We start from the raw sequence: 143015 nt of genomic DNA, 5'->3' as shown, positions 1-143015 counted from the left end.
TTCTAAGATGAAGGAAAACCTTCCCAGAAACTCCCCAGCACAGTTCTGGGCGGCATCACATCTCTAAACCATGTCTAGCAAAAGGGAATGGGGCTCCCACGACTGTCTTGGACCAGTGGTTCTCAACTGAGGGTGGTCCTGCCCCTCCCCAGGGACATTTGTCAGTGACTAGAGACAGTTTGGGTTCTATCAATGGGGTATCGTGTAGTAGGTAGAGGCCAGGGATGCTGCTAAACATTCTACGATGCACAGGACAGCTCCCCCCGCCCCCACCCACTGCAAAGAACTTTCCAACCCAAATGTAAATAGTGCTGAGGTTGAGAAACCCCATCTGAGATCAATCAGAATCAAATCTTGAGTTGTGGGACAGAAGGTGGAAGGTGGAGGTGGCGGGATTAGCTGGGAATGCTTTCTGGAGGATGTGTAGCTCGTCCGAGCTTTGAAAGCTGGGCACTGGCTAAGCCAGTGCCAGCAACGCGTCCGGGGAACCACCTGGATGAGAGAAAAGGGGGGCTCCCTGGCCTCCTTCTGCCTCGGCCAGTGGAAGGAGAGTCCAGGTGGGCAGGGACCCCCGCTCCGCTCACTTCTTCATCCTTAGGTCACTAACGGCTGCCCAACGAACTATTGTTAAAGAATGACTGGGTGGGGGAGGAGCCCCACTCTTGAAGACGCAGCTCTGGGACTTCCTGGGAGCCGCCCAGAGTGGACAGCCTGGTCCCTGCGTCTGGGGTAAGCAGGGTAAGATGAGAGTGAGACCTGAGGACATGCCGGGCTCAGCCTCACATGTGCAGACGGGAAGATGAGGCCCAGAGAAGGGCGGTGTGCTGCTCGGGTCACCGCGCAGGCGAGGGCGGAGGCAGAGTCCCTGGGGGGAGGCTGCCCCCTACCCCGTTACCCATGTCAGCTGGGAGACACACCGGCCAGCTGATCCCGGGGATTAGTGCCTGGATCCAAGTCTGCTTGGGGAAATTGGACGCTCCCTGCATCCCACCTTCTTGCAAAGGCAACCTGACTCCCTCCCCGCAGACTCCTTCTGGGGTTCCAGGTGGGGTGCCGTTTGGTCAGGGACTCGGCAGCCCAGATGGGAGGCGACCACGGAAGCGGTCACCCCAGATGGTCGGGCCGCTTGCCCCCCACGTTGATTCCTCCTTGCATTCTTTGCCAACAGTAAAAGTCACCGGGACAGCGTGCCCGTTATTCAAAGGCCCATGCATGGACAGCAGGAGGCCGGGCCCTGGGGGCCTTGGGGAACGAGCACCCAGCCCCACCAGCGGGCAGGGCGCACTGGAGCAAGTGGGCGGGGCCGCAGGGGGCCATGGGCAGGACCGGCCACCTCTCTCTTTGGGAAGGAGCCCCTCTGTTGGCAACGCATCTGCCACCTCGAGACAGAGAGGAGATGACAAGCACGCCTCCTTTCTTGGCCCAGGCAACTCCAGCTCGTGCTGCCCCCAATGCCTCGGCGCAGGAAGGGGGGTGGACGCCGCACGCTGACACCCCAATACCCCCTTCTGCTCAGCCAGCCAGAGGAGGGCGGGTCTACCTTACGGGAAAGGACCCGAACCATCTCTGACAGGAGGTGGGGGGGCGGCGCTGCTGCTGGGCTTGGGCCCTCCCCGACGCCCCCTCTCACCCCGGCCCCGGCCCAGCCAGGATCCCCAGCCTTCCCTCCGCGGCTGGGCCCCGGCGCCAAGCGGGTTTCTCGACCACCTACAGGACAGGAGGGACAGGACCAACCAGGAGACGCGGAAGGAAGAGGGAGGGTGGCGGGAGCAGGCAGCAGAGGCAGGGCCAGGAGGGCCAATTAGCACCCAGGTCCCCCCTAGGAGTGTCAGCCCATAAATATTAACAGCCGTAATCACCTGTATTAGTCATAATGCCTTGGAAATTAAGGCCATTTTGCTGGGAGTAAACAGCTAGGCTAATGGCAGCAAAAGGTGACAGCACTGCCGGCTGTGCACCCACCAGGGACCTGTCAGGTGGGGCAGGGGCAGGGGGTGGGGGGCCAGGAGCGGGGGCCTCTGCAGCCCCCACGCAGGGCCCCTGGGGAATTGCGATCTGCCAGGGAACAGCCCCAGACAGGTGCAGACCGGCAAAGGGGAAGGTCACAGGGGTCCCTGGTGGCAGGTGGGGTGGGTTGCGGGGGGCTGGGGGTGGGGGTGGGGAGCTGGTGCTCGGGCCCTGGGAGTTCAAGCCCTCGGGTGAAGGGCCAAGGGTGGTGGCTGCAGCTGCTGCCCATCACAGCCCACGGCAGACCCTGGCATCTTTTGATGTGTGCCGTGGCCCCTTTTCCTGTCCCCCTCTCCATCCTCCCCTCCTCCTGCTGGGGTGACCTCTACAGCTGCGGGGAGGGGTCCCCGGAAATGTCTGAAGTTCTTTTATAACCAGAAGAAAAAAACTGAACTTGAAGTCAAACAAAATGCTTTCATATGTAACATTAATATATTCGTCTGGATGCTGTAAAGCGTGACGGTTCATCTTTTTTATGGAGGAAAAGGTTCATGCAGGCAAACGTGCCCAGAGCTCACGAAATTCACAATGTGACTGGGTCTTGGCTTTTGCTTCCTGCCCCTTCCCCACCCCCTCTCCCGTGGTCTTCTCCTTGGCCCACGTCCCCTCTTCCTTCCTCCTCCTTCCTGACCCCTTCTTTCCTGCTCCACCACCTCCACCCTGTCCCACTGACCACGGCGCCTCAGCAATTACCAATTAGTAATCAGCGTTGCCTATGGAGCCCCAGTGTCACCCCTTGCAAACGGGCTAATAAGAGGATGATGCCTCTCCACACAGGCTTAAGAGAAACAAAGTCTTGGAATTGTTGACAAAAGTCCGCATTACTTCCCCTCCTTTACCAGAAGTTCTGGGATCCTGGGAGTCAGTGCCTCAGTTGGGGGTCTCAGTGGATGGAGCTCTGGGAATGCAGCCCCTCCCCCACATCCCTCTGCTCCCCTTTCCTTCTCTATTTTCCTTCACCGCCCCAAGTGCGCCCAAAATGATGGCTGTGCATCCTCCATCTACCCCACTAGAGTGTGAGTCCAGGAGGCAGCGGCTTTGTCCCGGTTACTTCAGGCCCCCAGAACTTTGCACAGACCGGTACACAGTTGTCACTCAATAGATGCTTGCAGAATGGAGGGCAGGTGTCCTGAGAGCAGTGAAATCACCTCTGACCTGTGAAGAGGAGCCACGTGTGCCCTGAGGGTCCCCCCAACGCCGTCTGCCTGAGCCGAGAGGTCCTGGCGCGACCCCAGCCACCTGTCCACGCCTCGCCCATCGGGCCTCCGGGGTCAGCAGAGCTGCCCAGGGGGAACTCAGGCCCGGTGCAAATGGAGCATACTGAAGTCTGTTCCCCCAAAGGTTCAAGGGGGTTCAAGGGTTCATCTGACCCTGCGATTCCACTCTGAGCACACACACGATAGAAGTGAAAACATTACATTCACCCAAAAACATGTACCCGCAAAGTCATAGCGGCGTGATTCATGACAGCCCAGATGGACGCAGCCCAGATGTCCATCAGCCCGGGGAGGGGTCTCCGCAGACAGCGGAGTAGAAAGGAATGGAGTGGACAGGAGCAGAGTGGGGTGGGGTGGGGGGCTCAACCAGGCCACGACGTGGACAGACCCGAGGACGTGACGCTCAGAGAGAGGCGCCGCCCCAGGCCGCATCCCATCAGAGCCCGTTTATCCAAGCTGGCCAGGGCAGGCAAGGGCGAACAGCAGAAGGTAGGGTCCTGTGTGTGTGTGTGTGTGTGTGTGTGTGTGTGTGTGTGAGTGTGAGTGTATGAGTGTGTGTGTGTGTGAGAGTGTGTGAGTGTGCAGAGGGGAGCAACTGCAAATGGGTACGAGGTTTCTTTTTGCCCGCAATGAAAATGATCTAAAATGGATTGTGGGTGATAGCTGTGCAAATTTGTGAATATATGAAAAACCACTGGATTGCACACTTTAAATGGATGAACTGTATGACTCAGCAGTATCTCAAGAAAGCCATTATAGGCACTGTGTGGTGTGTGTGTGTGTCGAGAGAGATGCTCTCACTGGGCCTCAGTTTCCCATCTGTAAAATGGGCAACTTGGAATCGCTGACCTCTAAGTTATTTCATTGCTTGGATTCTTGAAAAACTCCATGTCTGAGTGTCTCTGGGGAGCAGTTTTCTGCTCCCGAAATGGAAACAGTCTTCTGGGCAGTTTCCACTTCATTTCTGACCAACTGGAGATCAGCAGCTTTGGGGTTTCTATTTCCATCTGTGGACTGAGATAACAGTCCCTGGGGGACGCTGGGGAAAGCCCGGCCACCCTGCCTCCTCGGCCAAGCGCATCTTCTTCCAGCTCTCTGACACCCGGATCCTCAGGGCAGAGTCTCATGGCATCACCTACTGAGCTCTGACTACAGGCCAGGTGCTTCCCAGATACAATCTGGAAGGGAGAGACTATTAGTAGTCCCATTTTACAGACGAGAAAATGGAGGCACCAGCCTAAGATGACCCAGTGGAGGGGGCTGGAGCTGGCCCCAGGAAGTCTTGTGCCAGTATGGGCCCTGGGCCCTGAGCCCTGGCTCTGTCACAGGAGGCTTGTCCTGGGCAGCACAGGGCATTCGGCAGCACCCTAATTCCTACCCACTGGATGCCAGTGCACCCCCTACTTCTAAGGAGGGATAACCAAAAATATCTCCAGCCATCATCCAATGTTCCCGCGGCTGAGAACGGGCTTCATGACAGCTCTTGGTGGCAGGGGTGGGGGCTGAGTCTCCCTGGGATGGTCCCCTCTAGTGGGAGGACAGTGCCCTGTGCAGACGGGGCTGTGGCAGGGCAGCCTTTCCTGAGTCTGGTGGTTGGGGGACCCAGTGAGGAGCCCTAGGGGGCATGAGCGGAGAGCCTGGGTGGCTAAGTGGGGTCAGAGGTCAGCTGCATGACCCTGACAGGGCTGTCACCCCTCCAGGAAGCCGTCCTCTCAGCGCGACCAGAGATAAACCCTTGCAGAACTGAGGTGTGAGGTTTAAGTAAGGTATCATGGTGGGGAAGGAAAAACCAAAGCTGGACACTCCCTCGATGCAGGGACAAGTCGAACAAATTATGGCCCATCCATGGCTGGAAGATTATGGAGCCATTAAAACAAGGGAGGTAAATCCATTTTTGCTGATGCAGGAAGACTTCTAAGATTTATTCACTCATTAATAGTGGAAAAGCAGGCACAGGACGGTACGCATGGCCTCATACCAGCCGTATTAGGGAAAAATAAAATTGAACCTTTAGTGTATACTTATTGAGAGCAGCAGGGGACAAAGCAGACAATTTCAATTTCCACGAAGCTGGCGGGATGTGAATACGAATCTACAAGCACAGGAACGTTCAAGAAGAATGTACATGGAAGTGGTCTCTTCTGAGCCTGGAGAGGCGGGGAGTGAGATTCCTACCTTTTCCCCTGCATTCCCTCGGTACTGTTGGAGCTGCTCTTTCCTGCCTGGATGTGCTCATTTTAACCATCAGTTGTAAAAAAGTGGGTCCTGGCTGCCACCCACAGAGCGGAGTGGAGGAGCCAGTACCAGCCGTGAGCCCAGGAAGGCGCCGCAGGGACCCGCTCAGCCCTCTGACCTGGGCCCTCGGCTTCTCCTGGGAATACATTACCTGAAGCGGCAAAAAGGGACATGGACGATGTATTTAAGGTTACTAAAACACACAGACCAAACTGGATGAGATAATGCGAAGGTAAAGGCCTCGCCCTCTGGAAACGGCTGGTTTAATTATAAGCATTCAGTAACTGTTTTTTGAGCATCTACTATGTGCCAGGCCCAGGGCTGGGCGCTGAGGACACAGCGGCAAGCAGGACGGTGAGAGACAGCTTTCAGGAAGCTGACCCTCTCGTCGAGGGCCCGGACATTAGAGGAGGAACTACAAGCTTCCTCAGCGAGCAGTGAGGCCAGGGGACTGGGGGGGCATCAGGACTCACATGCAGGTCTGGGGAAATGGCCAGGGGTCGGCAGCCGGGGCCCAGCCCTCTCCCCCTAGGCCCGCCTCCCACATGTCACTCTGCCCTTGCCTTCTGGGGACCGTGGAGCTCATAAGGACTGAATACATACAGCCTATCGGGCACCACTGTAAGCCCTTGACAGGTATCCACTTAATACTTACCACAACCTTATGGGAGAGATACCATTTACCCCCATTCTACAGATGAGAAAGCTGAGGCACAGAGAGGTGGAGCAACTTGCTCAAGGTCACTCAGAATCCAAATCCAGATCGTCTGGCTCCAGACCCCACACTAGTCCTTGACCACCTTCTTTTAGGACTCTGCTCTCCTCCTCCTCCCCCTGCCCTGCGGGGCAGTCTTCTGCCTCCACGTTCTCTCCCAGACATGGGGATGGTGCCCTGGTCCTGCCTAAAGCAAAACACGCCCGGACTAGGGGAAAGCAACGTGCACCGGCCTCTGCCGCAGGGCTCCCACAGTGCCCTGGCCTGGCCCTCGGAGGGGGGTGGGCAGAGCCCCTGCTCTCGGCTCCCCGTCCATCCTCCAAGAGGGTCTGCCCTGGCTCTTAGCTCCGAGGACCGAGACCCAGTCTATCCCAGCCTCGGGCACAGCCCGCGTCCTAACCTGGTCACGCCGAGTCTTGTCTTTGGCCACACACTGAACCCTGACCCTGGTGGCAGACTGACCTCTGGCCCTGGCCCTGAGAACTGACCCTCACCAAGCCCAAGCTGAGACCCTCATTGCAGACGGAGCCCCGACACTGGCCACTTACTGCGATGTCCCCGCAGCATGGGCCCTGCCCTGACGGCGGACCATGTGCCCGAGCCACGCCACACCCGGGCCCCGAGCTCTGAGCTTTGCAGCTGACCGAGGCTTGATCCCGGCTGAAGCGGTCACCACCATCTGGTCCCAGGCTGAGCCATGTGCAGGTCACACTCTGATCCCCGGCACTGGCCACACACTGAGGTCACCCCTGACCTCCGATGGCCGGCCATCCCCAAATCCACTCTCGCCCCAGAGCCCAGCTTAGGCATTCCACTTGCCCGGGCCACCCAAGGAGCAATTCTGGGGGGATGCAGGGAGCCGAGAGGAGGAGGGGAAGGAGGATTTCCATAGCCATGTGCTCGAGAGGGAGCTCGGATTCCGCACAGAGGCTCACAGCCGCTCCTGTCTGTCCCTGCCCGTCCCCTTCTCCCCTGTGCATGCCCATATTTATCCTGAAATAAAATTCATCAGCAGAATTCTGGATTTCTAGAAGGGAGGAGGGGCAGCAGCTGACCAGCCGCTGGACAGAATCTACTATCAGCAGGAAGTGGCCGTGAGAGGAGAGGACAGCTCCCCCCCCAGACACCCCCCAGCTCCCCACCCCACCCCCGCATTCTCCCAAAGCTGGGCCAGGCCTCGGCTTCCCTCCGAGGGGCTGTGGCCTGCCCGAAGGGGGTAGAGGCATGCTGAGGAAGCCCCTCCTCCAGCCGTGCCCTCAGGGGGAGCTGCCCCCCCAGCTAGGGACTGAGCCCCGGGGGCTGAGTGACATGGGTGGAAAGCTTTAGAAATGACCCTCCAAGGAGCACTAGGGAGCGTGTCCTTGTGTGCCCTTGAGAAACGGTGTCTTCTTTCCAATGTCTTGGGAGAGGATGTCCCTGGCAGGCAGGAGTACTTGGCAGGGGGGGTGGATGAAGTGCACAAGGTCCCCTGTCTCCCGCCCGGAGGGAGGGCACACCTGAGATCAGGGCAGCCTGAGTGGACTGAGGTTCACCCTGCCCGGGGAGCAGGAAGGAGCTCAGGCCTTGGGCCAGGGGCTGGGGGGGTCCCGGGGGGGGGGCAGCTTCTGACACCTGCGGCCACCTGAGAGGCATCAGAAGTCAGAGTCCCCGACTGGCCAGGCAGGACCCCGGGCAGCTGCTCACCCACTGCTCGGGTGCCTTGTCAGATAGTAAGCAGACAGACGGACGGCCAGTCAGACGAGGAGATGGACGGACAGACAACAGACACCCAGGAGGCAGGCAGACAAACAGGCTGTCAGTCAGTCATCTTGCCAGGCAGATACGGGGACAAACAGACAACCAGTCAGATGGACATCTAGAAAGACCACCGTCCAGGCAGGCGAGAAGCTGGACAGGTGGTCTTCGCTGTTCACCTGGCCACTGCCGGCCAGACACCAGGAGACAGGCGCACAGTGAGACTGTCAGCCAGGTGGACAGACAGGGGGACAGGAGCACCAGAGGCCAGGCCCTCGGGCAGACAGATGTCCAGTCAGGCTAGTAGGAGAAAGGCCGGTCGGCCAGGCCATGGAAGGCAACACGCCGCTCGTTGAGCAGCGGGCTCCCGCAGACGAACAGACAGACATACTGTCCGTCCGTCCCCCACTGGAGCTCCACCAGCGGAATGAGACATGGGGCCGTCGGCTGCGCACCCAGTAGGCACACGGGCAGACACAGAGATAGGCGGCTGTCAGGAATCCATTCAGCCAGACGTGGGCAGTGGGGACAGACAGACACCAGGTAGACGGGGGACAGACAAACAAGTCGCATCGTCCCCCAGCCCCCAGCCAGCCAGCCATTCCTGTCCTTAGCTACCACCCAGCCATCTGGACCCAGGCTGTCTCCTGCGGGCCCTGGCAGATGGACAGATGGACAGCAGGGAGCGAGCACGCAGCCAGGCATGCTGGGAAGCAGGACAGGTGGCCCTGAGCGCACAGGACACGCACTCCCAGGTAGCCGGGGGCAGGGGGAGCTTCCAGGAAGAAGGAGGGGGCAGGCTCAGGTGACAGGAGCAAAGCATTCTCGGCCAGGAGTTGGGGCCATTTCCCTTTGCATCTCCCCGTGCCCTTACTGCAGTCCCTATGAGCCATGGGGGCGCTTCCTCCTGGCCACAGCTTCCCTCCACCGTGGGAGGCACCCCACAACTCCCCCCAAAGTATCAGACACATTGCTAGGGCCTGGGAACACCCCTAAGCCCTACTAATTTTAGAGGTGAAGGGCTGGAGAAGGGGCCGTGTGTATGTGTGTGCGCGCGTATGTGTTTTGTGGGAGGGCGGGCAGTGGAGTCATTGACCTGAGCTCCCCCTTTCTCCCAACTCTGCCCGGTTCTCCCTTCCTCCCTTCTCCCGGGGGGTTGGGGGTTGGGAAGCTCGCCCAGGCCACTTCCAGTTTTGGGAATTGGGCTGAGAACTATGCAGGAGACAGAAATAATTCCTTTTTCGAGCCTGGCCAGGGCCGTAGCAGCCCAAACACTGGCACAAAACCAGGGTTGGTGGGGGGGAGCTGGGGGGGGCAGCCCAGGGCGGGGCTCAGCTCCAGGGCCCAAGGAGACAAAAGCTTTGGTGTCTACAGACAAACCTCCTCACCCTGTTCCAGGACAGGGTACCCGTGGCTCCCAGAACGCAGCTGCCAGGCCAGAAAGGGAGGGACAGGCAGGAGGGAGTGTTCCAGAAAGGAAGAAGGACAAAGGGCCCGGTGGCAAAGTCAGCTTGCAAAATAGACCATTTCTGGCAGCCAAGAAGGCATCCCTGATATCTCTGGGAAATAGTCCCCTTCCTACGGACAGACAGGGTAGCAGGAAATTGGGGACAGACCCCTAACTCCTCAAGTAAGAACTGACAGCCAGGGAAGTACCTAGCATGCAGTAGGTGCTCACTAAATGCACATATCCTTCTGGTCAGAATTCAAACAGAGCCAGCTTTGCATTCCTGTCCGACCACTTTCTAGTGTGGGGCCTTGGGCAAGTCTCCTCAGCTCTCTGGGCCTTACTTTTCCATCTGTAAAATGGGGACAGAGACAGAACCCACTTCCTAGGGTGAACGCAGGATGAAGTGACTTGATGGGTAGAGACAAGCTGGCACAAAGCAGGTGCTCAACACGTCTTAGTCCTTCCTCCTGACTTTCCTTCCTTCTCAAGGCATTATTATCGCACTGGGGTCATACCCAGCAAAGGTCTACAGAAAACAGATCCCAGAATCTGTTTTCGGGGTAACACCATCTTCTCTCTGAGGCTCAGTTTCCCTCCTGTGTGATATGTGAAAATGATAGTGAAAGACAAGAGGAGACATCCCTGAGCCTTTCACCGGGTCAGCACCAGAGTCTCTGGTGACATGTAAACATCGATTGCATCATTCCTTGCACTCATTTTCCCCTTCCCCCTTCCTGACCCCCGTGTCTACTGGAGACCCATGTGTTCTGAGGAAGCTTACTCTACCCTGCATCCCTGTGTCCCAGGGATAAGCTACTCAGCACACGGCACTGCCCAGCCACAGAGGCGGCTCAGAAAGGGGCAGGTGGCTGAAACCACTCCAATTGGATTGACTTCTGAGGTGTCTGCTGGGAATGCCAGGAGTTTTCTTTTCTCTGGGATGGTGGGATGTGCAGATGTGAAGCCAGGAAATGCCGCTGTCTTTGGGGGTCCCATAAGCGAGCAGCCCAAGGGCAAAACCAAAGGAAAGCAAAGCAGAGTGAATCACAGACATTTTGACATTTGACATTTTAACCCCTCCCTTCAAATCTCACTTGGATTTTTCAGTTACACCAATAGATGCCCTTTATTGTTTGATTTGATTTCCTGTTTCTTATACCCAAGTGCACCCAACAGACATGCCTCCTTCACCGAAGACTTTTGCCAGTTTTAATCTACACTGTGACCTTTCTAAGTAGATACAATTATTCTTCCCATTTTATGGATGAGGAAAGCGGGGTTCAAAGTAGTGAATTGGCTTGCCCAAATCACAGAGCCAGGAAGTATCGGAGCTGGAATTTGAACCCAGGCTTATCTTATGCTCATTTCATCAATTCCCTGACGTCCCACTTTCCAATCTACCCCTGGGCAAAGGAGAGGGAGAAAAGCAATAACCACCACCAAACACCAGGGATAATTGTCCAAAGGGAGACGCATGTCAGGGTTCAAGCCTGAAAGAGGCTTAGTGGTCATTCAGCTCAGCCTCCACACTATTCCAGACTACAGGGGAGGAAGCCGAGGCCAGAGAGCCAAGGGGGCAGTGAGGTAGGGGCCGGGTTGGAGCCGGGGTCTGGCTCAGCAAGAGGGGGTCCCTGCGAGGAGGTTACAGGGGCGCCATCCACTCTTTCAGCTGCCTGCGCAGCTTCTTTCCGGGAGCCAGTCCTCCCTGCCTTTGGGGGAGCCTCCTTCTCGCCAGAGTCATGTGACCTGGGGGAATCCGACATGTGGATCTAGGCCTGGCCAATCAGAATTGTTCCTTCTCCCGGCAGCAGTGATTGGCCCAGGGCTAGACACGTGATGCAGATCAAGCCTATTGGAGCGAAGTCTGGGACGGCGGGACTTCCGGAAAAGAGGTGCTGCCGCCCCAGCCCCCCGGAGCTCTGAGGACTGGCCCCCCAGGCACAGCGCTTGGCGGTCTCACCCCAGTAACCCAGTTCTGGTTTCACTGTGTGTGTTCTAACATTTGCCTTCGGTTTCGGTGGCTAACTAACTAGGGACCACCCCAACTTTAAAGCACCTCATGTCCCACAGCCCCCCCCCCCCCCCCCCCCGCGAGGCAGACCAGGCTGGGGACGGCTGGTTTCCCTACTTCAATCTGTGGCATCAGGTCCTAGTTTTCCACTCGCGGCAGGTTCCTTTGAAAATACATTGTTTAAATTCAGAAAGCAACTCATCTAAGGAAAAAAAATACTAAGAAAATATACCACCTTTGGGAAAAGAAAATAGCAAAAGTTCATGAAACTGCATGGGAGTATCTGATGGTGCTGGGAGACGCATGATGCCCACAAGTCTAAAAACCTAGGCCCAGCTCCTGGATCAGCGGCTGACTGGCTGTTTGACCCTAGCCAAGCTGCTCACCCTCTCTGAGCCTCCCCATCTTCCTCAGCTTCTGAGGTCAAGCCCGTCCAGAAAGGGTGGAGAGGATGGAGGCAGGGCTGGCAAAGGCAGGCAGGCTCTGTTTACACCACAAGGAGAGCTGTTCAAGGGGGACAAAGCCAGAAGCTAGGAGGCAGCAGGAGAGCAGACTTAAACCCACAGGGAGGCTAGTCAACCCCCGGGCAGCAACTGCAATGCTTGGCTGACGGGGCCACGTCTGCAAATGAGCCACCAGTCAGCCCTGACACCCTTCGTAGATGCTAATTGCCCGGTGCCCAGACGAGCTCGCCTCTCCCTGGCCCAGGCGGCTGGCTGCCAATGCCCTGTCATTTTTGTCTAACAGTGCTGGATTTGTCTACACAGATCAGGGCTGCCACATGCCATTACCATCTACCGAGCAGCCCGCACAGAGCAAGGAGAGGGACTTACTAATGCTCGTGCACGTGGCACGCCGGCAGCTATGGCCATGTACTCTGCATCTGTGGACTCAGCTGCTCACTCCTGCACACCCCCATAAGCCCCCATGAGTCAGTAAACCACTCACGAAACACCCCAGACATGCACACACAGGACTGAGAACATGTGTGCACACACTACATGCGTATCCACCTGGGCACATCACAGGGGTTGTGGTGAGGATTAAATGACAATGCGCGTAAGGTGACCGGGTCAGTGCCTGGCATTTCTGCTGTTCACCCTCAATAACTGAGATCTTATTTTTTTCCAATACTCATTTTTTCCAATGCTCTTGTATTTATTGAGCTATAATATATATATATATATGATAAAATGCCCACGTTTTGAGTGTTCAGTCCAAAGGCTTTTGATAAATGGACCCTGTGCATCCGTCACCTCAATGAAAGGACAGATTTCCAACTGGCGGAACATTCCCTCAGGGCTCCTTTCCGGTCAGTATCCCTGAGCACAACCACTGTCGTGATTTCTCTCATTATAGTTTAGTCTGCTTGTTCCTGAACTTCAAATAAAAAGAATCATACAGTATGCTCTCCTTCTTGATGAAGACAGCTGTTAGGCATGCTCAGCCACGCAAATATGCATGCAAAGCGACACAAACTTACACATGTGTGCAGAGATGCTCATGGATGTGCCCAGGTACGCAGTCAGAAATGGGCATTTCTGAGCGGTACATAAACGAACCTCTTGGCCTCTGCCTGCAGCTCAGCTTAGCCCTCCCAGCTCCATAAGGCCAAGGAAGGGGGGCAGCCTGCGGCATTGGGTCCAGAGAGGGAGGTCGTAACACCTCCTTTAGCTCCTCTCTAGGTGACCGCAGGAAAGCACTTAGCCGCTCAGATGTTTCTGTGTAAAATGGGATGACTAACCCGTTCTCATGATAATTCCTCAGTATTGAGCCCTTACTAGGTGCTGTGCTGAGGGCTGTACAGTCCCCTAACCTAGATCCAACTTTTATCCCTCACTCACAGGTAAGAAACCTCAGGCACAGAGGGATCCAGCAGTTTGCCCCAGGTCACATGCTTAGGAAATGGCAGAACTGGGATGTGAACCCAGCCTGGCTCCAGAACCACCACCAGCCACCTTTCCAGCATCCCTTGTCATGGAGAGGCCACAAGGGTCATTGTCTAGGTCAGTGTCAGAGCACAGAGTAGGTGCTTCCTAAGCATTAGATCTGTGTGGCTTCTACCAGTTACATTCATATCTGCTACCTCACTGACGCCTCAGAACAGCCCTATTTTACAGATGGGGAGACTGAGGTTCAGAAAAGTCAGTGGCAGAAAAAAGAAAAGATCCAGCTCTTCTGACTCTGGATCCTGCATTCTTTCTATTATTCCCATTTGGAATATTATATTCCACAGGAACAAGGGCAGGGACTTTATCTGCTTTGTTTATTTCCATGTCCCTAGGTCCCCAGCACCTAGAAGAGTGCCTGGCACACAGTAGGCACTCAATATATGTTTTTTAATGAATGGGCCCAGCAGGGAACTGGGAGGACTGACCCAGCCCAACCTCCTCCTTTTATAGTTGGAGGACCAAGACCCAGAGAGGGGGTGAGACTTGTCCAAGGTCACACAGCACTAAAGCACTATTGACTCTGTCATTCTCTCCCTGCCTAACTCATCCTCTCTGCCTCCTGATCTGAGCAGCCCAAAAGATCTGGGAGCCCCTGCAGCACTCTCAAAAAAGCCATGTTAATGGGGAGCTGGCGGGCAGCCTCTCCCAACTTCATTAAACTGTCCGAGTTTAATGAAGTCTGTCTGTTCGGCGCGGAAGGCTGCCAAGCTAAACCTCAGAAAACCCCGGCTGAAGGGAAACAGGGCCCAGCTTGCCAGAGCTTTCACGCAGGGGATGGGGCGCGTGCCTGGCAGCGAGGCCAGGGAGGACCGGCCAGTCCAGCCTTTAAAAGCCCTTTGTGGACAGACATTTGGACTGCAGCCCCCTTAGGCCACCCCCACCGCCCCCACTGAGTCAGCAGAAGAGGCGAAACTCTTCAGCCCAGCAGAGACAAGGAGGGGGGCCGGGGGTCTGTGCTTGTGAGGGGGCCAATGGGAGCCCACCCTGAAGGCGCAGGGGATAAAGGAGGTGGGGGTGGAGATGCTGGGCGGAGGTGCAGACTGAGGGTCAGTCTCAGATGCCAGCCTCGAGGGTTGCACCTGGGTGTTCAGCTGTCGTGCCCTCATCGCATGCCTTCAGTACTGGGTCCCGAGCCGCGGAGCCTGAGCCCAGGGTTGTCACCCACGGGAGCCACGTGGAGGGGCTTCACAGCCAGGGAGGGAGGGGCGCAGGGACGGCGGGGAAGGGACACAGCAAGGCTGTGCTCTCAGCCGGGGGCCTCAGCCTGCTCCCACGGGGAGCTCTGGGGCGCGGACTGCACCGCACAGTGGGTCCCCCCTTGAAATAAGAGCACAAAGCCTCTGTCCCGCGGTCTTAGCCAGTCACTGTGGGCTGGTGGGGAGAGGCAGCAGGGCGGGGGAAGCTGTGGCAGGCTACACCCCACAGGCAGGTGGTCCCACTGGCCAAGGGCAGCTGGGAGAAGGGGGCACGGGGTGCTCCGATGGCAAGTGCGCCCACACATTGGCTGTCCCTTTATTGTGTTACTTTATCACCACCTAACCCCCCCCAACTTAGGACCAACCCTCAGGAGAAAGGGGAAAAGACTGAACTGAGCCGAGATTCAGTTTCCAGCTGCCGCCACTGCAGGCCATCGATGAAAACGAAATCCAGTGTCTGAAAAATAAAATGGCTCTTCTCACTCAGCTGAGTTTACAGACTTCAGGCTGTACCCCGACATCTGCAGAGCCCCAGGAGCCATGAGACAGCAGAGCCTCCAGTCTCAGCTTTTGGGCCCTCTGAGCTGATGTGGCCCGGGAAAGTCTCGCCAAGGGGAACAGTCTCCAGGACCGGGCGGCACAGATGGAGTTACAAGGTGAAGAAAGACGAGGCGGGTGCACGGGCCTCAGGAGCCCTGGGACAGGTGGCGGGAGGAGGGTGAGATCTGAGCCCTAGGAGAGGGGCTGTGACTCAGCGGGGTTAGATAAGGTGGAGGCGGCTGGGGAAGGCAAGGGTCAGGGCTGCAGCTGCCCCTCCCGCTCCCACAAGCCAGTCTCAAGTCCCTCTCACCCGGACACAGCACCCCCCAGGGAGCAGAAAATCTATCACTTCAGCATTTTGATGTAGGTCAGCCGGAGGCTAGAATCTCCACATGGGAAACTGAGGCTGAGAGCAGGGCGGTGACTTCATGGACAGATGTCAGTTAGGCCCTGCCTTTGTGCCAGGCACCTCGTCGGGTGCTGGAGATACTGCAGTAAACGGAGCAGAAACCTCTGCTTGCAGGGAGGAAAAGTCATGTGGGGGAGGGATGGGAGGAGAAGGAGGCAATAACTGCTGTGCAGAAAATAAAGCAGGCCTGGGACAAGAGCACAGAGGGTGGAAGATGCCATTTAGAAATGGATGGCCATGGAGAGGATGCGGAGAAAGAGGCACTCTTATCCACTGTTGGTGGGAATGTCAAATGGTGCAACCACTGTGGAAGGCAGTTTGGCGGTTCCTCAAAAAGCTGAATATAGAATTGCCATACGACCCAGCAATACCATTGCTAGGTATCTACTCAAAGGACTTAAGGGCAAAGACACAAACGGACATTTGCACACCAATGTTTATAGCAGCGTTATTTACAATTGCAAAGAGATGGAAACAGCCAAAATGTCCATCAACAGAAGAATGGCTAAACAAACTGTGGTATATACATACGATGGAATACTATGCAGCTTTAAGACAGGATAAACTTATGAAGCATGTAATAACATGGATGGACCTAGAGAACATTATGCTGAGTGAGTCCAGCCAAAAACTAAAGGACAAATACTGTATGGTCCCACTGATGTGAACGGACATTCGAGAATAAACTTGGAATATGTCATTGGTAACAGAGTCCAGCAGGAGTTAGAAACAGGGTAAGATAATGGGTAATTGGAGCTGAAGGGATACAGACTGTGCAACAGGACTAGATACAAAAACTCAAAAATGGACAGCACAATAATACCTAATTGTAAAGTAATAATGTTAAAACACTGAATGAAGCTGCATCTGAGCTATAGGGTATTTTTTGTTTGTTTGTTTGTTTGTTTTTTTACTATTATTATTACTTTTATTTCTTTTCTCTATATTAACATTCTATATCTTTTTCTGTTGTGTTGCTAGTTCTTCTAAACCGATGCAAATGTACTAAGAAACGATGATCATGCATCTATGTGATGATGTTGAGAATTGCTGATTGCATGTGTAGAGTGGTGTGATTTCTAAATGTTGGGTTAATTTCTTTTTTTCCGTTAATTAATAAAAAAAAAAAAGAAAAAAGAAATGGATGGCCAGGGACGCTTCACTTCCTAAGAAAGAGATAATTGAGCAAAAACTTGGAAGTGGGGGAGCAAGTTGTGCAGATAATATGCAGGAACATTCCATGCAAAGGCCCTGGGGTAGATTCAGAGTGGGAGGCGGGGAGATGGAGAGGCCAAGGGGCTGTTATAAGGACCTGGCTTTGTTCTGAGTAAGGTGGGGGCTGTGTGGGAAGGCTCTGAGGGGGTGCCGCCATCTGGCTCAGTGGGACCCCTGGCTGCTGAGGGGAGAAGGGACGTGGGGCTGGGGTGGTGGGTTTGGAAGTGAGCGTGATAGTCCAGGCAAGAAGCGACAGTGGCTTGGTCTACAGCAGCATCTCAACCTCGGGGACTACCCACATCCGGGGCCAGACGATCCTCTGTGCTGGGGGTAGGACGGGACATGTGCATTGTAGGACACGTAACAGCCCCCCCCCCCATTAAATGCCAGCAACACACATGTCGAGGTATGGGAACTAGTGGTGCGTAGTGGGGCCCGAGGGTCGGCCAGCCATGGCTGCAGCCCAGTCCAGCCCACCACCTGATTGAGATGCTGCTGTAGACCAAGCCACTGCCGCTTCTTGCCTGGACTATCACGCTCACTTCCAAACCCACCACCCCAGCCCCACGTCCCTTCTCCCCTCAGCAGCCAGGGGTCCCACTGAGCCAGATGGCGGCACCCCCTCAGAGCCTTCCCACACAGCCCCCACCTTACTCAGAACAAAGCCAGGTCCTTATAACAGCCCCTTGGCCTCTCCATTTCCCCTCCAAGCAAGAATGGGTTTTACAATTTTAAATGATTATTATTTTTTTTGGCATGGGCATGTACCAGGAATCGAACCCAGTTCTCCAGCATGGCAGGCGAGAACGCTGCCACTGAGCCACTGTTGCACCGCCCTTAAGTGGTTACATTTTAAATGATTATATGCCCTCAATTTGGCCTAAAATAGTTCCTGTCTGGTCCTTCCCGAAAAAGTTTGCGACCTCTGTCTAGGACATCTGTTGTTGTGGTGGAAAGAGAGGGGATCCGTACCGTGATTTGAGAGTAGGCCCCCCGGGTCTGCCCAGCGATGGATGGAGAACTAGTAACAGCACAGGGGAGTCAGGAGCCCCCCCCCGGGCTTCTGACCTGGGCCCTGGGAAGGAGGAGCTGAGACGTGGGGAAACCGGCCGGAGTGGCCTGAAGTGGGGAGACTTCGGGTTACTATCAGACGGGTTACGTTTGAGGAATCATGTCATGGCAGCGGGCATCTGAGTTGAGGGGAGAGGTCTGAGCTGGGAACCAGCCGGCTAGAGAGTGGCAGAGACACAGGCCTGCCTCCCCGCTGGGTCCAGGGGGTCTTACGGATTCTAAGCCCTGAAAATGTTATCCTGCCACCAGCATGCAATCCAAAAGAAAAACATCCGACTGTATGCAACACAGAAAGCACAGGTATGCTGAAATTAAAATAGCTGCTCTAGAATCTTCTGAACGTGAAATTCCAGACAGATTCACTGAGGTTGAACTTTTCACGTCTTACTGCTCTCAGACTGAATTAGAAAGCCTGCTGGGAAGCTGCTTGTCTGCCTGCCAACGACCGGGCTTTTCCCTCCACATCCTCGGCTCCCCTGCCTGGCCGCCCAGACTCTGATTCCAGAAGTCTAGAGCGAAGCTCAGAAATCTGTCCTTTTAACAGCTGCTGACACGTGTAAGAGCTTTTCTTATGCGGTCACTGGTCTGAGTCCTGAGGACGGGGATGTACAGTCCGTACAGCGGCCGGTCAGCGCCCCACGGACAGCGTCGCCTGCCTGCAGCCACTCAGCACTGAGTGACAGGGCTGGACTGGAACCCAGGCCTCTGGTCCTCCCACCGCCCCTAAGCCCCCTCCTCGCAGGGGGGCCGCCCCGCTTCTGTACAGAGTGGGAGGGCCCAGCTTGGAACCCCAGCTCTGCGTGCACTCGCCGGAGGCCCTTGGCTAAGGGCTTGGCCTCTCTGGGACTCAGTTTCTCCGTCTGTCGGGGGAAGGCGTGGGTCACGTGGGCTGGGTCTCTGAATAAGTGGCTTCTGTGGAGAACATGAGGACATAAACAACATGCTCTCAGGACTTTTGCGGAACCACCTGCTTCCAAATCATCCAACAGCCATGTTAGGAATGCAGATTCCCGGCCTACTTCTAGAGAGACTTCAATTTGATGGGAATCTGAACTCTGCCCAGGGTTTGAGAAGGCTCTGACCCAGGGCTGGGGAACTGCACTTAGAGAGCCGGAGGTTGCCCCCCTACCAAAGCCTGAAGACCCCTGGCCCCCAGGGGGGACAGGCCCTTAGGCTCACCCAGCCCATCTCTGTGCCCATTATACAGACAAGGAACGTGAAGATCAGAGAGGCTGGGTGTGTGCCCGAGGCCACACAGCAGGCGGACGGCAGAACAGGGTCTGCACGTTTGGTGAAGGGACAGAGGGGAACAGGCCATTCAGGTCTCAGGCGGTCTGGCCCAGAGAGCGGGACTGGGTTACAGCTCATCCCAGGATGGCGTCCCTCTGGACTTGAATGTGTTTCCCTCCCATGGAAGAGTGTTATGTGTCCCTCCCCAGGATCCTCCCAGGTCGTTCCTTGGAGAGGCAGGGGCTGCACTCTCTGTGGGACCCCCTGGCAGCCCAGCACCCCCAGCCTCCCAGCAAGCCTGCCCTGCACCGAAGGCTGTACATTCACCCTTGGCTGTGCAGCATCATCCCTGGGGAGCCTGGAAACTACCAGTCCTAGGGCCCACCCCACAATTCTGACTTAATACATCGGGTCTGGAGGTTCGGGGTTTTCAGAGCTCCCCAGGTGACTCTCATATGCAGCCAGGACTGGTTTAGCTGTGCAGACAAGACATCAAACCCTGGTGACGCACAGAGGGAGAAGGGCTCCCTTCCAATTCCCCCTCACGCCTTCAGGCTCCCGGAGGTGAAAGCCCCAGCCCGAAGCGAATCGCCCCTCAACGCTCTCCAGCACACGTGTGTCTCCCCCCTCAAGCCCAAGAGAGCAAGCGGCAGGCCCCAGCACCCAGCTGGCGTTTCACAGCACAATTTATGGCAAGCAATATGGATGCTGAACGATATCACATCTCCTCTTAAAACAACCTGGTCAACATAAGTGAGTTAACATAGGGAAGAATTTTAAGTCAAACCTATTTCAGATATCTTCCCTGGACCCGGCGGTGGCCTGAGAGCCAAGCTGTCCCATCACTGATGTCCTCTCCTGGCCACAGGCATCGGCTCAAACGAGCACATGACCCAGATAATCACTTAAACTGGTGAAATTACAATGGGGACAAGGGCCATTTAAGAGAGGCACATGGAACTCTGAAACCCAGTAACTGGGGGATTTGGCCTATTCAGAGAGAGCAAAGAAGGCTTCCTGGAGGAGGTGGCTTTCGATCTGGGAGCTTCAGGATGAGCAGGCAATGACCATGTGAGGAAAGAAGGGAAAGAATCCTGGGCAGCGGGAACAGCATGTGCAAAGGCCAGAGGCAGGAAGGAGTTAGATGTGTACCGGAGCGGCGTGGCTGGACACGGGAATCAGGAGATGGGAGTGAGAGATGAAGTCAAGGGCAAGGATTCCAGCCACGTGGAGGCCTGTGGGCCGGGATGAGATTTATCCCCTCCCCACCCCAATCTCCAGCAAATTAAACCCCAAACACCCGCCTTTCCCCTCCTGCCTCTAACATAAATGTGGGGGGAAAAAAAACCCACTGCTATTATGATTTCTGGAATCTGAAAAATATAACCAAACATTCCCCCAACGGGGGTTGTTTAATAACTCAGGGTGCTTGGATTACTTAAGGAGATAAGAGAGAAGAGCAAAAGGAGCAAGCAAGAAGGCTAAGGTTAAAAGGGAGAAGCAAGCGAGGAGGCAGCTACAGAGAGGAGAGGCGCGAGGCTGGCCCGGGACCCTGGCGGGGGTCAGCGGGTTCAGAGGCTGCCCTCCATTGCCAGCCGTGTCCTGGCATATGTCACCCTCTCGGGGCCTCAATTTCCCCCTTTGTTCAATAGGGCCACAATATCCAAAATGGCCTTGCCAAGGATAAACAGGTGGCTATAAAGGGTGGTACCTGAGCATAAGCTACCATGCAAGAAGGGGGCTGGGGGGCTTCCTCTAAGCTCCTCAGAATCCCTGGGGAGCCCAGAGGATGGGACATGGCTGAGGGGACAACGGCCACATGGAGTGGGGCTGCTATGGCAACAGCTTGGGAAGCAGCTGAGAAAGGTCCCGGGGAGGCCATCCCCCTGCTCTGGATGAGAAGGTCTCCCACCTGGGAGGAGAGGATGATCTCCACCTTTGCCGGGGAGTGGGGGTGTCCGTCTCATAAGGAACTTCCCATCAGGGAAAATCCTGGCCCAGCAGTGACCATTATGACCCCGATCAAATGATAAATGCTTGAAAGGAGAGGTATCAGGACCCAAAGCATGGGTGGGGGTGGGAGATGACATCAAATTTGGCAAGACAGTGAGGGTGTCATGTTAGCAAAGCCCCGAAGGAAGAGTTAGGGGGCCACAGGGCCGTGTAGGGGATGCAAGTGGTAGACAGCGCAGCACGTGCAAAGGCCCTGAGGCAGGACCCGGCGGGCAGTGCTGAGGGTCTGAGAAAGGGGATCCGGGAGGTGCTCAGAGAGTATGAGCGGGAGCAGCAGGAGGCGGGAGGGATGTGACACGGGCCGGTGCCCATTCTCAGGGCCTGGCAGCCGATGGGCATTTGGATGTTATCCTCAGAGCAGCAAGAGGCCGGGAAGGGTGGATGCCTCCCTCCTGCACCCTCCCCTCATCCCCAGCCAGAAGGGGCAACATTCATTCATTCACTCAATAAGTATTTATTTAGCACCTACTATAGGCCAGGCAGAGTTTTAGGCACCGGGGACACAGCAGTAAAAACTGACTGAGTTTCTCTGTCACGGAACTTAGGATCTAGTGGGATAAGACAGACAAGAGCCAAATAAACATATACGATTTTTGATGGGGAAAAAAATAAAGCAAGGTAAAGAGATGGGGCTGTGCTATTAACCCCTGACCAGAGGACTTAACCCCCAAACCCTTCCTGCCGATCGTCGTGCCCCGAGAGCCTGCCCCTGACACCACTGGAATGCAGACTGGAGCTGATTGCCAGCCCCGCTCCGCCACAATCGATGAGGCTGCCCGCTGGCACCGGGCGAGCCTCTGTGGTCACCGCAGGGATCCACTGCCCCTGGTGGCTCGGCCAACCACATGCCTCCCTGGCCGGGTAGCCACAAACCCTTGGCACGTTTGTCTTTCTCTGGACAGGAGGGCAGGGCCACCATCCCGGTGCCCCCCAGGGTGTCGGCCGGGTGGCTTCCCTGGATCTGCTCCAGGTCGGCCAGCACGAGGCGGATGGATGGAAATGGCAACATGCTCCAAGGGTCTCTGGCAGGGGCGGGGTAGGGGAGCCACTGTCCAGCAGCCCCCTGAAGATGGCATCCCCTGTCTGAGCAGGTGGGTGTCAGAAATGGTGAGAGGAAGTGGCACAAAGAACAGAATCCCCTTGGCTAAGTGAGGTTTGGGGACCTTCTGTGGCTTGCATTTCTCCGGGAAGCCCTGCCAGGATGGGGATGAGGACGCGTTAATGACACTCGGCGGGAAGGGGCGAGACTCCTGCTGTAACGAGCAGGGACGAGAGGCCCGACCCCAGACGCCGCACTCTGGATGTGTCGGCCAGGATTCTGGCCCGTGGAAGCCCCCAAAGTGTGTCACCTTGAAACCCAGAATTCCAGCTCCGAGCATGAGTCCTGACCTGGAGCACTAGACTGCCAGCCAGGCGTAGCAATGCTCGGGCCCTGCCCTCCTCCAGTTACGGATCTGACGGTTCCGACCGTGCATGGCAGACTTCCGACCTTGAACCCTAGAGCTGCGACCCTGAGTGGCCGTGCTGCGACACTGAACACCATGAGTGCAATCTGGAGCAGCTGACTTCCAATTCCAGTTACCCTAAATGCCAACGAGAACTTCGGAACAATCCAGCCTGGATTGGAGAGCTGACGTCACTCCACAAATCCTTAAATTAGAGTTTAATTCCATATGATAAATTGTGCTGCAAACCCACAGCCCCCAGAAACAAACCAAGTGCTGAAATGATGATGATGATGAAAATAATAATACAAATAATAGTAACTTATGTTTGTTGCACACCAGGCACTTTGCTGAGTGCTCGATAGGCTTTGTCTCATTCAATCCTTACTAATCCCATTTTTCAGATGGGGAAACTGAGGCTTGGAGCCAGTCAGGTTTGTAAACTCAACACCCAATGTTTTTTCTACCTTATGCAGCAGCTTTTCCTTCCTGCTCTCGTTGGAGGTTGGGTAGCTGATAAGGTTTAGGATTTACCCACGAATTTCCCTGACGTATGTCAGCACCTGCCAGGTACAAGTGGCCTCAATTTTTGGAGCATGTCATACCTGGGTAGGTCATTCATTCATTCAACAACCCTGTGCTGTGCTAAATGCCAGGAGTGGAGGCAGGGACCTATCATTTCTGTCACTCAAGCCCCATTCCTCCAGCCCCCTTCCCTCCAGGTGTGTATGTATCTGTGTGCATGGGGGGGGGTCTCAGAGGCAGGAAATGAGCCCCTCCTATCTCAAGCCATCTGAAGATGCTATACTGCAGGAGTAAAACACTGGAGTCCCCAAATGCAGCCTGACATGCTCCTTTTGGCCCACCCAAGTGTTTTTAACTTTTTTAAAAAAGGATTTACCAACATTGCCAAATTGGGAGATCTTCCATGAAAATGAAAACTTCTGGCTGTCCTAGAGCCCAGACAGGTGCCGGCCCGGCTGCCCCCTGAGATGGCGGGATGCCCTTGAGGTCACCAGGTGCCCCACACTCCCTGTGCCTCCCTGAACTAAGGCAGAGTGTTAACTCGCCTCCTCACTGAGCTGGCACGGCTGCAGCTGCTGTGTCCTCACCCTGCTGCCGGGGCCCTTGGCCATGGGGCGTGACCCATCCACTGTCCAGGGACAGTGCTTGCCGCGGCGGGGCCAGGGGGCGGAGGCTGTGCAGGGAGGCAGGGCCCCAGGCCCAGGAGGGGCACGGGCTTGGTTTGCTGCTCCACTTTCCAAGTTTTGAGCAAGAAGCCCCACTTTCGCATGTTTTCACTGCACCCCACAGCTTCTGAGGCCAGCCCTTTCATGGGCCACTCCGTCATAAGGAGCTCCCAGCTGCATCCCAGGCAGGTTCTTCCAGCCACGAGGAGAGCCAGGGTCCTGAACTGTGACCCAGGGGGAGCTGGGGGCAGCAGCCTGGGGGTGCCCAGGGCCTGGACTGGAGGCTGCATTGCATAGACTTCAGGTAAGACGGCGCCCGCTTCCTGCACCATATCAAGGTGGGGGTGTGTGTGTGATGGAGATGGGCAGGGCCTAACCCCCCTGCCCTGGCATCTTTGGCAGAGTCGTAGCTTGAGCTGCTCCAGCGAGGAAGGGGCCTCAGAGGCGGGCGTGGCCAGACCTGCAGCACATTCTCTTTCCTGCCCCCTCTGCTCGGCCGGCAAGGCTTCCCACGCCCATTCTCCAGCTCAGGAACCGAAGCCAGAGGGACAAAAGGTCTCAGGGCCTCATGGCTCGTACATGGCAGTGTGGGGATGACATTCCCAGGCCCCGGGAGTTCCAGAGCACGGCTCTCTCCATTTCCCCTACCAGGGCGGTGGCAAATGGGGAGGGACATGCTGATGGTGTGGAGGGGAGGGGAGGGTCACCTGCCCCCGGTGGGTCTGACCTCAAGACAAACGACAGGGACATTTTATCATGGAAAGAACGTAAAGCCACCAAGTCCAAACTGGTCATTCAAGGTGAGGAGAGGCCTCTCTGAAGAGGTGACATATGAGCCGAGTGCTGAGGGACGAGACGGGGCCAGCTGCCACTGCAAGAGAGGGAGCCAATGGCTCAGAGAGGTTGACTGATTTGCACAAGGTCACACAGCTAACTCTCTCCGTTCCTCCCTTCTTCTCTCCCTTTTTTCCTCCCTTCTTCCCCTCCCACAAATATTTACTGATTCTCTTCTCTGCACCAGACCCCGAGTGGCTTCAGAACCCAGGCTGGCAAACGTTTCCTGTAAAAAGCCAGATAATAAATCTTTTAGACTCTGCAGGCCCTATGGTCGCTGTTGCAACTGCTCAACTCAATCATGCAGGAAAGCAGCCCTCGAAGGGAATGAATGGGTGCACGTATATTCCAGTAAAACTTTATTTACAAATCAGGCACTGGCAGAACCTGCCCTACAGCCCAGAAATGCCTAAAGGTCAGCCCTGCTCCTTAAGCATGCCCTACTTTCGGTGGAGAGATAAGGTTAGAAGAAAATAGGATACAGGAAATAAAAAAATATATATTAAAAAAAAAGCAGGCTGAACGGCTCAGGAGTGGGAAATGGAAAATGGGAGAAAGATCATTTCCGCAGCTCAGGGAAATGCGGTTCAGGTCCTCAGGGAAAGGTCACCCAGGCAGAAAGCCCCAGCATTCTCTGTCAAAGTCCCCTGTTTCCTTCCTCCATCCCAAGGAAGCAACATGACGATTATTCTCCCATTAACTGCTCATTTGTGCAAGGCCCCGCCACGAGGCCATGAGCTCCAAGACGGCAGTGGCCTCCCCTGTCCTCTCCGGGGACTGGCACTTCACTTCTTCTCCCAGGGGGAACGGAGCTGTCCCCTTCAAGGTCGCGCCCCAGCTCCACCTTTGGCACGTGACTGGTGGCTGGCCCGGTGCGCTTGCCCACGGGGTTCCCAAACGGGGGCAGTTCAGGCCTCCTGGGGGACATGTGGCCTTATCTGGAGACATTTCAGGCTCTCACCCCTGGGGCGTGTGTCGGAGGCCGAGGGAGCCCCCTGAGGGCCCCCGGCCCCCACGCTGGCCGAGCCGCGCTGAGGCCACCATGCCAGAGGCAGAGGGTCAGCTGTCCAGAAACAGGTTAGCAACAATCCTAAATGTCCCAAAGCTGGTGAATCAGTTCCTGAGTTCTTCAGTCAGTGTGTAGTCTCAATTAACTTTATGGTAACTTCATTCATTCATTCATTCATCCATCCATCCATCCATCCATCCAACAGACATGTACTGGCCTCTACCCTACAGTAAGCATTGTTTCAGGCCCTGGGAATACAACAGTGAACAAAACAGAAAAATCCCTGCCCTGTGAAGCTTACACCCAAGGGGGGGTAAAGAAAGTATGTGTATAATTATATGCAATTTTGCTGTGAAGAACAATGGAGCAGGAGAGAGGACCAGGGAGGTTGGGGTGCTTGTTCATACAGGATGGTTGGGAAACACCTTGCTGAAAAGGTGGCATTTGAGCTGAGACCTGAAGGAGGTGGGGGGTGAGACTCATGGGTGTCAACGGGAAGAGAGTCCAGGCAAGAGGAACAGCCAGTGCAAAGGCCCTGAGGCTGGAGCGTGTGTGAGGGGCAGCAAGGAGCCGGTCGGGCTGGAAAGGGAGTGGCAGGAGGTGAAGGACAGAAGGCGGATGGGAGAGAGGAAAGGTGCCAGGGCATGCCTGCGAGGGCACGAGGATGTCTGCTTTTTCACCACGCGAGACGGTAGCCACGAGAGGGTCTTGCGTGGGAGAGAGGGCCCCTGATTTACACAGGGTCCTTCAGGCTGCGTGTGAACAGCTGTGGGGGTGAGAGAGCGGTAGCAGGAGATGGGGAGAGGCTCCTACAGCAGTCTGGGCGGGAGCAGGCAGGGATGCCGGGTCAGGGAGAGGGCGGTGATGGTGAGAAATAGCCACGTGTTTTCCTCTCACGCACTTGGCTTCACAAAGCTTTCCTGAGTGGGAGAGGGAGAGCCCCATGGTAGGGGTGTCCGGGATTGTCCAATGTCCTGGTGAGCTGCAAGCCCAGTCAGCGCCCCCTCTCTCCCAGCACTGTGCACACTGCTGCACACTCCTTAGTTACTCTGACCCCATGATCATCTTCAATGACCACATTGTGTGCTCCCTGAATGTCACAATCACTACGGGAATTTTTAAAACGCCGATGCTCTGCCCAACCCCGAGAGACTGCCGGGCCTGGGTGTTTGGAGGCTCCCCAGTGATCCTGAGGTGCAGCCGGCGGGTGGGAGGCACTGCTCTGCGACCCACTAGCGTCAGAGGGCGGCTCGCTGGAGCCCCAGCACCAGGAGGCCATGCAGTGGGCTGTGAACCTGGACACGTGTGTCCCCACAGCCATGCCCTGTCTTACCTGTTACTTGTGTCACCAGGAAAACAGTTAATGACTGGCCCCTTGCCACCACCATGTGGGTCCCATCCCAGGCCCCGGCTGGCCCCACCCAGTCCTGCCAGAGACCCCACGTCCACCAACGCCGCAACTAGGCAAGGAGGCGTGCCTGCTGGGCCTTCCCTGACATGACGCTGCTGTCCCCGGGGCTCATCTGGTCACTTTTGGACCCAGGAGCAGGAAAACCCCCAGTCTGGTGGGAAATATGGGTGAACGTCTGACCTCTCAGCACCTCAGCTTCCCCAACCTGAGAAGCGAAGAGGATGGCATCCCCGGAGGTTGCTTCTCACTCTGTGAAGGTCGTTCACACAGCCCAGAGGTCAAGGTCATGGCCTCAGGATCAGGGCGTCCTGGGAGGGGTTGCCCCCCTACCCTCATGTCCTGTGGCCTTGGGCCAGCCACTTGGCCTCTCTCAGCCTCCGTGTCTGCGGGTGGATGGGGACAGTTACCCCTCAGAGGCGGCTGTGGGAAGGGGCTGAGCCCGTGAGGTCCCTGCACCGAGCTGGGCCGGGATGCACACGGGGAGCCGCGCCCGCCACCATGGCCACCTCTGTTCATCCGGGGACAGCGGTAATGAGGCTGAACGGGCCTGGCTGGCCCCAGGATTGCCTCTCGAAGGACCGTCCCTGAGCAGGCTGCCAGGTGCAACCCCAGGACGCCCCGACAAAGGGCGCTTCCCACAAGTCTCAGGTTGGCCCCCAAAAGCAGCTCCGAGGATGAGGTTCTGAGTGCAGTCAGTTTACGTGGGCAGGGCCGGGGTGTCCGGGGTCCGGGGGGCAGGGGGCGTGTGGGGGGGAGGCTGAAAAAGCAGCGTCCATGAGCTGGGGCCGGCCTGGAGGGACTGGGAAGCACGGGGCAACTCTGAGCTTCCCACCCAGCTCTGGGGGGCATGGGGCGAGGGATGGGGGGCATTTACACACCACCCCCAGGGGCCAGCGCCGAGGGCCATCCAGGGTGCTGCTCGCTCCCTCACTCCCCTGAGCGCCCGTGGTAGGAGAAAGGCCCGGCAGCCAGGAGCTGGGCTGTGGGACCGAAAATGGTAAGAGCTAAGAGGACGTGGCGGGGGCACTGCCACACCTGTCACGTCGGGTCGGGTCCTGCTCTGCCCAGCTGCCCACAGGAGCACGCACAAGTTAGTGAGCCCCAACGACAACGAGCCTGGACCACTTTGGAAAAGGAGCGCATCCATCACACAGGAATGTCAGGAGGGTTACATGGCAATAAAAAACAATGAGTGGGCAGGCCACAGTGGCTCAGCAGGTAAGAGTGCTTGCCTGCCATGCCTGAGGACCCGGGTTTGATTCCCGGTGCCTGCCCATGTAAAAAAAAAAATAATAATAAATAAATAATAGTCTTGATTCTTGAAGACAATTATATAATGATAAAGCTTTAAAAAAAAAAAAAAACGAGTGGTCATCAAAGGGGGGGGTTGCCTGTTTTAACTCACTTCATCCAGGCGGCCCCTGCCATTGCGCCCATTTTATGGGTGAAGGAACTGAGGCCCAGAGCGCGGCAGGAGTTTGCCCTGCATCGTATGGGTAGAGAGGAGACGAGCCTCACGTGGACTCTGGGCGATCCAGCTCTGCAGTGAGGGCTCCATCCCTGGGCCATCAAGTACGAAGAGTACTCAGAGTGCTAGATGTGGAGTTGGCGCCTAATGCATGCTCATTCTCTCCCAGTTCATTACATTTTGGCCAAACTGCTGCTCGCTTGGCCAGCCCTGTCCCCTCAGCGTTTTCACATCCTCCAGGCCGTTGGAACCTTTCAAAACCGCTGAGACCAGCTGCCAAGATCCGGCCCTGCTCAGGCACCCTGCAGGAATGGGAGACATCCCTGTGGCTCCTGGGGTGGCGGAGGCTCAGGAAGCCCAAGCAGGGTCCCTGCTCTTCTACCAATCGCTGTGTGGCTCCCGGCAAGTTGATGAGGCACCCTGGGCCTCCGGGTTTCCCTTTACCGCTTGGGGATGCTGGGTTTAGCAGGCAGGGCTTCTGTACTTTCACGCACGGTTCTATGCAATTCTTGCAACAACCCCGCGAGGTGGGCTCTATTATTATCTTAGTCACGGAATAAGAAACAGAGGCTATGAGAGGGGAAGTGACTTTCCTCCAGTCAGCGGTAGGAAATGGCTGGGTTTCACCCAGTTCTGTGTGACTCCTCAGCCAGGATTCTGAGTTTCGGGCACATTGTGTCCCAGGAATAAAAGCAGGCCATGAGGGTTTCAGCTTTTCTATCCACAGCCCGAGACCCCGCGGACTCTGAACTGGTTCCTCTCGTTTTCCTTGGTGATCACACACGAGGGTCCCGGCTCAGATTAAAGAGCAGAGGCATCACTCCACGGAGGCATGAGCCCCAAAGGGGTGGGCAGTGGCCCTGCTGTCAATGGCACTATAATCAGATCCTGCCAATCTGGGGTGCAGTTAGAACAGAGGGTTCCAGGGTCACATCAACCACCCCCAGGGCCATCTGCTGACCGCTCCCACCTGCCAGGCAGGGTGAAGCGCCTTACACGGGGTCTCCCCTGATGGCCCTACAGGGCTGGCTCTGTTGTAATTCCCATTTCCCAGATGAGGAAACTGAGGCTCAGAGATGTAAAGAACTCTCTCCTGGTAAGTGAGAGAGCCTGGAAATGAACCCACATCTCTTACACCCACAGCGCGATCTCCTAATGAAACTTACAGTGGGCAAAATGCTGATTACCCCCTAAATAAAGATCGCCCCCACTTCTCCCACTTCTGTAAATGATAACAGTAAAAAATAATAATTCACATTTATAAACAGTTTCCACTTGCAAACTACATTCCCATATGAAAGCTCCCTGAACTGTCAAGACAGACCTGAGACAGAGGCACTGCCACTCGGCAGATGAGGTTGCTCGCACTCAGGACGCTTGACTGAATCCACGAGTCCGGGATTCACACAGGCCTGGGAACCAGATGAGGCTGGGTTCAAGCTCTGGCTCTGCCATTTTCATTCCTTCAACAAATATTTCTGAGCACTCAGCTGTGTGACCTTCACCTCTCAGAGCCTCCATCTCCTCTTCTGTTAAAGGACCTTACTATCACTCATCAAACGCATTCCCTCCCCAACATGTGAAAAAGCCAGAGACTTGCTTTCCCAGGCTCCTTACATCTGGAGCATAAGCATGAGACCTTTCCCAGCCTGGGAAAGGTTTTCATTTCAGAAAACGAAGTAGTGACAAATGGGAGAAACTGCTCCTCTTTGCTGTCTGGGTCTACATGTGAAGCCTGGAACCAGGCAGCCATATTGTGGCGTGAGGCATCAAGCCCAAGGACCAAGCCCCCCCACCTGAGCCTGGAATAACATTAAGGTGGAAAGAATGTCGGGTCCCAGTGGCATCCCTGATGCCACTCGTCCCCTGGAGCTTCGTGCCATGTGATGTGCTACCTCTTCCTTCTCATGGAAGCCACTTTCAGCTGCCTAGCCTGTGACTCGCAAGCCAGAGCTTCCCCCATCGGAGAGGCGGACAGATTTTGGTGAGCTGCTGGGCACAGAGACCCCCAGTCGGTGCCTGGCACAATCCATTAGAATAATATGAACTCAGGGCCTCAACCCTGACAGTTGCAGGAACGCAGGCACCCAGAGCCTGGCATGTCAGTCCCCTCCACTCTCCTTCTGAGACAAGCCCTGTGGGGTTTCCTGAGAAAGTAGAAAACTGACAGTGGCCCCAGCAACTCAGTCCCATCTCCCCGATGGAGCCGACCCCAGCTTCCAAATAAGAATCAATCTCACTGTCCTTTGCCTAATGGATTTTGATTTTCGCTCCCCTGACGGTGAAGCCCAGGGCCTGTGCTTGTTTGTCTCCACATTGCCAGAACATCCCATCAATTATTAACAGCGTCCGCTCAGCTCCCTGGTGCTGCCGTGAGAGGGAGAAGGCTCTGCCGCAGCCCATGCGCCCAGCCCCTGGGAAGGGACTCTGCCCCTGTCGCCTATGGCAGCAGCATCTAACCCCAGGTGCAGGCCAGCGAGCAAAGTCCTGACAAACATGAGTACGTGGAAGCCCTGCAAGGTGGGCCTTTTATCACCATTTCACAGATGCCAGCCTGGGGCCAGGAGGGAGGACTCCCAAAGGCCAGGAGTGGGGGGGTGGTGGAGAGGAGACTGGAATCTCAGCCTGTCCTTGCTCTTACACACATGGCATTCGGCCATGGCGGACCTCACAGCCCCCACACTCTGCGGCCTCTGAGAAATTCCCACAGACCTCGCTGCCCTGCCCACAGGATGGGCAGGTGGGGGCTGGCTGGGGGGCTGCAAAGGCAGCTCCTGGAAGGAGGCCGAGGCACAGGACCAGGCTGTGGTGAGAGCGAGGAAGGAGAGGCAGCCCCCCAAGCCCTTGGGGCCCAGTGACTGACGCCATGACTCATTCATTCATTCATTCATTCCACGTGAGGTCGCTGGGGCTTCCCTATGGGGGTACCAGGATGGTCCCCAGGAACAGGGCAGTGAAGGCGACTCGCAGTGAATTCTTGTGGGGAAGAAACAGAACAACAAGGAAACAAGTGGTGGTGCTGAAGGACTGGGCAGGGAAGCCACAAAGCAACGTGCCCGAGAGTAAGGGGAGGAGGCTGTTTTAGAGGGCGGTCACAGGGGGCCTCTGCGAGCAGGGAAATGGGTGAGTAGGAGGGGCCAGCCCTGGGACATCAGGCATAGTTACTGCAAAGGTCCTGAGGCCGTGTGAAGGTTGACCTGTTTAGGGGACAGCTGGGGTGCCAGTGGGCAGGGAGAGAAAAGGGGCAGCTGAGCGCAGAGGGGCCGTGGGACCTGGTGTGCCACAGGGAAGAGTTTGAATTTTATTCTGACTGTGATGGGAAACCACTGGAGGATTTTAAGTTGATGAATAATATGATCCAATTTACATTTTGAAAAGCTCACTCTGGCTGCTGTGTGGAGAGCGGATTGCAGAGAGCAAACATGGAAGCAGGGAAATCAGGGAAATGACGGTGGCACTTAATCATTCTAGAAAGAATGGGGTCTTCAAAATAGCACTTGGGTTGGAATTTCTGGCTGCTCCTGTTTGCCTACCGTGTGACCTTTGGCAAGGTACTTAACCTCTCTGAGCCCCTCAATCGCAAGGGCGATTGTGTTGTTACATTCTGTACATTCTGTACATCGCAGGTATTTGTAAACGGCGGTATTTCTGCCCTGAGGACCAACAAGCCTGCCCACCTTCCCCCTTCAGCTCCGGCCACAGAAAACCCTCGACTGTCCATGTGCCAGGAGTGGAAGCCGGCAGCCCCAGCCCGGGATCAATAAGAGGTCATGAAGTGTCCCTGTGACCAGATTAACCCAAAGGAAAAGAGAGGCTGCTTACTCCCCAACAGCACCTCCTGCAAGCCGGACGCCAAGCCCAGCACTGCCCACGCCTGCGGCCTCTGCGCCGGGACAGCGAACCCTCCTCTTCCCTACCCTTCCCTGGCCCTCCCCTGGCCCTCACTCTCAAGCCCTGTGCACAGGACAGGGAGGAGGGAGAGCCACGTTTCAGCCTAAAGTGGGTGAGGGTGAGGGACCTGTGTCAGGACTGGAAATAGCAAAATAAGTCTGTTGATCCTAAGCCGGCTAAGGGTGAATGACTCGTCTTAAGCGGAGGCAGGGTGGTGCAAAACCTGGGCAGGATTATGGCCAGGGGCAGCCCACGGGCTCTGGAGGCGGAAGCTGGCCCGGGCAGCTCTAGGTCCTCCTGGGAGTGGACAGGGAAGGTGGAAAGCAGGCGAGGCCCCCGTGCCCTCCTGCCTGCCACGCCTCCCCCTGTCCACCACTGGGGGCCTCTCCTGGGCTGGCCATATCCAGGTAAAGGGCCCCAGAGAGGCCCCGTCACACCTGCCCTGTGGGCGGACTGGCCCACGGGACGCCCCCCGCCCCCACGTGGCCTCCTCCTTCCCACTCTGCTCCTGCACTTGCCCACCCTGTTCCGAGGCCCCGCCTGCCGAGGGCGATTCCCGGGCCCGTGTCCCTCCCCACTGGCTCTCCCCGGATTTCAACATCAACGCCTTCTTCTCTGGGCCACACCTGGCTTCCTCCACAGTCCATGTGGACATTTTCTCCTGGCACCGCTGGCTGGGGAAGAATGGCCCACCTGTGCCAGGCACCGCAGAAACACAGTCTCCTGTCCACAAATGACCCCCAGGCGTGGGCCAGCTCCACCCCAAGTCTTTCTCTGAACTTGACCCTGCGGCACGCACCCCCCCCCCAGCCCATTGGTCAAGTGTACCCCGCCTCCCTTTCTTTTGCTTCACAGAGCCGCATTTTCCTCTGCAATGTGGAAACCGACATCTTCCCACAGCCGAAGTGGCTTTGCAGGCTGCATCAAACCATTCTAGGAATAAACTCAGCACATAAATAAACAAATAGCCAGGGGGGCCTCGCCCACACGCGCCCACACTCAGCCGCATGTGCCCACGTCCTCTTAGGCCCTTTGCCTCATCTTACGTTAAAACTGTGGGACCCTCTGTCAGTGTCCTCCAAGCGTGTCTGTAAGCCACTTTAAGTCCCCTCATGGGGCAAACTGGGGTTATAAACAGAGGAGAAGGTACCAAAACCGGAGGGCGTCCCACCTCCACCTGAGGCTGGGACCGGGCCGGGAGCACGGTGGAGCAGACCAAACTGAACTCGACTCCATCCCAGCAAAGCTGTCTTCCCTAGGCACCCTCCCTCGCACCTTATTTCTCAGCATCCATTCTCTTGCCAGGGGTGTAGACAAGTCTCTGAAAATCCTTTCCTCCAACAAAATAGGGGTATAAATTATTGAAGCGCATCAAGGAGGGATGACCAGAACCACCCAGTAAGGGTCCAGGGGATCATCCTTCCCTCTGGGGACGCGGCCGAAGCCCCGCCCCGCCCCCCCGCCCCCACACGGTGGCCCGCAGACCCCCGACTCACCTTGGCAGCCACGGAGGAGTTGGGCTTCTCCAGCAGGTCCCAGAGCTTTTTCCTCTTCTCGGCGCAGCATGTGTTGTCGAACTCCTCGCCCTCCCGCTCGCGCAGTGTCTCGGCCTCGCGTTTCAGCTCCTCGTTCATCTGCTCCTTCTTCTGGTGGTAGCGCGCCTGGCAGCAGGACTCCAGGTAGATCTCGTCGATGCCCCAGTAGTCCAGCTCCTGGCTGAAGCTGAGCGCGCACATCTCCTCCATCATGTGCAGCCGCCCGGTGCGGTAGAAGTTGAGGATCGACGTGAAGGCGCCCGGGTGGCGGTCGAAGAAGTACTCGTTGTCGTCGAGGCTGTAGTCGTCGCACACCTCGAGCAGCGAGTCGTGCGTGTTGCAGTCGCGGAGCTTGCCCAGGCGCGTGCGGGGCAGGCGGTCCAGCGTGCGCCACAGCACCTCGTGCGCCAGGCCCCCGACGTTGAGGCGCACGCGGCGCGAGCACGCCTTGCTGCGCGCGATCTCCATGGGCTCGGGGGGCAGCGAGCTGGTGGAGCGGGAGCCATGCTTCGTCATGCCCGCCGGCATCGCTGGTCCGGTCCCCCCCCCCGCCCCCCCTGCCCCCCCAGGCCGCTGTCACTCGCCGGCCAGGCCAGCCGCCGCGGGGGAGGGGGGCAGGGAGCGCTGCGGCTGCAGTGGGCGCGTCACGGCCGTCTCCTCACCGCCATCCCGACGGCTGCAAGGCAGAAAGCCACGCGGGTCAGCAGGCCCGAGCCGCCCGCCGCCCCGTCCCAGCCCCGCCGGGGCCCAGTCGGCCTTGACCTTCCGGGCGCTAAGCGGCTCAGCGGGGCGGGGCGGGGCGGAGGGGCGCTGTCCCTCCCGCCGGTGCTGAAGTTCGCCCCACCCCGCGGATGCCGGGGGCGGGGAGAGGGCCCCAAGAGGCGCCGCCGGGGCCCGGGAGGCCCCACCCCGGGCTTCCGCGGCCCGGGCCCAGCCCAGCCACCCGGGGCGCTGTCTGCGCTTCGGGTGCTGAAACGCGCTCTTCTGGGTCATGCCGTCGAGGCCCGAGCCCGGCCCCGCGATGGGGACAGAGGGGCGCGGCCCGGAAACTTTCTCTTTAAGAAAAGAGTTCTTGTCTTCTCTCTCCCCCGCTCCGAGGTCGTCGGGATCCAGAGCGGAGGGGGAGGGTGGGGGGGGGTTGCTTCTTCTAACCCTTAAAAGAGCTGGGGCGGGCTCCGAGGAATTGCAGGCGCCCACCTGTCGGAGGTCACCACGGACGGGGTGCTCGCAACCAGCGCTCTGTCCCGGAGCGACCCCTCTCCCCTAAGCACCAGGACACATCCCGGGGTCGCCCTGGCGACGAGGTCCGCCCCGAGGACGCGCAGCGGAGCTGGCTGCGGACTTCCCCTCCTCCTTCGACGCCCTCCACCCCCGCAGGGGGCACGAAGAGCCCTCGGGAACCTCCCGCTCGGCCCTCCCCTCGCTCCTTCCCCGCCCCCTTCTCCTCCTCCTCTTCCTCTTTCTCCTCCTCCTCCTCCTCCTCGCTCCTCTCCTGTGATGGCTTTTTATAACTCCGGGATCTGCGCCTTTCCTGGAGCTCGGAAGGGAAGGGGTGGGGGAGGTGGGAGGCGGGGAAATGGGCTGAATTTCTGGCCTTTTCAAAACGCGCCCTCCTCCCGCCGCGCACTGGCGATTTCGGGGGGGGGGGGGAGGCCTCCGAGCCCCTTAGCATGCGAGAGTGCACGTCCTCCACACGCGCCCCGCGCCCCGGAATGGGGATCGCGCGCCTCCCCAGGCCCCAGCCGTTGCCCGCTGCCTCCGTCCCCCTCCCCAAAGAACAACCCACCCCCCACCCCGCCCCAGCCTGGAGCGGCCCCGTGAGACCCGCAGGGCCGAGCCGCGACCGGCGAACCCTTTGCCGTGTCCCCCGGTAACCGCGCCACGGGCCGCGCGCCCCGACACTCACCCCCAGGGTGGCCACCTCCCGGGACCGGGGGCCGCGCATCGCCCCGGCCGCCCGGGTGCCCCCGCCCGCGGGCAGCGGCGGTCCCGGGGCCGGGCTGAGCCGGGCCTACGCGGGCCGGGCGGGCGACGCACCCGGACCGCAAGCGCCGCGGGGCCGGGGCGCGCTCAGGGAGGCGGGGGGCGCGGGCGCGCGCGGGGGGCGCGGGGCAGGATCGCGGTCGGAGGCGCCTCCGCCTGCGCCTCTGCCTCCGCCTCCGCCTCCGCCTCCGCCTCCGCCTCCGCCGCCCGCCGCGGCCGCAGCGCCGGCCGCCTGGGCGCGATCAACAAGTCGGGGCCGAGCTTGGACTGCGCGCTCGCCGCGGTTCCGTCCCGCACTCGCAGCGCCGGAGCCGGGCACCGGGGCCGCCGGCGCCACCTGCGGGTCGGCAGCGCGCGCTTAACCCCTGCTTGCCCGGCGCCGCTGCGCGGAGGCCCGGGGCCGGGGGGGCGGGGCTGGGCGGAACGGCGCCTGCGGGTCGAGCGTCCGGCGGGGCTGCCTCTAGTGACCGCCTTGCGACCCCCGCGTCCTTCGGCCGGTCGCCAGCGCGGGCTGAGCGCCTACTGTGTGCAAGGCGCTCGCAGCTGGGAACCGAACAGCACACCCGGCCCTCGCAGAGCTGAGCATAAGCAAGGCAGGGGAACTGCGCGCCAGACGGGGATAGAGGAGGGGGCACGGGGGAGCAGAGCGAGGGCCAGGGAGGGGGAGGGCCGACGGCAATTTTAAATAGCTCCTGAGTTTCCGTCCTGGATCCTAAAATCTAATTCTAGAATAGAGTTCTGGATTCTAGTAGAGGAAGGTGGGCTCTGAGCACGTGACGAATAAATACGCCATGTGTTAGCTGGTGCTCACTGTTAAAAAGATGAAATGAAGCAAGGTGAGGAGTAGACGACGAGGGCACACCCTTTCACACATGCTGGTGATTCATTCATTCATTCCTGCATTAGTTCCACTGCTCCCGACAGCTTCCTGTGTGCCAGGCCCTGCACCGGCCTAGTGAACAAAACGCTGTCCAGTAGGGGAGACAGAACCCCCAAATAGTTCCATACATGAATCTAGAACCCTGGAGAGGTGAGCAAAGCTTCCCTAGGGTCGCCAAGGACGGGCCCCACATCCCATTTATTCTTTCAAACACGTGGTTACAGCAGGATGGGCAGATTGGTCCTGGGGACAAAGCTCCCAGAAGAGAGAAATCCAAGAGAAGACCCTAATCCTCTTTGGTCCTTATTTTCTTCATTTCTGAAACTTAAGGGATTTGTTTCCATAGAGATGTACATAATATTATTATACTTCATTTAAATGTCCACTTCTTGCCACCTCCAATATCCTGGCGTGGCCTGAGCGCCATCGTCTCAACCCCCTCCTCCCGCCCCCTGGCAGCCAGAAGGATGTTTATATTTTATACATCAGAACATTTCTCTCACCTGCTTAAACCCTTCTGATGACTCCTGCTCTGCAGACTGAAATCTGAACTTCCGACCAGGGTTTAGGAGACCCTGGGGCCTGCTTTGGCTCTGTCCCCACTCTGAGATTAGCCCAGTGAGGGAATACAGGCAACTAAGAGAGCAGGTTTTTAGAACGGAGAAAATGTCAGATTGCGGAGAGTGTTATGAAGAAAACGAATGCGATGATGGACTGAAGAAAGACTGAGTGCAGCTGCAGAGGGCCTCTCTGGGGAGGTAACATCTGGGCAGAGACTTGAAGATGAGAAGGGCCGAGCGATGGGGACAGTGGGGGGAAGGGCATTCCTGGCTGAGGGAACAGCAAATGCAAATGTCCTGGGGAGGGGACGAGCTACGTTTAAGAGACAGCAAGACAGCCAGAGGGGCTAGAATACAGGGGGCTGAAGGAGAGGGTGGGAGGTGAGGGAGATGGGGTGGGGTGGGGGGCAGACCGTGTGGTCTCCTGCAGGCCGTGGGAGGGACTGTGAGACTTACTCTGAGGGAAGCAGGTGGGCGTCTGGAGGATTGAGCAGGGGTGACTTCAGTTGGACTCCGGAGCAAGATATTCTGATGGATTAGGATTGGGGTGTGAGAGACAGAGAGAGGAGCCAGCACTCCACTGCATGTAGCATGGCTCTGAGCTGACCCTCTACTAAACACAGGTGCTGAACGCACCTCATCCCAGAGGCCTGGGCATTTCCAAAGGGAGCTGAAGAGGACAATAAAGCCTTCCTGACTGGGGGAAAACTATCTCTGTTTTGGTGGAATTTCCAGGCATTGCTGGAGGAAGCAGCCTTCTGGGAGCAGTGAAACGGCGCCCAAAAGTGGCCCCCTCCTCTGCTCCCCTTAGCCGGAGAGTGGGGAGGGATATTTACTGAGCACCTGCTGCAAACAGCCCTACCAATGTTCACGAGAGATGAGGTGCCTTACAGATGGGGAAACTGAGGCTCAGAGAAACCTAATCTTGCCCAGTGTCTTGCTGGGGAGTGGCACCACCAAGATTTGAATCTCTTTGATTCCAAATTCAGGGGGCATTCCAAGTGCCAGAGCAGCCTTTTGGCAAAGTCCTTCATCTGTTAATTCTTTTACAGATTCACAGAATCCTTCCAAAAGTTTACTGAGCATCTACTACATGCCCAGCATTGAAGTCAGTGCTGTGGCTGGTGAGTAACAGACGCCGTCCTGCCCTAGGGATGCCACACTCCTCTCCCAACAGGACCAGGAGCAGGACAGAAGACCTGATACTGTTTTTCTTCTCTATTATTTCATTCATCTCGTTATCCCTTTTTATCCCCATCCCCTCCCATGGCTCTTCCTACCCTATAGGCAACTACTGTTCCTTGCTTACTGTGTGTTATTTGTTTGTATGAGTTCTTGAAAAAGGTGTTTTGGTGCATTGTGTGCAATTTTTTTTCAGTTTTTTTTTTAATTTATTATCAAACCCAAAACAACACATTGTGTGCAATTTTAAACCTGCCCACTTCTCACCACCTCCATCATACATGATCTCATTCTGTTTCCTATTTTTCTCTAAGATCCTTCCACCTTGCTCTGGGCACGTTGAGTCCACTGCTCCCAACAGCTGCAGAGCCGTCCAGCATGTAGGCCCTCGCCTCTTCCCTGCACCCCCACTACCTCCCATCACCCCCCTCCCCCCAGTTAACTTGCCAGTAAGCATGCTGGTCCCTGTCTGCTTATGGACCAGTGTCACAATTAAAAAATTTTTTCTCCAAGTCTGGAATTGCTGTTTCACAGAGTGCATATGTACTTAATCTGACTAAGCATACCCGGATCTCTCTGCAAATGTCTGCTCCAGGCCGCAGCCCATCAGCTGCCTGGGAATTCCTACATCCCATGTCCCTGCTTTGTGTGACATTAAACCACAGAGCTAAGCTTTGGCAGTCTAACAGATGCAAAGTAGCATCCCAATGTATTTAAATTTGCATTTTTTTGATTACTAACGAATGAGAGAGTCTCTTCCTGGGCTGCTTGCTCTCCTGGTCTATAAATTGCCTGTTCACATCCAGCATCCATTTTTCTATTGGGGCTGCTGGGTTTTTTTTCTTGATTATTTGCAGGGCTTCTTTGTATAAAGTAGATTTGAAGTTTCTTATTAGACGTTGCAAGTATCTTCTTCCATTATGTCAGCTGTCTATTAACTTTGTTCAGGGCGTCCACTGTAAAACAGAAACCTTCACTTTTTTTTTAAATTTTTTTATTGTATAGTATAACATGTAAACAAAGCAAAGAAATAAGAAAGCAATAGCTTTCAAAGCACTCCTCACCAAGAAGTTACAGGAAAACCATCACTTTTGACGTAATCAGATTTATTTTTGGCTTTGTAAGGCTTGTATTTTTAAAGTTTTGTTTAAAGAGTCTTCCCCTCCCTCTGAAATTGGAAACATTTTCTTATTAATTTTGCATTTTCATCTTTTAGGTTTTTAAACAATTATGTATACATGTGTGCTGTCAGGGAGGGGTGTAGTTTGAAGCTATTACGTACCCCAGAAAAGGCCCTGTTCTTTTAACCCATTCCTGTGGGTGCAGACCCACTGGGAGCTGGGACTTTTTGGTTAGATAATTTCAACTGAGATGTGACCCATTCAAGGTGGTCAATCCTTTTACTGGAGTCCTCTAAGAGAGATGAAATTAAGAGAAGCACACAGTGAAAAGCCCCAGAAAATCTATGCGAGAACCCACAGAAGCTCAGAGAGGATGCCACTGAAGCCAGGAGCTGGAAGCAACAAAACCAAGAGAGAAGGACCAGCAGGTGCCGGCCAGGTGCCCTCCCATGGGACAGGTGTCCCAGATGCTGGCCGCCTGTCTTCAGAGAAGGTATGGTCCTGCTGATGTCTTAATTTGGACATTTTCACGGCCTTACAACCGTAAGTTTGTAAGCTATTAAGTCCTCATTGTAAAAGCCAGCCCATTTCTGGTATGTTGCATTCCAGCAGCTTTAGCAAACTGAAACAGATGGCATCCAACTTAAAACTGTCCTATACTTAGCTAGTTTTCAAAAAACCATCTATGGAACCACCTGTCCTTTCTCTAGTGACCTGTGGGGCCACCTCTGTCACATGAAGTTCCTCAAGCTTACGCCTCTGCTCCAGTATTCTGCTAGTTTGCACTTGCCCCAGGGCACCCGCTTTATTGTGAGTCTGTCACTTAGATCTCAAAGAACCCAGCTGATACAGCCCTCTCCCCACTAACCAGACTCGACCATGTCCTCAAGGGAAAAAAGTACTTAGAGGAAACATGGCAAAAAAAAGTAAGAAAACTCAGAAAGTTCTATAAAGACAAGTTCCTCCGGCTAGAATTCAAGCCTGGCTGTCTCATTTTAAAGGTGGGAAAACGAAAAAGCTCAAGCAGAGCAGGCGGCCTTTGCCAGCACAGGTCAACAGTTCCCTGGCCAGTGCGCTCCCAAACCATCTGAGGCTCAGGTCCTTGCAGCCGATTTCTTGCTGAGAGGTGTTGAGATTTTTCTCTGAGGCCGAGTGAGGTCCAGTTGGCCCCATCTGTCCATGTAAATACAAGTGGAATCCCCCTCTAAACTGTGCTGGCAGGAGCCATGGCCATTTGAAATCAGATTTTTTTTCCTTGGACTCCATAATGCCAGCCATCATTTATTTATTATCCCCCTGGGTATCCTATTCAGATTTCTCAGAAGATGTGGGCACTGAGCCAGGCTAATTAGTCCCCCTTCCCTCTCTCCCACAGACCCCTGGGTAGTAGTAATTGCTCTTTGAGGGGATTGTGGGGTGCCCGGTGCTCCAGGGGGGTCTCTGAAATCTCTAAGTGGCATATGCAGGACAACTGCTCTTCACTGTGGCCTTGCCCAGACAGAGATCCGGGAGCCACAGGGGTTGTTCCTCCACTTTGACTCTAGTCCCATTGCTTGTTCTCCTTTTGTCACACTCAGTGACCATAATCACAATCATCAGTAAAATGGGGATGAGGCTCCCCTTCACGGGGCTGCTGGGGGCTGCTAGTGAGGTAGTGCAAATAAAGTGCTCAGCACCATTAACACACAATGGTTATACGTTATATTCATTAATACACAACGGTTATACGTTATACTCATTAATACACAACGGTTATACGTTATACTCATTAATACACAACGGTTATACGTTATACTCATTAATACACAACGGTTATACGTTATACTCATTAATACACAACGGTTATACGTTATACTCATTAATACACAACAGTTATAGGAACATCAACCGCCACAGTAATAGCAGTCAGCATTCACTGAGCACTTACTGTATACCAGGCATTGTACTAAATGCTTTGCCTGTGTCTGACCTCATTTAATTTTATTTCTAGCTCTCCTACCGTTGGACTGAATATTGGACTGAATATTCTAACATAAGCAAGACCTGCAAGCTGATGGGTATTCCTGAGTGGACAGAAGTGACTCTAGTACTTGTTCTATTCTCAGCTGGCCCGATTGCCTCGACCGAGCCCTGGCTTCCTCGGCGCAGGCGGCTGGTAACTGAGTGGGCCTCCTTCTGATTGATCTAGACGTTTATCCAGCCCTCTATCCGTTCTTCTGTCCATCACCTAGCCGTCAGCCCCACCATCCACTCACCTTCCCAACTGTTCCACTCTTCACTCACCCGTCCCTCTACAACTCACCTATCAGCCCATGAACTCACCCACTCAGTCATTCATCTTTCTTACTATTCATTTCACATACTCTATCTACTATCCTTTCCACTCACTCATCCCCCCACCTATCCATCACCCTTCCAGCTGCTTACCCATCATTTTTCTACTCACCCTTCTAACCTTTCATTCATCTACCCATCCATCTGTCCAATCACTTACTCACCTGCTCGCTCATGTCTTAGCCATCCACTCACCCAAATACCTATGCATCATCCACCATCCATCCGTCCATCCCCCTCCATCCATCACCATCTGTCCATCCCCCCCGTTCATCACCATCTGTCCATCACCATCCGTCCATCACCATCTGTCCATCACCATCCATCCATCCCCCCTCCTTCCATCCCCCCTCCGCCCATCACCATCTGTCCATCCCCCCTCCATCCATCAACATCTGTCCACCCCCCTCCGTCCATCACCATCCGTCCATCCCCCCTCCATCCATCACCATCTGTCCATCCCCTCTCTGTCCATCACCATCTGTCCATCACCATCCGTCCATCACCATCCGTCCATCACCATCTGTCCATCCCCCCTCCGTCCATCACCATCCGTCCATCCCCCCTCCTTCCATCCCCCCTCCTTCCGTCCCCCCTCCTTCCATCCCCCCTCCTTCCATCCCCCCTCCTTCCATCCCCCCTCCGCCCATCACCATCTGTCCATCCCCCTCCGTCCATCACCATCTGTCCATCCCCCCTCCGTCCATCACCATCTGTCCATCCCCCCTCCGTCCATCACCATCCGTCCATCCCCCCTCCTTCCATCCCCCCTCCTTCCGTCCCCCCTCCTTCCATCCCCCCTCCTTCCATCCCCCCTCCTTCCATCCCCCCTCCGCCCATCACCATCTGTCCATCCCCCTCCGTCCATCACCATCTGTCCATCCCCCCTCCGTCCATCACCATCTGTCCATCCCCCCTCCGTCCATCACCATCCGTCCATCCCCCCTCCTTCCATCCCCCCTCCGTCCATCACCATCCGTCCATCCCCCCTCCGTCCATCACCATCCATCCATCCCCCCTCTGTCCATCACCATCTGTCCATCACCATCCGTCCATCCCCCCTCCGTCCATCACCACCTGTCCATCCCCTCTCTGTCCATCACCATCTGTCCATCACCATCCGTCCATCACCATCTGTCCATCACCATCCGTCCATCCCCCCTCCTTCCATCCCCCCTCCGTCCATCACCATCTGTCCATCACCATCCGTCCATCCCCCCTCCAATCATCCCCACATATCTACTCACCTAGTGTGTTTGCTTGTCTACTACCTGTAAGGCTCTGTCCTGAACTCTGGCATTGTCTCTTGGACTCCCTCCCTGGGAGGAAATGTGGGTATCCAGAAGGTCCCTACAAAGGGAGATGGGTAAACAAGTCTGCAGGCAGTTCAGGGATCCCCCTTTGTGGTCGAGACTTGGCCAAAGCCAAAGCCTTGTCTTCAAAGGGTCTGTGGCCAAGCAGTGATGGCATTCTGAGTGATGGCGGACTGAGGCACAGGCTTCCAGCAGAGCGATCAGAGGTAAAGTAACATCTCCTCTCCATGGAGGGACCTGGGAATTCCAAGAGGCGGTGGAAAAGGAGCACGTCAGCAAACAGAGGAGATCAAAACCACAGAGATCAAGAGCTAATTAACTGATTCTTCTAAGATAATATTTCATTAAAACCCAGCTCTCCTGCCCTTTGGGGACTGATGTCTCTCCAGCTTCTCTCCTCTCCATCACCCTTGCCCACCCCTTCCTGATTTCATCCGTCTCCTCTCTGACATCCCTCCCAGAGTTTATCCCTCCTCTGGTCCAATCTCTCCCCAGCTGCCAGGGTGCAGTTTTAAAGGCACAAGTCTGGCCATGTCATTCGCCTGTTTATGATCCTCCGATATGTGTCATTGTCCAGGATAAAAGACAAACTCCCATAATGAGGCAGAGGCCATTCATCCATCTGGCGCGTCACTCCTGCACGTCTCCTGGATGCCCAGCCTGTGCTGGCCATCAGCAGTGGGAGGCAGGTGCACTTGTGCTCTGCAGTGCACATTCAGATGGGAGACATGAGGGGTAAATATGATCATCACTCTGAAGAAAAGCAAAATATGAGGGTGAGAATAATGAGGGGGCATTGAATTCAGATCAAGAACTCCTTGAGGCAGCAACGTGTAGGTGAGGCAGAAATCAGGAGAAATCAGCAAGCTGGGAGAGGTGTAGGGAAGGGAAGGGCATGGGGAAGGGAAGGGCATGGGGAAGGGAAGGGCATGGGGAAGGGCATGGGGAAAGGAAGGGCGTGGGGAAGGGAAGGGCGTGGGGAAGGGAAGGGCGTGGGGAAGGGAAGGGCGTGGGGAAGGGAAGAGCACGGGGAAGGGAAGGGCACGGGGAAGGGAAGGGTGTGGGGAAGAGCACAGGGAAGGGAAGGATGTGGGGAAGGGAAGGGCGTGGGGAAGGGAAGGGCGTGGGGAAGGGAAGGGCGTGGGGAAGGGTGTGGGGAAGGGAAGGGCGTGGGGAAAGGAAGGGCGTGGGGAAGGGAAGGGCGTGGGGAAGGGAAGGGCATGGGGAAGGGCGTGGGGAAGGGAAGGACGTGGGGAAGGGAAGGGCATGGGGAAGGGCGTGGGGAAGGGCCTGCCCAGACAGATGGGAGGGCCAGTGAGTACAAAGGGCCTGGGGCAGTCAGGTGGAGGTCCGAAGGTGATGGGAGGTGGCAGGTGTGGCCGGGACACGTGTGTGATGAGGGCAGCAGGCCAGGAAGTTGCGGAGAGAAAGCAAAGGCAGGTGAGGTCTGCGGCAGTGGAGGACGTATTCCTGTGCATCGAATGGTTTTAAGAAGGGAGTGGCTGACCTGACCTTGGCTTTCAGAATGTAAAGGGCTGTTTTAGAGGAATTCTCCTGAGATCTCAGTTTCTGCTGTGGCCTCAGCACTCCACACAGGCCACCAGCTGACAAGCGACCCCTCCAGGGAGCGCTGGACCCTCCGGCCCGAGGTCCTGCCCATCACCGATTGGTGGCAAGGATGCTTTCGGAAAGAGTTGCCGGACCTTTTGGCCTCTCCTTTGTGTGATGAAGCTTGGCAGTTGCAAGGCACAGAGATGTGTCTGGCCCTTGGCCTGTTTTTCCGGCTCCATCCCCACCCCTCCTTCCCACATGCGTCCCCTGCGTCTCAGGTCTCTGGCCTGCTGCTGGCCCATGCAGAAGGGTGGCCCCAGCGATTCTGGTCCTCACACCCTGCGGCAGGCCCCTTCCCCACCGACTCTGGGCTTGGCATGAGACTCCCGTTTACTGGCGGCATGTGGTGGAAGGGAGGCCAGTTCCAGGCCTGAGCCTTCAGAAGCCCTGGCAGCTTCCACCTGTGGGCAGCCCAGCTCCCCTTCTCGGGAGGCCTCGTGGAGCTGCTGTGCTGAGCGGACACGCGGAGAGTGAGAAGCCCTGAGATTGCATGAAGGAAGAAGCCCAGCCATCCCCCAACCCGGCGGAGCCCGGCCGTCCAGCCGTCTCTGTCAAGGTGTAGACAGGGTGTGTCTGTGTGTGTGTGTGTGTGGGGCATGTTGGCATTGCAGCCCTAGCCCCCATCTGAAGGCAGCCAGATGAGAGACCCCAAGACTGGCAGAAGAACCGTCAGCTAAGCCCCTGACAACCTGCAAAATCACGGGAAATAATAAAACAGCCAGGTTTCAAGCCACTACATTTCTGGGGTCAGTGGCGGCTGGAACCGTGCACTTCAGTTTCCCCTCCCTGGTGGCTGTGGGCCCCGTGTAACAGCAGCTCTTCAAGGCATGACTTCAGCTGAGGTGAAACCCGGCTTACTTGGGTTGGTTTTTAATCGAGATCGCTGGACTCCCACATGCGCAGAGTGGAGGGCCGGGAGAGAGAACCGTGGGCAGCAGCCAGGAGCTGGAAGCCAACGGAACCCGCAGGAGAGAGGAAAAGACGCTGCCATGGGCACCGCCTGTAACGGAGAAGCCAGGTTGCCCCAGAGATGCCCAGCCATGGAAGAAGCCTCCTGGCCGCGGAGACCACGAGCCAGCAAGCTCCTGTAAAGCCAACCAGTGTACGGAGTTTGTTTTAGCAGCTGGGAAATGTAGCAGGGTAACGGATACACAACAACAGGTAACTGATACGGGCTCTTTGTTCATGCTGTTTCTGCTGCTTGGCGCACTGACCCCACCCCAGCCACCCTTTTCCCCCAGGGAGTAGACTCCTGTTACCATTCAGAGCCCAGACCCAGTGCTACATTCCCTGCCTCCCTATGCGCTCAGCTGGTTTCTGCTTCCTCTGAGCAACTCAACTAGGGGCAACTTGTCACACTCATTTTTCTGTCTCCTCCATTGACTGTAAGTGATGATTGAAACGCATGTAATGCTCACAACATCTCTATGAGGGAGATACGATTATCCCTATTTTACAGAGAAGTGCCCCAAATCATCCTGTATTAATGGCTCAAACCCAGGCAGATCTCCTGCTCTTCGCCACTATGCTATATGACATGTAAGCAGTAAGGACATTTATGATCTCATTTAACATGAAATCCAGAAGCAGGTCATGTCAGGGTTTGTCAAGCAGCAGCTCAGAGGTCTCAGGATTCTTGGTGAATTTCTCTGGGATTCTCCTGTTCTCATGGTCACAAAATGGCTGCCATATCCTCACACGACATCTCCAAGAGCAGAGAGAAGGAGGAGCATCTCCTCCTACATTTCTTTTCATTATGGAAGAAAACTTTTGCTAGCCACTCCTTGCAGTCTTTTCTGACCATCTCATCGGCCAGGACTGGATCACAGGACAGGAGTGCCCTTGTTGGGCTCATCAGGGTTGGCTGGAGATGGCTGCGGAAAGAATCGGTGAGCTTGAAGATTTATGTCAATCGAAACTTCCAAAACTGAAATGCAAAGAGAAGAAAGAATGATGGCATATGGAAATATGGGAGAACAATTGCAAAAGGCATAACATACATGTAGTGGGAACACCAGGAGAAGACAGGAAGGATTTTCCAAAATTATCAACAGACACAAACCCTCAAATCCAGGAAGCCCAAGGACCAAGGATGAGCTGGGTCTACGTGTATCATGCTCAAACTTCAAAAAATCAGAGACAAAGAGAACATTTTGAAACCCCAGGATAAGAATGACATCAGACGTTCTGCAAGCAAGGAGATAGTGGAGTGAAATATATGAAGTGTTGAAAGCAAAACCCCAGCAACCTAGATTCTAAGTCCAGTGAAACTACCCTTCAAAAGTGAAGGAGGGCGGGCCGCGGTGGCTCAGCGGGCAAAGTGCTTGCCTGCTATGCCGGAGGACCTCGGTTCGATTCCCGGCCCCAGCCCATGTAACAAAAACGGAGAAACAAAATACAATAAAACAAGAAAATGTTTAAAAGATGTTTCCCTTTCTTCCTCCTTTCCTTCCTTCTATCCTTCCTTCCTTCTCTCTGTCTTTCCTTTAAAAAAAAAAAAAAAAAAAAAAAAAAAAGTGAAGGAGAAATAAATACTTTCTCAGAGTATAATCTAGGAATGCCTAGAGTGTGTAATGATAGTGACTAAATGTGCAAATTTAAAAATGTTTTTGCATGAAGAAGAACAAAGGAATGTCATTACTGCAGGGTGTTGAAAATAGATGGTAATTCATATTTTAAAATTTTAACTTATGTGTGAGACTAAAGCAAAAAATGTTTATTTGGTACAAAATTTATACTTTCACTAGTGCATTTCCTAATATAACTTATGTAGACAGCTTATGTAGACACCGTAAGTACATGGAACCTTGAGTAGGTCATGAGATTTTGTAGGTTTGCCCAGAGTGATTTGAACAGTGAGTAAAAAAGTATTTGCAAAGTCCCCTTGGGGGAATGGTGAGAAAGGGGGAAAATTCAACTTCCCCAAGTGGAGAATTCTTGATATTCTCACAAGCAGTGGGGACAACCAAAGCAATAGGCCGAGCCCCCAATCTTAGGGTTTGTTTATATGAAACTTAACCCCACAAAGGATAGGCTAAGCCTACTTAAAATTAGGCCTAAGAGTCACCCCCAGGGAACCTCTTTTGTTGCTCAGATGTGGCCTCTCTCTCAGCCAACACAACAAGCAAACTCACTGCCCTCCCCCTCTCTACGTGGGACATGACTCCCAGGGGTGTGGACTTTCCTGGCAATGTGGGACAGAAATCCTAGAATGAGCTGGGACTCAGCACCAAGGGACTGAGAAAACCTTCTTGACCGAAAGGGGAAAGAGAGAAATGAGACAAAATAAAGTGTCAACGGCGGAGAGATTCCAAACAGAATCCAGAGGTTATTCTTACGCATTCAATAGATATCACATTTTTAGTTAAGGTGTAATGGAGAGGCTGGAGGGAACTGACTGAAAATGTGGAGCTGTGTTCCAGTAGCCATGTTTCTTAAAGATGATTGTATAATGATATAGCTTTCACAATGTGACAGTGTGATTGTGAAAACCTTGAGTCTGATGTTTCCTTTTATCTACCTTATTGACAGTCGAGTAAAACATACAGCATAAAAATAGATAATAGAGGGAACAAATGTTAAAATAAATTTAGTAGATTGAAATGCTAGTGATCAATGAAAGGGAGGGGTAAGGGATAGGGTATGTATGAATTTTTTTCTGTTGTCTTTTTATTTCTTTTTCTGAATTGATGCAAATGTTCTAAGAAATGATCATGATGATGAATATGCAACTGTGTGATGATATTGTGAATTACTGATTATATATGTAGAACGGAATGATCATAAGTTAAGAATGTTTGCATTTGTTTGTTGTTTTATTTTTTTATTAAAAAATTAATAAAAAAAAAATACCTTCTCAGACAAACACATCTAGAAGGAATTTGTTACCAGTAGACCTGCCTTGCAAGAAATACTAAAAGTTCTTCAGAAAGAAGGAAAATGATGTGCCAGAAATTTGGATCATAAAAAAGGAAAAGCATTCAAAAAGGAATAAAGGAAGGTAAAATAAAATCTAATTTTGCTTATTGTTAATGATCAACCAGATAATAGTTTGTTCAAAATAATAATAATATTGGATGATGGTAGCTTGTGGATAACTAAAATGAAGGACAGCGAGGTTATAAGGGTTGAGGGAACACTCAGTTATAAGGTAACTGCACTACCTGTAATGCAGCGCAGTATTCAAGTGGGCTGAAGAGTACGTGTAAAGGTACATTCCAAACTCTAGGGCAACCATCCAAACATTTTTACAAGTATAACTGATATGCTAAGAGAGGAGAGAACTTGTAATCATACAAAATGATTAAAACCAGAGAAGCTAGGAAAGGAATGGAAGACAAAGGGGAGGTGGCAATGAAAAGAAAACGGTTACAAATATGGTAGATACTAAGCCAACCATATCAATGATCACTTTAAATGTGAATTGGCTAAATACACCAATTAGAAGACAGAGACTCTCAGGGTAGATTTAAAAAAAAAAAGAAGAGCAAACTATATGTTTGCTAAAGTCATTGGTTCAGGGAGTCAGTGGTTCAGGGAGGCCACCCTGCACGGCTCAGACCATTGCTCGTAAGTTGGAAAGCATAACACAGGCTATAACACAGTTATAGATGGTGGGGGGACCAGAAGATGGGGACCTGGTCACTGTGGAACTCTGTTCTTCTATACGGGCATGAGAGAAAGAAATGTCTGCTATGTTTAAGGAACTGTTACTTGGAGAAGTCTGTCACTCACAGCCAAACCTGGATGCAGCCGACTGTCGATCTGAATCACGCGTAGAGGCAGTTCCACAGACAAAGGATGACTTAACATATTTCAGCAGGTTTCCACTCAACAATTGATATGAAAATAGAAATCCTTATTAAAAACAGCAAGGCACAGCAATCACTGCTTCTCAGAAAACACTGTGTTTATTTAAAAATAACATCAACACTGATGACTTTGGGTGAGCTATTTCAACGCTCTTGGCCTGTGTGGGTGGGGGCTGCAGGTGGGAGGGGGAGCCAGCGGCTGGGCCGTGCATGGGTGATGGGTGTGGTCACAAGGCTCTCTTTCCCTGTCCCTTTCTCCCCCTCTGAGTATGTCGGGGAGAAAGGCTTGGGGGTGCCCGTGTGCCTTTAGGGCCACTCGGATTCTTACTGGTGTCGTTCTGTAACAGAGGAGAGATCCCCCAGCTCTGCTCAGAGCCCTTGGTGGCACCAGCCTGTAGCCCCCTCCCCAGAAAATTTATTCTTCACAGTTCTTCCTATTTTTGGCAGTGAGTGATGCATGCTGTTCATTCCGGTGCTGATCGAGAGAAGTTCCCTTTTTAAACAAATTTATCTTAAATTTAAAAAGTGAGTCCATTCAAAGGAAAACATTTGGGTAAACAAAATACAAAATACAGCAAATAATAACAGTAAAAATACTGATGTGGGTAAAGGAACACAGTTTCTAAGAGAGGTGGGGCTTTGATTCTAAAGCAAGGCCTGGAGAAGCCCAGGGGGGCCAGGCCCCTTCCTAACTAATCCGTAGTATGTAGTAAAGTCACCCATTGCTCCCTCTTCTCTCTATAGGGTATATTTTATTTGTTATGGCATGTATTTTAAAAAGAAGAGAGAGAAACGAGAGAAGAAAAAGAATAAAGATGAAAACAATGAAGGGTTGAATCACTGTCTCAAAAACTGCGCCTGGGGACCAGCCGGGGTGCCTAGTGGGAGACTCGCCTCTCCCTCAAGTAAATCCCAAAGACCAGGGCGCCCAGGGGTGCCGCCCAGAAGAGAACAGGCCCCCCTGTGGGGACACGGGCGAGGCTCTTGCCCCCGGGACAGCCCAGCCCGAGCTGGGAGGGAGGAGGTCACCAAGGGCTTCCCTCCAGCATGCCAGGGTCGCGGGGTGCACGGGAGCCTTAGGCATCTATTTCTGCCAGCCTCCTTCCCTCCCGCCCCAGCAGGGGACGAGGCAGGAGCGTTGCCATGGAAACCGGCTCGGCGCCCCACGCAGGCCTGCCGCCCTGATTTCCTGCAGCGCCCAGAGGCCGCGGCGGCGGGTTTCCCCGGGGATATCCCACCTCCTGCCAACCTTGCTGGCTCTGGGAATCCTGGCACTGCCCCAAGGGGAGGCGGCCCCCCACCCTGCACATCGGGGGTCTCCTCGCCTCCCTTCCAGCCAATCTACTGGGCCCAGTTGTGTGTGTGTGTGTCTGTCTCATTGATGCGTCTAGTTGTGTGTGTGTGTGGTTGTTTGTCTCATTGATGCATCTACTTGTGTATGTGTGTGGTTGTGCGTGTGTCTCATCGATGGGTCTAGTTGAGTGTGTGTGGTTGTGTATCTGTCTCGATGTGTCCAGTTGTGTGTATGTGTTTGTGTGTCTGTCTCATCTATGTGTCTAGTTGTGTGTGTGTGGTTGTGTGTCTGTCTTGATGTGTCCAGTTGTATGTGTGTTTGTGTGTCTATCTCATCGATGTGTCTAGTTGTGTGTGTGTGGCTGTGTCTGTCTCGATGTGTCCAGTGTGTGTATGTGTGGTTGTGTGTCTGTCTCATCGATATGTCTAGTTGTGTGTGTGTTGTTTGTGTGTGTGTCTCATTGATGTGTCCAGTTGTGTGTGTGTGGTTGTTTGTCTGTCTCATCAATGTGTCTAGTTGTGTGTGTGTGGTTGTGTGTGTGTCTGTCTCATTGATGCATCTAGTTGTGTGTGTGTGTGGTTGTGTCTGTCTCATTGATGTGTCTAGTTGTGTGTCTGTCTCAATGTGTCCAGTTGCGTGTGTGGTTGTGTGCCTGTCTCATCGATGTGTCTAGTTGTGTGTGGTTGTGTGTCTGTCTCGATGTGTCCAGTTGTGTGTGTGTGTGGTTGTGTGTCTGTCTCGATGTGTCCAGTTGTGTGTGTGTGTGTGTGGTTGTGTGTCTGTCTCGATGTGTCCAGTTGCATGTGTGTGTGGTTGTGTGTCTGTCTCATTGATGTGTCCCCACGTGGCTGCCTCTGGCCCTGTCCCCCCTCCGCCCTGCCACTCCCGTGAGCCCGAGAATGAACAGCTGTCCGTCCAGCGTCTGCCTGTTCCGCAGCGGGGTGCCCTGGGCAAGGCCCTCGCCTCGTCTGCAAGGGGGACATGCCCGTCCTCTCTTCACAGAGCTGCTCTGAGGGCAGAACTGTGGTTTCTACAGCACCTGCTACAGGCATCGAGGGGGCACTCAACAAGCCGGAGCTCACGTTAACTAACTTTACCATCAGAGTAAAGGTTCCAGGAACTTCTCTTTTTCATCTTTCTCCCCCGAAAGCTGAGGCACAGGCCTCGCTGGCATTCCTGGAGCAGGTCGGACCACAGGAGGGCCTGGCTCCCACCCTCCAGCAGGGGCTCAGCCTCGAGAGGCCCAGGCCGGGGGGACCGCGAACGGACAGCCGGGCCGGGGGGACCGCGAACGGACAGCCGGGCCGGGGGGACCGCAAACGGACAGCCGGGCCGGGGGGACCGCGAACGGACAGCCGGGCCGGGGGGACCGCGAACGGACAGCCGGGCCGGGGGGACCGCAAACGGACAGCCGGGCCGGGGGGACCGCGAACGGACAGCCGGGCCGGGGGGACCGCGAACGGACAGCCGGGCCGGGGGGACCGCGAACGGACAGGCCGGGCCGGGGGTCCCGTGAACGGACAAGCCTGCGAAGCTGGAGTCCTGATGGACCACAGGGCGCAGGCCCCTATGATGGACCCAGTGTGGCCGGATCTTCCAGGTTTTCAGGAGAAATGGACATTTTGAATCAACTCTCCCAAAGATTACACGATGCAGCTACTGTAATGGTTTTTTAACTATACTTCACACAAAGCATGTCTGCAGGCTGAAAATTCAGATCTAGGACACATGAAATCAACACCTCCTTTCCTTTGGGCTTGACCAGTGAAAGGTCCCTGGCTGGTTCCCCCAGCGCCCCCGCCGGGCATGTCTGCCTTGCCCCGAGGATGCCCGCCTCTGGCCCGGGTGGACGGCCCGGGAAAGCCCTCCTGCATTTTCTCAAGTATCAGTATGAATAGAGAGGAAAGGACTGTCCAGAGGATGGAGCTTCCAAGGAAGCTCATATTCCAGAGGGAGTCCTAATGGGAGTCCAGCATTAGCTGGTTTAATCATATGTTGGGGACAAGCTGAACTCAGCGGACACACTGCTGGGGCCCGGGGGGCTTCTACTGGCCACAACTGGACTTACCAGTCGTTAAGTGCCTGGACAGCCGCCTCTGGGCGCTGGGGTCTCATGGACTGACCCTGTGTGTGCTAGCTCTTTTCTAGAGAAGTTGTAGGTTTACAGAACCATCATGCACGCAATACAGGATTCCCTTACACCATCCTGTCACTAATATCTTGCATTGGTGTGGAACATTTGCTATAATTGATGAAAACACATTTTTGCACTAGCTTTTGTGGGTTTCCTAAGGTGAGAGGTGCAAGGTGAGCTGAGCAGGAAGAGCCTAATTTTGCAACTTAAACTTTGAGCAAATAATCCACAGGGCTTTCCGTGTCTTCTGTTTATTCACCGTCTCTCCACTTTCCCTTTTACTCCCACCCTACCCCGGACATAGCCTCCTGGCATAAAAGCAGGAAAGTGGGCATTCAGAGCTTCGCTCCCGGGCTTTGTGTGTGGACACAGCAGGTCGGGAGGCTGGGGCCGCCCTGGTGGAGGCACGTCCGGGAGACCCGTATGCTCCCGGGCGTCACACGCGGATGCGGTATCGGACCGGCACGTCGCGTTCCGGCTGCATCAGCCCGAAGCCGTACCTGCTGGAGTCAAATCCAGGAATCTCGGCGTCTGGGCTGACCAGCTCCAGGTCCAAATGCACCAGCACCAGGAACACAAACCTGAAGAGAGATGGCGTGGGAGGCATGAGGTCCGGGGGAGCTTACCTGGAATGACACAGGAAGGCAATGCGTCCTCCTGAGTTTGACCCCAGCCCTCAGTTTAGGAAAAGTGGGACGAGGAGGAGACTGAGCAAGCAGAGCACAAGCCCCGCTCCCCAGCCCCGCGGCGGTCAGGCAGGCCCAGGGTCTAGCTGATGGGCTGTGAGGCACCGCGATGTGTGCCGATTCCAGGCCAAGCATTTAAGAGCTGGTGTGCAGCTGTCCAGCTTTCTCTTCTCCTGCGGGCCTCGTGTTGAGATGGGAGGGGCAGAAGACGGAAGGGGCTTGGCCTCTGAGTCTCTGCCTGGAAGGCGGCCCCCAAATCCACAGCTGACTTTTGATGAGTGAGAGAGACACCTCTGCTGTCACAAGCCACTGAGGCTTGGAGGTTCTTACAGCAGCACAGCACAGCTGGCCCTGACCGTCCCAACACACACAGCCTGTCTTCTCCTCCGGGGATGCTCACCGTCGGCCCTGGTCAGCTCTGCCGCCAGCCGTCCGTGCCTGTCTGAGAGTTAGAACCAGCTGCCCGTGCCTCAAGACATGATGCTGCCACCCGCGGTGAAGGCATCCCTATCCCCGTCTACCCGCCCTGCAAGAACGCGCGCTCTTTACCGCCACCTTCTGGAGAACTGCCGTAGTGAATGCGCACAGCTGGACCCTGTGCCCAGCCACCCCAGCAGCCAGAGTCCCGTCGCCGCCCAGCGCAGGACGCAGCAGACTGGAGGGCTTCGCTCGTCTTACTGACCGAGTGAAGAGGGGGGAAGCTGGACAGCATGCTGGACGGGAGAGCTGGGCACAGGGCTAAGCCTCTGGGGTGGGTATGGCCCTCGCCATGTTCCTTTCCCTTTCTGGGTCTCAGCTTCCCCTTCTGGTTAGAGGGGAAGGGTAGATGGGTCCCTTCCAGCTCAGTAGCTGTGGGATGCCAGACACTGAGTTTTATAGGCAGGGGAGCTCCAAAATCACACCTTAGATTTCAGTCTTGGCACCTCCACTTCCTAGCATGTGACTGTGGCAAGTGATTCAACTTCTCCAGACTCAGTTTTAGACTGATTCCTACCACGCAGGCTTGCCATGACGATTGGGTGACAGAAAAAACAACCAGCTAATTTAGTGAAACACCGTGCGCCAGACATTGTGCTAAGCATTTATATCTATTATCTCTTTTATCTGTCCAAAAACCTTATAAGGCAGGAATGACCGTCAGTTCTGCCATAACACGTGTTAAGAATCTGTGAATTTGTCCCATCATGATCAATGTATTGGGAATAATCTGAACATAATGTGCATTTCGTGATTGCTTATATGTAATTTCATTGGGAAGGTACATTAGGTAGATACCGAAAGCTCCACTGGCTGACGCGAACTCCAACCCACAGAATTTACAGAAGGCAGCACCCTCTGCTCACTGGGTGGGCTGCAAGCCACACCCATTCACATGGGGGCTACAACTTGCCCTCTCATTTCAGATAATCCTGCATCCACCCCTGGGCTGCAGCCTGTCCAACGCCCACTGCCATCTGCACACTGCACGGCTTTTTCAAGAAGGGCCATAGTGATTGTAGCATTTATGAATGTTATGTATTCCATAACCATTTTAGCATGTGTACATGTGTTAATATTTTTTTATCAGGCTCCTATCTTTTATTTAATGTTATTAATTATGTCTTTGAGTGCTGTGCACCCAACTCCATTTCCCCATGATCCCTGTGGGTTTTGATATGTGATTTTGCACAGAGGGTGACTTCTGAGGAACACATATGGAGCATTAGAGCAGAACCAAAAGTAATGATCCCCATTTCACTGATGGGAAAACTGAGGCCAAAAAGGCAAATGTAACCTGCTCATTCACTTAGCATCATTCCTGGCACATTTATAATAACAGCAATAATTACGATAGTAACTAACATTAAATGCTTACAATGAGTCAGGAAATGGGATTAAGAACTTCAAAAATACAATCCGTTCAATTCTCCTGACACCCCTGGAATGTAGCTGGGATCCGTTTCTCCATTTTCAGCTGAGGAAGCACAGCCAAGAGTGGTCACTCAGCTTGTCGGGACTGAGTAGAGGTCATAGCCCCTGGCCCAATCTCTTTGTGATCATGGGAACTAAGGCCCTGGGGTCCAGGGAAGAGACCGTGTGGGCTCTTGGTCCCATAGCGTGGAGATAACCAGGCGGAACGATGAAGCGCGGCCGCTTCCTGCCGAGCACCTCTGACCATGCCACAGCAGCTGCAGCTGGACAGGCGGGCTCAGCAGGACGGACGCCCTGGGTCTGGTATTCTGGTATTTGGACACCAGGCTTGGAGGCGAGAGCCTGTTGCCAGTTCTGATTAAATCAAAAGAAATCAGAAATCTGGTCTTTCACAGGAGTTCTGATTTTTAAGAGCTGGCACACATTTTAAAAACACTGAGCAGGTCAAATAAATAGCCTCGTGGCGGGCTCCGGCTCGCAGGCTGTGGGTTCGGAGCCTCTGCCTTAAGCCCCCGCAGCTGCCTCCCTCTCGGGCCCCAACTCACTGTTTGATGCTGTTCACGGCGTAGGCCCTCCCCAGGCACTGGTTGTGCCCCGCTCCCCACGGCATGGTGTAATTCTTCAGCCGCTTCCCGGCCTTGTAAAAGTCCTTCTTCTCTGATCCATCAGGGTTCAGGAATCGGTTGTATTTAAATACCTGGAATTTAAAGGGCCCACTTCTGACACACACTCCTCCCCAAAGCCACACAGGCACAAGAAGAATGTATGAAAATGTTCACTGCAGTCGTGTTTACAAGAGGGAAGCCCTGGAGACAATGTTAACTGATAGGGGACTGTTGAGAAGTTTGTGACAGCTGTTTACAACTGTCTGCGCAACTGTCTGTGCATACAGACGTGGGAAGAATTTCTAAAACAGATTGTTAAGTGGCAAAAGCAAGTCTCAGAATAGTGTGCACTCTAAGGGCCTATGCACACGCCTGTATATTCACGTGTGTGTGTCTGTGTTGTGTGTAGGTGTGCAGAGACATAAAAACAATGGAAAGGTTATATTCCAAACCATCGTTAGGGCGCTCTCTGGAATTGGAGAGGGAACGGAATAAAAAAATATTGCCATACATATTTCTTTATATTTCTACTTTGAGTTACTTTTTTTTTTTTTTTTGCATGGGCAGGCTCTGGGAATTGGCATGACAGGTGAGAATTCTGCCACTGAGCCACCGTTGCACTGCCCCTACTTTAAGTTACTCTTGTAACTTAAATTAAAATTATTTTTATAAAAGGAAATACTAATTTCCTTTGGTTACATTGTACAGTGGTAAGGGAAGGACTGTTCTGGACAAAGGGTGTCTAATAAAATGAACCAGTGGATGGATGGATGGATGGATGGGTGGGTAGGTGGATGGGTAAGTGGGTGGGTGGATGGATGTGTGGGTAGGTGGGTGGGTGGGCGAGCATCTATCATGGGACCTGGCCCAGAGAAAGCAACCAAATATATTAACAATGCAAAAGTTTGCCTCATTTTGAAGTCCAGGGACAGGGAAAAGTGTTGGGAAGCTGGCATCATAGCCTTCTGGGAAAAAAGGAGAGTCACTCACTGATAACATTCCCAGCTATCACTTATGGAGCCCTGAGTGTGGGCTGGGTGCTAGGCAGGCCTTCTCTTATATAATCTCATTTAATCTTCCTGATAACCCCACGAGACAGGTGCCTCATGATGTCCATTTTGCAGGTGAGTAAATGGAGGCACAGGGAGGTGAACAAACTGGGCCAGGTGACCCAGCGAGCAAGCAGCAGAGCCCGGCTGTTATGCGGCTTGGGCCCCTCGTGAAGCTGCCAATTTCCCCACAGCCCCTGCCTGCCCAGGCACCCAGCCACTGACCTCTGGGTCTGGGTAGACTTCCGGGTCCTTCTGGGGACTCAGGAACGGGAAGAGGAGGAGACGGTCGCCGCGTCGCAGGGTGAATTCCTGTCCGTCGGCCATGGGCATGGCCTGGTCCACCAGCACCTCGCGGGTGAGGAAGGGCGCGGCAGTGAGCCTGAGGCTCTCACTCAGCACGCTGTCTGCAGAGGCAGGGGTCCGGTGGGTCAGCAGGCTGCCCTCCATCTGCTCACACCACACCCCAGCCCCCATTTTACAGGGAAGGTCGGGAGACTCAGAGAGGGTGCGTGTCTTGGCCATGGTCACACAGCAAGGCCGAAAGTGATGAGCTGATAAGCTATGATCCCTCAGGCCCCTCAGAAACCTTGGACAAGAGAAGATTCTGGATCTGGCCTTAGAGAGCTGTGAAGGAAGGTGGGAGCCAGGGAGATAGCAGAGATTGGGGAGAGGGGAGGGCCAGCAGCGGTGGCTGTTTCTGCCTTCCCAGCACATGTTCTCCATCCTCCATCCCCCATCCTCCATCCCCACTCTCAGGGCTGGGCCACAGCGGCTCCAAGCTCCTGGGATGAGCTGTGACCAGCCGAGAAGGGACTCCCAGCCCCTCCAGGCCCGTGACTGGCCCGTAGCCCAAACAGAGCCAATGAGCCCCAGTTCTGGGAATTTGGATGCTGAGCCCACACCGGCCTGGAGCTGCTGGTGGCCTTCTTGCAGCCTGTGGACGGGAAGCAGGGCCAAGCGATAGAGGGACTGGGGTCCTGACCACGACAAGCTCCCAGGCCTGACGTGAGAGCCGCTGGACACTGGGCCACATGCCCTAACACAGGCCCCTCCCTCGCTTCCGCCCTGAAGTGAGGCGGGAGCTCCAACCCAGCCCCCCCGGGGCCACGGCCTCGGGCAGCTGGGATGCGGCCTGGGGGGTGCTGGGTGGAGGAAGCCAGGAGGCCAGGCCCCGCTCGGAGGTGTGAGCAGCTCACCGAGCACAGGCGTGCAGTCCAGAAGCTTCTGAGGGAGCGCAGTCGTCTGGGCGGAGGGCTGCTCGGCCTGGGCGCGGATGCGCTGCAGCTCTGCGCGGACGGCCGCCAGGGCCTCCGGCTGCTTCAGGAGGTGGAGCAGGAGCCAGAAGGCGGCGGGACCCATGTTTCCCTGCAACGAGAACAGCTCCTGTCACGCCAGCTGGGGGCTGCCGTCTGTGTCCAGGGCACAGCCCTGGCGGAGGCCTGGGGCTCCTTAGGCCTGGGTCCCTGCCTGGTCAGACGTCTAGGGCTGGCCGAGGTCTGTGTGTGGCCGCAGGTCTGCCTTGTGACGTCTGTGTGGCCCTAAGTCAACTTCCAGGCCATTCCTGGCATCTGTGATCTCGAGTGAAATCCCTGACTCTGAGGTCAGGTCGTCGTCATTTCTCAACAGTGGCAAAATGCTGGTGATAGAAACAAGGGCCACCGGTGGAGGCTGTTACTAACATCCGAGGACGCCCGTGCGCTGGCCGTGACCCTTCGCCCCTCCCTGCGCCGCAGCCCTTCCCGGGTGAGTTGGCCGGTGGTGCCCCATCAAGGCACAGGCGGGTTCCCGCGCCCCGCGACGCTCGGCTCAGCCACGTCACTGGCCAGGAGTGAGACCAAAGCGACAGACGGACGGTGCCAAGCCCAGGCCTTCGGAGCCCCTGTGTTCCCGCTCGGGCACGTCCGCCACTGCTGCAAGGAGGCCGCGCCTGGCAAGCCCGTGATCCCCGGGTGGGGATGAGACACGCGTGGGGCAGAGCTGAGCCCTGTCTCGATCGCCCACCCACCCCACAGACGGGACCCAAACAGATGCTGATCAGCGTGGCATTGAGTTCTCACAGTTCTCTGTCATACAACAATAGCTAATGATACGATACCTAAAAACTTGCTTTCAAAGATGGTTAATCATTCTCAATGTAACTTGGGATGCAAAAATATCCTTATGTGCTGGTTTGAAAGGATTATGTCCCCTAGAAAAGCCATGTTTTCATCAAAATCCCATTTCATAAAGGTAGAATAATCCCTATTCAATACTGTATGTTTGAAACTGTAATCAGATCATCTCCCTGGAGATGTGATTTAATCAAGAATGGTTGTTAAACTGGATTAGGTGACGACATGTCTCCACCCATGTGGGTGGGTCTTGGTTGGTTTCTGGAGTCCTATAGAAGAGGAAATATTTTGGGAGAATGAGAGACATTCAAAGAGAGCAGAGCAGAACGACATAGCCACAAGAAGCAGAGTCCACCAGCCAGTGACATTTGGAGATGAAGAAGGAAAATACCTCCCGGGGAGCTTCATGAAACAGGAAGCCAGGAGAAGAAGCTATCAGATGACGCTGTGCTCGCCATGTGCCTTTTCAGATGAGGGAGAAACTCTGACTGTGTTTGCCATGTGCCCTTCCACTTGAGAAAGAAACCCTGAACTTCATCGGCTTTCTTGAACCAAGGTATCTTTCCCTGGATGCCTTAGATTGGACATTTCTATAGACTTGTTTTAATTGGGACATCTTCTCGGCCTTAGAACTGTAAACTAGCAACTTACTAAATTCCCCTTTTTAAAAGCCATTCCGTTTCTGGTATATTGCATTCTGGCAGCTAGCAAACTAGAACACCTTATATGCTTCATATGTTAAAATTCTATCAGTCAAAGCACAATGGGGAACAGTGAAACGCTTATATGATGGAATATGTCGTGGCTACAAAAAGGTGGGACATCAAAGGGCACACGACAAACTGAATGAAGCTTAGGGACAACGTGTTGTGCAAAGTAAGCCAGAAACAAATGAATAAATATGCTAAGGAGATTGTAAGCCCTTGTAGCAGCCACACTTGGTCTGAAGTTGTAAGTGTATTTCTGGATTCTGAGACGCTATATGTATATCAGCTGGTATTTCCCTGGGACTCTGAATAATTCTGTGACACCTAAAACCCAGAAATGGAGCTGCAGCCCTGAAAGTTAGCACAGCTATATATAATAAGAGTTAAAGTAACCAAAAAAGAGATCAGGCCCTGTTCTAGTTTGCTAGCTGCCAGAATGCAATATACCAGAAACGGAACGGCTTTTAAAAAGGGAATTTAATAAGTTGCTGGTTTACAGTTCTAAGGCTGAGAAAATGTCCCAATTAAACAAGTCCATAGAAATGTCCAATCTAAAGCATCCAGGGAAAAATACCTTGGTTCAAGAAGTCCAATGAAGTTCAGGGTTTCTCTCTCAAGTGGAAGGGCACATGGCGAACATGGTCAGGATTCCTGTCTCATCTGGAAGGGCACATGGTGAGCACAGCATCATCTGCTAGCTTTCTCTCCTGGCTTCCTGTTTCATGAAGCTTCCCTGGGAGGTGTTTTCCTTCTTTATCTCCAAAGGTCGCTGGCTGGTGGACTCTCTGCTTCATGGTACTACAGCATTCTCTGCTCTCTCCAAATCTCTTTCTTTCTCCAAAATATTTCTTCTTCTATAGGACTCCAGAAACTAACCAAGACCCAACCAAATGGGTGGAGACATGTCGTCACCTAATCCAGTTTAAGAACCACTCTTGATTAAATCACGTGTCCAGGGAGATGATCTAATACAGTTTCAAACATACAATGCTGAATAGGGACTAGAAGAAATGGCTGCCTCCACAAAATGGGATCAGGATTAAAACTTGGCTTTTCTAGGGTGCATAAATCATTTCAAACCAGCACAGACCCCAACTAGAATGTAAAACAAAGCAAGTCTGGCTGGGTCTAAGGTAAGTTAGGATGCATGGCAGAAAATGATAGTGTATATACTCTAGACCTACTCCTACTGTATGAGACCAACGGCAGAGAGGTTTCTTATGTTGAGAACCTAAATTTTCTGTAATAAACATAATCTAAATATACCTGTCTGGGTAGCTCATTTAAACAACCCAAACTCCGGGAGTCCAGAATGGAAAAGAGGCCTTGTAATTCTGCTTTGCTTAGTATAATACCAGGATACATCTCAGACTCTGGTGGGCTGTTAATTGGAAAATATTGGTAAAGTCCCTTGAGGATTTGAAAGTAGAAAATATATCTACAGAACTATTAAACTTTCCCATCTGGGTAACTCCAGGTACCCTCTCAACCACTGGGGACTCCCAAGAAAATAGGCTAAGCCGTAGAGTTTGAGCCTTACCCTTATAAAACTTATTTCTGTAGGGAAGAAGCGACAATTACCCACAATGAGGCCTAAGAGTTGCCTCCAGGAAGCCTCTTTGTGGCTCAGGTGTGGCTTCTCTCTCTCTCTAGGGCCAGCTCTGCAAGGAGAATAGCTGCCTTCCCTCCTACGAGCTACAAGCCATCCAGGGGTGAGAGTCTCCCTGACAACGTGGGGTGTGACTCCCGGGGATGAGCCTGGCCCTGGCACCATGGGATCGACAATGCCTTCCTGACCAAAAGGGGGAAAGAAATGTAATAAAATAAGGTGACAGTGGCCAAGAGAGATGACACAGAGTCGAGAGGCTGCTCTGGAGGCTGCTCTTACACAAGCTTCAGTGAGACAGCGCTGATTGCCGTGGTTTGCTAAACCCCAAACCACATCCTTCCTGCTACTTCTCAAGGACACCCAGGGCTCGAACTGACTCTGTAAAGGTTTCATGCACTAGGTTTGCCTTCCTGGAACATATAATTCCCAGAAGGCTCCTAGGTCAGACAGATCCTGAAAACCAGAGGGGCCAGGCTCTCCAGGATTATCAACTCATCACATCCCCCTGTCCTTCACTGTGGACACCCGTTCTCAACACAAAAAAGTCAGAACAGGCATTGCCCAAAGGTCCCTATAGATTAGGAGAAGGATTAAAGGAGAAGCAGGAGGTATGACAAAGAAAATGTGTTTTAACAAATGAGTATGGCAGCTGAATCACTCTATTAATATTCCTTCTGGCCTCCAGTGTTTCGAAGCAGCTAGAAGGAAAAATCTGAGATGGTGGAGTGGTAGCCCTCTGGGATCTGTTCTGTAACTAATTGTTGAAATGTGCTTTGAAAATTATTGCTTTTTCTTTCTTTGCTTTGTAAATGTTATCTTTTATGATTAAAACATTAAAAAATTCTATCAGCCATGTGAAGAATAAATGTGCGTGTGTACATATACAGGAAAACACAGCAGTAATCAATGATGATTATGAAAGCTGTTAATTTCTTGAATGAAAATTATTTAAAACTCATCAACACTTAAATAATTAGGAAAATGGGTGGAATTTCTTTCTCCCAGGCTTTGGCCTTGGCTGAGCATTTTTTTTTTTTTAACTTTTTTATTGTATAGTATAATAAAGCAAAGAAATAAAAAAGCAATAGTTTTCAAAGCAGTCTTCAACAAGTAGTTACAGGATAGATCCCAAAGTTTGTCATGGGCATACGATCTTCTCAGATTTTTCCTTCTAGCTGCTCCAGAATATAGGAGGCTATAGGGATTAAATTTTTTTTTATCGCCACAATCGACTGTTTTTCCTTTTTCTGTGTGAAAAATAACATACATGCAAAGAAGCTATAAATTTCAAAGCACAGCACCACAATTAGTTGTAGAACATATTTCAGAGTTCGACATGGGTTACAATTTCCCAATTTTAGGTTTTTACTTCTAGCTGCTCTAAGATACTGGAGACTAAAAGAGATATCAATTTAACGATTCAGCATTCATATTCATTTGTTAAATCCTATCTTTGCTGTATAAGTGCACCATCACCTTTGATCTTTCCATCCTTCTCTTTAGGGGTGTTTGGGCTATGATCATTCTGAATTTTTCATATTGGAAGGGTCTGTCACTAATATGGGGTAGGGAGATGGAACTATCTGATGTTCTGGAGAGGCTGGGCCCTCCAGGTCTCAGGACTTATCCGGACCAGGAACCCATCTGGAGGTTGTAGGTTTCTGGAAAGTCACTCTAGTGCCTGAAACCCTTGTGGAATCTTATACATCGCCCTAGGTGTTCTTTAGGATTGGCTGGAATGGTCCTGGTTGGGGGTTGGCAGGTTATGATAGGTAGCAAGGTCTACCTGAAGCTTGTGTAAGAGCAACCTCCAGAGTAGCCTCTCGACTATTTGCACTCTCTGCCACTGATACTTTTATTAATTACACTTCTTTTCCCCCTTTTGGTCAGGATGTAATTGTTGATCTCACGGTGCCCCATCTGGATTCATCCCTGGGAGACCTTTCCCACATCACCAGGAAGAATTTCACCCCTGGGTGTCATGTCCCACGTAGGGGGAGGGCACTGATCTCACTTGCAGAGTTGGGCTTAGAGAGACTGAGGCCATATCTGAGCACACCAGAGGTCCTCCAGAAGTAACTCTTAGGCATGCCTATAGGTAGTCTAAGCTTCTCCGCTACCTACATAAGATTCACAAGAGGAAGCCTCATGATCGAGGGCTTGGCCTATTGATTTGGGTGTCCCTAAAGTTTGACACAGTATCAGGGGATTCCCTGATGCTCAGGTTTAATAGTTCCATAGTCTTTCTCCCCTCCCTCAGGGGACTTTGCCAATACTTTTTTATTATCTGCTTAATACTCTAATGTATCCAGGCATTAGAATAATCTATACAGGATTAAAGGACCTCTTTCTCATTCTGTGCTCTCTGTGTTTCAGTTGTTCAAATGAGCTATGTAGATGGGTTGAATTAGATTATGCACTACAGAAAATTTCAGTTTCAGATCAAATAAACTTTTCTCCATTGGTCTCAAAGAATATGTGTGGTTTTAAAATATAGACACTGTCTTCCTTACCCCTGTGTTCTGAATTACTCTAAACCCAACCTTTTTGGCTTCATTTTTATCTCTAAGTATCTGGTTATATAAATAAAACATCTCTCAAAATCCAGAAATAATAATCACCACTCTGGACTTACTGTATCAGCTCTAAAAGCTTACAATCCAGGCCCCTGTTTTCTTATAAGCATTTTCTAAAGGTGAGCATACCGTTGTTGTTTTTTTGTTTCTGGCTGATTTTGTCTCCCCAAATGTCCCACATGTTCATTCACTTCGTTGCATGCCTCACAACTTTGTTCTTTTTGTAGCAGCACAACCTTCAATTATAAGCATACACCATCGTTCCCCATTCTACTTCTCTGTGCATCCTTCAGCCACCTGCATTCATCAGGCATCATGAAAAGGGCCAAAAGTTCACAGTCCATCAACATTCTCAGTTTTAGATATTTTCATTGTTCCCAACAGACAGAAAACCAATAAACACACCCTCACCAAATAGGAGATCTAAACCTCCTCTTAACCTTGTCCATCCCCCCATTATTTACCTCTGCTGTAGCTGTGGTAGTGCTGACGGTTTCCTTTTGAACACAGCCCATAGCATGCAATGGCAGTCTCCCCCCTGTACACTGGACATAAACACTCTTTGTACAAGAATCATATCTTTGAAGTAGTTCTTGTGAGAACTAATTCATATTTGTAGTGTTAATCAGTGGGACACGTAGGTCTATACAACCCCTTTCAATCTCGTTCATCTTCAACATGGTACTATCACTTACAGACCCACAGGAGAATCACCTTCGCTCCCATCTATATCGGCTGAGCATTTTTAGTTCTCAGCTATTCGGCATGTGGCTGAACTGCATACAGGGCAGCCCTCAGCGGGCTCCAGGCAGGGTGGCATGCCAACTAGTCTCCATTCGGAGGAGGAGTTTTTACATCAGTGACTAATCCTACTCACTCATAATAATGGCACATTAAATAGTCACTAAATATCACGCTTGCCTGGTGATTTCAGCCCTAATTGCACACAGGCAAAAGGACCTCACTGCAACGATATCAGCGAAAGTCTGCAAACGACTCGGCGCCTAGGGACGGAGGCCAGCTGGGCAAGGGCGCTGTCCACCGGGGGAGAGGGGCGACTGCTGGACCGCAGCTGGCTAGGTGCTTGGGTGCTCAGGGAGGGATGTCGCCTGCCGTGCAGGTGTCCCGCCCCCCCCACACTGGTGTCCTGTTACGGGTGGAGGCCAAGACCCCAAAGGCACAGCAGGGGCGCGGGCGCTGCCGTCCGGGACCCTGGGAGAGGGTGAATGGGGGGGCCCAGAGCGCTGGGTGTGCTGCGGGGGGGGGGGGGGAGGGCGCCGCTGCCTTCCTGTGCTTAAACCTTCAGGGTGGCTCTGAGGTTTTTTTTTCATGGAAGCACTACTGCAAGTGCACGGCAGTGCTTGGCGTGGTTTTTTACAGCGTTCTGCCACGATGCAGAGAGACGCTCATGACACAATATTAAGTGAAAGGAGAAGATGGATTTTAAAAAGCCACACGATGTCGACCACAGAAGAAAAACATGGAAAAAGGCCACAGAGAAATATACCAAAGCCTTAACAACGGCCAGATGGATTTTCTGTCCTTTTTCTTAAGTGACTGTGAAGTCAGCACCATGGAAGTGCCGCCCCTGGCTCAACCCTCCCACCAGCCTGGCACCAGCGCTGTTCTCAGACAGGAAAACCCAGTCCCCACCCGCTGCCCAGCATGAGGCAGGCTCAGTGACAATGGTCAGGTGAGTCCCTGTGCCCCAGGGCCTGAGGCAGCCTGGAGGGGGAGGGGGAAGAGCCCTGGCGGGGACCCGAGCTGAGTCCCAATCCCAGCTCCCATCTTCTGTGTCTCTGGACAAGTCGTGCCCCCTTCTGGGCTCAGGACACCCCGCTCTGGGCTCAGGACCTCCCTGGGTAAAGGGCTAATGAGGTGCTCATTCCTGGGTCTGCCTTGGGGGTCCTGGGACAGAAGGGAGGCCGAAGGCCCCTGGAGCTGGGCACAGGGCAGGCGCTCAGCCTCATCACCGCCCCCCGCCCATAGCCGTGCACCCCCCCACCCCAGGCTTGAGAACAAGTGGAGGAAGTGGGGCGGGCTCGGCCTTCTGGAGATTTATTCCAGCATCTCAGATCTGGGCGTGACAGCAAGGTCACCGCTGTCTGCTGCCCGTCACTTCAGCAGCCCAGGGGACGGGGGCGATAAATAATTCAAGGCGGGTTAGCACAGCACCGAAGCCAGCTCACCTCACCCGGGTGGTCCGTCGGGGCTCCTGCTCGCTAAGGACAAAGCTGGGTGGAACCCAGGGGCTCAGGGGCTCACCTCGGCTTCCAGGGACAAGCTGCACGAGTTAAGGGAGCAACTGAGGTCGCCCACTCCAGCGTGCAGACGAGTGTGAGCAAGTGTGCTCATGTGTGCACGTACGGGTGTGACCCACAGTTAAGGAGCGCTGCCCTGGCTACCCTGGCAGCCGGGCCTCAGTCTACCAGGACACTCCCATCTCATCCCATTCCCTGCCGCGGGAGACAAAGCCCAGAACCAGAGCCCTGTCCTCAGTTCTCCCTTCTCTGCGAGTGACAGCAGCTGACCTTCAGGGTCAGACCCGTCCTCAGGGAGCCACGCACCTTTGGCCGCCTCCTCACCGTCCTGTGGCCACCGATGCCTGCAGCCCTCGCCTACCCCTTTCCCTCCACTTCACTCTCAGTCCATGTGGGTCACCTGCGGTTGACCCCAGCCGCCCCAGACCTCAGGTGTGGCCATGGGACCCGACCTGGCCAACCAGTCCCAGAGAGCCACCCAGAGAGGGCCTGTGACCCCCGCCTGGCCGATGGGATCTGCGCTAGAATTCACTGGTGTGGCTAAATCACACAGAGAGAGAGCCAGCCTGAGACAAAACCAAGACAGAGGAAAGCAGAGCTGAGGGATGCAAAATTACAGATAATATTTAGTTTTCATATTTTGTGATAAAAAATTATTAAGGAAAAAAATTATTAAGGGAATAAAAATTTGCCCTAACTACAATCTGGTGTCCTGCATGGGGATCATGGAAGAGAGAGATGTCAGTAACGGGAAAACCGGGGCAACCTGAATCAAGAATGCACTTAGTCAACAGTAAAGGAGCAATGGTCGTTTCTTAGTTTTCACAACTGTACTATGGTTGTGGGTTAGGGGAAGTGGAGTTCAGGGTATTCAGAACTCTCTGTACTATTTTTGCAACTCTTTTATCATCTAAAACTATTTCAGAAAAACACCACCGAAGGAAAAGAAAATTCCAACCTCGTGCACAGCGATCTCTCTTTTTACCCCTGTACAGACTGAAGCTGAAGCCCAGAGAGCGAAGTGACTTGTTAAAGGTCAGGCAACTAGGCCAGGGCAGAGCCAGGGTCGCCAAGTCTGATCCTAAGTACTTCTTCCGCCGCCCCTCCCTCCCGCCGGGCCCCAGGACTCCTGTTCTGACGCTGGGTGTCTCAGCTGGGCGGGCAGACTCGGCTGCAGACACAACCACCCTGCAGTGCCCGCGGCCCTCGCCGGCCCCTAGAACCCCCCAGAGCTCCAGGAGGGCGGCTGAGGGTCACACAGCCAAGTATGGGCAGGTCAGAAGGAATTGGATGTGCTGATGGGGCCGAGGGGGGGTGGGGCACGTGACATGGCAGGGTCTGTCCTTGAGAGACCAGCATCATGAGGGCTGCCTGTGGCCAAGCCTCTCCATCCTGGGGAGATATTCCTGGGCTGTCTGGCAGGTGGGGTCAACCCAAAGCACCTGGCAGGGTCACCCTAAAGTGTCTGGCAGGGCTGCCCCAAAGCACCAGGAGGGGTCGCCCCAAAGCACCTGGAGGGGTCGCCCCAAAGCACCAGGAGGGGTCGCCCCAAAGCACCTGGAGGGGTCGCCCCAAAGCACCAGGAGGGGTCGCCCCAAAGCACCTGGAGGGGTCGCCCCAAAGCACCTGGAGGGGTCGCCCCAAAGCACCAGGAGGGGTCGCCCCAAAGCACCAGGAGGGGTCGCCCCAAAGCACCAGGAGGGGTCGCCCCAAAGCACCTGGAGGGGTCGCCCCAAAGCACCAGGAGGGGTCGCCCCAAAGCACCTGGGCAACGCAGGCCTCAGCAAACAGCAAACGCCCCTTCCAGGCCCCAGTCCCGCCCACCTCCCCTTAGCGGACCCCCCCCCCCCCCAGGGCCCTGCACGGAACCTCCCGTGGACCCCAGGCCACCGCACAAGCAGAGATTCCAGGCTGTGGGTGCTGCACTCCTGGAGCCCGAGAGGACCAGAGGGGGAGTTTGTAAACTGCTCAGCAGGACGGCTGGCCCATGTTTCCTGACACCTCGCTCCCACTCCTTTCTGACAGCAGAGGGCAGCAGCCTCCTCGCAGCCTCCCGGCCCGCGCCGTCACCCGGCCAAGCTCCGCGCACGCGGCCCCCGCGCCCCCGCCCGCTCCCCACCCTCCCAGCCCTGACGGGCAGAGGCCCTGGCCCGGCCCCTCTCCAGCCCCCACCTCACCTCGCGCTCTGTGACCTCTCCAGGACTGCAGCTTTAAGGGCACCTCCACCCTGACAGCTCCCTAAGGTGGGGGCCCTCAGCCCGGCCCCCAGATGCTCCTCTCCAGGTGCTCCCCCCACTCCATCTCAAACTCTCCCAACCTGCTCCCCCAAACCTGCTTCTTTCACAGCACCCCCATTCCTGTCCCCAGTAGCTCATCCTTCCTTTCACTCAGGCCAAAACCTTGGCATCAGCCTGACAGCTGACCTCTCCCAACACCCCACGCAACACAGACCCGGGGGCTCTACCCCGAGGTGCCGCCGGACCTCGGCCACCGACCACTGCCGCCCTCCTCGGCTCTGCCTGCCCCTGCCCCGTCCTCTCCCTCCTCCGGCCTGGTCCCCCTGCCCCCACCCCAGCACCGCGGCCCCTCCAGATCACAAGGTTCCCCGTCTGTTCAAAACCCCCGGGGGCCTCCCCTACCGCCACGGCCTGCGGGGTCTGGCCGGGCGTGGCCCCTCCCTGGCCTGCACCCTGTCCCCCACCTCGGGGCCTCTGCACTTGCTGGTCCCTCTGTCCCCAGGCCCTCAGACCGCAGGGCTGCGGGGCGCGGCCTCACTTGGCTCGGGGCTGTCCCCCAGGCTGCCTTCTCCCTCCACCCCATGTAAAGGAGCTCCTGCCAGCTCCCCTCTGCTGCTCCCGCCCCTGCCTTGTTTTCCTGCTGGTTATCGCCAAGACTTCATATGCTTTAATCATCATCTTCTCCTATCAGAATGTCAGCGCCCCAAAGAATGGGATTTTGATCTGCTCTGTGCCCAGCACTGAGTCAGCCCTCATAGGTGTTCCTGGGACGATGCTCTAGTTTGCTGGCTCCCGGAATGCAATATACCAGAAACAGAATGGCTTTTAAAAAGGGGAATTTAATAAATTCTAGTTTACAGTTCTAAGGCCGAGAAAATGTACCAATTAAAACAAGTCTATAGAAATGTCCAATCAAAGGCATCCAGGGAAAGATACCTTGGTTCAAGAAGGCCGATGAAGTTCAGGGTTTCTCTCTCAGCTGGAAGGGCACATGGCGAACATGGCATCATCTGTAGCTTCCTCTCCTGGCTTCCTGTTTCATGAAGCTCCCTGGGAGGTGTTTTCCTTCTTCATTTCCCAAGGCCGCTGGCTGGTGGACTCTGCTTCTCGTGGCTGTGTGTGTTTTTCTGCTCTGCTCTTTCTGAATCTCTCATTCTCCAAAATGTTTCCTCTTTTATAGGACTCCAGTAAGTTAATCAAGACCCACCCGAATGGGTGGAGACATGCCTCCAGCTAATCCAGTTTAACAACCACTCTTGATTAAATCACATTTCCAGGGAGATGATCTAATTGCAGTTTCAAACATACAATCCTGAACAGGGATTAGAAGAAGCGGCTGCCTTTACAAAATGGGATTAGGGTTAAAACACGGCTTTTCTAGGAGACATACATCCTTTCAGACCAGCACAGACGTGTTTACTGAGCACTTGCTACCTGCCAGGCACTGCTGCGGGCATTTTACCCACATCGGTTCCTTCCATCCTCACGACAACCTCTTAAGGAAGGTGCCACCACATCCATTTCACAGGTGAGGAAACTGAGGCACTCGCCCTCCCCAGCCTCTGCCTGCAAGGGCTGTCAATGGCACGGAGAAAACTAAAAATAAGTTGCAAGTCAGTGGGAGAAGAATTACCCCCAAAACATCAGCCTGTCCAACTGTCACTACCAAGGCGGGGCCAAGAGAAGGCGAGGGCTGGGCCAGGGGCGGGCACAGGAACCACGCACACGCGTGCAGCATCCCCGGCTCCTCTTTCTCACTCCCATATTTGGTCCATCACCAAACCACTAACTCTGTCCCCCCAACATTCCAGAACCTTCCCCGTCTCACCATCTCCACAGCTACTGCCTGGTCCTGTCACTGTCATTTCTCACGGGCCTCTGGTGGCCTCTGTCCTGTGCTCAGGACACTCCCAGGGCTCCCCACTCACCCAGCGTCAAAGCCCACGTCCTTCCTGGGCCGTGGGGCCTGCTCTCCTCCCTTAGTCACCCCCCCACCCCCACCCCGCTCACACCGCCTCACCTACTCTCAACTTCTTGCTGTTTCTCAAATACCAGGCATGATCAACCCCAGGGCCTTTGCACTTGCTGTTTCCGCTGCCTGGAATGTTCGATCCCCACATTGTCCCCAGATCCCCAAATCTAGCCCATTCTCATCATTGGGGGCCAGCTCAAACATCTGCCCCCAGGGCAGCCACCTGCAGACCCTGTTTACTACCCTGCATATCAGCATCTAAATCACCATATGTGTTTCCTTGATGGACTGCCCATCCCTGCCCCACAGCTAAATGTAAGCAACTCTGCAGCAGGGTCTTTGCGGCTGGTGGAAAGCACACAATGGAACTTTCAAATGATTCTACAAAATACCTGGCATGCACACTTTCAAAATGTCAAGGTCATGAAAAACAAAGAGGCAAAGAAACTGTCCTAGTTTAAAGAAACCTAAAGAGCCAGAATGACAAGACACGATGGATGGTCCTGGACTGGATAACCTATACGAGGTCTCACTGGGAAAACTGGCCACACTGGAACGTGGCTGTACGCTGAGAGCGACTGCGCATCTGGTGTGAACCCGCGGCACTTGGTTCCTGCACCACGGTCGGGGGTGGGGGTGGGGGAGTGTTCTCGTCCTCTTAGGAAATGCACATGTGAAAGTCATTGGGGTAGAGCGTCTGCAACTTATTTGCGAATGATTCAATAAAATAATCACAGTAAGAGCGAAACCAAATAAGGTAAACATTAACAACTGGGGAATCAAGGTAAAGTATTGTGCTGGTTTGAAATTATATATGTCCCCTAGAAAAGCCATGTTTTAATCCTAATCCCATTTCGTAAAGACAGCTGTTTCTTTTACTCCCTATTCAGTATCACACATTTGAAACTGTAATCAGATCAACTCCCTGGAGACATGATTTAATCAAGAGTGGTTATTAAACTAGATTAGGTGAGGACATGTCTCCACCCATTTGGGTGGGGCTTGATTAGTTTCTGAAGTCCTATAAAAAAGGAAACATTTTGGAGAATGAAAGAGATTCAGAGAGAGCAGAGACCTTTGGAGATGAAGGAAAACGCCTCCCGGGGAGCTTCATGAAACAGGAAGCCAGGAAAGAAAGCTAGCAGATGACGCTGTGCTCGCCATGTGCCTTTCCAGATGAGAGAGAAACCCTGACCGTGTTTGCCATGTGCCTTCTCACTTGAGAAACCCCAAACTTCTTGAACCAAGGTATATTTCCCTGGATGCCTTAGACTGGACATTTCCACAGACTTATTTTAATCGGGACATTTTCTCGGCCTTAGAACTGCAAACTAGCAATTCATTAAATTCCCCTTTTTAAAAGCCATTCTGTTTCTGGTATATTGCATTCCGGCAGCTAGCAAACTAGAACAAGTATATATAAGAGTCCATTAAACTATTCATACCACTTTTGTATGTTGATATTCTTTCAAATAAAAAAATTGTTTTAATTTTATGAAGTGTATGATCCTGGTTAGATGATGTTTGGCAGTTAAGAAAGTTGGGGAGCTGGTGTGTACACACACCCACAAGTGCGCTCCCGCTGGCAATCACTCACAAATACACACTTCATGCATGTGCACACACCCCAAAGCACAAAGACACCGACTACACGTCTACTTGCACACGCGAGGACGCAATCTCACATGCACTCGTGCATGCAAACATGCCCACACCCCTATATGTGCACCTCTCAAGCACCTGTGTGTGCCCCAAATCACACACACACGCCTGGCACACCCACACACCCACCTGTGTGGCCCAGAGCTGCAGCACCAGGGCCCGCGCCTGCATCTCCTCCGGCACACCTGTCTCCTCCAGGTACAGCAGGTAACTCTCCAGCCAGCCGCTCCGCTGCGCCCGGGTGGCCAGCTTGGCGGGGGACAGCAGCTTCCACAGGCGACCTTTGACCTTGCACATGTGGTCCTTATCCCCTGAGGGACAGAGCATAGAGGGTGGTAGGTGTGGATGTGACCCCCTGCCGAGACCACCCAGCCCTGGCCTCCCGTGGGGCTGGGGGGTCCCAAGGGCAGGAGCCTGCAGGGACAGGCCCATTCACTGGCAAATCCAGCGGAGCCCCTATTTCTTTCCTTCTCTGTGCACAATATTCATTCATTCCTTAGCACCATCTCCCAATTAAGTAATTCTCTGTTTCTGGTCTAGAATTTATCCTGAATCCTGTTTTGGTTTTCAGTAAGCATGTACTTCATTTCCAGGAATTTTAGATGGTTTTTATACACACTGAGCCCCGGGAAGTCAGGGTGGGGGAGAGGAAAAGAGGTTCCCTGGCAGGCGGGCGGGCAGGGAGGCAGGACGGCACAGAAACCAGATGCCAGATGCCTAACGCTGGGGAGGAAACCGGACCTGGGAACAGAAGCAGACTGGGGATGCTGAGGCTGGAATTCCTTTTTAAATAATTAATCATCCCGGAGGGAAAATTTTCCAGCAGGTTTGCGTAAAGTGGATAAGGAAAAGAAGGATTTCCGAGGGTCTCTAATTCCTCTTTGTAAGAACACTTGCGATGACAATAGTGAGGAGAACAGCAACCGCTCATCAAGGGCTTCCCTCGCCCAGCGTCAGGCAGCATGCCGAGCAAACCCTTGTATTCATTTTGCTTAGTGACCACAACTACCCTTTAATTCAGGTTCTTTTACTTCCCCACTTTACAGATGGGACACTGAGACGTGAAAAGATCCTTCCCGGAAGTCCCACAGCTGGAAAATGACAGCCGGGTTCTAACAGGCCCACCTGCCGCAGCGCTGTGTTTCTAATTACAACAAGTCTATAGAAATGTCCAATCAAAGGCATCCAGGGAAAGATACCTTGGTTCAAGAAGGCCATTGAAGTTCAGGGTCTCTCTCTCAGCTGAGAAGGCACCTGGTGAACACGGTCAGAGTTCCTCTGTCATCTGGAAGGGCATATGGTGAACACACTGTCATCTTCTTCTCTTGGTTCAAGAAGACTGATGATGTTCAACGTTTCTCTCTCAGCTGGAAGGGCACATGGTGAACATGGCGGCATCTGCTGGCTTTCTCGTGGCTCTACCAAAAGGGACTGTCTCCAAAATGTTTCCTCTTTTAAAGGATTCCAGTAAGCAACTCCACTTTCAGTGGGTGGAGACAGACTCCACGGAAATCATCTAATCAAAAATTTCCACCCACAATTGGGTGGGTCACATCTCCAAGGGAACAATCAAGATGCTCCCACCCAGCAAACCTGAATGAGAATTAAAGGGCAAGGCTTTTCTGGGGTCCACCACAGATTCAGACCAGCACACAGGAGTTGTTTTTTTTTTTTTTTTTTTTTTAATATATACTGGATATTAAATCCTTATCCAGTATATGGCATGAAACTATTTTCTCCCATTCTGTAGGTTGTGTCTCCAGTTTCTTGATAATTTCCTTCAAAGCACAAAAAGTTTAAATTGATGAAATCAAATTTATCTACTGCTTTTCTGTTGCTTTGGTATCATATCTCAGACCCCATAATGGAATCCCAGGTCATGAAGACTGACCCCTATTTTATCTTCCAAGACTTTCATAGTTTTAGCTTTAATATTTGGGTTTCTAATTCCTTTGGGTTGACTTTGTGTATTACGGTGTATGGGTTAGTCTGAGCTCATTCTTCTGTGTGGGGACATCCCGCTTACCCAACACCATTTCTTGAAGACACTCGTCTTTCCCCACTGCGAGCACTTAGCACTCCTGTCAAAAATCAATTGGCCACAGATATGGGGTTCTATTTCTGGGCTCCCAATTCTGTTCCACTGATTTATTTGTCTAGCTCTGTGCCAGTACCACCCTGCTTTGATTACTGTCACTTTGCAATCCAATGTGAAGCTGGGAAGTGTGAGCCCTCCAACCTGGCTCTTTTCCAAGACGGTTTTGGTGAACTGTGGCCCCTTGCAGTTCCATATAAATTTGAGGATCAGTTCTTCCATTTCTGCAAAAAGGAATGCTGGAATTTTAATAAGTATTGCATTGGATGTGCATATTGTTTTGGTAATACTGACGTATTAACAGCGTTCATTCTTCCAATTCATGAACATGGGATGTCTTGCCATTTATTTAGGTCTTCTTCAATTTATTTCAGCAGTGTTTTGTAGGTTTTAGTTTACAAGTCTTTTGTACCCTAGTTAAATTTATTCTAAGATATTTTATTATTTTAGATGCTATTGTAAATGGAAGTGTTTTCTTAGTTTCCTCCTTGGATTGTTTATTGCTCGTGTCTAGGAACACAATTGCTTTTTTTGTGCACGTTGATCTTGCACCTGCCACTTTGCTGAATTTATTTATCAGCTGTAATAATTTTTAAGATTTCTTTTGTGTTTTCTGTATGTAAGATCAGATCATCTGCAAATAGAGATAGTTTTACTTCTTCCTTTCCAATTTGGATGCCTTTTATTTCTTTTTCTTGCCTAGTTGTTCTGGCTAGAACTTCTAGTACAATGATAAACAGCAGTGGTGAGCGGGCATCCTTGTCCAGCTCCTGATCTGAGGGGGTTCCTTGAGTCTTTCACCATTGAGTATTACATTAACTGTGGTTTTTCCTTCATAAAAGCCCTTTTATCATGGTGAGGATGTTCCTATCTATTCCTATTTTTCAGAGTAGTTTCATCAAGAAAGGGTGCTTGACTTTGTCAAATGCATTTTCTGCACCTATAGAGATAATCATGAGGTACTTTTGCCTCCATTCTGTTTGTGCAGTGTATTATATTGATTCATCTTTGTATGTTGAACCATCCTTGCATTCCTGCGATGAATCCCACTTGGCCATAGTGCATAATCTTTTAATATGCCATTGGAGTCTTTTTGCTAATATTGTGTTAAGGATATTTTTTGTATCTATAATCATAAGGGAAATTGGTCTGTATTTTCTTTTCTTGTATTGTCTTTACTAGACTTTGGGACCACAGTAATGCTGGTTTCATAAAATGAATTAAGAAGTGTTCCCTCTTCTTGAATTCTCTGGAAGAGTTTGAAAAGGATTGGCATTAATTCTTTAAATGTGTGGGAGAATTCGCCAGTGAAACTATCTGGTCCCACCAAAGAACTTTTCTTTGGTGGAAGGTTTTTGGTTATTGATTCAATCTCTATACTTGTTTGTTGATGTTTTCTACTTTTTCTTGAGCTAATCTGGATAATTGATGTATTTCTAGGAATTTTTCCATGTCTTTTATATTATCTAGTTTGTTGGCATACAGTTATTTATAATATTCTCTTATAATCCTTTTTACTTTTATTAGATTAATAGTGGTATTACCATTTTTCTTTCTGATTTTAGTTATTTGTGTCTTTCTCTCTCTTGTTAGCCTAGCAAAAGGTTTATTGATTTTGTTGATTTTTTTCACAGAATCAACTTTTTGTTTTGTTTATTCTCTTAATGTCTTTTTTATTCTCTATTTCATTTATCTCTGCTCGATTATTATTTCCTTTCTTCTGCTAACTTTGGATTTCTAGTTCATTGCAATGTAAATTTAAGTTATTAATTTGAAATCTTTCTTAGGCATTCATGGCTACAAATTTCCTTCTGAGCACTGCCTTCCCTGCATCCCATTGTTTTGGTATGTTTTGCCTTTATTTTCACTTGTCCCTAAGTATTTCCTACTTTACCTTGTAATTTATTTAACCTCCTGGTTGTTTATGAGTATGCTGTTTAATATCCACATATGTAAATTTTCCAGTTTTTCCTTCTGTTATTAGTTTCTAGCTTCATTCCATGGTAGTCAGCGTGGTAACTTTTTATGATTCTAATATTTAAGAATTTATTTAGACTTCTTTTGTGTCTTACCACCTAGTCCATGCTAAAGAACAAGCCATGTGCACTTGAGAGAGCGTGGTGTTGGCCGTTGCTGGGTGCTTGGTCCACCGTGTTGGGCCAGCCTGGCTGGCTGCAGTGCTGATCAGGTCCTTACCTCCTTATTGATCTCCTCTTTAGATGCTGAAAGTGGCATATCGATACCTCCAACTGTTACTGTAGAACTTTCTATTTCTTCCTCTAATTTTGTCAAGATCTGCCTCATATATTTTGGCATATACGTTCATAATGCTTAAATCTTCTTGGTTAATTGACTCTTAACAGATGATGTCCTTCTTTGTCTTTTATAATAGTGCTTGACTCAAGGTCTAATTTGTTGGCTGTTATTAAGCCCTTTAAATGCTGACTTGCTTTATGTGCATCTCATCCCCCTGGGAAGGAGCGAGGGGCCCTGTCTCCTGGGCAGGTGGGGCTTGTCCAGTTTATCCAGCTCTCTGTGCCCAGCACCTGACCCAGAGTAGGTGCTCGATAGCATTCACGAAATGGATGGTGCTTCTTTACGCAGCGGGGAAGGACAAGAAACGCAGGCAGCGTTTCTCCATCTAGGTCCGAGCCAGGGGCAGCGGCAGCCACGAGCACGTGGGGCCTGCGAGAGCAGGTGCAGCCCAACATCGCCCACCTGCGGCATCAGGGACCACCCGTTGGCCACCGAGGGGCCGTGCCACCAGGATGGCGGGGAGGGGTGGGGGCAGGAGAGCAGGGCCCAGCACAGCCAGAGGCCTAGGCCCCCCGAGGAGCTGAAGTCCAGGGTCCATGCAATCTTCTGATTTTTGTTTTTTTTTTTTAGCAGAAAAGGATTTGTTATAGCAGTGCTGAAATGGTATGACTGCAGAAGTAATTACATCATACGTACACCCAGTACACACACGCTTCCATAAAGATGTAATTCAAACAATTTCCACATTGTCTTCCCTGCTGACATGTACCAGCCTGTCTTTCCATTCAATGTTTAAAATGCTGGTCACAGCCCATTGAGTTGATGCCATGATTCACTAACAGACCCACAGATGGAAATGACTGCACCGCAGGAGGTTAAATGGCCTAGAGCATTGCTGGAAGGAGAGAAGAAACAAACTCTAGCTTGTTCTTCCAGGAACTGGGCAGCCAAGAGAGCCACCAGCTCCTGGGGCCCTCCATGTGTGACCCCCACCCACAAAACGAATGCCGCGCGGGCTTTATACAATGCATCGGATCGACAAAAACCAAGTGACACCCAAAGTCCTGATGCAAGGGCATCTGGGAAATGCAGTAAAGGGAGCACCATAGCAGGAGGCTGCAGCAGATGTTAGCAAGATAACAAGTCAGCCCCAAATCCACAATGAACTGCTGCTTACACACATTTACTCTGAGTACTTGGGCTAGAAAAACCCAGTGGCACAGGCATACATTATAGAACACATTTTATTTCTACTAAATTGCGTGTGTTTTTTTTTCCTTTTTGGATACAGCCTATTATAGCTACCTCAGTGAGGGAATCTGGTAAAACCACACCTAGTACAATTTTCCTTTTGCAATGAAAGTCGAGGGGACAAACCCACGGGAAGCTTCTGAGTGACATTTCCTTTAACAGGCACCCCCCCACCCAGTCAGCCAGGGACCGGCAAATGAAGATTCAAAACAATAACAGCAACAACAAAAATCTAAGGATTTTCTTCTCCCTCTCAAAGCATCTTAGGATTCAAAAACTTTGTTCCAACCAGTAAAGAGAAGGGAAGAACACAGAATAACTTCAACCTCTCCCTTTTATCATCTTTTAGTTCAGTTTACACGATAATTTGTATTTGTGGAAGAATTCAAGTTTACTGAATAAAAGGCATTATTTAAGGCTTATAAAGCACTTAAAGCAAAATAAGTGGCTGAAGGGGTAGCATTTAGTAAATATAATAATACATATTCCAACAGAAGTACATTTATACATAAAAGGAATTGAAAAAGAAACTGCTTGTCTCAGGGCACTACAAAGCAGATTTACATACAATAATCAATTAGCAGACAAACACAAGAAAGTTTCTATGTGATTCCACCAGAGGGGCCCTTTCCTTGATCACAAGAAAACTAAATTGTTTAGAGGTTAGAGTGGTTAAGTTTATAGGAGCAGAAACACCAACAACTTTAAGTAAAAGCATTAATTTTAAAGGGAAAAAAGCGTGTTTCCTATTCTTGGCAAAAAGGGAAGTGCCCGGCCAGTGCACCCTCTCTCCTGCTCCAGAAAGGTCTCCACAAGAGAGGGCGAGCCAGGGCCAGGGCTGAGATCACGACCGGGGCCAAGTGCCAAGGCTTCCTCTGACCGCCCGCGAGACGCGGACACCCCCTCTGAGCCTCGGTTTCCCCCCTGCGCGGCGACCGTGGATTAGAGCAGGCGGCCGGGCAGGGCGCGTCCCGAGCCTTAGCTGTTGCTGCTACATACTGTCAGGAGAAAGCAGAGTGCCCATAACAGTGTGTGCGTGGGATTTTGTAGAAAATAAAGAGAAAAATAAGAAGATGGTCACACTCATTGCATTTGCACAAAGGAACCCCGGAAGGATCCACACGCACCCATGAAGGCACCTGACTGTGGCAGGTGGGGTCTGGGTGGAAGCGGGTGCTGAGATGGGGGAGACTCTTCACGTCACTGGGTTTATATTGTTAATGTGAGGACCATGCGACACCTACACAAAAATTAAATAATAAAATCAATCAACCCCCTCCCCAATGAAAAATCTCGGGTGGAACATGATATACAGTTTCAAAAAGCTCAGTACACACCTCAAACAGATGACACAGAAAAAAAAACCAGATGGCACGGGAGGGAGGGCGCGGCCCCCGGGGCGCTGTGGCTGGCACCTCGACCTGCAGCCCTGAGAGGGTTCCTGCTTCCACTGGGCCGAGCCGGGCTCCAGAGAGACCGCCAAACCCGCTGCTGCACTGCCCCGGGCGCCAATTCAGAGGGACTATGGTCAAAGAGAATGTCCCTGTCCTGGAATATGATCTTATGTTTCCAGGGGCAGAGCACTTGGCCTTGAACAGTCACCCACTGTCGGAGCCTCAGTTTTCTCCCCTATAAACTGGGCTCATTAGAGTACCCACCGCACAGGACTGCGTATGTTTAAATGTGTTCACATGTCTGAAACATGTCACCAGTGCCTGGCACAGGCTTAATAAATGTTAGCTATATTTGAAAATAACACCTAAAAATAAGAAATATTCAATAAAGATGTTCTGTTAGGTAAAAATATGAATAAAAATAGAGGATAAATCAGGAAGCTTAATACGCGTTAGCTGGATTATTATTCCAAGGAGAAAGTATATAAATAAGAAATAACAACACATTGTGAAATGAAGAGCACACAGTTTGCAGCCAGAGAGACCCAGGATGAAACTCCAGCTCGGCCCCTTCTAGCGTTTCGTGCTACTGAGCCTCAATGCCCCCAACTGTAAAAAGGGCCAACTAACTCAGGGTGGTTGGGAGTGCAGACGGCACAGGCTGGGTTCCCGTAGGTACCTGCCACGTTCCCGCCATTCCTATGAGGTGTACCAGGCCCCGTGGCCGTGGGTCAGCGCGGTCCCTGCAAGGCCGGTGGAGGAAGGCAGGAGAGGCAGGGCCACGCTGCAGACCTGCCGTGCTGTGTGGCCTTGGCCGGGCCCTGTCTCTCTCTGAGCCTCAGTCTCCCCGTGGCAACACAAGGAGGCCCGGCTTGCACGCCTCTCACATTCCCCCTTGGAAACCCTCTCGCCCCTGGAGACTTGGGAGGCACAGTCCAGAGGCCGCCAGTGGAGACACGCCTTCGAAACCGTGTTGCACCTTTAAAATGTAATAGACTCTTGGGCGGGCCGCGGTGGCTCAGCGGGCAAAGTGCTTGCCTGCTATGCCGGAGGACCTCGGTTCGATTCCCGGCCCCAGCCCATGTAACAAAAACGGAGAAACAGAATACAAGAAAATGTTTAAAAAAGATGTTTCCCTTTCTTCCTTCCTTCCTTCTATCATTCCTTCCTTCTCTCTGTCTTTCCTTAAAAAAAAAAAAAAAAAAAAATGTAATAGACTCTTGCACTAGACTCTGTGATTCTTTAATAAAATAATATCTTTTCCAAAAACAAACAAGAAAACAATATTCAAGTAAAATAGTCCTTCAAAATAATCCAACAAAATCAGTTTTCCAGGAAAAAAGCCGATCCTTAGCCTGGGGCTCCGTTTATCTGTCTCCAAAACCCTAACTGTCTGAGGAGGATATCAGTGACAACCCCTTCCAATATAAAAAATTTAGAATTGCCATAGCCCAAACAACCCAAAAGAGAGGGATGGAAAGATCAAAGGTGATGGTGGAGTTATACATAGAAGACAGGACTTAACAAATGAATATGAATGCTGAATAATTAAACTGATATCTCCTTCAGTCTCCAGTATTTTAGAGCAGCTAGAAGTAAAAACCTAAAGCTGTGAAATTGTAACCCATGTCAAAGTCTGAAATATGTTCTACAACTAATTGCAGCGCCGTGCTTTGAAACTTACAGCTTTTTGTATATATGTTATTGTTCACAAAAAGAGAAGGAAAAAAAGAGTCGATTGTGATGATTAAAAAAGTACTTTTTTTATCATCAGAATATAGCTACCCTCCTATATTCTGGAGCAGCTAAAAGGAAAAATATGAGAGGGGATCTGTCCTGTAACCACTTTTTGAAGAATGTTTTGAAAATTATTGCTTTTTTATTTCTTTGCTTTGTATATATATTATGCAATAAAAAAGTTTTTAAAAAGTGAAGGAGGAATAATGCATGCACATGGCAAAAATAATAATAATTTAAAAAGAAGAAATTCTAAGAGTTCAGTTGGGTGTAGTGTACAAGCCAGTCTCCCTCCATGCCATTATAAGCAAAATGCTTACCTGATTCATGCGTACCTGTGCCCACCTGTTTAAGGCATACCTGTGCCCACCTGTTTAAGGCATACCTGTGCCCACCTGTTTAAGGCATACCTGTGCCCACCTGTTTAAAAACCACAAGTGGCACCTGCTGGCCCACCACTTTGCTCCCTGGCGCTCTCGTCGCACAGCGCCTCACCCCTCCTGTGGGGGTGGCCGCGCTCCCCTTTCTAGGAAACCCAATGTATTTCATCCCCCACCGCCCCCACCCCCTGCGGATGGACCCTTAAGTTGTTCCCAGAGTCTCCTATTCCCAGCAATGCCCCAGTGAGCCTGCACATGTGTGCAAGCATCTCCGCAGGAAACCTCCAGAAGTGGAAGCTCAGGATCAAAGGGGCGTGCATTTGACATTCCGAGGAGGGCTGCTTTGCGGGTTGCACCACGTCCCGCAGCTCCCCCCCCCCGCCCCCGCACCGTCCTGCCAGGCGAGGAGCCTGCCCCACTACCGCCACTGCTGTCCACACGGGGAGGCGCAGCCCTCCTATACGCAGCGCCCCGCTCACTGCACGATGCTGGCAGGTGCCCCATCTGCATCTACACAGACTCTCCTGGAGCATCTACATAGAGGAAAGGATAATGGAGAATACCAATCCCTCCTGGAGAAGCAATTAGTGCTGGGATGTTTATTGAGCGCCTTCTATACGCCAGATGATCAAGTTTCCCTCTTGCTAGTTCTGCCACCTGCCATGTGCGTCTTTGACAAATGACTTCACCTCTCTGAGCCTCAGTTTCCTCATCTGCAAAATGGGGATAATAACATTAACCTTCAGGCACTGACAGCAGGTGTTCTAGTTTGCTAGCTGCCGGAATGCAATATACCAGAAACAGAATGGCTTTTAAGAAGGGGAATTTAATAAGTTGCTAGTTGATAGTTCTAAGGGTGAGAAAATATCCCAGTTAAAGCAAGTCTATAGAAATGTCCAATCTAAGGCATCCAGGGAAAAATACCTTGGTTCAAGAAGGCCGAGGAAGTTCAGGATTTCTCTCTCAAATGGAAGGGCACATGGTGAACACAGAGTTTCTCTCTTATCTGGAAAGGCACATGGTGAACACAGCAATATCTGCTAGCTTTCTCTCCTGCCTTCCTGTTTCATGAAGCTCCCAAGGAGACATCTTCCTTCTTCATCTCCAAAGGTTGCTGGCTGGTGGACTCTGCTTCTTGTGGCTATGTCATTCTGCTCTGCTCTCCCTGAATCTCTTTCATTCTCCAAAATGTTTCCTCTTTTATTGGACTCCAGAAATTTATCAAGACCCACCTAATCCAGCTTGACAACCACTCTTGATTAAATCACATCTCTAGGGGATGATCTGACTACAGTTTCAAACATACAGTATTGAATAGGGATTATTCTGCCTTTACAAAATGGGATTTTGATGAAAACATGGCTTTTCTAGAGGACCATGTATTCTTTCAAACCTGCACAGCAGGGTTCAATAAGATTTTGAACTGCCTCCAAAAAGAGAAGGGTCACAGGAAATGCAAATGCCTGGTGAAACACAAAAAGATGCTTCATCCCCACAGTCAGGAAAACCCACATCAAGCAGATGCTCTTTCTTGCCCATCAGATTGGAGTGATTTTAAAGACAAGAACTATGTTGTAGGAAAATGCAAATTAAAATACTTTATTACCCGCCTCTACTTGTCAGACAAATGAAAAGACTGATAACATCTGGTGGGGAAATGAGCAGACTCATTCCCTTTTGGTAGGCATTTGAGCTGCTCCAAGGTTTTGGAAATGATGTGGCAATAGACAATAAAAATTGTAATGTGTATGCCCTTTGACCTGGCAAACCCACTTCCAGAAAATTGTCAGAGAGAAATAAAAGTAGGAGATGGTAGAACTGATACAAGTACTAAAATATACTACTGTAATAGCAAAAAAAAAAAAAAAAGCAAACTACCTATATCAGAGGATGGTTAACTCTAAACATTGGCACAGGCATGCCAATGCTTATATTTTTATGTTAATTTTATACAAAAGATGTCTGTATCTTTATGTTAATTTTATATCCTTCTACTTTGCATTCTTTCGTTGCTTGACTTAATTTTATCATTAACTTTCTGGGGTTTCTAATTATAGTTTCAGATCATTTGCAAATAGAGATAATTTCACTTCTTCTTTACCCATTCTTACATGGGTAATTGATTTCTCTTGTCTAATTGCATTGACTAGTACCTCTAGAAGATGTTTGCATTGGCAGAAAAGAATGTCCAGTTATATTGTTATGTTGAAAAAAAAAGCAAGTTTCAAATAATAAATAAAATGCAATTCTTTTATATAAGCACACTGAGAACCACTCTAGAAATGTATATTCACTTGTATTTTTTAAAATACACAAAACACTGCATAGGGCTATATCTTAGTGCATTAATATTGGTTTCCACAGGGCACTATGGAAAGTTAGGCAGCTTCACCTCGGTGGAAGAGGGAACATTAGTATTATTTTTTACACCTCTGAATTGTTAGCCACAAGAATGTTTCTTTCATCATTTAAACAAAACTAATAATGTGTTTTTAAAAATATATAAATAAACAAAACGAGGTAATGACCCATTGGGAGCACTGAATGAGCCAATGCTTAAGGCGGCGTCTGGCACTTGGTAAATGCTAAGCAAGTGGTGGTTTTTCTTATTATTATAAGCAATCTTAATAGCCACTGCTTGAGTTTCTTCTGCTGCTGAGATGCCACAGTACGGGTCATTGAGCAGCAGCCTTGGGCGCTCCTTGGCTTTTCCTGCCCATGGCCACCCCCGCAGCCCCTTCTCTCTCCTCTTCTGGTTCTGTTGCCTCCCGGCTTCCGGCTGCTCCCTGGGGCTTCTTCTTCCAAGTCCAGTTTCCTTTGCCTTTAAGGACTTGAGCCGCATTGGGCTGAGGCCCACCCTCCTTCCGCCCGGGCACCTGACCTGAAGCAGCTTCAAGGGTCCCGTTCACCGGTGGGTCTCCCCAGCACGGGGTGGGGACCTGGGCATGCCTCTCGTGGGTGTACGGCCCAATCCCCAGCGACCACCTCTAGGTAGGCCCGGCTGGCGCCCCACTCATAGGTCATGGAGGCACAGAGGAAACACGGGCAGGAGGCGAAGCTGCTAAAATGGGGCCATCTGAGCCAGGTTTAACCTGACCACTCCCCTCACCTGGCCCCTCCAGAGAAAGAATCTGGGCTGAAAGAGCAGCTTGCGAAGGTCACCTGCAAGGAAGCAGCAGACGGCTCCCGAAGGAGGCCTGTGCTCCAGCGTCCAAGGCCAGGACACACGGAACCGGGGCCTGGGAGCTGGCCGGTCTCTGCTCCCTCCCAGTGGACTTGTTCCCAGAGTCCTCCCCTGGAGACACAGTGGCCCGGGTCCCTGACCCTGAGTCAGCAGGAACCTCTCCCCAGCACCGACTCCCCTCTGCAGCCACTAAGGTGAGTGAGGAGGGTTTTTACAGTCCCAGGCAGGCAGGTTCTGAGCCGTGGAGAGCAAGAAAGCCCTGGGCGACAGGATAACCCTCCAGGATGACATCCAGGCTCTCCAGTGCAGGGTGGACACCCGGGAGGAGCCCACAGATACGCGCAAGTTTCTCCCGACAACCTAATTCATAAGAGCCCGATTCACGACAGCCCAGATCTGGGAACTCCCCAAATGCCCATCAACTGGTAAATGGATAAAACATGATGGTAACTGACCCTAATGCACTACCACGCAGCAGTGAAGAACAACCCACTGACACACTCAGCCACGTGGATGAATTCACAAGCACTACGTGGAGTGACAAAAGCCAGACAAGAAAGGGCACATCCTGTATCGTTTCATTGATAGCAAGTTCATGACCAGGCAGAACTAACCTGAAGTTACAGAAATCAGTGCAGCAGGACGTCTGGGAAAAGGCACTAAATGTTTATATCTAGATCTGACCTGTGCACTAAAGATATGTCTACTTCCCTGTGTGTAAATTATATCTCAGTTAGAAAAAAAAAGAAGAAGAAAACTATTAAATGTAGAAAGCAGCTTCTCCCCTCTCTTTCTTCACCGGCCCGCCCGCCCTCCTTCTCCCCTCCTCCTCCCCCTCCTGCTCCGGCGGCTCTCCAACCACCACGGTGCCCTCTTCCCCTGCCTTCACCGGCTCCTCCACCACCAGCCTCTACAGCCTTGCCGCCCTCACCTTTCCTCCTCCAGAACAGCTACTGGGGGAGTGGAGATAATACAGAGCAGCTGCCGGAGCCACGAGGGAGAGCAAAGGGACGGCGTACCCCATCCTGGAACGGCTGACTATCTGGGAGAACCAGCTCCGGTGAGATCACCAAGGGGCACGGGCTTTCCTGGGTGGGACGGCAACCGACCGGAGTCCCTCCCTTCCACCTTCCCAGGCCAGCTGGTAGAATTGGACAGGCGGTCCCCTTAGGCCACGACGGCTGGTGCCCCCACCACACGAGGCCCCCCAGAACAACTGAGATAGTTGGGTCGGAAATCCCCAGACTGCGGAGAACAGTGACCGGGGGATCCCTTCCAAACACGTGACTCCCCCGTCGGCTGGGAATAGTGCACTCTCCCGGGCTGCGACAGCTGGCGCCCTCCCGCCACGCTTGGTGCCCCGGGCCGACTAGCTAATTCGGCCGGACGCTCTCCCGTGCTGTGGCGGCCAGCGACCCTCCCCGCATTCGGAACCCCAGGCCGGCTGGCATTCTTCCAAGACGCTTCGGCTGCCGAACCTCCCCTACGGCGAGAATTTTCCAGAGTTAAAGGACCCACAGCAACTTTCACTGGTGGAACCCACAGACAAACGTGTGCCACGAGCGCCACCTACTGGGCAGGATAAGAAAAACAGAACCCAGAGATTGCACAGAAAAATCTTTCAACCTGTGGGGTTGAACACCCGGGGAAATCTGACTAAATCCCCAGACGCCAGCAGAAGATAACGGATCACGCTCAGAAAATTGAACATATGGCCCAGTCAAACGAAGAAACCAATTGTTCAAATGAGATACAGGAGTTGAAACAACTAATGCTGAATATACGAACAGAAATGGAAAACCTCTTCAAAAACGAAATCGATAAACTGAGGGAAGACATGAAGAAGACATGGGCTGAACATAAAGAAGAAATAGAAAAACTGAAAAAACAAATCACAGAACTTATGGAAGTGAAAGATAAAGTAGAAAAGATGGAAAAAACAACGGATACCTACAATGACAGATTTAAAGAGACAGAAGATAGAATTAGTGATTTGGAGGATGAAACATCTGAATTCCAAAAAGAAACAGAAACTATCCGGAAAAGAATGGAAAAATTTGAACAAGGTATCAGGGAACTCAAGGACAATGTGAACTGTACAAATATACGTGTAGTGGGTATCCCAGAAGGAGAAGAGAAGGGAAAAGGAGGAGAAAAACTAATGGAAGAAATTATCACTGAAAATTTCCCAACTCTTATGAAAGACCTAAAATTACAGATCCAAGAAGTGCAGCGCACCCCAAAGAGATTAGACACAAATAGGCGTTCCCCAAGACACTTACTAGTTAGAATGTCAGAGGTCAAAGAGAAAGAGAGGATCTTGAAAGTAGCGAGAGAAAAACAATCCATCACATACAAGGGAAACCCAATAAGACTATGTATAGATTTCTCAGCAGAAACCATGGAAGCTAGAAGACAGTGGGATGATATATTTAAATTACTAAAAGAGAAAAACTGCCAACCAAGACTCCTATATCCAGCAAAATTGTCCTTCAAAAATGAGGGAGAAATTAAAACATTCTCAGACAAAAAGTCACTAAGAGAATTTGTGACCAAGAGACCAGCTCTGCAAGAAATACTAAAGGAAGCACTAGAGTCAGAACCGAAAAGACAGAAGAGAGAGACATGGAGAAAAGTGTAGAAAGAAAGAAAGTCAGATATGATATATATAATACAAAAGGCAAAATGGTAGAGGAAAATATTATCCAAACAGTAATAACTCTAAATGTCAATGGACTGAATTCCCCAATTTAAAGACATAGACTGGCAGAATGGATTAAAAAACAGGATCCTTCTATATGCTGTCTACAGGAAACACATCTTAGACCCAAAGATAAATATAGGTTGAAAGTGAAAGGTTGGGAAAAGATATTTCATGCAAATAACAACCAGAAAAGAGCAGGAGTGGCTATACTAATATCCAACAAGTTAGACTTCAAATGTAAAACAGCTAAAAGAGACAAAGAAGGACACTATATACTATTAAAAGGAACAATTAAGCAAGAAGACATAACAATCATAAATATTTACGCACCAAACCAGAATGCCCCAAAATACGTGAGGAATACACTGCAAACACTGAAAAGGGAAATAGACACATATACCATAATAGTTGGAGACTTCAATTCACCACTCTCATCAATGGACAGAACATCTACACAGAGGATCAATAAAGAAATAGAGAACCTGAATATTACTATAAATGAGCTTGACTTAACAGACATTTATAGGACATTACATCCCACAACAGCAGGATACACCTTTTTTTCAAGTGCTCATGGATCATTCTCAAAGATAGACCATATGCTGGGTCACAAAGCAAGTCTTAACAAATTTAAAAAGATTGAAATCATACACAACACTTTCTCGGATCATAAAGGAATGAAGTTGGAAATCAATAATAGGCGGAGTGCCAGAAAATTCATAAATACATGGAGGCTCAACAACACACTCTTAAACAACAAGTGGGTCAAAGAAGAAATTGCAAGAGAAATTAGTAAATACCTAGAGGCAAATGAAAATGAAGACACAACATATCAAAACTTATGGGACGCAGCAAAGGCAGTGCTAAGAGGGAAATTTATTGCCCTAAATGCCTTTATCAGAAAAGAAGAAAAGGCAAAAATGCAGGAATTAACTGTCCACTTGGAAGAACTGGAGAAAGAACAGCAAACTAATCCCAAAGCAAGCAAAAGGAAAGAAATAACAAAGATTAGAGCAGAAATAAATGAAATTGAAAACATGAAAACAATAGAGAAAATCAATAAGACCAGAAGTTGGTTCTATGAGAAAATCAACAAGATTGATGGGCCCTTAGCAAGATTGACAAAAAGAAGAAGAGAGAGGATGCAAATAAATAAGATCAGAAATGAAAGAGGAGACATAACTACTGACCTCACAGAAATAAAGGAGGTAATAACAGGATACTATGAACAACTTTACGCTAATAAATACAACAATTTAGAAGAAATGGACAGGTTCCTGGAAAGACATGAACAACCAACTTTGACTCAAGAAGAAATAGACGACCTCAACAAACCAATCACAAGTAAAGAGATTGAATTAGTTATTCAAAAGCTCCCTAAAAAGAAAAGTCCAGGACCAGACGGCTTCACATGTGAATTCTATCAAACATTTCAGAAAGAATTAGTACCTACTCTCCTCAAACTGTTCAACATAATCGAAGTGGAGGGAAAACTACCTAATTCATTCTATGAAGCCAACATCACCCTCATACCAAAACCAGGCAAAGATATTACAAAAAAAGAAAACTACAGACCAATCTCTCTAATGAATATAGATGCAAAAATTCTCAATAAAATTCTAGCAAATCGTATCCAACAACACATTAAAAGAATTATACATCATGACCAAGTAGGATTCATCCCAGGTATGCAAGGATGGTTCAACATAAGAAAATCAATTAATGTAATACACCATATCAACAAATCAAAGCAGAAAAATCACATGATCATCTCAATTGATGCAGAGAAGGCATTTGAGAAGATTCAACATCCTTTCCTGCTGAAAACACTTCAAAAGATAGGAATACAAGGGAACTTCCTTAAAATGATAGAGGGAATATATGAAAAACCCACAGCTAATATCATCCTCAATGGGGAAAAATTGAAAACTTTCCCCCTAAGATCAGGAATAAGACAAGGATGTCCACTATCACCACGATTATTCAACATTGTGTTGGAAGTTCTAGCCAGAGCAATTAGGCAAGAAAAAGAAATACAAGGCATCAAAATTGGAAAGGAAGAAGTAAAACTATCACTGTTTGCAGACGATATGATACTATACATCGAAATCCCGGAAAAATCCACAACAAAACTACTAGAGCTAATAAATGAGTACAGCAAAGTAGTAGGCTACAAGATCAACATTCAAAAATCTGTAGCTTTTCTATACACTAGTAATGAACAAGCTGAGGCAGAAATCAAGAAACGAATCCCATTTACAATCGCAACTAAAAGAATAAAATACCTAGGAATAAATTTAACCAAAGAGACAAAAAACCTATATAAAGAAAACTACAAAAAACTGTTAAAAGAAATCACAGAAGACCTAAATAGATGGAAGGGCATACCGTGTTCATGGATTGGAAGACTAAATATAGTCAAGATGTCAATCCTACCTAAATTGATTTACAGATTCAATGCAATACCAATCAAAATCCCAACAACTTATTTTTCAGAAATAGAAAAACCAATAAGCAAATTTATCTGGAAGGGCAGGGTGCCTCGAATTGCTAAAAACATCTTGAGGAAAAAAAACGAAGCTGGAGGTCTCGCGCTGCCTGACTTTAAGGCATATTATGAAGCCACAGTGGTCAAAACAGCATGGTATTGGCATAAAGATAGATATATCGACCAATGGAATCGAATAGAGTGCTCAGATATAGACCCTCTCATCTATGGACATTTGATCTTTGATAAGGCAGTCAAGCCAACTCACCTGGGACAGAACAGTCTCTTCAATAAATGGTGCCTAGAGAACTGGATATCCATATGCAAAAGAATGAAAGAAGATCCATCTCTCACACCCTATACAAAAGTTAACTCAAAATGGATCAAAGATCTAAACATTAGGTCTAAGACCATAAAACAGTTAGAGGAAAATGTAGGGAGATATCTTATGGATCTTACAACTGGAGGTGGTTTTATGGACCTTAAACCTAAAGCAAGAACACTGAAGAAGGAAATAAATAAATGGGAGCTCCTCAAAATTAAACACTTTTGTGCATCAAAGAACTTCATCAAGAAAGTAGAAAGACAGCCTACACAATGGGAGACAATATTTGGAAACAACATATCAGATAAAGGTCTAGTATCCAGAATTTATAAAGAGATTATTCAACTCAACAACAAAAAGACAGCCAACCCAATTACAAAATGGGAAAAAGACTTAAACAGACACCTACCAGAAGAAGAAATACGGATGGCCAAGAGGCCCATGAAGAGATGCTCAATGTCCCTGGCCATTAGAGAAATGCAAATCAAAACCACAATGAGATATCATCTCACACCCACCAGAATGGCCATTATCAACAAAACAGAAAATGACAAGTGCTGGAGAGGATGCGGAGAAAGAGGCACACTTATCCACTGTTGGTGGGAATGTCAAAGGGTGCAACCACTGTGGAAGGCAGTTTGGCGGTTCCTCAAAAAGCTGAATATAGAATTGCCATACGACCCAGCAATACCATTGCTAGGTATCTACTCAAAGGACTTAAGGGCAAAGACACAAATGGACATTTGCACACCAATGTTTATAGCAGCGTTATTTACAATTGCAAAGAGATGGAAACAGCCAAAATCTCCATCAACAGAAGAATGGCTAAACAAACTGTGGTATATACATACGATGGAATATTATACAGCTTTAAGACAAGATAAACTTATGAACCATGTAATAACATGGATGGACCTAGAGAATATTATGCTGAGTGAATCCAGCCAAAAACTAAAGGACAAATACTGTATGGTCCCACTGATGTGAACGGACATTCGAGAATAAACTTGAAATATGTCATTGGTAACAGAGTTCAGCAGGAGTTAGAAACAGGGTAAGACAATGGGTAACTGGAGTTGAAGGGATACAGACTGTGCAACAGGACTAAATACAAAAACTCAAAAATGGACAGCACAACAATACCTAATTGTAAAGTAATCATGTTAAAATACTGAATGAAGCTGCATCTGAGCTATAGGGTTTTTTTTGTTTTTGTTTGCTTGTTGGTTTGTTTGTTGTTGTTTTTTACTATTATTACTACTTTTATTTCTTTTCTTTATATTAACATTTTATATCTTTTTCTGTTGTGTTGCTAGTTCCTCTAAACCGATGCAAATGTACTAAGAAACGATGATCATGCATCTATGTGATGATGTTTAGAATTACTGAGTACATATGTAGAATGGTATGATTTCTAAATGTTGTGCTAATTTCTTTTTTTTTTTCTTTCCGTTAATAAAAAAATAAAAAAAAAATGTAGAAAGCAGTGAAAATAAAACACAACTGTGTGTGTATCCATATCTGTTTAAGAAGAAAGCTCTGCCAGGATACACTCCAAATTGGTCACAGTGATTATCTTTGTGGAGGGGAGTGGGAGTTTGGGAGAGGGCGGAGAAGAACTTCTATAATTCTCTCAATATTATTCTCTATGGATTGAAATTTTTATAATGAGCATGAACTACTTACACATTTTCTGAAAAGAACTAAACTCTTAAACAAGAAAAGGAACACGATAAAAGATTCCCGGGCCCCATCCCCAATGTGCTAAATGAGAATTCCTACCAGGAACTCTAGTTCTGGACCAAGCCCTGCCTCCCCAGCACCATGCTCTTGCATACCCCCAGTGACGGGGATCTCACCACCTCACAGGGCATTAGAATGTTGCCCCTGGCTCCTTCACCTGGGCTCAGGCTCTCCCTCTGGCTCCTTCTGCTAGTGTTCCCCGCCCCGCACACCCCACCCCCCCACGCCCCACTGGGCCCTGAGCTTACCTGACGACAGGGAGCCGCGGGCCAGTCTGGGGAGCAGCAAGTCGAGCTGGCGGAAGGTCTGGTAGATGTCGGCCGAGTGCGCGCGGTCCCGGGCCTGGCTCTGAGGGGTGCTGGGCAGGGCCTCCACTCCGTACAGGGTCAGGTAACCAGCTCTGAGGGCAGCAAATGGCACGTCAGGGCTCCTGCTGGGACAGTCCGCTCAGCCAACCCCATCCCAGCAGCCCACCGGCTTCTCTTCACCCACGTGCCTGATGACGAGCACCCACTGTATGCAGGTCCTTGGCTGGGCGTGGGGGGCAGCAGGGGACAGAACGGACAGAAGTCCCTCTCCAGTCGGGCGAGGCGGCCAAGCGACAAGGGAAACGGGTAAGCAGTGGCCCAGGGGTGTGGATGAGAAGTGGAAGCCAGATGGGAGGGTGGGGGTGGTGCCGCATGGAATGAGGGGAGGAGGAGGGGTTTGGGGTTAAGCTGAAACTGGGAAGGAGCCCGACTGGGGAGAGCAGAGGGAGGGGGTCCCAGGTGAGGGAGCAGCAAGCGCAAACATCGCGAGGCCGGGCGGAGACAGCAGTGCTGGGGAGCAGAAAGCCTGGTAAGGCTGGGGCAGAGTGAGGAGGGGAGAGGGGTGAGAGGCAGGGGCAGATCAGGAGAAGGGGCACCTGCCCTCTGGAGAGAGACTCAGGGCAGGCTTCCCAGAGGAGGCAGGGTAAGCGCCGAACCCCGCAGGGTGAGCAGGGGGAAGAGGGAAAAGGTGCAACAGCTGGGAGCAAGAGAGCACCCATGGCCTGTGGGAGAGCTGCCAGAGGTCCAACCAGGGCTGCAGCTGGGGTGGAGGTGGGGCGGGAGGGGCCTGGGGGTCCAGGGCAGGTCCCGCAGGGCAGGAAGGGGGCTGCAACAGCGAACAGGCTGGGCTGGACCTGAGGATGCTGAGGGCCCTGGGAGGGCTGAGCAGAAAGGGTCAGAGCCTGGCCATGTGGAGAAGGTAAGACACACGGGGGCGGGGGGCATGTGTGAACCCCTGGTCAGAGTCGTGCGTGCATTCGCATGTGCGCGCAAATACACACACACACACACACACAGACACACACACAGACACACACACACACACACACCCTGGGCCACCTTCAGAAGCATTCTCAGAGGAAATGAATATTTTTGCCAAGAACCACTTTCTAATGCTTCAGCAGTCCAGTCCCAGCCCAGCCCCACTGACCACAGTCCCGGGAAGAAAACCGCAGGGTTTAACTTTTTCCACATGGTGGGAGGGGCTGTAGCAGCTGCACAGAGATGCCACTAAGGCCCTCAAATCCTCCCCACCTCAAGGCCCCCCAGTTCCTGGATGTCCCAGGAGAGGGGTTTTCCCAGAGCAGGAGAGGGTGGGAGCAGGAATGAGGGAGGGTGGGGCCCAAGAAGCCTGTCGAGTCCTGCCCAGTCCTCATTCTGTCCCTGAACACACAGGACAGGTACCTAGAAGGCCCTCAGTAAATGTTCACTGGGTGGAAGGATGGATGGATGGATGGGTTTATGGGTGGAGGGGTAGGTGGATGGATGGATGGATGGATGGTTGGATGGATGGATGGGTGGATGGATGGATGGGTGGATGGATGGATGGGTGGATGGATGGGTTTACAGGTGGATGGATGGATGGATGGATAGGCAGGTAGAAGGATGGATGGATGGGTGAATGAATGGTTGGATGGATGGATGGATGGATGGATGGATGGATGGATGGATGAATGGATGGGTGGATGGATGGGTTTACGGGTGGGTGGATGGATGGATGGATGGATAGGCAGGTGGAAGGATGGATGGATGGGTGAATGAATGGTTGGATGGATGGATGGATGGATGGATGGATGGATGGATGGATGGATGAATGGATGGGTGGATGGATGGGTTTACGGGTGGGTGGATGGATGGATGGATGGATAGGCAGGTGGAAGGATGGATGGATGGGTGAATGAATGGTTGGATGGATGGATGGATGGATGGATGGATGGATGGATGGATGGATGGATGGATGGGTGGATGGATGGGTTTACAGGTGGGTGGATGGATGGATGGATGGATAGGCAGGTGGAAGGATGGATGGATGGGTGAATGGATGGTTGGATGGATGGATGGATGGATGGATGGATGGATGGATGGATGGATGGATGGATGGGTGGGTGGATGGATGGATGGATGGGTGGAAGGGTGAATGGATGGTTGGATGGATGGATGGATCCTGTCTTGGTTTTCAAGGATGGAGAAATCAGAACCTTTCCATCTCACTGGGTTAGGAAAAGCAATTCTCCCTTTAGAACTGAACACTCTCCAGAGTTGAATCCACTAGCCCTGCTGGTGCCTCTGTATCACCCAGAATTTTCTCCCTGTTCTCCTGAAGCACATACGGTCCTGGGCCCATCTTCTTTAGAGACAGTAGAAGCTGTAAAGGGGCAACTCCCACACTGGATTCGGTCCACAAACAAGCCTTGTTTGGTCAAGAGAGTTTTCCTAAAATTGACATTTAAAATTGGGGAAGGTTCACACTAAAATCTGGATTTTCCACTCATCTCATCTTGAATAAGGAGAGTCACTGGCCTCTCTGGGCCCACAGCCCGCAGGCACCTGGGCAGACCCTGAGTGGAGCTGGCCCTGTTGGACAGGCTTGTGCTCACTGGCTCACCTGCTCTGTCCAGGCCCTGTGCTCTCCATGACACCGCAGTGTCACAGCCACCATTAATCAACACACTTGCAGGGCTGCTTGTTTATTTTTCAGGAAATGAAAAATAAACCAAGAGGGTGGCAGGGTTTCACACTGGGGAGGTGAAGGCCCTTGGAGCTCGTCACTGAGCAACCGCGTGTGTGAACGCCCATCCACTGAATAACTGCGGGTGTAAATGTGCAAACGGCCCGTAAAGAAAACCACGGGGGGGGGGGCAGGAAACGGGAGGGGGCTGTCCATTGAATGGGGTCAGGACCTCCTCTCTGAGAGTAGACACTGGTGTGAGGCTGGAAGGCGCTGAGGCAGGAGCAGGTGGACACCTGGGGATACCGCCTTCCCGCAGCAACCCCCAGGCCTGAGGCAGGGCAGGGAGGTGGGGAGAGCGTGAGTAGACCAGGCGTGGGCCCTCCACTAGGCCAGAGGCTAGGCGGGACTCTGGATGTGACCCAGAGGGGGGAGGGCCCGCGTGCCGGGTGGGAGCTGAAGCAGTGGCCTTGCATGGCCTGGGGCAAAGGGAGCCTACACCTTCGTGTCTTGTCCCTGCTAGTCCCTGTGCCACACCGATGCCCATCCCTTCTTTGACAGAGGCTGCGGGGCGATGACCAAAGTAAGGAAAGGGGCAGCAAGGGCAGGACAGGCCACCAGACTCAGGAGCAGGAGGTCCAGCCCCACCTCAGGCTGCAAAGACAGGGACCCATTGGCAGATACCAATCTACAGGGACCCACTGGCAGGTACCAGTGTACAGGGATCCATTGGCAGGTACCAGTCTACAGGGACCCATTGGCAGGTACCAGTCTACAGGGATCTATTGGCAGGTACCAGTTTACAGGGATCCATTGGCAGGGACCCATTGGCAGGTACCAGTCTACAGGGACCCATTGGCAGGTACCAATCTACAGGGATCCATTGGCAGGTACCAGTCTACAGGGACCCACTGGCAGGTACCAGTCTACAGGGATCCATTGGCAGGATTCATTGGCAGGCACCAATCTTCAGGGATCCACTGGCAGGCACCAATCTACAGGGACCCATTGGCAGGTACCAGTCTACAGGGATCCATTGGCAGGTACCAGTCTACAGGGATCCATTGGCAGGATCCATTGGCAGGCACCAATCTTCAGGGATCCACTGGCAGGCACCAATCTACAGGAACCCATTGGCAGGTACCAATCTACAGGGATCCATTGGCAGGCGTGGCTCTGCACCTGACTCCCCTGCACTGTACCTGCCGTTGCCAAGGAGCCTAACACCCAGCTGCCACCACCTCACCTGTGCCCCCCACCGCCCTCTCTGTCCTCGCTGCCAAAGGTCATGGGGTAAGAAGCCAGGGGAGCTGGAAGGTGCCTGGTTGGGGCATGCAGGGCTAGCCACCCATGTCTGTACCTCAGTCTCCCCCTCTTATAATGATAGGGTGGACCCGGCCAGTACCACCCCAGACCCCTCACCGCCCTTGATGGTGTCTGCCCCACTGCCAAGCCAAACATGCAACCCGTGGGTGATGTACACGGGAGGGCCCCGGGCACACACCTGAGGTCCTGCATGCCTCACTGTCTGCAGCGGTCAGTGGAGCCCCAGAGTCCCAGCCCCGTGGTGCTGGCGTGAGGGCCCCGCTAGCATGCACAGAGCCTGCACGTGTGCTCACGTGTCATGCATGCACACACCTGCCCACGGATGTCAGCCAGCAGCTGTACTCTATTCTGAAATGGTGTCACTCTGGTTTTCTGGAGGAGATAAAATGTCCTTCCTTTTATGAAATGATGGTCAGGTAATGGAACCACCAAAAACCTAATTGCTGTCCTGGATACCACTTTTCCCCTCAATGTCTCCCCCACCCCATCAACTCTCAGCAGATCGAACTCTCGCTGATCCAGGCACCCTCCTGTCACCCGGGCAGCAGCACAGCTTGCCCATGGGCTCCTGCCGGAGCCTTAGAACTGAAGTCAGGGCACCCCCGCTCACCCCTGTGCCTGTCTGGGGCTCTTCTGCACCCTGGGAAACGCCATGCCCTTTAATCCATGCTTTGGGGGTGGGCCCATCGTGGGTGGGCCGTTAGGTGAAGCTATTTCAATGGAGATGAGACCAGTCCATTCAAGGCGGTCTTAATCCTTGACTAGAGACCTTTGTGAAAAGGATAAACGACAGAGAAAGCCGAGAACGCTTGGAGAGAGGGAGACGCCCAGAGACGTTCAGAGAGAGGCGCTGAAACCAGAGCCCAGAGAGAAGGGCCGGCAGACATCCCCAAGTGCCTTCCCGTATGACAGAGGGGGATGCCAGCAGCCTTTCCTTGGGAGGGGTCTTCCTCTCGATGCCGCAATCCGGACATTTCCATGGCCTTAAAACTGTAAATCTGTAATCTAACAAATCCCCATGGAAAAAGCCATCCCATACCTGGTGCTCTGCATCCCGGCATCTTCAGCAAACTGAAGCCCCCCAAGTGGTGCCCACCTCACGTAGAGTAAATTTCAGCACCTTCTGTGGCCTTGAGTTTCCTTGAGACCCCACACTGCCAACTTGTCTGGCCACATCCCGGCCACATCCCTGCCTCATCGTGCTCCCGCCACCATGGGCCTCCCGCCTCTGCCTCCGGCCTTTGCACAGGCTGTTCCCTGTGTCCAGACCCAGCATGATGGGCCCCCTGTCATTCCGGCAGCTCCAAAGTCAGGCCTCAGGGACACCACGAGCTGTGGCTAAGATGTCCTGACCCAGACCCATCTGCATCACCATGTCCGTCACTCCGTCATAACCGTTTTTATTGACGGATTTATCTGTCTCCCCTTGAGCGTGTCAGCTCTGTGCATTTCAGGGCTCTGTCGTGTCCTCTGTGGCCTCACTGAGCTGGGGCCGGGGCCTGGCGCTGTGAGCAGAGACACGCTTGCTGCACGGTATTTACTGTCAGCTTGCTCTGTCCTGGCCGGCAGGAGCCCAGGGTCCTGGGTCGGCCCCCACACCTTCTGCTTTCTCAGCCTGTGAAACCCCGAAGGCTGTAAGCCGCGGCATGACATCGTCTCGGGGGTCTGATCCTGCTGCACCCTCCCCTCGGAGGCCCGGTCTCGGTGGTGGCCCGCAGGCCGGGGCCCCAGGCCCCAGGGGGTCTCCTGCGGCTGCTCTGAGCAGCCCGATGGGCTGATCCACCCACACAGCCCCGGCGGCTCCCGAGCGTGTTCCCGAGCGCTGGGCTCACCTGAGCAGGGCACCGTAGGAGAACTCCAGGAGGCCCGTCTCCCGCCAGCTGCCGCCCGCCTCTGCGGCCTCGCCCAGCACCACCGCGTCGAGGTTGGTGGCCATGGCCTCCGTGAGCGCCTGCAGGCCCCTGTGGAGGAGAGTCCTGGGGCGCGAGCCAGGGGTGAGCGTCCAGCCCCAAAAGGGGGACAGGCACACAGGGCGCCTCTCTCCCCAGCCTCAGGGTCCCGGTGTCCCCGCTCCCGGGGGGAAATGGCCTGTGAAGACTAAGACGGCGTCACTGCCGCCACCCGCAGCAACCATGAAAGCGGCTGCTGGCTGGGAGAAGCCCAGTGAGCTCATCCCATCTTCCGACAGCTGCGGGGACAGCAGGTGCTCTCATGTCGTCTGCTTCACAGATGGAGATGCTCAGGATCAGATTGGAGAGGGGCCCAGGGAGTGGTAAGGCTGGGATTCAAACCAGGGCTGTTCAACTTGCCCCCACCATGAGCTTCCCCCACCTAGAGCTTTCTCCTGACTGCAGGGGCTCATCCTTCCTGGAGACAGCTACCCAAATCCCCAGACCGTGTGAGCTTTACAGAGAGGGCATGGGGTCCCGGGTGCAGGGGAGGGGAGTGAGCCGAGCCGTCCCCAGATCTGAGTCCCAGGCCCGGCCCTGCCAGCACTGGGGTGGGCCTTGGGCGGGTCCCTTCACTCCTCTGAGCCTCTGTTCCTTATCTGTAAAGTAAGGATTAGAAGGTTTACTTCTTGGGGCTGATGTGCAAACACAGAAGTGTGCCTGCTCCAACGTAAGGGACTAGATGGGCGTGAAGGTGGTTCCCTGGTGGGTCTAGAAGGAACACCACCATACTGGAGGTGAACAAGATCGAGAGTGGTTGTACAGACCTACGTATCCCACTGATTAACACTACAAATATAAATAAGTTCTTGCACAAACTACTTCAAAAGTATGATTCATGCACAAAGAGTGTTGAAGCCCAGGGTACAGGGGGAAAACTGCTATTGCATGCTGTGGGCTGTGTTTGAACAGGAAACCATCAGCACTACCACGGCAACAGCAGGGGTAAATAAAGGGGGAGGGACAAGAGTTACGGGGAGGTTTAGATTTCCTATTCGCTGAGGGTGTACTGATTGGTTTTCTTTCTCCTAGGAACAATGAAATTACCTAAAATTGAGAGTGTTGATGGGCTGTGGACTTCGGGCCCTCTACATGATGCCTGGTGAATGCAGGTGGCTGAAGGATGCACAGAGAAGTAGACTGGTGAATGATGGTGCATACTTATGATTGAATATTGTGCTGCTACAAAAAGAAATGAAGCTGTGAGGAAAGCAACATTGTGAATGAACCTGTGGGGCATTTGGTGAGACAAAATAAGCTAGAAGCAAAAAAGCAATTCTTGTATGGTCACTTTTAGAAATGCTTATAAGAAAACAGGGGCTTAGGCTGTAAGCTCTTGTAGCAGTCACATTTAGTCCAGAGTGGGAATTATAATTTCTGGATTTTGAGAGGCCCTTTTATATACACGTATAACCTGGTATTTAGAGGTAAGAATGAAGTTGATCAGGTCAGGATTAAGGTAATTCAGAACACAGGGGTAAGAAAGACACTGTCCGTATTTTAGAGCCACACCTACTCTTTGAGACCAAAGGGAGAAAGGTTTATTTTGTCCAGAACCTAAATTTACTGTAGCACATAACGTACCTCAACCTGTCTGGATACGTCATTAAAACAGTTGAAACACAAGGAGCCCAGAATAAGAATGAGGGCCTTTAATCCTGAACTGTTTAATGCAATGCCTGGATACAACCTAGAATATATTAATCAGAAAATAAAAAACTATTGGCAAAGTCCCTTGAGGGATGGGATAAAAATATGGAACCATTAAACTTTACCTCAGGGGAAACCCCTGAAACTGTGTCAAACATTAGGGACTCCCAAATCAATAGGCCATGCCCTTGATCATGAGGCTTACTCTTGGGAAGTTTATGCAGGTAGCGGAGAAGCTTAGACTACCTATAGGCATGCCCAAGAGTTACTTCTGGAGGACCTCTGTTGTTGATCAGATGTGGCCTCACTGTAAGTCCCGCTCTGCAAGTGAAATCACTGCTCTCTCCCTTATGTGGGAAATGAATCCAGAGGCGAAAGTCTCTCTGGCAGCGTGGGAGACGACTCCCAGGGATGAGCCTGGCCCTGTGTGCCAGTTTGAAAGGATGTATGTACCTTAGAAAAGCCATGTTTTAATCCTAATCCCATTTCGTAAGGCAGCTGTTTCTTCTAATCCCTATTTAGTACTGTATGTTTGAAACTTTAATTAGATTATCTCCCTGGGGATGTGACTCAATCAAAAGTGGTTGTTAAACTGAATAGGTGGAGACATGTCTCCACCCATTCCAGGTGGGTCTTGATTACTTTACTGGAATCCTATAAAAGAGAGCAACAAGAGAGAAAGCCAGGAGATTCTGAAAGAGCAGAGAATGACACAGCCATAAGCAACATCAGCCAGAGGCCTTTGGAGATGAAGAAGGAAAATGCCTCCCAGGGAGCTTCACGAAACAGGAAGCCTGGAGAGAAAGCTACCAGATGATGCCGTGTTCGCCACGTGCCCTTCCAGCCGAGAAAAAACTCCTGACCATGTTCACCATGTGCCTTCTCACTTGAGAAAGAAACCCTGAACTTCATCAGCCTTCTTGAACCAAAGTATCTTTCCCTAGATGCCTTTGATTGGACGTTTCTGTCGACTTGACTTAACAGGGACATTTTCTCAGCCTTAGAACTGTAAACTAGCAACTTATTAAACTTCCCTTTTCAAAAGCCATTCTGTTTCTGGTATATTATATTCTGGCAGGTAGCAAACTAGAGCACCCTGGCACCGTGGGATCAACAATGCCATCCTGACCAAAAGAGGGAAAAGAAGCGTAACAAATAAAGTGTCAGTGGCAGAGAGAGTTCAAATAGAGTCGAGCGACTACTCTGGAGGCTGCTTTTAGGCAAGCTTCAGGCAGACCTTGCTACCTATCATAACCTGCCAACCCCCAACCAGGACCATTCCAGCCAATCCTAAAGAACACCTAGGGCAATATATAAGATTCCACAAGGGTTCCAGCCACTAGAGTAACTTTCCAGAAACCTACAACCTACAGATGGGTCCCTGGTCCAGATAAGTCCTGAAACCTAGTCCAGCCTCTCCAGAACATCAGACAGGTCCATCTCTCTACCCCACATTATCGACAGCCCCTTGTAACGTGAAAAAGTTAGAATGGGCATAGCCCAAATACCCCTAAAGAGTGGGAAAAAGATCAAAGGTGATGGTGGAGTCATACAGAGGGTTTAACAAATGAATATGAATGCTGAATCATTAAATTGATATTTCTTTTAGTCTCCAGTATCTTAGAGCAGCTAGAAGTAAAAACCTAAAATTGTAGAATTGTAACCCATACCAAAGTCTGAAATATGTTCTACAACTAATTGTTGTGCTGTGCTTTGAAATTTATTGCTTTTTTGTATATATGTTATATTTCACAAAAAAGAAAAAAAGTGATGATAAAAATGTACATTCCTTCTAGCCTCCAATGTTCTGGAGCAGCTAGAAGAAAAATCTTAGATGATGGTATGGTAGCCCACGACAAACTTTGGGACCTGTCTGTAACTACTTGTTGAAGAGTGCTTTGAAAACTACTGTTTTTTTTCCTTCTTTGCTTTGCATATAAGTTATATTATACAATTTTAAAACATTAAAACAAATAAATAAAAGTATGCCTATAAAACCCCTGGTGTACAGGAAACATCTTCAAACGCTGCCTGACGTCTTCCTGCTCCCCTTGCATCTGGAACAGTGACCAGCGCATAGTATGTCCACTCCCTAGCTGTGTGACCTAGGGTAGGTCACTTGTTGTCTCTGAACCCGTGTCCTCATCTATAAATGGGGCTATAAGCACTTAATTCCAGCATCACTGTGAAGACTAACGAGCCGTGGCATGGTGCCTGGCACAGGCCACAACTCAAAGATACCAGCACCCCACCCGTCCCCCTTCATTTCACAGAGGAGGAAACTGAGGCTAAGAGAGGGGAAGTTACTCATCCCAGGTCACAAACAAGGAAATGCTGGAGCCAGGATTTCAACCCAGGTCTGGCTGATCCAAACCCTTCTACTAAAATCAGGGCTGCCTTGTAAAAGAAATAGGGATGGGAGATAAAGGTTTTTCCTCAGCCCAATTCTTTGTGATTGTTTTGTTTTCTCAACACAGTGTCTTTACTGCACACGTGCTGTGGAGCCAGAGACAACCTGCTCAGGCCCTGGGCCACCGCCCGCCCCCCCGACAGGGGCCAGCTCGAACACTCACGGTTTCAGCCTGGCCCTTTCATCGCTGGGGCTGTGATGCGGAAGCTGCACATCGAATATCCTCTCCATGAGGAGGGCGGCGTAGGTGTGGAAGTCCAGCTTGGCGGGAGGCGCCCACACCACCCCGTCATAGCAGTGTGGGTCCAGGAGCACGGTGACGTGCCTGCCCCCCACCAGTACCTGGGGGAGTCGTGGGGACGGCGTGACGGGCAGGGCTGTGACTGACAGCAGCCCCCAGAGGTCGGGAGCTTGCCTCGGCAGACACCGCCCCCACCAGACACTCAGCAGAAAAGGCTCTTTCACCGAGCCCTCACGACCACCCTGAGTCAGGGACCCATTTATACTGAACAAGCAAGGCTTAAAGAAAAGACGCAGTGTGCCCAGGACCCCACAGCCAAGTGGCACAACCAGACCTTGAATTCAGATATTTGTTTAAACAAAGGCTGCACTCATAGCCACGTCACTCTTAAGCCCTTCCACTTTGGTTCACTTGCTACTGTCGTGACTCTAGCAGCCAAGAGAGGCTGTCTACAGATAGATGTTGTGTCATCACAGATGGATGGATGGATGTTGGGTAAATGCTGGTGGATGGGCTGTTAGATACATGGATAAATGGATGGACAAATCTATGAATGGATGCAAGTGGATAAATGGAAGGATTGGGGCTAAAATTTGGTTGGAAGCTAAAAGCTAAAAGAAGGGTAAATGCTGGGTACACGGATACAGGGTGGTAGGTGGAGGTTGTATAAACAGATTGAATGATGGATGTTGGATAGATGAACAGATGGAAGTTGAAAAGATAGATGAAAGGAAGACGGACAAATGGCGACTGGATGAATTAATGGTTGAGGTATAAAAAGATGTATGGCGAGTGGATGAGTGAATGGATAGACATTGGAATGGCTGGATAGCTGAACGCTGGGTGGATAAATGGAGAAAAATGAAGATGAAAGTTGGATTGGAGTTGGACACATGAATGGGAAAATGCTGGGTAAAGTCTGTGTAGATAAAGGGAGGGACAGATGGTAGACGAATGAAAGAAAAGCAGATGTTAGGTGAGTATACGAAAGGAAGGGTGGATGAGCAGATGGAGAGGGTTTTGATGGGAAAAGAATATATGAATGGTATTGGGTGGACACTGAAAACACGGATGGAAGAATGCTGGGTAGGTTCTAGGTGGATAAGTGGAAGGACAGAGGTTAGATGGACAGATCAATGTTGGATGGATTGAAGTTGGATGAGTGAATGGTCAACTGGACGGATATACAAGTATTGGATATTGAATGACAGCAGCTCGCTGTTGAGAAGATGTTAGAAAGACTGAAAGGATGAATGTTAGATAAGTGTTAGAAGTACTTTGGATAGACGGATAGATATGAAGTCGGCTGTGGGTGTACGCTGGGTGGGTGGGTCACTGTACAGACGGATATTGAGGAAAACACTGTCAATCACCAGGTATGGCAGGCCCAGCTGCTCGCCCCCTTCTCTCTCTCGAGGCAAACTTACAGTGAAGATGTTCCCATGCTTCTCCTTCATCCTGGTAAGGAAGCTGGCAGCATCTTTTCCAAACTCCAAGGCATGGCCCAACCAGGGGATGGTGCCCAGGTCCAGGGGAGGCTCACCAGGTCGCCTGCAGGGGCCACAGCAATCATCACCATTTGACAAAGCAGGGAAAGAGGTAAAGGGCGTGGGGTGTGATTTCAAATGGAGTGGCCAGGGCAGATTTCATGGATTTGAGTGAAGACCTGAAGCCATGTGGATATCTAGGAGAAGAGCCTTCCAGGCAGAGGGAACAGCAAGTGCAAAGGCCCTGAGGTTGGACCATGCCCAGTGTGTTCAAAGAACAGCTAGAAGGCCAGTGTGCCTAGGTTGGAGAGAGCAAGAAGTAGGGAAGTTACAACCAGACCACCTGGGGCTTATAGAGTTGTGAAGATTTTAGTTTTTTCCCTGAGCGAGGAGGGAGCCATAGGAGTGTTTTGAGCAGAGGGAGGATATGATTTGGCTTAGGTTTTTACAGGATGCTTCTGGCTTCTGTGTAGAGAACGGACTGTAGGAGGATGAGGAGGGGTGGGGTGGAGGCAGTTAGCGTCTGGCGTGTGGTAAAGGGTCCAGTCGAGGTGGATGTGTGAGCCTTTCAGCACTCTGTGTAGAGACAGAGTCCTCTCTCTGAGCCAGGCCATCCGGGTTTTGGTCATCGCATGACCACACAGAAAGGGTGAGCCCGGAGAGCATGGCTGGGCAGCAGAAGGAAGTGGGTGCACCTGTTTCTCTGCTGGGGTGCTGGCCCCTGGCTGCCCCCAGCAGTTCAGTATCTGAGACACTTCAAGTGGCCCATGGGGATGCCCCAGGAGCATGCAGGCGCTAGCTCGGCATGGAGGAAGGAGGCTGTATGTGTGACATTCAAGTCCACAGTTATCTGTGAGATCAGAGGTCTCCTCTGAGACTATAACAATATTTATAGCTGTGTGGGCAGAATTCTAAGATGACCTGCCATGACCCATACCCTTGTACAACCCCCTCCCATTGAGAGGGGCATAAATGGCCCAGCTGACTTAATGAATGGCAATCCCTGGTGGGCCGGGCCTAATCAGGTGGGTGGGGCTAAAGGGACAGCACTCATCCTGGCGAGAGAGTCCAAGCGTGAGAGGGACTCAACATGAGGAGACTCTCTGTGGCTGGCTTTGAAGATGGACAGGGCCCCCTGGCAAGGAATGGAGCTAGCCTCTATGAGATGAGAGCAGACCTCAGCTGACAGTGAGCAAGGAAATAGGGACCTCATTTCTGCACCTGCAAGGAAATGGATTCGGCCAAATTCTTCCCCAGAGCCTCCCAAGAGGAAGGCTCCCTGGCCAGGGCTGGTTCTGGCCTTGTGAGACTCTGAACAGAAAATCCAGCTGCACCAGCTCTGCTTCTGACCCATTGCACCTTCAGATAATAAATGGTGTTGTTTAAAGCTGCTGAGGTTGTGGCAATTCGTTCTGCATCAGAAGATAACTATTCACACTGGAACGTCTCGTGTCATCCTCACCCGGCATCCCCTGCGGGAGGGGCTGTTTGCTGAGGAGAGGCATGGTCATGAAGGAAAAACGGGCTTCCCAAAAGCAGGGGCTCGGTGGGCTGCTTGGAGGTCTCTAAGCCCAGGCTAGGGACCCTGTCTTAGTGTTCTCCAAGCCTCAGGAACGCACAAGGCCCCAGACACCTGTCTGCCGAGTGAATGAGTGAGCGAGCGAATGAATGAATGAGTGAGCTGTGACATCTCTTCTTCTGACTATGGATTCATTCATCCATTCATTCATTCAGCACACATCACCTCTGAGCCAGCACTAATGCTGCTGGTCATACAGCAGTGAATGGGGCGCCCTTGGGGCTTGGGTACTAGAGGGGGAGGACAGACATAAAACAAAGTAGAAAACTCTTTAGAGTGAGGAGTGTGGTGAAGAAAATAAAGGAGATACAGCTAAATAATAAAATGACAACCCAGTTTTAAAAGAGATAAAGGATTCATACAGACATTTCTCCAGGGAAGACAGAGGAAAGACCAATAAGTGCATGAAAAGATGCGCACGTCATGTGTCTCCACCAGGATGACTGTAACCAAAAACCAGATAGCAGCAAGTGTGGGAAAAGCGGAGGGCCTGGAACCCTGGGGCACCGCGGGTGGGGATGTGAAACGGTGCAGCTGCTCTGGGAACCACGCCGGTTTCTCAAAAGGGTCAGAACAGAGCTACCATAAGATCCCACAACTGCACCCTCAAAGGACTGAAAACCTGTTCATATAAAAATATGTACACAAATGTTCACAGCACCATTATTTATCATAGTCAAAAAGCAGAAACTGAGGAATGGATAAACGAAATGTGGTCTAGCCACATAGTGGAATGCTAACCAGCCTAAAAAGGAATGAAGTATTCATAAAGTTACACCACGGATGAACCTCAAAAACTTGCTGAGTGAAAGAAGCCAGACACCAAAGACCACATACTGTGTGGGTCCATTTATATGAATTGTCCAGAAGAGGCAAATCCCTAGAAACAGAAAAGCCTGTGGTTGCCAGGTGCTTGGGGAGTGCAGGCAGCAGAAGCAGAGCTCCTCTCCCCAGCCCCACTCTGTGCTGAGCCCACTGTCCGCCCCCAGACCAGCCCCACTCTGCGCTGAGCCCACTGTCCGCCCCCAGACCAGCCCCACTCTGCGCTGAGCCCACTGTCCACCCCCAGACCAGCCCCACTCTGCGCTGAGCCCACTGTCCGCCTCCAGACCAGCCCCACCCTGTGCTGAGCCCACCGTCCGCCTCCAGACCAGCCCCACTCTGCGCTGAGCCCACTGTCCGCCCCCAGACCAGCCCCACTCTGCGCTGAGCCCACTGTCTGCCCCCAGACCAGCCCCACTCTGCGCTGAGCCCACTGTCTGCCTCCAGACCAGCCCCACTCTGCGCTGAGCCCACTGTCCGCCCCCAGACCAGCCCCACTCTGCGCTGAGCCCACTGTCCGCCTCCAGACCAGCTGCTCCAGCCCAAACAGGGACTTGTGAAGCCGGAGCTCTGGGATTCCAAGGAGGTATCAGGTGGTCCTTTCCCCCATCTCTTCGTCAGCCACCAGGTGAAGGCATCTTCTCCCCAAAGCTCCATTTAAAGGAAACGGGCCAGTGGCAGAGCACGGGGCTGAAGTAAGCAGCCGGCCCATGGGCACCAGTCTCTGGAAGTCCCGCTCGGAGCCCAGGGAGGCAGACACAGGAGGAGTGGCTTTTGGATCAGAGGCCTGGGCGCATGGTGACACAAGTGCAGGATCTGAGATCCTGACCTCAGCTGCTGCTTGTGAGACGTAGACAAGCGACTTAGCTTCTCTGTGCCTCAGTTTTCACATCTGTAAAATGGGAACGACAACAGTTCTGACCACGTGGGGCTGCAATGGGGATGGAGGCCGTGTGCCTGGCACCTAGTAAGTGGGGGGCAGCTGGGGTGGACGCGAGAAGCAGGACCACGATTGAGCACCAACTACATACACCCGCTCTGTGAGGCGTTTCCAGGTGGCCCTTTGCTTGGTGATGTGGCTGACACTTACGGAGTCCATGTGAAGCGCAGCACCGGGGACTTGGCTCCATTAGCATCGTGACTCGTCCCCCTAACCTGCCCATTTCACAGAGGACGAAACTGAGGCTCAGGGAGGCCATGCTGCTCGCATAAGGGCACGTCGAGAAGAGCGGGGTTTCCGCCTCAGGCCCGGGTGCCGAGCCCACCCTCCGATGCCCCGATCACCCCAAGCAGGCGTTTCCACCCCCAAGCCGCAGGTGAGAAGCAGAGGCAGAGGGGCCTCGGTCATGGGCCAGCCCGGGCCTGGGCTTTCCCCCCAGGCTGCCCTGCCCTGCCCCACTGCCCCGGCCGCCCCGCCAGTGGCGGGTTATATCTGGTCTCCTCTTTCCCCAGAGAAGTCGGGAGGAGGCGCCGACAAAGGCAGGAAGCGGGAGTCTGGGCGCCGGGGCCAAGGGGGTCCAGAGGGGAGGGGTTCAGCTTTGGGCCGCCGTCCCAGCCTCAGCCACTGCCCACGCCGGGCATCGGGCTTGGGAACGGGGGCGCCGCCTCTCCCACACCCAGATCCTGCCCGCAGAAGCTGACTTCCACCCCACCCAGGGGCAGATGCCAGGACACCTTAACTAGGTCTCCCCTGGACCTTTATCTCAGCATATGGGCCTCCCAACACCTGCCTGATCTCTGCTCGTAGGCCCCCCACAGACCCCTACCACCTGCCCCGCCCCCCTCCCCCACTCAACCCTTTCGGATGCAGGCCAGAGGCTCAGGACCCTCAAAGCATCACACATCCACTGGACAGAAGTTCCAGGACAGCAGGGGCCTGTTGTCCCCCAGCTTAGAATAGCGCCCAGCCATGGCAGGGGGATCTGTTAGATGGACGAGTCGCTGCTCAGTGAATGGCACCTGCCCCCCAGGGTGGCAGGAGAGTTAAAGAGGCCGCGCAGGGTATGTGGCTGACAGGTAGCATGCTCTGCCTGAGCCGAGGTGGCATCTCCCAGCTGTGCAAGGTTAGCGGATTGTCCAGCCTCTCTGTCCAATAGTCTCAACTCAGTGCAGGATGTCAGGCTTAGGGAGAATTTAATGGGGAAGGTTGGGGCTGGTTTCTGCCCAGTGGGGTTGGAACAACCTGAGTTTCTCTCTAACCTGCTTCATCCATCCTGCCCCCAGGGCTCACCCACACACTGAACTGGGGATCTGCCCAATTTCTGTCCACATCCCCCCACCCCCTTGCCTGGCACTGCGTAGAAAAAGCATGTGGTCATCTTGCTCTAGTTTGTTTTCTGGTTTTTGAAACAGGCACAGATTTCTCAACCTAAGAAAAAATAGTAGATTAAATGCCATGAAAAAACAAAACAAACCAAAAAACAGCTGTAGGTTGGGAGGCATTAGGGAGTGGTGGGGACTGTGGCAAGGTCTAGTCAACTACTGTGGGCCAGACATGTGATGCTGAATCTTCCAATTTTTCATAAGAAGCTGGAAATCTGGATTTATGTATGCAGAATCCCCTAACTTTCTCCACTTGTACCACCTGGGACTGAAATCAAGCACAGATCATCATTTTGTGACCTCTGATCACTGCATATTGGAAGGAAACAGATTTACATGTCCCTAGAAATTCTGTGTCCTGCAGAGCATTTACAGGGACCCAGAACAGCCTTTGGTGCTACCTGATGCCACCGTGGCTTGTCCACCCCACACCCCGCCCCACTGCTCCCTGCAGCAGCTCCACTAACCCAAAGGCCTGTAGAAGTGCGTCAGCCCGGCCAGGCGTGGAGTCCTGAGACATCAGCTTGGAAACCACCTCAGAATGCAGGTGGGGAAACTGAGTCCTGGAAAATAAGAGGCTACTTCCGATACCCACAGGACAGGTAATTAGCTTCAGTGGGTCCAGAAATCAGAGTCCTAAATCCCAGCCCTGTCCTCACCAACAGGACACTCACACACACCCCAAGCCCTGGGGGGGCCACAGTTATACTGGGCTTAAAAATCCTTGCCGCCAAATGAAATCAGAAGGAAAGCTATATGATAAAGACTGAGATGGTATACTCTAGGAATGCCTAGAGTGTATAATGATAGTGACTAAATGTGCAAATTTAAAAATGTTTTGCATGAGGAAGAACAAAGGAATGTCAGTAATGCAGGGTGTTGAAAAAAGATGGTAATTCATATTTTAAAACTTTAACTTATGTGTGAGACTAAAGCAAAAAATGTTTATTTGGTACAAAATTAATATTTTGACTAGTGCATTTCCCAATATAACTTTTGTGGACAACTTAATTGAACACCATAAGTGCATGGAACCTTGAGTAGGGCATGGGATTTTGTAGGTTTGTCCAGAGTGATACCCAGATAAATCCCAGAGTGATTTGAACAGTGAGTGAAAAGGCATTTGCAAAGTCCCCTTGGGGGAATGGTGAGAAAGGGGGAAAATTCAACTTCCCCAAGTGGAGAATTCTTGATAGTCTCACAAGCAGTGGGTACAACCAAAGCAATAGACTGAGCCCCCAAACTTGGGGTTTGTTCATAAGAAACTTAACCCCGCAAAGGATAAGCTAAGCCTACTTACAATTAGGCCTAAGAGTCACCCCAAGAGAACTTCTTTTGTTGCTCAGATGTGGCCTTTCTCAGCCAACATGACAGGCAAACCCACCACCCTCCCCATCTCTACGTGGGACACAACTCCCAGGGGTGTGGACCTTCCTGGCAATGTGGGACAGAAATCCTAGAATGAGCTGGGACTCAGCACCAAGGGACTGAGAAAACCTTCTCGACCAAAAGGGGGAAGAGTGAAATGAGACAAAATAAAGTGTCGATGGCTGAGAGATTACAAGCAGAGCTGAGAGGTTATCCTGGAGGTTATTCTTACGCATTCAACAGATATCACCTTGTTATTCAAGATGTAATGGAGAGGCTGGAGGGAACTGCCTGAAAATGTAGAGCTGTGTTCCAGTAGCCATGTTTCTTGAGGATGATTGAACAATGATATAGCTTTCACAGTGAGACTCTGTGATTGTGAAAACCTTGTGTCTGATGTTCCTTTTATCTACCTTATTAACAGACGAGTAAAACTAATGGAATAAAAATAAATAATAGGGGGAACAAATGTTAAAATAAACTTAGATTGAGATGCTAGTGATCAATGAAAGGGAGGGGTAAAGGGTATGGTATGTATGAATTTTTTTCTGTTGTCCTTTTATTTCTTTTTCTGAATTGATGCAAATGTTCTAAGAAATTATCAAGATGATGAATATGCAACTATGTGATGATATTGTGAATTACTGATTATATATGCAGAATGCAATAATCATATGTTAAGAATGTTTGCGTTTGTTTGTTGTTACATTTTTTAAAAAAATAAAAAAAATTAAATTAAAAAAATTCTTGCTGCAATTGCAGAGATTTGAATTTGGATTGGGGAACAGTTGATATATTATGAATTATTTCTCAGGCGGGATCATGGAATTGTGGTTGTCAATGTTTTTTTTATGTGCATTCTGAAATATCGAGTGGTGAAACATGACGGCTATAAATGTTTTTACCTTTAATTGTCTTATCAAGGGGTGAGTGCACAGGGGTTCACTACACTATTTCTATTTTTCTCTATCGTTGAAATGCTTCATAATTAAAAAGGTCAAAGTTAAAAGGAAAAAACAGTGATCAACAATGTCAAAGATAAAGACAGCAGCTTTCTAACTGAAGCGGTGCTTTTACCCGGAAAGCATGAATTTTGGAACTGACAAGATGGGGAATATAATTGCTGTGTGACCCTGGGAAAGTCAATTAACCCTTTCAAGGCTCAGCGGTCAGGTGCAGCTGATGATAATGATTTCGAGATTGGCCAGTAGGCAGGAGTAAGACCAGGTGGGTAGAACACCTTGCTTATTTCAACCCCTGCTTTGGGTCAACTGACCACCCAGCATCAGGGTCAGGCACCTCTTTTTCGGACACCTGATTGTCCTTCCTTAACAATCTCCTGGGGAGCACTGCACCTCCTTATGTCTTAGGGTTACAAGGTTCTAAGACTTTTGAGTGTTCACCCTGCCAAGATAACGCGCTGGAAAAGTAGAATTTCATTTTGCCTGAAATTAAAAATTCTTGCAGCCCAGATTTCACCCCAGGCAAAGCGTGGGAGAGTTGCTCGAACACTCTGAGCCTCAGTCTTCTCCTCTGTAAAAAGGGGGTAACAAAGTGCCCCCTTGCCAAGTGGGGGGGGAAAGAAAGAAATTGGGGATCTGGGATTCATGGTAAATTGGGGTCCCTGTGAGGGCTCTGCCCCCAACCTTCCAGGACCTCTGCCCCCAACCTTCTCCCCAACTCCCACTGGTTGATCCTCTGAAGCAGCAAACAGTTGCAAAAATTTGACCCATTCCCCCAAAGTTAAATTAGCTCTCTTGTTAAAAGTGCATTCCCTCTAACCCAGCAACTCCACCTGCATCCATTATGATCGTCATCATCCCCATTTTAAAGATTGGGAAACTGAGGCAGAAAGCGGCCACTCGACTTGTTCATATCCCCACAGGCTGGGAATTTCCTCAAGACAGGCATGCTGGGAGACAGCCTGCCTCCCAGAACCCATGTACCTTATGGCTGCCCCCACCTGCCGCCACCTGCCCCAAAGCGAAAGGCAGGTCAGAGGCCCCACAGAAAAATCCCAGCCTGCTCACCTGAAACACTGAAAACCCTGGAAACAACCTAAGAGCCTATGAACAACAGGGACATGGGTGAGCAGAAAAAAAAAGACCCTGCGCCTGACTCAGATTATGGACTCATAACTCAGAAGGTTAAAAAGAACGAATTACATCTTTACGTAGCAACACAGATGGATGTCAAAACTAAAATCCACAGTGAAGAATGCAAACGAACAGTGTGAAAACATCTCTATACAGAGTGACCCAAAAGCCTGGCAATTTAGGAAATACAATTCATTCCTTCAAAGGGAATCTTATGCCTCATTTTGCTTGTTGTCGGCAGTAGATGCTCTTTTTGGGCAAATGATGGAACACATGGTTTTAAATTTCACCTGAAAAGGTGACTGGACGTGAAAGAAAACCATATCGAGCTTTTTGTTTTAAAATTCAACGAATATATTGTTTAAAAATAAAGTTTCCTATGCGTCTGGAATTTCCCGACACTGACTTCGGCACACCCACACGCCACACAGACACTGCCTTGCAATCTCTAGGCTCACATCTACGTGTGTAAGAGTAATTTTTAGTACATCTGTGGTGACTGAGGAGATATGACAAGGAAAGGCCAGGTGGTGGCCTGGACTGGATCCTGGAACGGAAAGAGGAGTTAACGGAAAAACTGGTGGAGTCCAAATAGCCTGGAGTTTAGTTAATAGTGACAGGCCAGTTGGCGTTACTGGTGATACATGCAGCATGGAAACATGAGACGTTAACAACTGGGGAAACTGGGGGAGAGACAGACGGGAACTCTTTGCGTTATCTCTACAACTTTTCTGTAAATCTAAAATTACTCTTTAAAAACAAAAATTTATCTTTTTTAAAATCTGGAAGATTCCTCCCCAGATTGATCAACAGGAAGGGTCTGGGAATAGGGTGGGTTACAGGATTTAAATCTTATCTGTAAGTAGATAATTATTACTTTAAAAAAAAAATCAAATGTATTCAACTCTTCCTTGTGCAATTTGAATTAATTAAAAAATATTTAACAAAAAGACGAAGATCCACTGTCATCTCCATAATAGAAGGTGTATGAATTTTACTTGTTCTCCTAAATCAGAATTCTCAGTGGAAAGGGAACGCCTTCGGGAACCAGCAGCCGTGTTCCATCCTGTTTGGGCTGGGGGCCTCAGTCTCTTCCCCACAGATGGAAACTCGAGCTGGCACCCGGCCCTCCCCGGCCTCCACTCTTTGGTCTGTGTAAGGGGCTAGGGGCCGCCCGCGGGCTGCTGAGAGCGGGGTGGGGGTTCCAGTAGGGCAGGATCCGGGTGGGGGGGCAGCGGGCAAAGGCCTCTTCCCCGGGGCCGCCGACCCTGTCTGCGCGTCCACTCCCCACCCGCACGCCCACTCCCCACCGCACGCCCACTCCCCACCCGCGCGCCCACTCCCCACCCGCGCGCCCACTCCCCATCGCACGCCCACTCCCCACCGCACGCCCACTCCCCACCCGCGCGCCCACTCCCCACCCGCGCGCCCACTCCCCACCACACGCCCACTCCGCACCTGCGCACTGCGGGCTCGCCCCAAAGACACCCCCCCCGGGGACCCAGGACCCCCCCCTCCCGGGTGCCCTCCTGGCAGCGGCGGCTTGGCCTGGGCCTCCCCTGGGGGGAAGTGGGGTCAGTACCCACCCCCCCACGGGGAAGGTGTGGTAAGTCTCCCCCGGGGAATATGGGGTCAGACTCCCCGGGGAAGGTGGGGTTAGGTCCCCCCGAGGAAGGTGGGGTTGTAGGGGATCAGGAGCTCGACCCCAGCTGAGTGGAAACACCGGTAATGGGGTCAGGATGTGGGAGTCACACAAACCTGTTTTTGCAAAAGCTAATAGCACCCTTTGCTTCTGTACATAAGCTTGCTTGCTTACAGCTGCAAAACCAGGACGTGGGTCTGTGAAACTAACGCCACTTCTCTGCTTCTGTGTATAAGCTTGCTGTTTCAGCCTTTATAAGCCCACCCTGCAAGCCCCACAGTGCTGCTCTCTGAATCCTCCTTGGGATTGCTGAGGCAGTCGCTGGCCGGCTAATAAAGACTCCTAATTGGCTTGCAATTTGATATTGTGTGGTCTTTCTGTTGATGCACCCCACTACATTTGGAGGCCCCAGCGAGATCGTCCCTAACGGGACATTTGGTGGCCAGAGGTCAGGGGAGTCGCCCTGCAACTGGGGTCCGACCTAGGGGAAGGCCTCGGAGAGACGTTCCTCCGCCCCAGGTAAGGACCGGGAACCGGGCCGATTCCCCGGACTCCAAAACTACGCAGAAATTGGTGGAGTCGTTCTTTTCTGGAAATCTCACTGGTGAGTATAGCATTTGTTTGGATCCATTTGGGGACCACCTGGAAGGCTGCACACTGCGTTCCTTCCGTGGTCAGGCCCCGTAGCAAGACGTGGCTCGGGATCACTGGTGTCTGATTTGCTCATCCCGTTGCTGGTGTCGTCGTATGGTATTTTGTGTCTCCCAATCCTCGCTACTTTCCTCCTTGTTGCTACTATGGGCCAGTCTAAGTCTTCCCCGTGCACCCCTCTTAAATGTTTTCTTAAGAATTTCCAGGACTTCCAGCGGAAGGCAAAGGATTACGGAGCCTCCACAGATGGTTTCCACTTTGAGCTTTTTGGCTCATGGGAGTGGCCGGCCTTTGGAACTGAATGGCCTCCAGAAGGCACTACAGACCTCAATTTAGCACATAAAGGTTCAGAGAATTGTCTTTGGTAACCCCGGTCACTCTGAACAAATCCCCTATACACTAATTTAAATTGAAATTTTAACAGAAAAACCCAAGTGGTTACGGTCTTGCCTGGAGTCCCAAAAAGGAAGACCCCCCACCAAAGCCAAACAGCCCTCATACTGAAAAACACTCAGAAAGAAAAGACTAATAGGGCCCCAGTACTGACGAGACCACCAGAGGAGCCACTCTTAATGGACCCTCCCCTATATCCAATAGCCCCACTGCCCCTCTGAGACCAGAGGGGAGAAGCGGCCGAGAGGCGGCGATCAGCCCCTCTGAGAGCCGGGAGGCGACATTCAGCCCCCTCATAGCAGCAGTGGCTCTGCTTACCACCCTCCTCTGGTGGACAGTCACCAGATTCTTCCGGCACCCCAATTTACCCTTGAGACAGGCTGGCCCTGCCCTGGGGGACGACCGCCCATCTTTCATGGACTATGTCCCCTTTTCCTCCAGTAATCTGTATAACTGGAAAAACCAGAATCCCTCTTTCTCCGAAAAACTCCAAGGACTCATCTCCCTCTGGGAGACTTTTTTACCCACCAGCCCACCTGGGATGACTGCCAATAGCTCTTCCAGACCCTTTTCACCTCCGAGGAACGAGACCTGGCCGAGAGGAGAGGAAATTCTTGGACCTGATGGACAGCCTACTGCCGAGCCAACCTGATTAGAGGCTGTGTTCCCCTCCACCCGTCCGGGGTGGGACCCCAACACTGACAGAGGTAAGGAGGCTCTCAGTCGGTATCGCCAGACTCTGCTCTGGGGGATACACGCGGTGGCCAGAGAGCCGACCAACTTAGCTCGGGTAAGTGAAACCATACAAAACCTGGACAAATCCCCGGCCACTTTTCTTGAATGCCTCCCTGAGGCACAGTGCTTGTACACCCCCACAGATCCAGAGGTGCCTGAAAACAGGTGAGCTGTAAATATAGCATTTGTTACCCAGTCAGCCCCAGATACAAGGAGAAATTGCAAAAATTGGAAGGATTTGAGGGAAAGGTGCTGTCCGAGCTGGTAGAAATAGCCCAGTTAGGCTACCCGGTTTCAGCTAAAAAAAAGCCCAACTCTGCACCAATTGGGCAACATACTTAGGATACAAACTAAAGGAAGGAAAGAGGATACTATCCTCAAGTACAGTTGAAGCTATCTTAAGGATACCCCAACCAAAGACAAAGAGGCAGATACAGGAATTCCTGGGGGCAGTTGGATAGTGCCGATTCTGGATTCCCAGATTTGCAGAAATAGCCAAGCCCTTGTATACCAGCACAGGGGGAAAAGACGAAACTCTAACCTGGACTGAAACTGAGCAAAAGGCTTTTAAAACACTGAAACAGGTGCTTATAAGCGCTCCTGCCTTAACCTTGCCTGACCTGTCAAAACCTCTTCAACTGCATGTTGCCGAGGCTCAGGAAATAGCAAAAGGAGTCCTAACCCAAATATTAGGACCATGGAAAAGGCCGGTTGCCTACCTGTCTAATAGGCTAGACTATGTAGCAGCCAGATGGCCAAACTGCCTCCGGGCCATTGCCACCACCACTATTTTGCTTAAAGAGGCATCCAAATTAACTCTAGGGCAAGACTTACAAATAGTGGCTCCACATTCAGTAGAAACATTACTAAAAAGCCCTCCCTAGACATGCCTCTCAAATGCCCGGATAACCCAATATCAAGTTCTGCTACTAGATCCCCCGGGGAATTCGCTTCCTGAAAACAATGGCCCTTAACCCCGCCACCTTACTCCTGAATGATAACCCGTCCGTGCCCATCCATGACTGCTGTGAGGTCCTGGCATCCCTCACCAACCTGAGGGCTGGCCTCACCGACAACCCCTGGCCAAATCCTGATGAAAAAGTATATATAGACGGAAGCAATTACATCTGAGAGGGAATCAGGTATGCAGGGGCAGCGGTGGCAACTGCGGACCGGGTCATCTGGGCCCGGGCTCTAGGACATGGGACTTCAGCCCAAAAGGCCAAACTAATAGCCCTGACCCAGGCTCTAAGGTGGGGAAAGGGGAAGATTGTCAACACCTACCTGGACAGCAGATACGCCTTCGCAACTGCGCATGTCCATGCGGCACTATCTCAGGAGGGGGGACTTTTAACATCGGGTGGAAAGGAAATAAAAAATACACCAGACATACTGGCCTTACTAGAGGCTATCTGGTTACCAAAAAAGGCAGCCATTGTACATTGCAAAGGACATCAGACTGCCGAAACCCAAATTGCCAAAGGAAATGCCCTGGCTGATAGAATGGCAAAGGAAGTTGCCCAAAAACCAGTGGGGATGCTGCAGATACTTCCTGTTTTACTGGGATGGGTACTGCCGAGCCCTCCGAAATATACTGGGGAAGAAATTAAACTGGGCAAAACTTTGGACACTAGAACAGATCCGATGGTTGGGAAATTCTTCCGGACGGGAGGATCCTAGTGCCAGAGTATTTGGGGCACAATTTGATTGCCCAGGTTCACCAAAGTACACACCTGGGCAGCACGAAACTAACTGAACTCTTGCAGAGGGACTACTACATTCCCCGTTTGTAGCGCCACGCCCAGCAGGTGTCATCGTGATGCCACATCTGCGCCCAGGTAAATCCCAGCGGGGGAAAGGAGATACCCCAAGTAATCAGGCAAAGAGGACAAGCCCCAGGAGAGAAGTGGGAAACGGACTTCACGGAAATAATACCTGGCTCATATGGATACAAATACTTGCTGGTTTTCATTGACACGTTCTCCGGATGGATAGAGGCATTTCCTACCAAAACTGAGACAGTACAGATAGTAGTGAAAAAGTTAGTGTCCGAAATTGTCCCCCGATTTGGCCTCCCGACTGCAATGGGGTCCAATAATGGGCCGGCGTTCATCGCCCAAAGTACCCAATTGTTAGCAAAAATATTAAGAATCAAATGGAAATTATATTATATTTACAGGCCACAGAGTTCAGGGCAAGTTAAGAAAATAAATACAGCGATATAAGAAACTTTGAATAAACTACAGCTCAAGACTGGCAAAAACTGGGTGAGTCTCCTTCCATTTACCCTCCGAAGGACCAGATGTACTCCCTATGTTAAGGGAATTACCCCATATGAAATCATGTTTGGGCCACCACCCCAACTAATTCCTAAATTGGGGAAAGAGAAAATAGCGGAATTAAATAACCATTCTCTTCTAAATCATTACAGGCCCTGCAATCTACCGCCCAGCACACCCGGGAACTGGTGAAGGCAGCCTATCCGGGGCCAACAAATCCTGCCCCTAACAAAGATCTATTTCAGGTGCAGTCCAGAGATCTAATCTGAATGAACAGCTTCAGCCGGCCACCTTGGAGGGCCAGCGGACGGGACCCCTGCCAGTGATCCTCACAACCCCGACAGCAGTAAAAGTTGGCGGGAAAACGACACTGGATTCATCACACCCAGGTCAAGGAGGCTGCCCCGGACCAGTTCCCCGGAAAATGAACCGTCCAGCGAACCGAGGATCCACCAAAGATAAGACTTTCCAGAAACCCCTCTGGGTCCCCCTGACATCCCTGGCGGGGGTCATGGGGAAAAACCCTCACCAGGTTATAGTCTGTCCCTAGTCCGTGCCAGGTCACGAGAGCACGAGGAGCGCTGAAAAACTGAAACCAACTGGTATAAAAATTTGTTTTCCTGGTCCCCACGGCCAACCACACTCTAAACCACCATAACGGGACCACTCATTCTCATATTATTAGGCTTAATATTCGGACCCTGTATAAAAAACTGTCTGAGAGCATATATTAAAAAAAAGAATACGAACAATAAAATTCCTGGTCTTGCAAACCCGCTATCACCACATCCCCACACAAGAACAATGATTTGATTCTTTCCTAAAAACCAGTGGGGAATGTAGGGGATCAGGAGCTCGACCCCAGCTGAGTGGAAAGTCCACCCCAGAGCCATGAAGAACACCCGGTAATGGGGTCAGGATGTGGGAGTCACACAAACCTGTTTTTGCAAAAGCTAAGAGCACCCTTTGCTTCTGTACATAAGCTTGCTTGCTTACAGCTGCAAAACCAGGACGTGGGTCTGGGAAACTAATGCCACTTCTCTGCTTCTGTGAATAAGCTTGTGGTCTCAGCTTTTATAAGCCCACCCTGCAAGCCCCACGGGGCTGCTCTCTGAATCCTCCTTGGGATTGCTGAGGCAGTCGCTGGCCGGCTAATAAAGACTCCTAATTGGCTTGCAATTTGATATTGTGTGGTCTTTCTGTTGGTACGCCCCACTACAGGGTCAGTCCCCCCTGGGGAATGTGGTGTCAGGCTCCCCGGGGAAGAGGGGTCAGTCCCCCCGAGGGGAAGTGGGGTCAGGCCCCCTGGGGAAGGTGGGGTCAGTCCCCCCGAGGGGAAGTGGGGTCAGGTTCCCCCGGAAGGTGGGGTCAGTCTCCTTGGGGGAAGGTGGGGCCATGTCACCCGGGGAAGGTGGGCTCAGGCTGCCCGAAGGGAAGAGGGGTCAGTCCCCCCCCGGGGAAGGTGGGGTCAGGCCCCCCGGGGAAGGTGGGGTCAGTCCCCCCGGGGAAGGTGGGGTCAGTCCCCCCGAGGGGAAGTGGGGTCAGGTTCCCCGGGGAAGGTGGGGTCAGTCTCCTTGGGGGAAGGTGGGGCCATGTCACACGGGGAAGGTGGGCTCAGGCTGCCCGAAGGGAAGAGGGGTCAGTCCCCCCCCCGGGGAAGGTGGGGTCAGTACCCCTGAGGGGAAGTGGGGTCAGGTCCCCCGGGTAAGGTGGGGTCAGACCCCCCGAAGGGAAGAGGGGTCAGTCCCCCCCGGGGAAGGTGGGGTCAGTCCCGGAGCCCTTTCCGCGGGTCCCGCCGAGGGGCCGGCGGGGGCTGCGCTCCGCGGGAAGCCGCCGAGACGCCCGCTTCGCCGGGCCGGGGCAGCGCGCCCCGGGGACACTCACCGCGAGCGCCGGCGGCTCAGCAGCAGCAGCGCGGCCAGGAGGCCGAGGAGGCCGAGGAGCAGGGCCCAGGCCATGGCCGGGCGCAGACGGGCGGCGGCGGGACTGGACGCGGGGTCGGGCGGGGGGCGGGGCGGGCGGGGCCGCTCCAGGTGACTCACTCCGCCCCGGGCCCCCCCCCCCGCCGGGGCCGATGGGGGCGGGGACGCGGCCAGCTGATCCCTCGGAGTTAGGGGGGGCGCCCCCCCAGCAGCCCCGTGGAGACAGCCCCCACCTCCGGAGGGAAGGGACTCTGTGGAAAATGAGGGAGGGGAGGGAGGGGAGAGGGGGCGGGCTGCTGCGGGGAGGGTGGTGATAGGATGGGAGGGGTGGTTTAGGGAAAAGAGGAGCTCTGCGGAGGCGGGGTCCTGTGGGGACGCAGACAGGAGAGGCGAGGGGGAGGAGGTGGGGGGAGACATGAGGGAGGGGAGAGACACGGTGGGAGGGTATGGGGCTGGAGCGGACATGGGGGTAGGAAGGCAGCGAGATGGGAAGGACTGGGTGGGAGGAGGAGGCTGTAAGGAGGAGCCAGGAGCTTTTCCAGGATCTCCCGCCTCCCTCCGCAGGGCCCTTCTCCTGCCAGGCCCCACCCGGACTTGGTAGAGACCCTTGAGCTTTTCTGGGGGCCTGGGCTGGAACCACGTGGTGTCTGCAGCATCAGCCCTCCAGGGGGCCCAGGGGCAGACTCAGCATTCAGGTCCCAGCTCTGCCACTCACTGGCTGTATAAATTTGGACACTTAACCTCTCAATGCCTCAGTTTCCCTATTTGTAAAAGGGCATAAAGGCAGTCACTTCCTCGCAGGGTCCTTGTAAGGATTCAGTGATGCAAAGTGAACTGCGTGGCATACAGTAGGGGCTCAAGAAGCATTAACTGTTGTATTACATCCATATGCCTTGGTGGCAGAAAGTGTATTGACCGACAGCGGCCCCGCTGCAAGGGACAGCCCTGGTGCCCTCCACCCGCCAGTCGCTTAGGGCAGGTCACTTGATCTTCTGAAATGTGGGGTTCCTGATAGCACGGGAGTCCTATGAGGACGAAGTGGGATCTTGGGGAGCAGAAAGCGTGCTGGGTACGGAGCCTTATTTTTGCGGTAATGATGATTAGGAAACATCAGAGCTGCGGGGCTCTGAGGGGCGCCTTGTTCCAAGCCCCTCGTTGCACAGCAGGAGGCGGGGTCACCAGCTCACCCTCAGTTTGCAGACGCAGCAGCAAGCGTGGTCACTGCAGGGAAGGCCAGTCCCTACCAGCCCCTCATTGGCTGGACACCCCATCTCCTCCGTGTCCTGATGTCCGCGTCTGCTGGGAGGGACAGACAGACTGAGAGTGAAGCTCCTGGCCCTGTACTGGCACGTGGGAGAGGCTCCGGAAGCAGGGGGCTTTGTCACAATTACCTGGCACTTAGGGGACCAGCCCCTGTGCTGGCAGCTCTGCAAGAGACCATACTGGGGCCCCAGCTGGAAGGTGCGGCCTCACACAGGTGTGCTCCAGGTCCGCCCCCGTCATTGACCTTGAGCAGGTAACTTCACCTCTCTGATCCTGGTTCCTTAGCTGAATCTTGAACCTAATCTACTCCTGCTTTAGAACCTAACCTAGCCCAGTGTCTAGAACCCAGTCCAGCCAGGCTTCCCCGCAGGCAGGTGTCAGTTCATCTCCCCGGCCGAACCCTGAGTAGCTGTCACTCATCCCTGAGCTCCTGTGCTCACCCCGACGGTCCACTCGCCCCACAGTAGCTGAGAAGATTCTGCTCGAACCTAAGTCACATCCTGGTGCAGCAGCCTGCTCAGAACTCTCTCCCTCCCACCTCACTAAGAGCAAAAGCCCAGTTCTTGCAAGTTCCTACAAGGACCAGCATGACTGCTTGCCCCCACCCTACTTCCCTGACCTCATCTCTCCCACCCGAACCCTCACCCACTCTACTCCAGCCACCTTGGTCTCCCATCCTTCCCCCAACATGCCACCCCGCTCTCATCTCAGGACCTTTATACCTGCTGTTCCCTCAGCCTGGCACAGTCTGCCCTTGGAAACTTGTACAACTCCCCTTGTTCTTGCACATCCCTCTGTCTCTGCTCAACTGTCATCTCCTCCAAGAAGCCCTCCCTGACCACCGCATCAAAAGAATCCACTCATAACTCTCTATTGCCTCAATCTGTTTTATTTTTTTTCTTGACTGTACTTAAAATTCCCTGCTTTCATATTAAAGATTCATTTATTTGCCTGTTTAATGTTTGCTGTCACAGAAGTCAAATGATGCTCATGCAGCCTCAGTGGGTTCACAGCAGCAAGGGGCAAAAGGAGTTTCCTGATCCTCTTGTTTATTTATTCAGTTATCCGCCGGTGGAGCCAACAATCCCAAAAAGGCTGCAGAGAAGGACTGGAGGGTTTTCTCCAAATTTGGGGAGCTCCATGGGACAGCCTCCTGGCAGTGGGGTTTGCAACAGAGCTGGGCCACTGCTGAACTACATGACCTGGGTAATCTGTTCCACTCTGAGCCTCGGCTCGTCATCGGTGGGACAGGGGAAAGAACCACATGGGGTTACAGGGAGAAGTCGCTGGCTGGTCCAGGCAGCCCACTTACCCAGGGCCTGGTGCACAGCGTCAGAGGAAGTTATCAGCTGTTCACATGATCCCACTTATGCTTTTCACTGTATGTGCAATCGGGACTCGGTCTCAGTTTTCTCATCTGAAAAACGGGAAGAACAGCCCTCCCTGCGAGGCTAAATTAAATGTGCCAGCACAGGGCCTGGCACACAGTAGGTACTGAATAAATGTTCATTCTTCTACCCCCAACCTGGCTTCGCAGCAGTCCGGCATCCCTTGAGTCAGAGCCCTCCTCCCCCCAAACAGCACACCCCTCTCCCCACTTCCACTCAGGTGTGAAATCTCCTGGCGAAGGCGGCAACTCAGCTGCTCACAGAGCAGAGAGGGGACGTGTTGGGCCCAGGCTTCTGCTTTGCTAGCAGAACCTGACTTTGTCAGGAATTGGGCCAGCATTTCGGGAAGGTGGCCGTCCCTTCCCAGGAGCAAACCGCCATCCCACAGAGCCAGTCAATGACAGCCCTCTCTGCGGCAACAGCCCAGGAGGGGCCCTGTGGTCACTTCTGGACATTAGTCACGGCTTCTGGGGAAATTCTTTTCCGCCCCCCGTTTGTCTCTTTTCTGCTTCGAGGGCCATGGTATGAGGTGGTGTGGTGGGGCCGTGGTGAAATGACGTCCAGGAGAATTGCAGCGCCCGAAACCAGAGCTGCAGAATCCACCAGCCTGGAGCCGCTTATCTCTAGGCTTCTTGCTTTACGAGAAAATCAAATGTCTGTGCTGTTTAAATCGCCATGAGTCAGATTTTCTCTTACTTGCAGCCAAAAACATTCCTGTCTGAGATACCCTTCCAGTGCGGCTGGGTGAGGACTGGATGAGAGAAGGACCGCCCTGGGGAGCATTCAGAGATGCTTCGCTTTATTATTTTTACTTTCATTGCAGCTCAGACTTGCAACATCTGTCAGGTTAACAGCACATCCAGCCAGCTGGCTCTGGCATCTTGCAGGAAGATTAGCAGGAATTCCAAACTCCCCCCGACCTGTGAAGACCGAAAGGACACCGCTAGGGCCAGGCTGGTGGGGTGGGGGTTGGGAGGTGGGAAGACTGTCCCAGGCTGGCCCCCAGGCCCCCCACAAAAGGGCAGCCAAGTGAGAAGCCCACGTCGGATGGCCCTAAGCAAGTCACTCAGTTTTTGAGCCTCAACTACCTTGTCTGTGAAATGGGCTTGTTGCAGGTAGTGGGGATGGCATGGGCGACACCTGAAAGTGGAGCCACACACGAGGTGGGCTCTCAGGAGGAGTCCTTCTCCACCCAGGGTTAGCAGGACTGACTGCCGCCCAGGGACAAGCATCCACGCATCCACTCAGCGTGTCCAGGTGTCCATCGTCCCGTAGAGACGAGACCGCCCAGGCCGCTCTCCCCACCCCAACCGCGCTCCCTTCTCTGGTGTGGGAGGGTAACGAGGGCAGTGTCAAGTCCTGACCCCAGGAAGTGGGAGACTTTGCCGGGAAAGGGCAGTCCTTTCACCGCACAGCCTGCTGGCCTGGAAGATCTTCTCTTCCCAGGGTCAGGCCAGTCCACATCTGTCTCCCAAAGCCCACAGACAAACTGCGTCAGAAAAGGACAAGTTTATGGGAGATGCCTTCTTCAAAGCTGAGAAGCAGACCCATCAGGAGGTTTAAATGCTTTTGTAATTACAGCTCTAAATTTAGTTGGTTGGTAACTTGGGCCGTTCTAAACCCTTTCTCATAATAACTCGTTTAGTCACCACAAAGATTCTACAAAGTGGGAACTGTTATTATCCCCAATTTACAGATGGTGAAACCGAGGCCCAGAGAGGCTCAACAACTTTACCCGGGTCACACAGCCCTTCCTGGGATAAGCAAGAACAGGGGAATTTGTCGCGCTTTTGGGAAGCGAGCTGATGTCCCCCCTTATGCTAAAAACGCACTGGCCCTTCCCAGCCTGGGGCTTTTGCTGTGCTGTCTCCCTGCCTGGAAGACCATCTCTCTCTCTTCCCTTTGGCTTCTCCAAGGTGTATTGGTCCAGGCCCTCCGACAAAGCAACCGAGATGGGATGGTGCAAAAGCGAGTTATCAGGGGAAATGCCAGGGCAGGGAGTAAGGAGGGAGCCGAGGAGTCAGCGAGGGGGAGAGAGGAAGGAAGGAAGGAGGAGGGAGCAAGTGAGCCAGGGAGGGCAGGAGGGAGGGCAGGTGGTTAAGGCCGCAGTGCAGCTCTGAGAAAGTTCACCAAGGCTAACTTCAGCAAGAAAGTTCAGCACGGTGCCTTGAGAAGAGCGCTGTGGGCTCAGGAAAGAGCCTGTCAGAGCGTTATTGGGGAGCAGGCGCTGGGAAATGTGGAGTGAAGCTGTGCCGCCAGGCTGGGGGCCTCCTGCAGAGCCAGAGGCTTCCATTTGGCCTTCCTGGCCCCTGCCACTCCTGGAGCAGATCTGAACCTGACCTGTGGCCTAAAGCAGAGACTATCCCACCTGCATACCTGGGAGTAAGAAAAATGCAGATTTGATGTTCTAAGTAATGGATATTTTGGGGGGTTCTGCTATACAGGAAAAACTAACACATCTTTGAACCTTTTTTGTCTAGATGTTCTCTGTGTTGGTTGGATGCAGGATAGGGTACTTTCTCCACTCTGAGCCTCAGTTTCCTCACCTGTAGCAGGGGACAGTGACGGGACCTCCTCCTGTAGTTCAGGGTGGGAAAGTTCAAGGAGAAGAAGTTCAAGGGCCTCTAGAGCCGACAGTGAGACGCTTAACAAGAGGATGAAGTCTAATTCTAGAAGTCAGCACACACTTAACCAGGCATTGATTTATTAGCACTGTCCTAGCCTCTTTATTGAGGATTTAGAGGAGAGAAAGAAGGCAAATCTCCCCACTTGGACTAGAAAAAGCATCTCTGGGTCAGAAGCAGAGGCATAGTGGAAATGGCGTTCTCTGACACCAGAGCCTGTATAGACGGGGGCATATCTGTAGGGTGGACGATTTCCGGCTCTCCAATAAGCCAGGATCTCAGCTGGAATAAAGCCATCCTCCAGCACAGCCAGGATGTATGCAGGGAATGTGGTGGGCAAAAAGCCCAGAGGCTGGAGGCAGCTGCCCAGATGTACCAGGGCTGGGCTGGAGCTTGTCGCCAGCTTTCCCCGGCTAATTCCACCAGACCTTTTCTGGGAGGCGAGACGCTGCTGGGGCAGTGGGTGCTGGAGGAGAGGGGCTGCAGGAAGCCTCCATGCCTGGCATCTCCCCAGGTCTGGCCAGGTGGCTCCTTGGCTCCGAACCAGCAGTCTTGGCACGTTCGAGTGGAAAAAATAATGCAGTCAGACCCCAACCTCTCACCTCCTGCCGTCCTGTGTCCGGCTGGGCTGATGAGGAGGACAGGAGAGACTGACCCATGGTGCTCTGTGACCAGACAGCCCCCAGTGCTGGTCCTCGAGCCCCCCACAGCACCCCGAGACTCAGAGCCTCTGCTGCATCACGTGGACCACGGGACAGCACTAATAGCTGCTTTGCTTACGTCTCAAAATTGTTGACTGGGATCCAGTAAGATAACAGGCATAGGAAAATGACTCCCTGAGAAATCATAGCAAAGCAGCAAGCAGAATGGAAGAGAAAAATCCACAAACTCCATTTTTAGCAAAACCAGGAGAGGAAAATAATCATAGACTTCAGAGTATGTGTGAAGTTTTCCAAAAGCTGCTAAGGTAGGCAGAGCCATTCAGAGGTGACAGCAAAGCTCAGGAAGCATCAGCAAAACACCCTTCTGGGAATAAGCGTTTGCCCTGAGGTAAAAAGCTGTGCTCATTCTTTGTAAAAGTGAGGGTGGGAACTGGGGTGAATAGCATTAGCCAAAGAAGACTTCCTGGATTTGGTCTGGTTCGGAGAAAAAGAAGAAATGGGACAAAGAATTATGGAGAGGCTCCCATGGCAGTAGAGGAGAGAACTTGTCATTTGTGACGCAGGCCACCCTAATTCTTCCTCACATCCACAGGAGCCATCTCCAAATAACTGGCCCAGGAAAACAACCTCTTCCAATTGTAAGTTTGGAAAAATAAGTGTAAAATCATGATACAGAAAAATGCAGGAAGAAATTTACCCACAGATGTTGTATATCAAGAAGATTGTATGTAAATCATTTTGGCATGACAACAAGCAAACTCACTGCCCTCCCCCTCTCTACGTGGGACCTGACTCCCAGGGGTGTGGACCTTCCTGGCAACGTGGGACAGAAATCCTAGAATGAGCTGAGACTCAGCATCAAGGGACTGAGAAAACCTTTCCGACCGAAAAGGGGAAGAGAGAAATGAGACAAAATAAAGTATCAGTGGCTGAGAGATTCCAAAAAGAGTCGAGAGGTTATCCTGGAGGTTATTTTTATGCATTATATAGATAACACCTTGTTAGTCAAGATGTAATGGAGAGGCTGGAGGGAACTGCCTGAGAATGTAGAGCTGTGTTCCAGTAGCCATGTTTCTTGAAGATGATTGTATAATGATACAGCTGTTGCAATGTGACTGTGTGATTGTGAAAACCTTGTGTCTGATGCTCCGTTTATCTATGGTATGGACAGATGAGTAAAACATAGGGATTAAAAATAAATAAATAATAGGGGGAACAAGTGTTAAAATAAATTGAGTAGATTGAAATGCTAGTGACCAATGAAAGGGAGTGGTAAGGGGTACGGAAAAAATAGGGAAAACAAAGGCTAAAATATATTGAGTAGATGGAAATACTAGCAGTCAATGAGAGGAAGGGGTATGAGGTATGGTATGTATGAGGTTTTTTCTTTTTTCTTTTTATTTCTTTTTCTGGAGTAAGAAATGATCATGGTGATGAATATACAACTATGTGATGATATTGCGAGTTATTGATTATATACCAAGAATGGAATGATCATGTGGTAAGAATGTTTGTGTTTATATGTTGTTATGTTTTTTTATTTATTTATTTTTTAAATTTTATTAATTAAAAAAAAATTACAAGAAACAAACATTCCCAACACATACACTCAGCAATTCACAATATCATCACATAGTTGCATATTCATCACCATGATCATTTCCCAGAACATTAGCATCAATTCAGAAAAAGAAATAAAAAGACAACAGAAAAATATAACAAACAGAAAAAAAAAAATTTTAGAGGCCATACCCCTTACTGATCCCTTTCATTGATCACTAGCATTTCAAACTAAATCTATTTTAACACTTGTTCCCCTTATTACTCATTTCTATTCCATATGTTCCTCTCATCTGTTGACAAGGTAGATAAAAGGCACATCAGACACAAGGTTTTCACAATCACACAGTCACATTGTGAAAGTTATATCATTATACAATCATTATCAAGACACATGGCTACTGGAACACAGCTCTACATTTTCAGGCAGTTCCCTCCAGCCTCTCCATTACATCTTGGATAACAAGGTGATATCTACTTAATGCATAAGAATAACCTCCAGGATAACCTCTCAACTCTGTTTGGAATCTCTCAGCCGTTGACACTTTGTCTCATTTCACTCTTCCCCGTTTCAGTCAAGAAGGGTTTTCTCAATCCCTTGATGTTGGGTCTCAGCTCATTCTAGAGTTTTTCTCAATCCCTTGATGCTGAATGTCAGCTTATTCTGGGATTTCTGTCCCATGCTGCCAGGAGGATCCACACCCCTGGTAGTCATGTCCCATGCAGACAGGGGGAGGGTGGTGAGTCTGCTTGCTGTGTTGGCTGGAGAGAGAGGCCACATCTGAGCAACAAAAGAGGTTCTCTTGGGGGTGGCTCTTAGGCTTAATTTTAAGTAGGCTTGACCCTGTGGGGTTAAGTTTCATATGAACAACACCCAAGACTGGGGGCTCAGCCTATAGCTTTGGTTGTCCACACTGCTTGTGAGAATATCAAGAATTCAACTTGGGAAAGTTGAGTTTTCCCCCGTTCTCACCATTCCCCGAAGGGGACTTTGCAAATACTTTTCCACTCACAGATCAAATCACTCTGGGATTCAGGGCATCACCTGGACAAACCAACAAAATCTCATGTGCTATACAAATTTCCATGTACTGAAGGTGTTCAATCAACTATCTACAGAAGTTATATTAGGAGATGCACTAGTCAAAGTATGGATTTGTACCAAATAAACATTTTTTGCTTTAGTCTCACACATTAGTTGAAATTTTAAAATATTAAGTATCGTCTATTTTCAGCACACTGCAGTAATGACATTCTTTTGTTCTTCCTCATGCAAAAACATTTTTTTAATTTGTACATTTAGTCACTATCATTATACACTCTAGGCATTCCTAGATTACATCATCTCAATCTTTATCGTCTATCTTTCTTTGTGATTTCATTTATGCCCCAGCCCTCCTCCTTCTATCATTCTCATATGCAGCTTCATTCAGTGTTTTAACATAATTGTATTACAGTTAGGTAGTATTGTGCTGTCCATTTCTGAGTTTTTATATTCAGTTCTGTTGACAATCTGTATCCCTTCAGCTCCAATTACCCAATATCTTACCCTATTTCTATCTCCTGATGGTCTGTTACCAAGGAAATATTCCAAGTTTATTCACTAATGTCAGTTCATATCAGTGAGACCATACAGTATTTGTCCTTTTGTTTCTGGCTAATCACACTCAGCATAATGTCCTTAAGGTCCATTCATGTTGTTACATACTTCATAAGTTTATTATGTCTTAAAACTGCATAATATTCCATCTTATGTAAATGTCACAGTTTGTTTAGCCAACTGTCTGTTGATGGACATTTTGGCTGTTTCCATCTCTTGGTAATTGTTAATAATGCTGCTATAAACATTGGTGTGTAAATGTTCATTTGTGCCCTTGTCCTCTTGTCCTTTGAGTAGAGACAGCATATAGATGGGTCCTGTTTTTTAATCCATTCTGCCAGACTATGTCTTTTGATTGGAGAGTTTAATCCATTAACATTCAGTGTTATTACTGTATGGGTAGTACTTTCTTCTACTATTTTGCCTTCTAGATTTTATATGTCATATCTAATTTTCCTTCTTTTTACCTTTACTCACACTCTTCCTTTCTACACTCTTCTCCACACCTCTCTCTTCTGTCTTCGTATCTGTCTCTAGTGCTCCCTTTAGTATTTCTTGCAGAGCTGGTCTCTTGGTCACAAATTCTCTGAGTGATTTTTTGTCTGAAAATGTTTCAATTTCTCCCTCATTTTTGAAGAAGAATTTTGCTGGGTATAGAATTCTTGGTTGGCAGTTTTTCTCTTTTAATAATTTAAATATACTATCCCACTGTCTTCTCGCCTCCATGGTTTCTGCTGAGAGATCTGCTCATAGTCTTATTGGGCTTCCCTTTTATGTGATGGATTGCTTTTCTCTTGCTGCTTTCAACATCCTCTCTTTCTCTTTGACCTCTGACATTCTGATTATTAAATGTCTTAGAGTATGTCTATGTGGATCTATTCTCTTTGGGGTATGCTGCCCTTCTTGGATCTGTAATTTTAAGTCTTTCATAAGAGTTGGGAAATTTTCGGTGATAATTTCCTCCATTAGTTTTTCTCCTCCTTTTCCCTTCTCTTCTCCTTCTGGGACACCCACAACACATATATTCATGCGCTTCATATTGTCCTTCAATTCCCTGAATCCCTGCTCATATTTTTCCATTTTTTCCCTATAGTTTCTGTTTTTTGTTGGATTTCAGATGTTCCGTCCTCCAGTTCAGAAATCCGATGTTCTGTCTCTCGAAATCTACCATTGTAGGTTTCCATTGTTTTTTTCATCTCTCCTACTGTGTCTTTCATTCCCATAAGTTCTGTGATTTGTTTTTTTCAGACTTTCAGTTTCTTCTTTTTGTTCTTTCCTTGCCTTCTTTATATCCTCCCTCAATTCGTTGATTTGGTTTTTGATGAGGTTTTCCATGTCTGTTCATACATTCTGAATTAATTGTTTCAGCTCCTGTATCTCATTTGAATTGTTGGTTTGTTCCTTTGACTGGGCCATATCTTCAATTTTCCTAGTGTGATTTGTTATTTTTTGCTGGCGTCTAGGCATTTAATTACCTTAATTAGTTTATTCTGGAGATTGCTTTCACTTCTTTTATCTAGGGTTTTCTTGCTGGATGAATTTGTTGTCTACCTGTTCTTTGACATTCCGTTCAGCTTTATCTGGACCTTTAGCTTAAGTTTTGTTTAACAGAGGAGAATTTTTCAGTTCTTGTTTTCTTGTTTCTTGCCCTGCTTGTGTGGTACCTTTCCCCCGACACACACACTTAGGAGGGTCTACTTAGATATTATAGACCCCAGCCAGATTTTCCCAGACCAAACTGGCCTCCTATCAGGAGGAAAGAGTCACCTGCATCAGTTTTCCCTGAGAGTGAGACCCAGCAGGTTGAAAGACTTTCCTGTGAAGTCTCTGGACTCGGTTTTTCTTATCCTGCCCTGTGTGTGGCACTTGTCTGACTGCAGGTCCCACCAGCATAAGGTGATGCGGTACCTTTAACTTTGGCAGACTCTCCCTGCTGGGGGTGTGGTGGAGACAGAGGAGAGGTTGTAGGCTGGTTTTAATGGCGTCAAATTACCAAGCCCTGGTGTCTGAATTCCCTGATGGAGGGATTCCACCTGGGTGGGGCTTCACCCCTCCCCTGGGGAAGGCACAAGCTCCAGACAAGCCCCCAAAAGAGCTCACTTCTGCCTATGCCTGGGGAAGTTGCAGCCTGAAAAGTCCTGCTGCTGTATCCAGAGGCAGTCAAGCCTTTGTAGATACACAGCCACAAAAACCTCTGTTTCCTTCTCTTTTTTTTCCCCCTTTTTCTGTCAGTCCTGCCCCCTTGGCGCCGGGGCAAAAATGAGCAACCTCCGCTTTGATCAGGTTCACCTAAGCTGGGGGCCTATTTTTAGTAGTCAGAATTTGTTAATTAGTTCCACAATTGGCGTTTGATTGTGCCCAGTCCCTGCTGCTGGTAAAGTCCTTTCCTTTCCCCTCTGGGAAGCGGCCTGTGGGGGAGGGGCGCTGGCCACCGCAGCTTTGGGAACTCACCGTTCAGGGGGGTGCTCGCAGCCGATCCAGCTGGTCGAGACTGGGGTACGCTGTGTGTCTGGTCAAATGACGTGGCCCCATGAGCTGTTCTGTACTGTTTCTGGTTATTTAGTCGTTGTTCTGGAGGACGAACTAAAACGCACACGTTGTTAAGCCGCCATCTTGTGTTGTTATGTTTCTAAAAAACTAAAAAATTAAATTTTGGCATGAATAAAAAATTGGACATAGTTACCTCTGTGAGGGATACAATAAAGCAGAAATGAGAGAACTCAAGAAGAAGACAGTCAAAAAGGAGTGATGGACATGAGCTTACAGAGCTCAGGAAAGAAATAGAAGAAAAATCAAAGAAATTAAGACCTAAATGGAGAACAGAAAATACAGTGAGTGACTTAAGAAAAAACAAAAAATGAGAAAGAGAAAAAACGAAACATAAGTAAAGAAAGCGCTAGAAGAACTAGAGAGAAAATGACAATAAAAGAGATAAGCAGAGGAGAGCCAATATATGCATAATTGGAGTCCTGAAAGAAGAAAAACAAAATATCTGAATGGGACAAATACTTAAAGATATAGTTCAAGAAAACTTGAAATAAAAGAAGGCTTAAAAAGTTATACCACTTGCCCCAGAAAATGCTAAAATGATTTGTTTTAGCAACTAAAACAAATGATAAAAAAAGTTATTATACTTTAAAGAAAGTGAAAGAATCCTTTGGTCAATCAGGCACAAACATCAGGTCATGTTAAGGGGATGAAAAAACAGGTTGAGCCTCTGGGTTTCTCCACATATTTTCAATGTCGGGAGACATTTAACACCCAGTATGTGTTAACACCCAGTATCCAGGATGAAGCGGAAAGACTAAACAGGTGAGAACTGGGGAAACGTTGGTTTCAGGGGACCAGGCTGCATGGTCTGCGCCCCAGCCGGGTGAATGAGAAGCAGCCGCAGGGAGAGCCGAGTGCACGTCCACCGCTCCCGTGGGGAACCACGCCAGCACAGCCCGCAGCCGTCATCTCACAGCCCCGCTGGGCAGAAGCAGGTGGGGACTCGCCGGTCCATCCTCTCCAGTCCCCAAGGCCTAGCCAGGGCGCCGGCCAGCGGGGCTCGTCTGGAAGACAATCCGCCTCCAAGCTCATTCGGGTCACTGGCCACTGCCATCCCTGCAGCCCGGGGCTGAGTCCCATTTCCTCCCTAGCACTCAGGGACCCCCCTCCCCTACCTCAGGGCCTCCCCACACCCCCGCCAGGCCGCTCTCCTGCTCAGAACCTCTCTGACCCCGCTTCTGCCACTTCTCTTTTGCTTCCAGCCAGAGATGTGAGCTCCTTTTAAGAGCACGTGTGACTCAATTGAGCCCACCTGGAAAACCCAGACTCCGTTCCCTAGCTAAAGCCGGAACCTTACTTACACCTGCAGAGTCCCTTTTGCCACGTCATGTGACACGCCCACCGGTTCCAGGTGATTCGGATGTGGGCACCTCTGGGCACCGATCCGCCAGTGACAGCCGCCGAGAAGCATGGGATACACTTGACTGTGGCACTAAGTCTGAAAGGAATGTGGGCCCTGGGGGGGACAAGACGGAATGACGACAGAGAAATTATGCAATAAAAATCAACTGGGAGGTTACAGGGAAAGCTGAGCAATTAGACTGAGCTCACTGATGGCCTCATTTGCAATACCTGAGAGTTGGAGCATATAATTCGAAGCTGATAAATCAAGTGAGTGAACTACAAGCCTATTAGCAATATAAAAATAAACACTAAAAATTATTAGAACAAAACGTCAAACATCCCTAAATATTGAAAGAACCACCTACAAAAACAAAGCAAAAAAAAAAAAAAAGAAGATTTCATGGAGAAAGACTTCCAAAAACAAACAAAAAAAAACAGAATAAAAATGACAGTATTAAGACCAGACGTATGCCAAGTAAGAAACACAAATGTGCTTAATTAACTATTAAAATAAAAAATTCAGACTAGCTCATAAGGCAGAACCTGATTTTATGTTGTACACAGGAGGCCTGTCCAAACCAAAAGTTTGGGAAAAATTGAACATGACTGGATGAGGAAAGGTTTATCAGGCAAATGTCTACAAAATGAAAGGAGGGGATGTAGTTTTCCATCAGGTGGGATTAGAATAAACAAGCATTAGACACTGAAGAGCTGTCTGTGGTGCTAAGGGTACAATTGTATATGAAGATAAAAAGGTGAGTGTCCTGTGTCACATAACCAGCAGCAAGTAGCTACAGAGCAAGGAGACTTTGACACTTCCCTCCACCATCGAAAGATCAAGAGGACAAAAAATAAAGCCACAGAAAGCCAAAATAACATGACAAACATTCACAAAATCTGACCACCAATTAACATAATGCAGAAAAAATGGAGAAAGTGCAAATACATACAACAAGAAATAATAAAGCAAAAATTAACCACAGAAAAAGCGAAAAGTAAAGGAATTGTACAGGTCTATTTGGTTTGAGTCTAAATAATTGAGATTGAGGATCTGAATGAAATGGATAATTTTCCAGGAAAATATAATTTACCAGGCTTAACTTCAGGACAGATCCAGACTAATTTCCATAAGTGTGCTTCTCAAATGTTAATGCACATACAAATCCTTGGATTGTTTTGTTAAAATTCAGATTCTGGTTCTGGTATGTGACCTAAGACCCCAAATTCTCTGCATGGCACCGAATACCAGAGCTGCACAAGAAACCGAGAAGTCTGCCAAAATCTACCCACCGAAAAACAAACAAACAAACAAAAAAACCTGAGTGGGTGAGGTATGTTGGAGTTTCCTGTATGGAGTTTGTATCATTTTTATATTGTGTCCTGTAAGTTTGAAATTGTTTCAAAATAAAGTGGACTCAAGCTTTTTTGAAAAAATAAATAAACAGCACATAATGGTACTGGAACATCAATAGACAGTTTAACGGAACAGAATAGAAAATCCAGAAATAAACGCATGTACATGCAGAAATTTAGATATGATCAAGTTCACGTGGCAGATGGTGTTTTCTAAAATGGCCACAAGGACACTTCCAGTTGCGCTCTCTTGCACACCTGGCCCCAGCCTCGCCCTACACAGGCCCCTGCCTCAGGGGAGAAAGTACAGCCCAAGTGATGCTATTTGAACTGGCAGCAGTGCAGCTTCCTCCCGGCTGGCTCACCCTGGGGGCCCTGAAACCGGCCGCTATGTCGTGTGGAAATCCGGGAGGCACGGAGAGGCCCTGTGGAGACAGCCACTGTCCCCGAGTCCTCCCTGTGTCCACGAGTTACCTTGGGTGCTCACAGCCCAGCCCTCCCCGAGCCAGCCCCGCTGCTGGCCTGCGAAGCAGACACAGGTCTTTTCCGCTGATCCCTGCCCAAGCTGCAGATCTGGTCGTGAAATGATTGTTGCGGTTTTAAGCTACTAACTTTTGGGGTGATTTTTATGCAGCAACGGGTAACAGGAACAGTTAGCAGCTCAAATCAGTGGGGAAAAGGGAAGCTATTGTATAAATGGTTTCAGGACAACTGGGTAGTCATCTGGAATAAATCAATGTGAGGCTAAAACACAGAAGAATACTTCGTTGGAAGTGGGAAGGACCTCCGCGAGCACAATTCAAAATCCCAAAGCCTTAAAAGGAAAGACTGATGAAACTGACCACATGAAAATTGAAAACTCGTGCCTGGCCAAAATTACCATATGTGAAAAGACAAAAAACAAACTGGGGAAAAATATTTGCAACAAAGAATCAATACCTCCTAATATGTAAAGAGCTCCTAGAAATTAAGAAAAAGACCAACTGCTTTGATTACTAATTGCTGAATGGCAAATGACCCCCAAGATTAAAGGGATGACCATTTAATTATCCTCACAATTCCATGGGCTGGCTGGAACTCAGCTGGACGGTTCCTCTATTAGTCTAGCTTGTGTCTCACATGCAGTTGCAGGGGGGATGCAGCTTGGCGAGTTCTCCGCGGGTCTCTCCCTTCACGTGCCGGCTTGCCTTACAGGGCCTTGCGTGGCCTCTGCCTGCAGAGGAGGTGCACACACAGGGAGGCCTGGACAGATTAATGGCCCATCTCCGGAGATGGCCAAATACAGATGGATCCTTAACATTTGAACAGACGCTCAACTACCCTTGGAGTAAACTAAGTGCCTATTAAAATGCCACTCTGGTGACATTTTTTTAGAAGGGAGAGCATTCAAAAGTTCTACAACACACCCTGTCAGTGAGGCTGTGGGGAAACAGGCTCTCAGAGTGTGCTGGTGGTCCTATAAATTGGTTATATTGTGGAAATTTGCATATCCGTGACAATTGCAAATGCATAACCCCGTTGTCATCCATGTAAAGATAAAGTAGAACACCGCGGGGTCCTTACCAATGAGGTAGTAGAAATGAAACTAGAAGCAGGACAGCGTTTACCGTTAAGTGAACGGAGCAGGTTAAAAACAGTATTATGAAATTGGGTAAGGGACATCCTGGTGGTCAATGAGAAGGAGGAGTAAGGGGTATGGTATCCATCATTTGTTTGTTTTTCTTGTTATTTCTTTTTCTGGAGTGATGTAAATGTTCTGAGAAATGGTCGTGGTGATAAATAGACAACTATGTGATGATAGTGTGAGCACTGATTGCACACCAAGGATGGAATGTTCATATGTTAAGAATGTTCGTGTTGTATGCTGATTGACTTTTTTAACAAAAGGAACAAGAAAAGCAGTATTATGACATGAACCCATCCATTTTCTCAGAAAGAAACAGTAAACCCCGTGTCCCTAAATGTACATAAAGTCACTTGCAGACTTAAGAAGTTAGAAGAAAAAACACCAGGCATGTTTCACTTCTGGGTGAAAGGATGATTGCTGTATTGTTATTTTGTTTTTCCATACTTTTCATTTTTTACTACAATGAACTAGTATTCTTCATGTAATAAAGAAATCGTAAATATTGCAAAATTGTTTTAAATTTTAAAAGGAAGTTTACTTTAGAGCTTTGTATGGCATGAACTACTGTGTATTTTTTTTGTGGTTGCAGGTGACAGAAACCCAACCCAAGCTGGCTTAAGCATAAAAGAGAATTTAATGGTTCATGTAACAGAAAAGACCAGAAGCGTTCTCACTTCAGGCATGGCTGGGTCCAAGGCTTCAAGCTAAATAGAGACCAATTTCTCTTCCCCTCTTGTCTCTGCTTCCCTGGAAACTGGATTCATTCTCAAGCCAGTCCCCTCTGGGCAGGGGTAACGGTAGCTCCTGCCAGCTCAGCAATTGCAGGCAGGTCCCTCCATTCTCCCCGTGTGTTTGCTATTAGTCAAGGAAAGTTGGAAAGTTGGAATAACAATGCTAACAGCCCACGTTCATGCAATACTTCCAGATAATAACACTTTCAGTCTCTGCAAACACCCTCTGAGATGGGATCTGTGACCTATCCCCTGTCTCCATTTGACACTTTGGAAAACTGAGACATAGAGAGGTTAAATGACGTGCCTAAGCCCACACAGCTTTGGGTGTCAGGCTTTTGAATCAGGAGTCTGGCTCTGGAGGCCAAGCTCTCACATTGTGGCGTCTGCGTGGAGACAGGACATGGAGACACTTGGGCCAAAGGATGGTGCATACATCAGAATTTGGAACCATCGACCACGAGCGTGGCTGAACAGCAGCCCAGAGGTTTTCTAATTTTCAAAAAAGCAGTGGACTTGAAAAAGACAGGAACATGGCAGCCCCAGAAACATGGGGAGCAGGAGCCTGAGGTCGGGAGCCAAAGGGGCCAGGCACCCTACAGGACACTAGTAGTTTCCCATCTCAGCATTCATTGTCCTCAAGTTTCTCATTCTCCCAAGAGAGATCTAACTGGCCGAGTTTGGGGTCGTGTGCCCAGCCCTAGATTTTGAGGGACAGACAAACCAGACTGCTTACAAGGGGGGAAGGTGTGTCCCCAAAGGAAGTCGGGCAAGGGTGGCCGCACGTCCAGCGAGGGACAGGGGCCCCGGAGAGGGAGGGATTGCCAAGCCACAGAGCAGGGGCGGGGGGGGGGGGCAACCAGACAACCAGGGGCCCCGGCTGCCCCTCAAGGCTGGCAGCGAACAGGAGGGCTCAGTGCTCCCGACTCCTGGGGCTGCCGCCACACTCCCCCCACGTGCGCCCCCGCCCCTCCCCCACGTGCGTCCCCCACCCCTCCCCCCACCGGGACACAGGACCAGGGAAGCAGCTCAGACTGAGCCTCACTCAGGGTCAAGGTCTGCTGCCCTCCCTCCCCTGCTGTCAGCAGAGGCCCCTTCAAATCCAGCTCCAGCCCGACATTTCTCAAGAGAAGAAAAAAAAGCATTTTTCCAATATGAAAAACACCGTGTGGCCCAAATCAAACCCATCTAGACCTGGAGATAGCCCAAGGTGGCTAGTTTGTGAGTGCTGGAATGTTCCTTTACGAGTATGAAAAGGAAGGCCCTGTTTGTACAGATTTGCCGGTGTGCTGCACTTGCCAATTTCCTCGTTCTAAATTCGGATATGCCAAGAAAAATGAGCCTTTTATATTTTGCGTAGAGGTCGCCTAGTGAGCGGTGAGGAGCCGGGGCTATTCGGGAGCCAGGGGGCTGGGGCAAACCCCAGCTCCACCACTTACAAGCTCTGTGGCCTCACGCAAGTCACTTAACCTCTCTGAACCTCAGCTTCCTTGCTGATACCTGGAGCAGTGGGGCAGGGGTCTGATTCTGGTCGTGAGCATTCACACAGGAAGAAGAACGATGTTTTAGGCTTAAACTGTTAGAAGCAGTAATCTTCGCTGGGGTTCGGGTAACAGCTCAGCTGATGACTTCCCTCCCTCCCGGGCTCCTAGGCAGGCTGGTAAGTGTCTGGGCACCTTCAGACACTTACCAGCTTGAAGAAGAAAGCTCAGGGTTAGGGAGTGCCATTTAGTGAGCGCTTGCTCTGCCCCAAGTGTTCTGGACACGTGAGCTCCTTGAGTGTGCACACCAGGGGTGGGGAGTAGGGGAGACAGGGAGACGGGGGGGACAAGCTTATGGAGTTCATAAGCAGTGGAGGCAGCATCAGATTCCCAGAATGTCCAACTCCAAAGCCTGGATTTTCTCTCCTCCTCTCAACTGTTCCCAATCCTAGCAGTAGGACAATATTCAGAGGTTCCTGCACTCCAAGTGACCCACGTCACTTGGTCCCTAAAGGAAAACAATTCTCTCCCTCTACTTCTTTGATAACATGCCCAGAATGAGAAATATTTATCTATGTGTAATAGTTGGGATGATTTTGGCTGCAAGCAATAAAAACTAAATTCAAAATGTCTTAAGCCAAAAGAAAAGAAAAGAGGGAAAGTGGTGGTGGGAATTTATTTTGGCTCAAACAGGAAAAGTCCAAGGGTGGAGCCCTGGTGTCAGGGCACTGGGGGGAAGCTTCAGGTACAGCTGGATCCAGGAGCTCCAATGATGTCGTCAGAACCCATTTCCCGCTATCTGTTGGCTCTGCTTTCCTCTGTGTTGGCTTTGCTTTTGAGCAGCCTCTCCCTGTGTTGCATCAGAATTGTTCTCAGCAATTCTCACACCCCGGTAGCTCACCAGCCCCAGGAGAAGGAGAAACTCTTTCTCAATAGTTCTAGCAAATGTCTATGACTGACTCAGTTTGGCCTTTTTGCAGTCAGATGCAAACCCCTTTACTAGGCCGTGTAGCCAAGGAAATAGATGCTCATATTGACCAGGCCTGGATCCCCTGCCCACGTCTGGAGCTGGGATAGAGGCTGGGCAGTTTCACTGCAGTGATGCCCTCACTCATAGTCTCCTTGTACCCATGCCTTTTGGGACATGAGTTTATTTCATACTCTAAATCTGGACCAATGAGATGCAGGGGAGGTGACGTCGTGCCTGTCCCAGCCCAGCCTCAAAAGGCCTTGCAGCTTCAGGCTGCAGCCGCCATGAGAACAAGCCCGAGCTGGCCAGTTGGAGGATGGGAAATGCTATGAAGAAGAGCCCAGTCCCCCCAGCGGTAGCCATCCTAGACCAGCCGACAGCCAGCTGATCTCCAAACATAAGCACAAGCCCGGCCAAGATCAGCCAAGCTCCCACCCAACCCTCGGCTGAACAAGGATGTGTGAGTAAGGCCAGCTGAGACTGACCTGCCCAGCTGATCCACTGACTTGTGAGCCACAATAAATGCTTATTGCTTAAAGCCATTGAGATTTGGGGTGATTTGTTACACAGCAATAACTAACTGATTCAGGAGTCAGTCCACCAGAATGACATGGACTGCGTGTGGACGGGGTGCTTTCTAAAAATAAGCTCTATTAGCAGAAGGACAGAATGAATCTTGATAGCTTCATTGCTCTATTATCTTCCTCATTTTCAGGTGGGGAAACAAGATCAGAGGGTTTCCTCAACTGGTAAGTAAGAGATGAATTTGAACCTTGAGCCTCTATTCTATCAAGTCCCCCAAGACAACTAAAAATATTATGTGATCAATCCCAGTTCAATGGAGCTTAGACAGATGTCTCTGGGCACCTGAGATGAATTGATCGTGACAGTTGAATACTGGCTCTGAGTTTCCTGGCAGCTATGGTGAAAAGAGAAATGTTTTCATCAGCCTATTCATTTGATGTTTCTTTAAAGACAAAGAAGAGGATATATACAAATTTGTCTGGAGACTCAAATGTTTTCCTGGCTCTGACTCCAAGGAGGACAGCAGTAGGGGCTTCTTATATAAGAAATTTAGCAGAAAAATGTTTGAGACAGATGTTTCATTTCACTCCTCATAAAAGTTGAAAGCAGCCTTTGAATTCTTAACTCATTGTCAGCACAGACATGCGAGGGGTAGGGGAGGGGGCATCAGATAATGAAGTCTTTTCTCTTTAACAACCCAGAGGTTCATTTCTGTCTCCTGTGTGACAATCTGGAGGTGGCTGATCCAGGGCTGGTGAGTGCAGCTCCGTACTGCCCACAGGTAGCCTCAGTCTCTGAGTGCAGGGTGGCTGCTCCAGCGCTTGCCTTCACATCTGCCATCCAATCACCAGAAAAAATAGAGAAAAGCAGGGGTTGCATTCTTTTTTTAACCTTTTTTTATTTTGAAACCATTTCAAACATACAAGGAGTTCGCTTTTGAGTAATTTTATCTACCTTTTGGGGGACTAGAACTACCAGGCCAAAGGGACCGAGGGAGGTGCAGCCAGGGTGGAAAACGGAAGACTGCTGGGGTGCAATCTTGGTTTGGACATTTACTAGCTGCATTCATTTCCTGTGGCTGCTAGGACAAATGACCACAAATCCGGTGGCTTCAATCAACTGAAATCTATTCTCTCCCAGTTGGGGAGGCCATAGTCAGGAAGCCGGCAGGACTGGAGATCGCAGTGGGGAGCCCATTCCTTGGGGGAGTAACTCAGAGGGGCCCCCAGTTCTAACCGGCGCGTGGTGAAGCTTGGAGCTGGAGGTACACAACTCGGATTCGAGCCTGGTTTCTGCCTTACTAGTCATGGGGCCAAGAACAAGCCGCTGCTATTTTCAATGGGCCTCCGTTTCCTCGCCCATCAATCGGGGGAAAGATCCTAGCTGCCGTCTAGGGGAGGGTGAAACGAGATGGACCTAGAAAGTCTGGCACATGGCGAAATGCCAGGGCCATTCTGTTTGCTTATTGGGTCCTCTTCTCTCCTCACCCGAGAGGGCGGGTCTGGCCGGCGGGGCAGGTCCTGAGCCCGGGGCTCACGGCCAAAGGGCAGCGGTGGAGCTGGGCAGTGACCGCCATCTGAGCCTCGGTCCCCTCATCTGCAGAGCACAGCCAGCTTACTCCTCACAGGCTTGCTGGGTCAGAACGGCCGGGCCGCTGCGGATGCTGGATGAGCCCGGGCGGACGTCCACGTGTGCTCAGCATCCCGTTGGCACACATGCTTTGGGCTGGGGTGGGGTGGGGACAGGTGGGAACTGTGGCTCTCGTGGAGGCCAGGGCACCTCAGGGGTCCCCGTGGAGACTGCAGACCGAGGCCATTCCCGCCCAGCGCGCATTCCCATCCTGAAGGACGTGTCCCAGGGACCTCCTTCCCTCCCCTCCCCTCCCCCACCCCCATGCCCAGCCTACTGCTCCGAAGCTACAAGATGACAAACCCCAAGGAGGGGGTCTCCCATGCCCACCCCCCTCCTTGCCGGTTAAGGAGTCCCAGGGAGGGGCGTTCCTTCAGCTGAGCCATCCAGCGGCCCCTCCCTGGCCGCCTTCGGGGAAATGGGCAAAATACCCCATCCACATCTCAAAGATCAAGAGAATCAAAAGCGCCGATTCATAGAAAGCACTTGGAACAGCACCAGCGCGTGGAATAGTTGCTGAGGTGTGCTACCCATCAGCGCATTAGGCCGGTCCAAAGCACCCTGCTTCATCTCATGGAATTGTCCCAACAGTCCTTATCTGAGGGATGTTCAATTAATGTCCCATTTGGCAAATGAGGAAGCAGAGGCCCAGAGAGGTGACGTAACTTGCCCACGGTCACACAGCCAGGAAGTAATGGAGCTGGGACTGAACCCAGACTGTGTGAAGCCCTACTCCTCGGAGTCTGGGATGATGGTTCCTCCACACCCACCTTCCCCAGGTCGTCACATCCCAGGCAGGAGAGCTTCTATTATGCTCCCTTTGCACTGGCCCTTCTCTCCTTCTGCTCTGAGGACGCCTCACCCTGGAGCTCCTGGGACTATAGGAACCTGAGGGGAAGGAGAGGTGGAATTGGTCTGAAAGACTCTGAGATCTGACTCATGACGACCCAGTAATTTTCCTCCAAGTTCAGTATTCTTAGGATTCCATTCCACCCATCCATCTGTCCATCCATCCATCTATACATCCACACATCCATCCATCCATCCATCCACCCATCCATCTGTCTACACATCCACACATCCATCCATCCATCCATCCATCCATCCATCCATCTACACATCCATTCATCCATCTGTCCATCCGTCCATCCATCTATCCACACATCCGCACATTCATCTATCCATCCATCCACACATTCACACATGCATACATCCTTCCGTCCATCCATCCATCCATCCATCCATCCATCCATCCATCCATCCACCCATCCATCTGTCTACACATCCACACATCCATCCATCCATCCGTCCATCCATCCATCCACACATTCACACATGCATACATCCATCCGTCCATCCATCCGTCCATCCATCCATCCATCCATCCACACATCCATCCATCCATCATCCATCCACCCATCCACCCATCCATCCAGTGAACATTTCCTAAGGGCCTGCCATGTGCCCACCTGGGCAGGTGTGGGACTGATAGGCACAGGGACTAGAAAGGCCTGAGTGGCCCCACCCCCTCACCCCTGCTCCCTCCCTCTCCTGCTGGGGGAAAACCCTGTCCTGGGAAATCCAGGGACTAGGGGTCCTCAGGCTGGGTGGACAGAAGCGCTTCTCCTGAGAGCACCCTTGGGTGGGGTGAGAAGCAGGTGAGGTGGTGAAAATGTGTGTGTGCCATGAAGTGAGGGGGAGCTGGAGTCAGACTGGGGGGGGTGCAGAGGGAGGGGGGGTGGGAGGGGGGCATTGAAGGGCAGAGAGATGCACACACAGAAAGGTGGGCACAGAGCTAGAGGTGGGTGGACGTGAAGACGCCATGCTGAGTGAGATAAGCCAGACACAAAAGCACAAATATCATATGAGCTCACTGAGATGAAATAATCAGAATAAGCAAATTCTTAGTCAGA

General features: G+C 51.4%; 2 protein-coding genes and 1 long non-coding RNA gene across 4 annotated transcripts in view; 1 reads left to right on the top strand and 2 right to left on the bottom strand.

Moving 5' to 3' along the window:
- KCNB1 (potassium voltage-gated channel subfamily B member 1) overlaps positions 1-34306 on the bottom strand; it is an 82025-nt gene extending 47719 nt beyond the window's left edge. Inside the window, exon 1 of the mRNA XM_077167118.1 lies at positions 33740-34306. Within this exon, the coding sequence (XP_077023233.1) occupies positions 33740-34306 (567 nt within the window). The remainder of the gene's footprint in view (positions 1-33739) is intronic.
- An 18517-nt stretch (positions 34307-52823) lies between these two features.
- On the bottom strand, positions 52824-119858 carry PTGIS (prostaglandin I2 synthase). The gene is made up of 10 exons (XM_077167105.1): positions 119758-119858; positions 103927-104050; positions 102422-102600; positions 98082-98225; positions 92196-92347; positions 72520-72701; positions 58452-58620; positions 57478-57659; positions 56144-56295; positions 52824-53582 (listed from the first exon to the last, which is right to left on the bottom strand). Exons 1-10 carry the CDS (start codon positions 119829-119831, stop codon positions 53438-53440), a joined length of 1503 nt encoding a protein of 500 aa, XP_077023220.1. The 5' UTR covers positions 119832-119858; the 3' UTR covers positions 52824-53437.
- On the top strand, positions 113903-119052 carry LOC143688790 (uncharacterized). 2 transcript variants are annotated; one of them, XR_013178315.1, is made up of 2 exons: positions 113903-114334; positions 115391-119052. It is a non-coding gene; the product is annotated as an uncharacterized LOC143688790 (long non-coding RNA). The 2 variants fall into 2 exon arrangements; XR_013178314.1 differs by having other exon boundaries at positions 113903-114419.
- Positions 119859-143015: the final 23157 nt, after the last annotated feature.

Source organism: Tamandua tetradactyla, chromosome 1, assembly GCF_023851605.1.
Source record: "Tamandua tetradactyla isolate mTamTet1 chromosome 1, mTamTet1.pri, whole genome shotgun sequence".
In the NCBI taxonomy this organism is placed as follows: Eukaryota; Metazoa; Chordata; class Mammalia; order Pilosa; family Myrmecophagidae; genus Tamandua; species Tamandua tetradactyla.
The sequence above is the reverse complement of the archived record's forward strand: the minus strand, read 5'-3'. Positions and strand labels throughout refer to the sequence as shown.

Bases quoted from the DNA above. Each gene is read 5' to 3' on its own strand.
- PTGIS (XM_077167105.1), bottom strand. From the start codon at position 119,831: ATGGCCTGGGCCCTGCTCCTCGGCCTCCTCGGCCTCCTGGCCGCGCTG. The intron at 98,226-102,421 runs GTGAGTGTTCGA...CTCGCGCCCCAG, and splicing joins GAAAGGGCCAGGCTGAAACC to GACTCTCCTCCACAGGGGCC. The intron at 72,702-92,195 runs GTAAGCTCAGGG...TCTGTCCCTCAG, and splicing joins CCGCGGCTCCCTGTCGTCAG to GGGATAAGGACCACATGTGC.